The sequence below is a fragment of the Musa acuminata genome, chromosome BXJ2-9, assembly GCF_036884655.1.
Source record: "Musa acuminata AAA Group cultivar baxijiao chromosome BXJ2-9, Cavendish_Baxijiao_AAA, whole genome shotgun sequence".
In the NCBI taxonomy this organism is placed as follows: Eukaryota; Viridiplantae; Streptophyta; class Magnoliopsida; order Zingiberales; family Musaceae; genus Musa; species Musa acuminata.
In genome coordinates, this window is record NC_088346.1 from 16,124,322 (window position 1) to 16,242,440 (window position 118,119).

General features: G+C 38.2%; 5 protein-coding genes across 11 annotated transcripts; 1 reads left to right on the forward strand and 4 right to left on the reverse strand.

The window, feature by feature from the left end:
• The first annotated feature begins 574 nt into the window (after positions 1–574).
• Positions 575–3,558, forward strand: LOC135623267 (small ribosomal subunit protein uS5y/uS5u/uS5v-like). Its single transcript, XM_065126037.1, has 2 exons — positions 575–1,309; positions 3,234–3,558. The coding sequence occupies exons 1-2, from the start codon at positions 644–646 to the stop codon at positions 3,387–3,389; spliced, it is 822 nt and encodes a 273-aa protein (XP_064982109.1). The 5' UTR covers positions 575–643; the 3' UTR covers positions 3,390–3,558.
• A 1,209-nt stretch (positions 3,559–4,767) lies between these two features.
• LOC135623268 (probable cellulose synthase A catalytic subunit 8 [UDP-forming]) lies at positions 4,768–13,795 on the reverse strand. Of its 2 annotated transcripts, none has more exons than XM_065126038.1 (15): positions 13,565–13,795; positions 13,270–13,409; positions 12,918–13,110; positions 12,601–12,821; positions 12,427–12,517; positions 12,138–12,315; positions 10,354–10,620; positions 9,896–10,241; positions 9,676–9,813; positions 9,325–9,450; positions 8,991–9,203; positions 8,353–8,617; positions 7,292–7,494; positions 5,803–6,153; positions 4,768–5,481 (listed from the first exon to the last, which is right to left on the reverse strand). In XM_065126038.1, exons 2-15 carry the CDS (start codon positions 13,291–13,293, stop codon positions 4,897–4,899), a joined length of 3,201 nt encoding a protein of 1,066 aa, XP_064982110.1. In that variant the 5' UTR covers positions 13,294–13,409; positions 13,565–13,795; the 3' UTR covers positions 4,768–4,896. The 2 variants fall into 2 exon arrangements, with proteins under 2 accessions (XP_064982110.1, XP_064982111.1); XM_065126039.1 differs by having other exon boundaries at positions 13,270–13,412.
• An 866-nt stretch (positions 13,796–14,661) lies between these two features.
• On the reverse strand, positions 14,662–34,096 carry LOC135581886 (putative pentatricopeptide repeat-containing protein At5g09950). Of its 4 annotated transcripts, none has more exons than XM_065126044.1 (4): positions 30,576–34,096; positions 23,008–23,084; positions 15,036–15,345; positions 14,662–14,965 (listed from the first exon to the last, which is right to left on the reverse strand). In XM_065126044.1, exon 1 carries the CDS (start codon positions 34,022–34,024, stop codon positions 30,698–30,700), a length of 3,327 nt encoding a protein of 1,108 aa, XP_064982116.1. In that variant the 5' UTR covers positions 34,025–34,096; the 3' UTR covers positions 14,662–14,965; positions 15,036–15,345; positions 23,008–23,084; positions 30,576–30,697. The 4 variants fall into 4 exon arrangements, with proteins under 4 accessions (XP_064982116.1, XP_064982115.1, XP_064982113.1 ...); XM_065126043.1 differs by having other exon boundaries at positions 14,662–14,970; XM_065126041.1 differs by having other exon boundaries at positions 14,662–15,345.
• A 304-nt stretch (positions 34,097–34,400) lies between these two features.
• On the reverse strand, positions 34,401–49,819 carry LOC135623269 (uncharacterized). Of its 3 annotated transcripts, XR_010491321.1 has the most exons (9): positions 49,339–49,819; positions 48,102–48,821; positions 46,922–47,017; positions 46,763–46,846; positions 36,115–36,349; positions 35,863–36,023; positions 35,028–35,309; positions 34,765–34,940; positions 34,401–34,681 (listed from the first exon to the last, which is right to left on the reverse strand). XR_010491321.1 is itself a non-coding variant. In XM_065126046.1 (8 exons), the coding sequence occupies exons 1-8, from the start codon at positions 49,714–49,716 to the stop codon at positions 34,884–34,886; spliced, it is 1,959 nt and encodes a 652-aa protein (XP_064982118.1). In that variant the 5' UTR covers positions 49,717–49,819; the 3' UTR covers positions 34,401–34,883. The 3 variants fall into 3 exon arrangements, 2 of the variants coding, with proteins under 2 accessions (XP_064982118.1, XP_064982117.1); XM_065126046.1 differs by having other exon boundaries at positions 34,401–34,940; positions 36,115–36,295; XM_065126045.1 differs by having other exon boundaries at positions 34,401–34,940.
• Positions 49,820–98,662: 48,843 nt separating this feature from the next.
• On the reverse strand, positions 98,663–99,321 carry LOC103973580 (oleosin 18 kDa-like). The gene has a single exon (XM_009388193.3). The coding sequence runs from the start codon at positions 99,275–99,277 to the stop codon at positions 98,828–98,830; it is 450 nt and encodes a 149-aa protein (XP_009386468.2). The 5' UTR covers positions 99,278–99,321; the 3' UTR covers positions 98,663–98,827.
• Between the last annotated feature and the right edge of the window lie 18,798 nt (positions 99,322–118,119).

Sequence of the window (118,119 nt, forward strand, 5' to 3'; positions counted from 1 at the left end):
GTGTTGGGGCTGACCATTGCGGGCATGACCATGAGAAATACTTGGAACCGTCACTAGAATTGTTCGATGATCAATGAGCAATGAAATCGTGCATCGTATCATCGGCTATGGTTTGTGTTTTAACAGCTCATCATGAGATTGTGACTGCTAGGTGTTGTTATCATGACAACATATATGCTAGCATCTCTTTTAGTGCCATGTTGTTTGTTAGTTGATGAGTCAGATGGACGTAATGTATCGATCATATGTATCGTCTTCCCCTATATAATTTATAACAAAGAGCATCACAAGCAATGCTGAGGACTGCCATATAATTTATGAGAAAATAAGGATGCTTTCTAAAAAGTGAAAAAAATAAATTATAAATAATTTTCAGTCACCGAATTCTGTCATCTCAGATATCAACGGAAGCAATTATGGAACCAAATCCAATCGGGTCGAGTTCGAACTCGAACCAAAACCAAAGGGTTAGACAGGAACAACCTGCTATCGGTAATCACACCTGCGGTGAGATCAACTTTTAGGGTTAGCATTCGTCTCCGATATAAAAGCAGAGCCTCCCTCAGTCGGTAGCGCCTCTCTCTCTCTTTCTCTCTCTCTCTTTCTCTGACGCCGCCTCGTCTCTTCCAACTCTTTCATCTTCATGGCAGAGCGCGGCGGAGATCGTGGTGGCTTTGGGCGTGGGTTTGGCCGCGGTCGAGGTGACCGTGGCCGTGGCCGTGGCGACCGAGGCCGTGGGCGTCGCGGCGGCCGACGCGAGGAGGAGGAGAAGTGGGTGCCCGTCACCAAGCTCGGTCGCCTCGTCAAGGAGGGAAAGATCACCAGCCTCGAGCAGATCTACCTACACTCCCTCCCCGTGAAGGAACACCAGATCATCGACACCCTCCTCGGTGGCCGCCTTAAGGATGAGGTCATGAAGATCATGCCTGTCCAGAAGCAGACCCGCGCCGGCCAGCGCACCCGCTTCAAGGCCTTCGTCGTCGTCGGCGACACTGATGGCCACGTGGGCCTCGGCGTCAAGTGCGCCAAGGAGGTCGCCACCGCAATCCGCGGCGCCATCATCCTGGCCAAGCTATCGGTTATCCCCGTCAGGAGAGGTTACTGGGGGAACAAGATCGGCAAGCCCCACACCGTGCCCTGCAAGGTCACGGGGAAGTGCGGGTCGGTCACTGTCCGCATGGTGCCCGCACCAAGGGGGGCGGGGATCGTTGCTGCCCGTGTGCCGAAGAAGGTGCTCCAATTTGCTGGGATAGAGGACGTGTTCACCTCGTCCCGTGGCTCCACCAAGACTCTGGGAAACTTTGTCAAGGTCTGTGTTTCTTGTTCACTATTGTGTTGCTTTACTTTGTGCGATGGACTGTGGTTGTGTTGGTTTCTTATAACAATTCCTAGGAATGCATCAACCTCTTTTATGTGTTTGTCCGCGTTCGTGCATGTCAATGCTTCTACGTTTTATTTGCTCTTTTATTAGTGCCTGTGTTTTGTGGCCCATCTTTGTGATGGGCTAATAGGCTTTGTTTACAAACATTATTGCAGCTAATAGGCTTTGCTTAGCTCTTTCCACCATATTTGGCTCCTACCAGCCACACCACCTATTGGAATAACATCTTTTGTTGTAAATGCTTAAATAGCTTGTGGGAGAATGCAATAGTTTTAGAATACAGCTTAACGGCTGAGGATTTGTCCTTTTCTCGGGAGTTCGAAGATGATAGTTCATTTAACATAAGCTCAGAGGTTAGACTAAACAAGTACTATAAGAAAATGTGCAGTTTGGTGAAGGTGCTACAAGGTTAAGATTTTGAGTATTGCTTTAATGAGGCTTATTTATTCTAACATGGTTTGTGGAGTCAGCTGATCACCCTGGTTTGGTCGTGTCAGTCTAGATTGGGGGCCACTGTTTCCTAGCTGTGATCTCTTTGAATTTTGGGGGATTATTAGGATTGCCTGAATTATTGGGTAAAAACCTGGGTTGACTTATTATTTCCATTTTCTGGTGGATCCAAATAGATCTATAGAGTGGCTTAGCTCTCCTCTTTTGAGGTTGCTTCCAGTCGGTTTCTTGGTTAGTCTTTAACCAGTCCTCTTTCTCACCATCATGTTTTTGTTGTCATGTTGATCAGAGATGATCTATTTTTATCTGTCTGAGTTGGTTTTTAGCCCTTTGAATTCTGGCCCCAGCATTTTACGTTTGAGTTCTGTTTCCAAATTCTATGACAAATCTTGTGCTTGATCCACAGCATATGAACCTACAAATATTGTTATAGCTTTGTCTGGGCTGCACCGAGCTTTTTAGAAGGCCTAATCACTTGAGACGTACATGTTCTGCAGTAGACTGAGTGGTCGTTCTTTTAAAGCTTAGTGTATGCATGGGAGAAAGTTATGTATGTGTGGCACCAAAGTTGTTGAGTCTTTTGATCCAAATTTGCTGGTTGACTCTGCTTGAGAGCAGGCAGAAACAGTCGAACCCATGGTCATGAATGGCCTATTCGAGAAAGATTGGTGTGGAGGAGAGAATGTTATATGTTCCTGATCCAACAAGAGCAGATTGACAGCAATCGAGAAGAGGAAGAATTGGAGAGGAGCGGTGGGCACTAGGAGGCTTAGCCATGATGGTTGGTGGTGAGAGCTTGGAGGAAGATAAGTGGAAAGGGGAGAAGAGAGCAAAAAGCAAGGGAAGACTTGTTATGCTATCCCCCTCTGGCCTAAAAGAAATCACATGTAAAAGAATCTCTTTCTACTTGAACAATAGAGATTTGTTATTGTCATAGATGAAGTTTGATTGCTTCAGTCCTCCTGGCTTTGAAAAGAAGTTTAATATTTGTACCAACATGACCACCTAACATTGTTGATTTGTTGCTGAAACTAAGGAGAGAAGAAAAAAAGAAGAAGAAGAAACTAGAAGGTTTAAAAGGATTGTTATATTTTTTTCTGGTTGAAATGCCAATTCTCATTTTAGTTCACTCAATCTGATTTTGATCCTCTTTTGACATACTGATGTCGTCATATTACTTTCCAAGAAATTATTGGCCCCTTGAAACAATTTATGATTGATTATTTTTTTGTTTTTACCTTTTGGTTATTGGCTTATATGAACCTCCTGAGGTCTGCTATGATTATGATGTTTTGTAAATTCACAAGTGTTTGTGGAATAAATTTACTGGTATATGCCAATATTTTGTGTTTTTACACAATGCGCAAGTTACATAAGCAAGTTGATGCCTTGGTCTGTGCAGGCTACATTTGAGTGTCTCATGAAGACATATGGCTTCCTGACACCGGATTTCTGGATGGAGACTCGTTTCAGCAAATCTCCCTTCCAGGAGTACACAGACTTGCTTGCAAAGCCAACCAAGGCAATAATTCTGGAGAACACCGAGAGGGTTGAATGAAGCTTAGGATGATGATGCATGCCTTCTTTCAGTTTGCTTTGGCTTTATTTTTTGACAAGGTAACGAGTTAATTTACTTAAGTGTATTAATTTACTTCTCTTTTGCTTGGTGTGACAATTTTATGTTACTTTTAGTATTTATTTATTTCACATTCCGAGCTATTATTATATTTTGGAAGTATGATAGACCTAATCTATCATTGATTGTAGAGTTGGGTTACCACCCTTGATCTTGATAGCCCAACCGTAAACAAAACTCTTAGTTAGAGTTACGAATCAAGTATTTTAACAGTTTCTTGCAATGTTTCTTCTGGCCGTTAGATTGAGAAAATTATATCGAAGTAGATAAATTTCTTGTCGCCTCCAAAAGGGCAGACTATCTTACTCTTGTGCACGTATAATGCAAGTTGAGCGCTAAAGATTGTTCTTGTCCTATTTTCTTTCGACCGCAAGGAGCGAGAGTAATCAATCAGTCCAATATCCTCATGTCCTATTTTATTTTCTTGTAGATAGAATTCTCTCTCTCTCTCTCTCTCTCTCTCTCTCTCTTCCACCCATGCTAGTGAACATTTTCTCGTAGGATTTATTTCAGAAGAAACCACCTTTCGGTAACAATCATCGACACCAAATAAGCACCTGAAATTAAGATAGGGTTGTAGCATGATGCAATGTTGACCAATCTGATATGATGCACCATTACGATGGAGAAACGACAACACTTTACCCAACAAAACAAAAACCGAAAGAAAGAAGGGAGCAGCCCCCATCACACTTCATCTATTATTTTATTTATTTTTATTTTTATTTTAAATAAAAATATATTATTATATTAAATGATGCGATGTCCATAATGGTCGTACATATATTCAAATATGAAATGCATTTACTTATGTAATAATATACACTACATTCAATTAGGATGGCATTGCAAGGAGGCACTTGATACTTGATGATTCGATTAGGATGTATTGCAAGTAGGAGGAACCTAACCTTGTTAGCAGAGAACCGCACCCCACCCCACCGTTCCACAGGAACAACTCCCTGCATCCATCATACCAATGGTCGATTTGATAAAATGCACCATTCATAGAGCCATGATTTCAAACTCCAGTAAGCTCTCTCATCATGTAATAACAAGTACAAGGCTATTTCCACAAACCAGGGAATAGAAATTTTTTTAAAAAAATTTTAAAAAATTTAAAAAACAAAACAAAAGAAAACATCCATACACCGAGGGGCGATCTACCGATACCTACAATAGGCGTTTCATTTATCTCATATATTATGCTTCATCACGCAAACAATTGAATTTTTATATTGATGCAAAGTCCAATCAAGTCTCGGAACAGCAGCAACAACTACTCACAAAACAAAGCAAGTAAAATAAAGAATAATTTAAATGATAATTTAATAGGACATACAAGAGATACATCTTCATACATATGATATATATAAAACTTGTACAGGGATACCACTCTTCAGACATGAGAAGCAAACAGTTCCATATTCTAGCAATTGATACCACATTGCTGTACGTCTGGTCCGGTTACTCTAGTAGTGAAAGGATCAACTCGGACCCATAACAAGGAAAAGATTGAAGCAAGTAGAATGGACCACACCACGACAATTGTAGGCGTACGGTTCTGTCTCCCCATCAGACCCTTGAGGAAGGGGTACAGGTGAACAATCACCCAGAAAGCAAAGAAGAGCTTCCCAAACAGCGGACCCCATGACTGGTATCCACTGTTAATGGCATAGGAGATTCCAGCAACCACACCAACCAGATTTACAATGAGAAGTGTGGTTGGTGGTATCAAAAGAGTAGTCCACTTGAACATGTAGAGCTCGGCAAAGTCACCGTCTTCATCAGACGCTTTGGAAGTAACAGTGAAGTTTGTGTCAATACCAGCAAGAACTTTCAGTAGACCTTGGAAAACTGCAAAGAGATGGGATGAGACGCCACCGATGACCCAAAATTGTTCATTCCTCCACCATTCATCAATCCCAACACCACTCCACCTCATTTCCAGAATGCCAGTAGCGAAAATGGAAAGGAAGAGAGAGATGAACCAGATACTTGCAATGTTGCTAATCTGCAAATTGATTAAAGTTGGTTAGTCCACGACAGAGTGAATTATCATCTGGCTATAATGGTTTCAGCTTTGAAGAATCAGATCAAGTGATAAGTTCTGTGCCTAAAACAAAAATTATTATTCCACCAGATGAAAATCACAGAACATGTTCATAAAATGTACTCTTAACTTCTTAAGTGATAGATCTTGCTCAAACATTATTAGCAGCCTTGAAGATGGCTCAAGGCTTTGTCACCTAAGGCAAGGGAAATCATGCATAAAAAGTCATGGACCTATTGATATCTAAAATCAGCAAAGAACCTAACAAGGTAATGTTCGTACCTGGGGAATAATGAATTTTCCTGTAAGTAAACAGATGGCCGGCAGTGTGCAGTATAACAGGAGGGGAAGTGAAGTGAGCGGGTAAATGGTGGTGTTGATGTATGCAAATCTTTCCAAGAACTTCAATCGTCCTCCATAACCATACCATATTGGGCAGTGACGGCTAAAGAGAATCTCAACAGATCCCAAGGCCCATCGAAGCACTTGGTTCAGACGATCTGAAAGATTGATAGGAGCAGACCCTTTGAATGCTGGACGCTTAGGCATGCAGTAGATTGATTTCCAACCACGGGCATGCATCTTGAATCCGGTGAGAATATCTTCTGTCACAGAACCATAAATCCACCCTATCTGTATCAACAAATAACAGTTTTTATCAAACTTCCAGCATCTTCACACAAGGACATGAAAGTAACTTCTTAGCTCATAAATTTTTCAAGTACTGCAGAAAGCGTATGCCATCTTTAGAGCCTTACAGTAATTTTAGCATTCTTAAGCCACTCTACTAAAAGTTCAGACATAAAGGATATCCTAATGCTTCTATCCAAATATTTTATCCTTTTGCCATCCATTATTGACAATTAAATTTATCTTATGTCAACAATTTCTTCCAGCAAACCTCAGCAACAATTGAATGCAGAAGTGAGCATAAGAAAGCAAGGAAAGCAGAGATGAGTAAGCAGGATAAGCACAGATTTTGATGTTCTAACAAATAAGGGTGCACTATAACACAGAAATGACAGATGAAAATTGGGTGTTTAGTGATGGTGAATCCTAATCAACTAATCTGATTATATCAGAAGTTTGGAATTTTATGTTTGTTGCACAGATCTAATTGTTTGTCTATTTTAAGATCTTGCTATGGACTGTGCTCAGGGTAACTCCAGTACACTATTGGTAGTAGTCTCAGAAAATGGTGCATCTATCTCAAGCTACCTGTTAAGGTGTTAAAAATCAAGGTTCGCCATATCATAGCATACCACTCGATATGAGCGATATGTACCGGTTCGACAGGGGACTAGTACTGACGGTATATTGGTATACTCCCATGTATCATGTGTTAGTACACTTTGATACGTGCCATACTGATAATTGATCGGTACACCGATAAGGCAAACCCTGTTAAGAATTATTTTCAATTCATGGGACATGCAACACCCATTGTTTTTATTAATTCTATTTGTAGTGATACTCCAAAGTGCTGCATATTTGATGTTGCCAAGTCCTAGTTATCCTGGTAATGCCTAGTGAAATTGTTCATTTGAATCACCGGAAACGATATTGAAGTTTATTTTTCCAAAACTCTGGTTTTCTAAAGGTTTATTTTAAATTTTAAATAGAGGTGGAGGTTACTTTCAATCCAACTATGGATGCTATATTTGACTAACACATATAAGCTTTGGTATTCAGAAGAAAGTGAGACACAATAATATCTGAAAAGGGAATAAGCATGAATGAGGAAGAGTGGATCATGTGCCCATTTGCATACCTCACTTCCCCACTCTGTCTTGTCCTCATAGCCACAGCTGATGACATGGATGGCTTCTTTCAAAAGAGACTCAGGAGTTGCAGATTGAGGAACACCACCATTTTCCATTAATGTTGAGGCAACAAAGACAGCTGATTGGCCAAACCTTTTCTCCAGGCTCATTTGTGACATGAGCAATGACTTCTCATCATCAAATCCAGCACCTAGTTTTTACCCAAAAAGCAAATTAATAAGTGTAAGCTTTAGCAGATAAAGAATATCTCGAGTATGATGTATTTTGTTACATTAAATTAAGGTTACTACGTACGGTAAGCACCAGAATGATGCAATTCTCTTCAGACTATTAAAAAAAATGCATCAAGTGTCAACAGATAGATGACTTATTTGAAGTATGGGTGCCGAGATCTAATAATACAAATTATATAATAACAAGCCACACGGATCTAATTGTTTGGGAGTGGCTACATGGATAGTTGTCTGCAATTTTGCTATGTTAAGAGATCAGTAGTTGAGCATTGAGATCTCATGTAACAACTCATTTCACTGTCCTTTTTGTTTGGTGCACCCTACTAGTATACATCAATGCGTTCACTAGTGAACATTCATGAATAAAATGTGGAACTGTCAAAAATTTTGTGCAGATATTTAAATTCTTATGAAAAATTAATAATAAAAGTTTTCCATGCATATGATACATATTGGTGTATTCCTGGCATGAATTCTCACAACAAACTTACACTAACCATGATGGTCAGTGCTCCAGTGCGGGACATCTTGTCACTAATGTATGATGGTGTTATTTGAAAAGGGACAAGAAGGAAACTATAAAAATTATATATAAGAATTGTTTGTCAATATGCTGCTATTTAGCATGGAAAAACCTAAAGATGGCTTTCCTTTTTTCTTCTTATAAGCGAATGTCATGATTCTGAGTTTAAACTGAAAGGCTAAAATGCAATTGCTAAAAACAAGCACTTCAAGATCTGAAATTTTCAGATATTGAATGATGCTACAATTAAGTTCCACATTTTTTGTTAAAACAGCAAAATAAAGCAAATTACCTTCAACGCCCTCTTCTATATCTTCTAAATTAAATATTGGGACAGTGTTATCCACATGCTTGCTTGACTTTTTCTTTTCTGAACTTTTCTTGCTTGATTTAGAGTTCTTTTTATGTGAGCCACCGGACCAGAGAGAGAAGAAGCCCTTCTTTTTTTGCTTGTTCTTGATTGGAGGTTCATAACCATACAGTGCAGTTCGGTTGAAAACACATCCTGTACCCACATAAACGGGACCTTGGATACCATCTAGGCCTCTTAAGTTGATCTATAGTGAAAAGCATAGAAAACAGGAATCGGTCAGAACATGCAGAAGATGATTCTAATGCCATTATTTTCTGTATGTATGTTCGCATGATTGTTTCTTTAGACATCTTCGGTTAGAAGAATAGGCTATGGAGCTAACAATAGAAACCATATATACAATGTAATCCATCAAGCAACATGTTAGGTGGCATTTTGTACAGCTAGGCCATAATGATGTATGTCATCATTGTGTTATGTCAAATTTTTGGTTGGATTTACAAAAAAACCATTGATTCAAAAGACTAAATTGCCTAGTCGATGCCAAGGCTTATCCACAATCATCCAACCTAGGGCTGTAAAAAATTATAAAAGCTCGGAAATATATCTGCACTTACATCGAAAAACACTGTGTTACGGTTGGCATATCGATCATTCCTATCAATACCATCAAACCTCTGCGGAAACTGCACATAACAAATTTGCCTTCCAAGATTTGGATCCATAAGAAAGCACATTGCCTCCCTCAAAGCCTTGCTGTTGTTTATGTAGTGATCACAATCAAGATTCAACATGAAGGGCCCATTGGTAAGGACTGCTGACACACGTACCTACTCAGGAGCTTATACAGATTAGCAATAAACATTCTTATCTAACTGAACTATGATTTACCGAGTATAAAGACATGCCAAATTCACATATATATGCCAAATCATGCATTGAGGTACTCACAAGAGCATTCATAGCACCAGCCTTCTTGTGATGTTGGAAACCTGGACGTTTCTCACGAGATACATAAACTAATCGTGGCAGTTCATTACCCTCAGTATCAAGCCCTCCACTATGACCCAAGAAAACCTGATAAATTAAATGACAGAAGATGATTCTGAGAAAACAATATTCTTTTAACGGAACATGTTGCACTAGCAATCACCATTTTCAGTAAATGTTAAGAAATAACAATGAACATGTCATGAAGTATATAAGATTGATAAGCATACTTGATGAGAAAATGTGCTTCAACATGCCAAAAGCATTAATAAGCATTCTTTAGATGTTTCTTCATAACAGAAATCCACCAACCTGGATCATTCCAGGATGATCTCTGGTGTTATTCCCAGGCCACGGTGTGCCATCTTGCATGATCCATCCCTCATCTGGAACTTTCTGTGCCTTTGCAACAAGGCCATTAATGCAAATTTTAAATTCTTCATATTCTCTCTGGAATGAAAATATTGATGTTTAGAGAACACACAAAAGGATACCAGTGTAGTCAATTTTAAAATTAGGAAAAACTAGACACCTTCATTGCCCTGCGATCTTTCACAAATGTAGGTTGAACCTTATCCTTGAGGTAATCAATCTTCTGTGAGAAGTACCATTCAGGAGCTCGGGGCTCGATACTGTATTTTTTGCAGAAAGGAACCCATTTTCTAGCAAACTCTGATGTTTCAGATAGTGCTTCAAATGTCAGCATAGCAGCACCATCGTCAGAGACATAGCAAGAAACCTTGTCGACAGGGTAATCAACAGCAAGAATTGATAACACGGTGTTGGCTGTGACAAGAGGAGGCTCTTTCAAAGGATCAACAGTACTAACGAAAATGTCAACAGCAGCCAGCTCAGATGGTTCACCTTCTCTATCGTATCTGTTGTTTTAAGTGGAACATAGTCAATAATTGATCTGGCTACTTAAGACTACAGTAGTTAACTAAGGACAAGAACACTTGACAGGAAAATTCGGAAACCATGAAGAATTACCTTATTGCCAGTCTGTCAAGATAAGTTTCACGATTCACAGGAAACCATTTGGGAAACTGATCCAAAATCCATGATATAGCAAACCATATCTCACATATTACAGACAACAACCATAAGGCATACGCATTGTGAACAGGATTGGTGATACGATAGTGGAGAAAAATACATAGGATCACAAGTCGTAATACAATGACCATCCTGTATGGGTTTATCCTGGAAGATGAAATAGGTACTTTCCTAGAAAGAGGCTGACGGGCTTCATCATTCCTGCATCAGAAAAACAATGTTACTTTTCATTTAAATAAGACACGGTCAGGTATATTTTCGGAGGCCTAAGAAAGATATGAACATTGTTAAATGGTTATACATTTAAATAGGCCAGACCACAGTTTGGCTTGAACTGGAACCGAATTGGTCCAAAACCGGAACCGAATTGGACAGGCGGTTCGTTGGTTCCAAACCGAACCAGAACCAACACCCAACAGTTTGGTTCCGGTTCCTAGGTTTGGAAAACTAGAACCGTCGATTTTGAAACTAGCAATTCTGATTCCAGTTTGAACCGTCAATTCCGTAATTTTAAGTTATTTTTTATTATTTAGAAATAAATTTATGAATTTCTTTTATGTTTTAAATTTTTAATTAAAAATAATAAAACATTGGTGATTCAAACTGGAACTAAAACCATCGGTTCCATTCTGATTTCAAAATCAGAACTTGCCAATTCAGTTTCGATTCCTGGTGTTGGGGAACCGGAACCGCCAGTTCTGAAACCATGGTAAGGGCTACATTTAAACCATGGCAAGCAAAAGAGTCTCTAGCACTTTTATTAATGACCAAACTTAAAAGTATATTCTCAACCTTTGCATAATTGAAAAGAAATAAATAGTTTAACTTGATAAAAAAAAAAACCAAGGGCTGTTTCTTTACTAAAAGCCATTTGGACTCATTTCCAACTTCTGATGCTACAAGTGGTTGATTTAAAAAAATATAAAAAAATGTCAGAAAAGGGAGACACAGTGAGCTAGACATAAAAAAGATGCCCTTTTAAGATTATTAAAATTGAACTAGATATAGAAAAACAAAGAAGACAGAAGATCAATGTCTCACCTTGAATCTGGTTATAATCATACTCACGAGAGTATTAAGGTCAAAATATTCGTACAAGTCTAAAATGAATGATGTTGAAACCAACTGAGATCATAGTTTCTAGGAAACCAAGGCAATAGCATATTCTTCTCTGCTGAAAAGCAGTTCTGCAAGAGGTTAAAGCTAGAAGTGTGTTTTGATTGTGAATTTGAGATAACTAAATTACTAAAGAATTCCACTATTTTGCATGGAGCATGCAGATAACCTGGATGAAGGTTTCTTGGAATACAACTAACTTAAACAAGCTAATTACTCCGTAATGTCATTTGGGGAGACAGGAAAATTAATCAGTGAAGTGACTGGAGATTGTAGTACTTAGGATGAATCTATATGCCTTGACACAGACATTGATGCTAACACATCAGTTCTAATGAATTATCCATTAATCAATAAGAAAAAGGAACTGCAATTGATATTTTCATAGTATATAAATTGCACTTAGAAAGCAACACAGATCCTCATTCCATTATATTTCTGATCTGGAGACCATTTCTGCTGCTTCGTATCAAGAAATCAAGCAAAAAAATTGAAAAGGCATCAATTTGCTACCAAACAATTCAACACCAACATTCAAAACGAGGAAGATGAAACTCATATGCAGCACAAGGGAAAAAAACTTAACAGAGGGAAGAACTCACAGTAAAGCATCATCCATATTATAATCAGTTGTTGCATCAATATCACCACCTCCCCTTCCTTCAGAAGGGGCATGACTAGTACCATTAGTCATTGGTGCTACATTTTTCTCCTGCTTCATCTTCCATCCATCAACTCTCTCTTTCCAGGCAACATTGCCAAATTCTCTGGATGTGTTAGCTGATCGACAAAGAAAAGACAACAATTTAAACACCTGAATCAGCAACAGCAAGGTATAAACAAATATTGACCTCAAAATAACAACAATAAAACCAAGGATAAGTCACATACGTGACCGGAAAGGCAGTGGATGCACACGCTTTCCACCTCCTCCTGGGGACATCATATGATCAGGCGATGTCATAGGCAGTTCCCCTGAGAGCTGCAACAAGTTGATAAAAAGAATTTCACCCCGTGGAACAGAAACACTGATGTTCATGAGAGAATTAAAATAAAATCACATACCCCCTGGCTATGAGTGAGTAAGGGGATGTGATTCCGAGGAATCTCCCCTCTGTCATATTTTGGAGGACCAATGTCTTCCCCTTGTTCGTGGCTCATGTGCCAACCCAGCATGCGCTCAGTAATCTTTGGTTTCTGATCCTGATTACCAGTTGGATAATTGAAGTCACTCACGTCATCAGCATCTCCATCATCCCCTTCCTCTCCACGAACAGGTGGGCTTCCTGCACATCATAATAACACAAAAGAACCAACTAAGATCCTGAATCGGCTCTTCTGTCTAAAAGCTTGAAAGACCATCTCAGGTCCGAAGCTAAAACCTCTGTGTCTCTTGTACTTGGTCTTGCACTGGGGACAAGACTGGTTCCCATCCTTCCTCTCGTACTCATAGCACGGCCTGCAGACGGGAAACCCACAAACGTCACAGGCGACAAACATATCACCGTCCACCGTCGTGCCGACACCATCGCCACAGATCTGGCACACCTGACCGCCGGAGTGCTTCCCAGGTTTCTACGTCCGGTCAAAATTAACCACATTTAACACGGTCTCAACCATGGTTTGCAAGGAAGAAGATGATTTGAATCTCAAGATGGAAACTTTTTCCAGCAATAAGCTACGTTTCAGCTAAAAGCAATGAATGAAAACTACTTTTCAGGTGCACAAACATACCCCTTTCTCTCCGTCGACTTCCATGGCAAGTTTCTCAGCCAACAGAGCTAATTTCGATCACATCCGGAGAACAAATAGCTCAAATCTTAGCAGATCTCAGGCTTAACGCACCATATGGAATCAGATATGACAACTTGCCCCTGCTAAAACCACATGCAATCAAGACGAACATTAAAGCATTGGATCTACTGAATCATTACCGCGCACCATCCATAAATGAACAGATCTACATCTAGAACGAGTCATTGGCATCAAAAACTCGAATTTCTTCATGAACAACAAAGAAGGACCTCACCTCTGACAATGGATTGCTCCCGAGAGCCACCAAAAGGGTCTCCTCTCCCGCTGCCGACACGAAAGACCAGGGGAGTGAGGGGTAGAATCTCAATCTCAATATGCAATTAACGGGAAGAGGCAGCGGGGGAAACGATAGCGACGCTCGAACAACGGGATCCGATTGCCATATGCTTAATAGGAGACGGACGCCTCTTTCACTCCACCAGCTTCTCATGGACTGAGGCGGAGAAGACAGCAGACGAGGATCTCAAGACGCATTGGTATCCTCCCCAAACACGATGGAAGCCGATGTCCAAGTTTGCGCAGAATCCACCGTTGATAGAAGGATGGACGGCATCGATGCCGGAGTTGAATGTTTACATAGAAAGACCTCTCGGAGATTATCCCACAACAGACTGGTGCAAGCTTCGAGCAACACCTCCTCAACCCGTTCAAACGCACACCAAAGGATACCCTAATCTTCATACCAGGGACCCACTAATAGGGCCCCTGAGATAGCCAATAAAGATTCAGTTACTCGTGTGCAGCGAATGTGAGGAGCAGCGCGTTTGATTAATCTCATTTGCGTCATGTGTCACGAAGAGGCGACACGGTGGCAAATGACAAGAGGAGAGAGGTTTGATTGATTGCTCTCTCTCAGCACGCCAAGTCAGAACAACTCGGTACTACTATGGGTGGTCTGTTGTAAGACGATGTCTCCTTTCAACATTAATGATCTTAATTTTTTTAATTTAAATTATATATATTATTATATTAATAATTTATTATAAAAAAATATGTTAAGTAAATAAATTCTAACGTCTGCTAATTCAAATTTGATAGAAAGAACTTATATATTATAATTTTTTTAAATTTATCAAATTTGATAGAAAAAACTTATATATTATGATTTTTTTAAATTTATGAATTATTTTAGATATGAATAAATCATAAAAATTTTAAGTGGTTCGTGATTAAAACCACAAACAGCTAATATTGATGTCAACTAAAAATTGATGTTAACACCCGCTCAGAGTTTAAGTTCCTCAGCAAAGTTAAAAGATAAAAGGTTTCCTCATCAAATAAAGAGCTTATGAACAATAACAGAAAAAGAAATAATAACCAAGCAAACCAGCTTTTCGCATTCGTGAAGAATCTGTTCCGTTGACAAAGCTGCTTGCTGTAGTTTTACAAATCACACCGAAGACTTTGAAGCTTGTCTCTTTAACTTTTACCTTTTGAACATGAGAACTCTGTAACTACAATTACAATAACTTTGCCCACAAATCCATAGAGATGCAACTCGAATGAAAATATACAATTTATGCAACTCTAAAATATGGACTTGTTCTGAGAGGAAAATCTTGCTTATTGCGTAAATCATTTACCGACTTAGAATTGGTTTGCACAACACCTGAAACTGTCCTGTAAGTCTGTCAGAAGAATTTGAACCATAAAATTCACAAGCTCCCTGTGTTAACTATTTTTACCTTTCTCTTTGCTGCATCAAGTCTTCTGGGCTCTTTATCTGCCTACCTCCTGATCAGCCATCCAATCCATCTTCCTGAGATATTGTGCTTCGCTCTTTTGCTTGCTTGGCCCTCGCTGTGAAAACTGCTCACCTTCTCCAAAGGGCTCACATTCATTTGCTGGCATACAATTTGGTATTGGAGAAGCCAATCCGTTGCAGCATCTTGGAATTGCCATATATAAAAGTTGTTCTTTCTAGTAACCTCTTCCTTGATTTGTTCTTTCTTGAACTGATGAGATCATGAAGTATTATTATCAGGCAGATCAATTCTGAAATCATGAAAAAGAAGATGAATCAGACTTAATATAGCAGCAACCTTAATACCCAGCAGTTTATATCATAAAACATCATGGTTCAAACATACCACGTGCACCATTAATATAGCAGCAACCTTAATACCCAGCAGTTTATATCATAAAACATCATGGTTCAAACATACCACGTGCACCATTAATATAGCAGCAACCTTAATACCCAGCAGTTTATATCATAAAACATCATGGTTCAAACATACCACGTGCACCATTAATATAGCAGCAACCTTAATGCCCAGCAGTTTATATCATCAAACATCATGGTTCAAACATACCACCACGTGCACCATTAATATAGCAGCAACCTTAATACCCAGCAGTTTATATCATCAAACATCATGGTTCAAACATACCACCCGCACCATCAAAATTAAATAGAACACACTGAAACACAAAAAGAAAAAAGGCTGCATAGGAACAATAGGAAGTTCTTTAGTCAGAGATGCAGACAGCAATGACATTGGTTGAAACTTGAAAGTGCATGTCAGGGCACCATTTCTCTGGACATAACCTTGGCACCCCATGATAGGTCTATCATGTCATTCAGAGGTTGCCATGCAGCTCCATACATTGCACCAATAGAAAGCATGGTGCCCAAGCAAAGTTTTTCAATATCTCGATCACTAATGTTATTGTATAGGACTTTTTAATATTTTACCATATTCTTCATCATTTGCTAAGTCGCCTCGTCTGCTAAATAGTGTAGGGGTGTAATAATGAATGTTGTATACTTTGAAAATTGATCGACCACCACGAGTATCGATCCAAGTCCTACTGTCGACAAGCTTGATATGAAGTCCAAGGAAATGCTCTCTCACGGCCTTTCTGGTATCGGCAACGGCTTCAAAAGTCCCACCGGCTTCCGCTACTCCACCTTATCTTGTTGGCAAATAAGGCACGTTCGAACATATTCCTCCGCATCAATCTCCATCTTCGGCCAATAGAAGACCCTCTCTAAGAGAGCCAATGTTCCGTAAATGCTCGGATGTCTAGCCCAAAGGGAATCGTGACACTCTCTCAAGAGTTCATGTCTCAAATTGTCCACTCGAAGAATATAAACTCTATTCCCTTTTGTGCAAACGAGTTCCTCCTGGACCTAAAATCGTCGTGTCTTGTCTTCTTTGATTAGTTGTATCAGGGTTACTGCTTGGGGATCACTGTATAGTCTATCCCTGATCCTGGAAAGGAAGTTGGAGTGCAACTGATTTACTTGGCCTCCGCCCTCCAACTGCATGGCATTCACCCGCTCCACTTTCCAGCTCAATGTATAGGCCACAACATTTGCTCTTCCGGACTTATACTCCATTACCATATCAAACTCGACTAGGAAGTTTTGCCATCGTGCTTGCTTTGGGGAGAGTTTCTTTTGAGTTTAGAAGTAACTCAAAGCGATGTTGTCCATCCTTAACACAAATCGCAATCCTAGAAGGTAGTGTCGCCAAACTCGTAGACAGTGGACCACCACTATCATCTCCTTCTCGTGCACCAGATACCGCCGCTCGGTCTCGTTGAACTTACGGTTCTCGTAGGCCACCGGGTGACCCTCCTGCACGAATACTCCCTTAATAGCGAAGTCTGAAGCATTTGTATGGACTTCAAAGGACTCCCCATAGTTTGACAATTTGAGTACCGATTCTTCCAACACAACAACCTTTAGATCTTGGAATGCCGCTTCACATATGTCGAACTATCTCTAAGATTGCTCTTTCAGCAACTCCGTCAGTGGAGCTATGCGCTTCGAATACCCAACTATGAAGCACCGATAGTAGTTAAAGAAACTAAGGAAGGATCTCAGCTCCGACACCTTCTTTGGAATTCGCCATTTCGCAACAGCTTACACCTTTGATTTGTCCATCCGAATGGAACCATCACTTCTCCCTTTTCACGAACAAAGTGTTCTCCTTGAGAACCTTGAAAATTGTCTGAAGGTGCTCAACATGCTCCTCGAGTGTTTGGCTGTAGACGATATCGTCCAAGCATATGACCACGAACTTGTCCAAATACTCCTTGAATAGTTGGTTCATAAGAGTGCAGAATGTGGCTGGATCGTTGGTTAAGCCGAAAGGCATCACCAAGAATTCAAACGCTCCATACCTGGTCACACAAGTAGTCTTCGCTTCGTCACCTTTAGCAATGCATACCTGCTAGTACCCCGACCGAAGGTCGAGTTCGGAGAAATACTTTGCTTTGCCCAGTTGGTCGAACAAGTTCATGATAAGCAAGATGGGATACTTGTTCTTCACTATCACCTTATTGAGGGCTCGATAGCCGGCCCATAGTCAGAGGCTCTCATCTTGTTTCGTTTGGAAGAGAACTGGAGCTAAGAATGATGCTTTGAAATTGTGGATGAGACCACCGCTTAGTAGTTCGTCTAATTTCTTTTTGAGCTCTGCCAACTCTGGAAGGGACATGTGGTATGGTGGTCTCGCTGGAGGCTTCACTCTTGGCTCTAACTCAATATGATGATCCATGTCTCTATATGGCGGTAGTGTTTTTGGCAACTCGGGTGGCATAATATCTGTGAACTCCTTTATAACGTTCGCTACCACATCAGGTTCATGAAGGGCCTCCCCGTCGAGTGGCTCTAGCTTCACAACAACCATGAAGGTTAATTTTTCTTTCGTACCTCTTTCTTCAGTTATAATACCTATATTTGTTGGGGGTCCTTGGTTCCTCTCTGAGAGACAGGAACCACACGGGGGTCGTCACCTCCCATCAGACATAGGGAGTTTAGGAACGACATTGGCACCAACTTCGTCGGGTGCATGAACTCCATTCCGAACATCACTTGGAAGTCGTCCAGTGGCACTGCCATCATATTTGTGCTCCCGCTCCATGTTTCGATCTTGATGGAGACTCCCTTTGCTAGCTCGGAGATCCGCTTGGCCTCCGAGTTCACCACCTTCATCCGACTTGGGTTCTTCTCTAAGATCAGCCTAAGTCACTTTGCTTCTTGATCGACAATAAAGTTGTGGGTAGCGCCCGTGTCCACAATTGCACGAGTTGTTTGGCCACTGAGCTTGATGTCCACGCACATTAGCTCGCTGCTCCCTGCTTTATGTGCCTTTGCCTTCATGTTCTCCCCTACTTGACCTCGCAAAACATTCAACAAATGCATTGCTCCCATCCGGGGTCCTTGCAACTCTTCATCATCATTATTGGATTCCAAACTACTCGAACTAAGAGCGACAGTCTTACCCTTATCCAATTTGGGAGGGTGGATTGAAGCTGTTAAGGCGTTGAGTGCTTGTTTTTGTGGGCACTCCCTCACTATGTGTAGTCCTCCGTACAAGAAGCATCCGCCAAGTTTTAGGGCCGTGCCTTTTGAGCTTAGCCCTTTGTGGAAACTCTTCTTCCCTTGTTCGCTCCCGAACTCCTTGCCTCGAGAATATTTCGGTGGGCGATTTCCTAAAGGTTTTTTCTTTTTCCCCGAGTCCTTTGAGGAAAAAAAGACAATGAGCCTTTCCATGGCCCCATTCACCCCGATCATATCGGTGATATTCCTTCGATACAGTTCCTATTGTGCCTATGACTTTAGGCCATGGAGGAAGTTGAACAGTTTATCCATTTTAGACATATCTTGTATATCTAGCATTAGTGCGGAAAATCGCTTCACGTAGTGTCGAATGAAAGTGATTTGGAGGAGTTATCTCAACTACCTCCTTGCAACGAACTCTATGTTCTCGGGTAGGAACTGAGTTCTCAACTCCCGCTTCAAGTCCTCCCATGTGTCTACTAAACATTGACCTTGTTGGATCTCTTCCCAACGGGTTTGCCACCAAAGTTTTACATTCCCATTCAGATACATGGTTGCTATCGAAACTTTGATATCTTCAGAATCGGGCCTTGTAGCTCAAAAACATTGCTCCATGTCAAACAAGAAATTCTCGAGCTCCTTTGCGTCCCTGGCACCCCCGTAGCAATAAGGCTCAAGTACTCTCAAGTTTTATGACAGTATAACACGGGTGTTGCTTCCTCCCGCATTTAGTGCCCTTGTGAGCAATGCCACTCTAGAAGTGAGTTCCACCACAACTTCGTGCAAATGTTGCACGGAGTCTTTGGTGTCTTCCGACAGTCGATCGACTAGGAACTCAACCTTATCGATTCAAGATTCAGCTTATTCTTGTGAGCTCTCTACCCCAAGAAGCCTTCATTGGCCTTGGTATAGTTTCTCCAAGCTCGCTTCAAGAACAACCAAGCGAGTTTCCACTGTTGTGAGTCTCTCCTTGTGGCTCTTTTTCCCAGTTGGCGCTCCATATTATGTCTCCTCTACTTGTAGAGAGCAGCCAACTTCTCGCTCATCATGTTCGTTGTCGCGCTCCTCCTGAGCGGCTCTAATAGCATGAGAGCGAGTTTGCACTTGTGGCCCACTTGCGACTACTTAGGGCAATGCTCCGGCTTACCCCTGTAGGGAAATCTAAGGGACAACATCACATGTGCAGCGGAAGAATAGAAAACAAAAATCCTAGATTTCCGAAAAGGTATTCGTCATCGTGTGAAAAAAAAAGTGAAACCGGAAAACTACACGTAAAAGGGAGATTGTGTTACCTAGGGAGATCGTATATCCCCGAAAACCTGCAGATCTATGGGAGAGATGAAGGAGGTCAACTGTCCTCCTCTCTAGCAGTGATCCACATGATAGGGGTTGTGAAGACGCTCCTCAAATCGTTGCACAATCCTTCTCGTTCCGCGGACCACACAATCAAGAAGGGGGCTGCCCCTTCTTGTTGTCCACACGCCCCAAATAGGGGCTATAGGTTGAGGAGGAGAGGGAGAGAGGAGAATAGGAGGTGATAGCTAAAAAGAACCTAGCCTATGGCCCTTTGGTTCTCTCCTATTTATAGAGGCCGTTTGTCAACTTAACCCTAATAAATTCTGTTATATTAGGTACTGAATCTCCATCCAATTACCCAAGCCTCTTAGATTAGTGGATCTCTACCCAATAATCTCTTATTGGCTCTTATTGGATCTTATCCATAGGATCCAATAATTCAGGAGCTTATTGGATATCCAATAAGATAGGGGCTCCAACGGATATCTCATATTTGAACCTTTACTCGTCGCAACACCTACCATATGTGTGTGACCCTCTAGGCCCAATATTAAGCTGGCCGTGAGTCATACCTATTAGAACTCCTTTTGGCACGGTGAATTATTATTTCCATAATAATTCACTCGACTCATTGACTACGGACGTACTATGCCACAACACCACAATCCCTAGATGATACAGAGGAATCTAATCCATTGGACTTGTCTGTCCTCAGTTACCGTGTATTTATAATCCATCATCCATCTAATACCTCAAAGATTATATATCGGGCATGGTACTGTCAGGCCCATACAGTTTCTACTTAAGTCTCGCTCTAATCGGATTCTCCCAGAGAACTCTTTATCTCCCAATATGAATAACCCTAGCCAGGGATTTGTCTGAGTAAGAACACATGAGATATTTCTCTCATGACACTGAGAGCAGATGATCATCTATATACACTCAATAACCCTCATAAGATTGGCTATTACTCCCGATGACCGGCTGTGCTAGATCTGAAACTTTCAGGCCTATAAGTCTGGTATCAAAGGGTCATACAGGACATCCTTGGTGTCTCAAGTCTAAGGACCATATACACCACTAGGATGACGGAATCGTTGTTTGACAATAAGGCATCATCAATCATCCAGCATTCCGTGAGCGGATCAATCAATGAACTCATTCTCCAATGAGCATCTATACTATATCCTTAGTATCCCTACATGAGTAGCTATGAGACTAGCCGCCTCTATCATATGGACGGATATACAGTACACTAGTCTATCCGTTATCTCGATATCCCTCTCGAGTAATCTATGATCGAAATTATTTAGGGTTTGTGTTTAAATGTGAATCGGTCTTATTATCGTGATCTCATCACTATCCGATTCTCATTATACAGATCCATGAACATTACAATATATTCATATAACAAGCAACATAAAGTGATAAAATATCAAATAATATAATAAGCAAAAAGAGTATGTGTTGTGTCACACGTGCTATCACTCACGTGATTGACTTGCAAGACACCTATGACTAGCAGCCTTGTCTTGCTCGATTCATCATGATGTTTTACCATGACGAGATTGCAAAGTTTCTTCGTTGCTTGCTCGAATTGCTTGCCCGCTTTGATACCACAATGTCACGGACTTAGTTGGAATTGCCTAAGTCATGAGGCACCCTTGCGGCAATTGTCACAGACTTAGCTGGAGTTGCCTAAGTCATGAAACACCCTTACGCCAACTTCTCGGACTTAGCTGGGATTGCCTAAGCCATTAGGCGCCATTGTGATATATGTATCTGCAAAGGGTCAACCTAGTTACAACCTCGTGCAGGTTCCAAAGGGCCTGTAAAATAACAAGTTGATTAGTTTGAAAATGAGCAATGGATAAGTCTTGACGTCTTACAAAGAGGAAATTTTTACAAGCAATTCAACGAGCACCTTGAGTGCAAGAGAGAAAACAAGGACTTTCGAAGGTTGAACGAACAATTGCAAGTCCGCAAACAACTGCTCACCAGGTGTCGAGCGCGAAGGCAAGTTCCCGTCAAGTTAACGTGCGAACTTGTGAAGAATGTTCAACGCCTGACACTACCCCAAAACCCCATCCCCCCTAGTGCCACCCGGAGGGTTCCAGCGTGCTGAGATAGGTGACGTTTCATGTGCAGTTGTGGTCTACAGAAAATAGGCCGTGACATGTGAAAATGGAGTCATTTTGGGGTAGTTTTGCCTGGTGCAACGAGCGATCGCACTGCAACGCTGCAACTTATTCGAGCTTACATTTTTACAAACAAAAACACATAAAACTAAGGAAAAATATACTGCCAAACATTTATACAAGTATACAAAAGTGACGAATGGTTCGTTGAACGAAGTTTTTGCGGGTGAGCGACAACCGTTCATGACAAAATGGTCGCGCATACAGGCTGCCCTCAACACAACCCCACTGGATCTCCCATGTTTATATGCCAAGTGTTTCTATGTGTACTTGTTCCACTCTGATACCAACTGTCACGAATTTAGCTAGTTTTGCCTAAGTCATGAAGCATCATTGTGTGTCCGTCCGCAAAGGGTCAATCTTCCCAAAACTTCTTAAGGTCTCTTGAAGACATACAAAAGAGAAGACGTGTTAGATAAAACGTTTAACTCCGGATTCACAAGCAACTATTTCGACAAACACTTGATAGGCAATACAAATTACAAATATGGACTTTGCAAGTTTTGAACGATCACATGACAAAGGGTCCAAGAAGGTCCACCACAGATCAAGATCCCTATAAGTGCCCACATGACACAACCTTCATTTACAAGCTTAAAACGATCATCAAAATCAACCAAAATGGGGTTGTTAAACTTACTGTCAGCTCACCACATGCTGTGTAAAGAATGAACAAAACTGAAAGACACAGATATACATGAGCATTACATCGAACACTCTGTTTATAGCTTTGTCTGTGATAGTACAATAGTATGTTTTGACAATCTTAATATCTACCAGCAGTTTAAAAAAAATAATAATATCTACAAGCTTACAAGCATTGAAAGCATGTCATAAAAGGTAATGCTTTGACAACCTTCAGCATACCTTCAAGCATTATTTGACTAGTAAAATTGCCATTGTCACTGAAGGAGCTCATTTGACACCTGCTCGCACAATTGAATCTGTACCACAACACAGTAACCGCATTGCTTTCACGAATACAAAACAGGAAGAAGAAAATTAATAACACCAAGAACCAAACTCTTCCAGTGACAAGGCTGCTAAACATAGAGAAATCAGATTCACACTCTCTTAAAAGGACAATACTAATTACAAATATCCATTCTGAACAAGAACTAAATCGTCATATTTGGTCAAACCAAACACATGATAATCTAAGAGAGGCCGAAAAATTTATAGTTTAAAGGGACTTAAATACCAAAATAACTCCGAAAGAGGAACAAAAAATGCATGAAAGGAACCAAAATACTTTTTCAAATAAGCTCCACATATCAAATTCATTCCTTGAGCTAAGAGATAATTACAAGATGTGGAAAATCCCATAATTAAGGGATTCTGATCCCATAATTAAATAAATCTATCTCCTATTTTGAGCCACTCAATCAAGACCAAATCAAGAAATAGATTAGAATAAAATTTTATATAGAATCAATTTCATTAGTTGTACATTTAGTAATCAACTTATATATTTCTTTCTTTGTATATAAAAAAGAGTATGAATGAGAGAAAAATATATTCTCATATGTTCTTTGTATCAAAGGAATCATTTTTAGGAATCAATTTTCTTCTTTGTTTTAGTCTTAATTGCTGAAATTTTTTTCTCTATTCTACCACTCATCGGATCAACCCCAACTGTTTCTTCTTTCTTTTTTCGTTTATGAAGAACATATGCTATTATGTCTGGTGGAGATGAGATGAAATCAATGCTTCCATCTCTAACAAATAGCTTGAGTGACAATCCATGCTTGCTTATTACAATACATAAACTCAACGGACAGAACTTTCTTCATTGGTCTTTAGTCTGTAAAGTTATGTATTCGAAGAGGAAAGATCGGTTATTTGACCAAATCAACAACTGACACCTGCAGAGGGTGATCCAAATTTGAAGCATGAGATTTTGAAAATTTTATGATCATATTATGGTTGATAAACTATATAGAAACCAGAGATTGGCTAAAAGGATATATGATTTTACCAACAGCAAAAGAGCTATGGGATGCTATGGTCGAGACATATTTAGATATGAGAAATTCAGCCCAAGTTTTTGAAATTACAAATAAGATAAAAAAGCTTAAATAAGGTAATACTAGTGTTACAAAATGCTTTAATACCTTGAAGATACTCTGGGAAGAATGTATATTTTTTACGATTTTGAGTGGTTATGGACAGCTAATAGTGTTGGATACATAAAAATATTTAAGAAGGATCGAGCCTTTCAATTTTTAATAGGTTTAAATAAAGAATTAGATGAAGTTTGTGGACAAATATTAGGGAAGGATCAATTGCTATCTCTCCAAGTTATATTCTCCGAAGTTAGGAGGGGCAAAAGTAGAAGACAAGTCATGATGGGATCTTCTACTCCATCCATGGTTGTAGAAAATTCTACACTTATTATTATGATAGTTGAAATTAATTCTTCTGCTAATACTGTACAACATAATCAAAGAAAAGGAGATAATAAAGGTAATAAACTAAGACACAAGAGAAACCCGTTGGAAGATACATGGAAAACCAATAAACTGGAAGAACAATCGAGTTCCAAATAAGGAAAATAGTTGAGGATTTGAAGTAGACCCACCACCTCTAAAGGAGCCGAAACATCTTTATTCAATAAGGAATAAATTGAACAACTGTTTAAGTTTCTAAACTAGTCCCAAAATCCTAATCCTTCTTTATCAACTTGCTCTTTGGCCAAGAAAGGCAATTGACTCTCGATTCCTCTTCACTCGAGACCATCGATTTCCACTACCGATCTTCTTTCCAACGAGCGAAGATCAACTACCTTTACAACTCTTTCTCCTTTTCATAGGTTTAGGATATGGAGGGAACTCAACTTTTTAATAAGGATTGCAACCTTAGAACCACAAAGTTTTGTTCTGCTTTTCGTGCTTCCTCAAGTAAAAAAATTGGGGTATTTATAGACCCCAAATGACTTCAAAAATTAGAGACAAATTTGAATCCCCGGGATTTCGGGGTACTACCGGTACCACCGCCAGTACTTTCTGACATTGGGAGGTACCATCACCCAATCTGACGGTACTACCACCTGACATTGGTGGTACCATCGCCTGACACAGTCTGGGAGATTGTGTTTGGGCGGTACCATCGCCTAGTCTAGCGGTACCACTGCCTGACACAGTCTTAAAGACTGTGACTAGGCGATACCACCGCCAGACCCTATTACAGGACATTGAATAGGCCAAACAACAGGCCCAATTCAGCCCTGATTCAGGCCCAATTGGCCCATAATCAAGTTGGCATGGTTACACTTAAAACCAACTCAATTAGACCTAACTAACTAGATCTAGACACACGATTACAAGCATGAATCTTATGTTGTCCGGCATGTCATTAGTTCATTTGACACTTCGTCCGATCCTTTCAGTGCATCGTCCTCTCTTGTGGGGTATTGCCCAATCGGCATGTTGACCTCCGCAACATCCGATCTCCTTGGCGTAATGTCCGATCCTTTTGGCTCGATGCCCAAACTCATGTCACGAAGCCTTCTGCCGATACGTCGACCGATCCTCCGACTCGACGTCCAATCTTCTAACATGTTCCACTCCGGTCCAACGTCCAATTCCTCCTGCTTTAATCGATTTGCTTTTTCTGATCGAAGTTAGTCCTGCGTCACTCAAAACGCAGATTAGATCGTAAACTCATCAATTGATTTCATCATCAAAATCCGAGATTCAACAAGAGAATCATTGGTAATGCCAAAAAGAGTGAAGGAATTTATTAGCTTGAAGATCAAGGTTTTTAATTTCCAATGATACCGCCAGTACCGGGCGGTACGTATTGGTCCGCTAGCAGACTGGTACGCGGACCGCCCGCTACTAGGTCGTACCGTCGATTGGGGCTGTTTCCGCACTGTTACCATACAAAATCTATCGGCGACGATCGATTTTGACCGTCATCGCCCGCTACGAGCGGTATTAGCCGAGGGAGAAGGAAGAAGAGGGAGAAGAAGGAGAAGAAAATGGAGAACTTGGAGATCTGACCCCGCTCTCCCTTGATGAACCCAATCCATCGTCGCCCTCCCTCGTCGAACGCCACATATGAGATGTCGCCTCCTCCTCGTCTGAGGCGACGAGGCCTCAGTGTCGTCAACGACTTCTTCTTATCCGTGTGGGGAGAAGCCTCGACGTCATCGGTGACTTCTCATCCGCACGGGGAGAAGTTCGCGGGGAGAAGAAACGAGGTGACGTCGCCTCGACGATGTCACCCTTTTTTTTATTTTTTAACTTTTGTATTATATATATATATATATTATTTATTAATGATCATACAAAAGTATGTTGGGTCTACCTCTTAAAAGAAAAATCTGATGCTAAAAAAACTTTTAAGAACCTTTATATTATGATCCAAAATCAATTCCAAGCAAAAATACAAGTTTCTAGAACTGGTAATGGTAGAGAATACTTTAATACTATTCTAGTATTCTCGATTCCTACTTGTTAGATTATAGAATAATTCACCAACTTCATGTGTTAATAGCTCCCAACAAAATGGTATTGCAGAACGATAAAATAGACACCTACTTGAAGTAACACACTTTCTCTCATTTGCCACTTATGTTCCTAAATATCTTTGGGGAAATATCATTCTTACTGCTTCTTATTTAATTAATTGGATAACTACCAGACTATTTAATTTCTAAACACCTCTTGATTGTTTATCTACCATTTATCCACATGTAGAACCATTTAACTCTCTTCCACTAAAGGTATTTGAGTGCATTGCTTTTGTCTATATTCATAACCACCATCGAAATAAACTTGAACATTGTGTATTATAGTGTGTTCATTGGCTACTCCTTGGCTCAGAAGGGTTACAAATGTTATGATACTATATCGAAAAAAATATGTCACTATAGATTTCACATTCTTTGAAAACCAAATATATTTTCAAAAGACTCCTCTTTAAGGGAGAATTCTAACTAAGAAGATTGTTTTCGGGAATCGTCTCTACCAATCCCTATTTTCTTATCAGATTCATCTCCTACTTTCACTTTACTAAACCTATCTACCCAACAACTAACTAGTCCTATTAATACTCCTGAACCTAAATCTCCGACACCACAACATACTATTGGACAGCCTACTTTAAAGAAAGATGTCATTGTTATTGCACCTAAGCTACATGTGTATTCAAGACAGTGAAATTTAGAAAAGGTTGATGTTCACCCTCTTGAGTACCGCAGAGTCTGAACCGATAACAGATCCAAACACACGTAACCCTATTCCTTCCTTGAATCCTGATGTTCTCATTGCCATTGAAAAAGGAATTAGACCTTGTATGATGCATCATATATCTAAATATGTGTCTTATCATAGATTGTCTTCAACCTTTAAGGCTTTTACAACTCACTTGTCTAGTTTAGAAATTTAAAAAAAGATACAGGATGCTCTATTAATTCTAGAATGAAGAGAGAGTTATGGAGGAGATGAGAGCTCTTCAAAAGAATGATACTTGTAGCTTGGTGCATTTGCAAAAGGAGAGAAATTCAATGGGATGCAAATGTGTGTTTACTGTTATATACAACGCATATGGTTCTAGTAAAAGATATAAAGCCAAATTAGTTACAAAATGATTCACTCAAATATACGGTATTGACTACCAAGAAACATTTGCTCCAGTTATAAAACTAAATACTATTTGAGTATTGTTATCTCTTGTAACTAATTTTGAATAACCTTTACATCAATTAGTTGTGAAAAATACCTTAATAGAGAACTGGGTGAAGAGGTATATATGGATATACCACTCAGTTTTGAGAATCTGTATATCTCGAATAAGGTGTACAAGCTGAGAATATCTCTTTATAGTCTCAAGTAATCACCATGTGCATGATTTGAGATATTCATGAGGTCAATTCATGGCCATGGTTACACTCAAAAGTCACTCAGACCATATAATATTCTATAAACACTCTAATAAGGGAGACATTGCTATTCTTATATTTAATGTGTACAATATTATCCTAACAGACAATGATATCTCAGAACTAGAGAAATTGAAGCATATCCTAACCAAAGAGCTTGAAATTAAATATCTTGGCCAGCTAAGATATTTCTTGAGCATGAAGATAACGAGATCAAAGAATAGGATATTTATTTCATAAAAGAAATACACCCTAAACCTTCTAAAAGAAACAGGGATGTTTGGTGAAACCTATGGATACTCTAATATATCTCAATCACAAATGAGGATATCCCTCTTAAAGAGCCACAATAGACACAGTTAGATATCAGAGATTAGCTAGTAAATTGATTTACCTATCTCATACTCGCCTAGACGAGACATTTACAGTGAGTGAAGTGAGTCAATTTATACATTCACAACCAGTGATTTAAAAAGCGCTAAGCGCCAAAAAGGCGCTAAGGTCCAAAAACTCCCAAGGTGCTAGGCGCTCGCTCGAGCGAAGCGAAACGCTAAAATATAAAAATATATAATATAATTAATAAATATAATTATTTAAAATTTTAAATAAAATATACTATTAAATTAAGAAAATTAATAGTATTAAAATTAAAAATAATATATTATTAATCTAATAAATATAAATACTGTTATTAGTATACTGTTAACAGTATACAGTATACTGTTAACAGTATACAGAAGGAGAAGGAAGATGAGTGTAAGGGGGTGCTGACTGAGAAAAGAGGAAGTGGCAGCGATAGCGACAGCAAGAGCAGGAGTGTAAGGAGGCAACGAGAGCGGGAGCGGCGAGCAACGACAGCAGGAGTGGCGAGCGGCGACAGCAAGAGCGGCGAGCAGCGACAGCGGCAGCGGCAGCGGCAACAAGCAGGGTTAGGGTTGGGCAGCGATAGCTGATATTAGTTTTAGTTGGTTCGATTAAACCAACTAAAGCACCGGAGATCGAACCAGACCTAAAATCCTGGTTCGGTCGCCTAGTTTAACCCAAGCACTCGCCTGAAGCACCCAGTGGCTGGGCTCGGGTGAGCGCCCAAGCGGCACCTCTTTGAAGCGTGCCGCCTGGAAGTGAAGCGAGGTGCTCGGGCCTCGTCTCGCCTCGCCCGAGCACCTAGGCTAGCGCCCGAGCGCCTTTTTAAATCACTGTTCACAACATGAAGAGAAGAACACTTAGAGATAGTATATAGGATTCTTAGATATCTGAAATGGATTTTGAGCAAGGGATTGTTATTCAAAAAGGATAATCATATGAGAATTGAAGCCTTCACTGATATGAGATCAACTTTAGGATATTGTCCAATTAGTGGAGGTAATTTGGTGACTTGGAGGAGTAAGAAACAAAAAGCTATTGCTTGAAGCACTGCTGAAGCCAAGTTTAGAGTAGTAGCACAAGGTATTTATGAACTCTTATAACGAAAAATGCTTCTAAAAGAATTACAAATACCCATTGGAACTCCTATGAGACTACTGTGACAATAAGGCTGCTATCAACATTGCTCACAATCCAGTGCACCATGATTGAACAAAGCATTTTGAAGTAAATCAACATTTCATAAAGGAGAAAATTGAGAAAGGAATTATTTGCATGCCAGAAGCAACTAGAGACATTCTTACCAAAGAGCTTCAAAGATCTTCTTATGAGGATTTAACTAGCAAGTTGGGAATGATTGACATCTTCGAGCTAGCTTGAGGGGGAGTGTAGAAAATCCTATAATTAAGAGATTCTGATCTCATAATTAAGGGATTTTATAATCTCATAATGAAGAGAATCTATTCCCTATTTTAGGCCACTCAATCAAGATCAAATCAGCCTATATTATAGGAAATAGATTGGAATGAAATATTGTATACAATCAATTTCCTTAGTTGTACAGTTTGTAAGCAGCCTATATATGTCTTCTTTTATATATAGAAAAAAGTATGAATGAGAAAAAAAATATTATTTTGTGTTTACGAGACATTCTCATTTCAGAAGACACAAAACAATCCAAGGGCAAGGATTACGTTGTGTCGACATAGATTAGAGGTAGCATGCCAGAAAGAATTAGCACATGCCATCTCAACCCATGAAGCAGGCACCAACATATGGCTAGGCCAACTTTTAGTTTGTCCCATGACACAATGGCATGGCAACTGAGCCAAAATCATTTGGTGCCATAAAGCTATTAGAATGCCTTTATACAATGATGATACTACAATCCTTGTCCCAGGCACATATCAAGTTTCCATCTCCTTTCATTGAAATAGTAAAAATCAAATTGGGAATAACATTATTTTCAAAATCACATGAAACCAAAATCCCATCCAAGAAAAAAAAAAAAGGATGATCTTGTTTTACCAAAATAAACACCTAGAGAGAAGGAGCATCATAAGAATATGAGAAAGAACCTCTAATCCTACTAAAACCCATTACTAAGAACATATGCTCCAAAACCCTAGAAATTGAGAGAAAAAGAAGTTTTAAATATAATCAAAGAATTGTTTTATAAGGGCACCTTGCTATGGAGAACTAGAGGAAGTGGTGATGGCAAAAGATGTGAAATAGCTCAGGATTGAGAAGCTGCAGAAATTGCTGGAAGGAGGGTGCAAACATCCAAAACAATAGTGGGTTAACTCGCTACCAAAAGTCTCCGCATGAACATTTACCATTCTCAAAATGATGAAACCTGTTGCAATCTCGTAAAGTGATTTTTCGTCCAACAATCTTAGAAATGTAGCAGAACGCTGAGTGGCAATCCCCACATACCCGAAGGTTCTTCATAATACGTATAGGGACTCTGCAAGAGCGAGTGAGGACGAAAGCAACTGCGAGCTTCTCACTGTGATAACTTAACAACTCTTCTTTTGTCTCCATATCTATATCATATAAAGTGAACTCTGCTTGAGGAACATAACCTGCATCCCTAATCTTCTGAATCAGAACATGTAGCTCAGCATAAATCTCTTCAGTGTTTGGATGTGATCTGTCTCCAGCAACGAAAACATGAAGTCCATCATGTGAAGTGACCCAACTGCGACCTGCTTCTTTCTTAACTGGTAATGTCCTCATAGCTGTTCGAGTTTTTGCTACATCTTCCCACCTCCCTCTAGATGCATACATGCTAGAAATGAGCACGTAATTTACCGGATTTTCAGGTTCCAACTCCAAAAGCATCTCACATGCTTGTTTCCATATGCCACTCTTAGCACCATCTTTTGATCTGCGACAAGCAACTAACACAGTCCTCCATATCAGATTATTTGGCCTCACAGGCATTCTTTTAATGAAGTCCTCCATTTCATTGAGCTTACCTGTTCGGCCTAGAATGTCTATCACGCATGAATAATGCTCCGTCTGAGGAACTAAGCCATGGTTCTTCATAGATTCAAAATACTTTAACCCTTCTTCCACCAATCCCGCATGACTGCATGCAGATAAAACACCAACAAAGGTGACAAGATCTGGTTCCTGACCCCATTGTTGCATTTTCCTAAAGACCTCTAAAGCCTTATCTCCATTCCCATGCCTAGCATAGCCAGAAATCATGGAATTCCATGAGAATTCATTTCTCGAATTCATGGACTCAAAAACCCTTGAAGCATAATCAATTCTTCCACACTTAGCATACATATCAACCAGTGCACTGCCCACTACTACATCAGTTTCCAAATGAGACCTTATTCCAAAGGCATGTATTTCCATCCCACTATCTAGTGCTGCTATGGATGCACAAGCACTTAGAACAGTGGCAAAAGTGAAACCGTCCATCTTTGGTCCATTGTGTATCATGAACCAAACAAAATCCATGGCCTTCTGCATAAGTCCATTTTGAATATATCCAGAAATCATTGAATTCCATGACACCTCATTCCTCCTATCAGCCATTTTACGGAAGAGACACTCACAAGAATCCATCTCACCAGACTTTGCATAGCTTGATAGGAGAGCATTCTCCAGAACAATGTCTCCAGACATTCCATGTTTTAGCACTAGATTGTGAACTTGCCTGCACATTACTATATCTGATAGTGCAGACACAGCAGTAAAAACATTTATGATTGTTACTTTGTTTGGGCACCACCCTCTTCGTGTCATATCTAAGAAAATCCTCAATGACTCAGTCAGGAATACCTTATTGCTGGCCAATGTTCCAATCATACTGTTCCAGGAGACCTGGTCAAACTTAGTCATATAGCTGAAAAGTCTCCGGCAGTCAGACATCCTACCACATGCTCCATACATTGTGAGAAGTGAATTTGAAACAGAAACATCCATATCAAGTCCTAATTTAGTTCCAATGCAGTGGACCTGTACACCTGCGCTTAAAAGCCTCAAGTTTGCACATGAACTCAACGTACTAATGATTGCATAATTGGAAGGTTGGATATCATTTCTTAGCATCAGACGAAAGCTTGACAACGACTCTTTAGAAAACCCATTCTGATCAAAACCAGAGATCATGGTATTCCATGAAATCTGATCCTTCACATTCAAGTGGTCAAACACCTTAGCAGCATCATCAACTGCACCACACTTTGCATACACGTTAACCAGCCCATTCCCAATCGCTATGCTTGAGGCTATCAGACCGGTCCTAATAGCATGACCATGAACCTCCATTCCCTTTTTTCTTCCTTCCTCTGACTTTGAGAATTCAGAGATCGCACTCAGCAATACCACATAAGAATCACTATTTATTATTACTGAACCTCTTGTTTCTCTGAACACCTCCACTGCTGCTTCTCCAAGGTTCTGCTTGAAGAGACCCACCATTAATCCATTCATAGAAATAGCATTTTTCTCATCCATTTGTTCAAATATTTCCTTAGCTCTGTCAAGCAATCCAAACCGAGAAAATGCACTAACCAGTGCACTACCCACATAGATATCTTTTGAGAAACCAGACTTAAAAACATTCCCAAGAACTTGCTCAAGAATGCATCCACCATTAGAACAAGTGTAAGTTGCAGTTATCAAGCTGCCATAAGTGGCTTCATTGGGACTCAAACAACATCCTAAACGTCCGGTTTGCATTCCTGAAAACAGCTCAAAGGCAGAGATGGTGTCCCCTCTCTGTGAGTGCACGGAGATGATCGAGTTCCATGTAATGAAATGCTTGGCTGGTGTCCAATCAAACACTCGCTGGGCATCCCATGTGGAATCCAAACGACAACCACCATACATTGAAATCAGCGCATTACACACCGTTGTGTTTGTCGAATGCCATGTTTTAGAGACCAGCCCATGTATTTGGGTTCCAAGAAACAACCGATCAGGACCTGAGTCCTGACATGCTCGGAGGACACTCCCAAAAGTGAAGCGAGTGGGCTCAAGCCCAGACCGAATCATCAAGCGGAACAATCTGCATGCCTCATCAAGGAACCCGTTCTGGGCGTGTCCAGTGATCAAGCAAGTCCAAGAAACCACGTTCCTCTCCTGCATTTGATCGAACAACTCACGAGCGTACGACAAGTCGCCAGCTTTTGCATAGAGATTGATCAAATTGTTTGAGAAGAACAAGTCTCCAGCGAAGCCTCTCTTGATCAGCTCAAGGTGGAGGCTTTGCGAGTCGCAGGAGTCCATGTACAGACGTGCTTGTCGTAAGAGTCGCGGGAACACCTCATAAGCCAAGTCGTGCTTGTCGCCAGGTCCCTGCGCGGACGTCCTAGAGGACGTCGGGGCGAGGAGGCCGCGGCGAGTCCTTCGGTGCTGCGCGAGGAGTTCATCCAGTGGGATTGGAGTAAGAAGCCGGGACTTCACGCGAGCTTTGGGAAGGATGACATTAGGAGTCGGGGACGGGTTTAAACGGAAAAATGGAGGATTAGAAGAGAAGATGCGAGAATGGAGCGCGGACGAAGTGAGTCGACGCACGAATCGGTGGTTCATCAGCAGCGGGATCCAACAAGAGTCGATCAAAGCCTTGCACCGCGGAAGAGAAGCATAATCGGCGGCGCAAAAGATCATGTGCTCAGAAACTGTTCACGGAACACCAGCCCGTTGTTCCCCCAACCGTTCTCCACCAATGAACAGCAAGCAGAGCGAAAACAGGGCTCCTACTTTTAGACTCCAATTTCTGAAAGAGCCCGCGATAAATTCTTAATTTTATTGTTATAATATATATATATATATATATATATATAATTAGATCTATTAAATTATTGATTACAACGTGCATGATTGTTTTCGCTAGTAAAATAAAGATGTTATCCAAAATTGACTGCTCGGAACTGATACACAACAACATGCTACGGCATCGGATGCAAATAAGATAGCAGCAGCGTTCGATTCCTAAGGCTTTGGTTGTGGTGAAATGATCTCAACATGTTTGACCATAACAATGTGCACGGACTGAACAATATATCTATTCGAAGTAACCAACAGTTACATTCATTCAAAAAAAATCCTCGAAATTCATTCGGAAAAAAGTGCTTTGCCACAAATGTTACATATCTCAACCATATTATCGTACACAAGGATGACAAGTGATGACTAAGTGCATTTCAAATGAGGATAGCATTAATAAAAAGAGAAAAAGAAATCCACCAACATTTTCATGACTGGTTCAGAGCGAGCAGTCGATCCCCAGTAAAGATGTGGCACATCGGGATACACCTTTCTCACCTGCCAAAGAAGAGTAACTAGGTATATTGTCAACTAGAGCTTTACAAATCAGGTATCGATAGGATTTAGTGGAAGAGCATTACCCTTCTGAAAAGACGTTTTTACATGCAAGACTTTGGTAGGGGATCATTTAACATATTATAATGTGTCCCTCCTAATGAAAAATACAAGAATGGTACAATTTCTCAAGCAGAAAAACTGATTACGCCTGAGCAGTCTCCAGCTCCATACACTGCTCGAGAATCATTCTCGCGCGAAGCTGCAATTAAGGCTTTCTAAGTTAAAAGTCTTTAACTAAGTAATTTCTTTGTGATCATATATCTACATGAACATTTAAATTTTATACCTTGCAATCCAAACAGGGATCATTAAGCATAGATTTTAGCTGAAGAACAATCCCTGCATCTTGGAGTCTCGCTACTCTTCGGGATGATCCAACACTGGCTGGATCTGTCAGATTGACGAAGCACCATAGAGAAGCCACACGTAGCAAAATATCCTTGCTCTGCAAGAACTTGATCGTAAATGAGGGGATGCAACTATCTGTGTGTGGGGGAACAAGATAATTCATAACTGTATCTTTATCAGACTCACTCCCAGCTGCAATATTGCTGAGCACAAACATTCCCTGAAAGATATACCATAGAGATTATAAGCATCTTAATTTCTACTTGGATCATCTATTTCAAAAATAATCCATTAAGGTTATCCACAAAACCAAAAAATGCCCAAGTTTTAGAAAGCTCTAGAAATCAAATTTTATTATTTATTTGTATAAATCTTTTTTTTTCAATTTTTTTCTAGTGTTTTACTCTTTGTAACCTGAGGTAGCAACTGATATCCAAATTTGATTGGCATCACAAGACTGAAACAATAAGCAAGTTTTCAATCCTGACACTGGTATTTTAGTATCCAATATTTTATGCACCACTGTCCTGGAAAAATATCTATAAAGTATGCCCTTTTTTTGTTATTTGCTAACAGCTTCTAGCAGGTGAGAATATATTTGATCTTGAGCTAGAAGATTCCCATTTCATTGGTAATGTTTTGTGACTTATATCCAAGCAGATCCTTTTGAGTCAATTAGTAGAAATAAGAAGCGATGAAGAACAGCAAGATAAAAACTAAAAACAAATTTTATATCTAAAAGTACAAAATGATGGCACAGATTAAATACCAACCTGAATGCATACACCTATGGATGATGCATTCTGCAATTGTCTCATAACAGCATCTAGAATAATACTGTCTTCTGCAAGTACATGCTTGACAGATTGACTACATCCATCAACAAGATCACTTGTGAGTGCCAAGGCTTGCTCTTGGATAGAACATTCAGAATCTGCAACATAATACATTTCCGGTCGATTACGCTAACGATCAGTGGATAGAACATTCAGAATGCTGTAAGATGTAATGAGTTTTGTGATTACCATATATCAGGCTAGCTAGAGTACATAATGTTAGCTCCTTAAGTATAAATTCTTTATCTGTTATGTCTGCAAGGAACATCAGATTCCTCAAAGCCAACACAGATTTTGATCGGAGCGCTGAATCCATTGACTTTGATAGTTGAACAAGTTGTGAGACACCTCCACATTTGATTAATACAGACTTTCGAGTTGCACAGTTAATAACAATGTTACAAAGAGCACCAAGCGCAGCAATCTACGAAAAAGAAAAAGAACAATCCATTTGTACAACTGGGCTGTTTTAAATCTACTATGAATTTCAAAAAGATGTTTTTTTTAACAGTCATTTATGTAATGTGAATTTAAATCTTAAACTTAATAAAATACTAGACATGCAATAAACAGATCATAGATATGTTCATTACAAAACCAACAGATAACTAGACTTAATAAATCATAATATAAGTAGAACAGATCCCATTAATGAATCAAACAGCAGTTAGCTCTTTTTTAACACAAATAAAAGTGGATGACATTGACATTGAAAAGTTCACATTGTAGAAAGAACCTTTATCATTTCTACTAATGATATATTAAGCTGTTGATCCCAAATTGTTGGGACCTTACAGCTTGCTGTTGTTGTGATGATACATTAAGCTCTAGCACAACCTTATCAAAGAATGTAAAATAAGATAAAGATCCAGATATATTCCTACTCAAATTCAATTTTGTCAAAGGCAGTAAGGTTCCAAAATGCCCAAGTATGTCCCAAGGATTTGTGGATTTCTAGTATGTTCTAAGGATTTCATCATTAAATTCAAAAGCTTAATCATCAGGAATTGTTAGAGTATGAGTATGAACAGGTAAAATTCCTTGATTTGAAGTGATAGTGGAGAATGAACACATAATTGGCTTAATATGATCACATAATTGGCTTAATATTGTGTCATGATCTATTCATTTGGTCCTAGGGGTGTCTATCTTACTTTGTTGGGTTTGAAATTCATCAAGATTGTTTTGGTTTTCACCTCGCGAAGTTATGATTCTAATATTATCGACAAATTACCTTTTGGTAATGAGGTTGTTAACTGTTGCAATACACAAGGTAAAAATGCAATGATTCACGTGGTTCTCTTATTTTTTTATAATATTCAAGGTTTTAAATCTTAATGGTACTGTAGTTGTTGTCAAAAGGGAGAGAGGGGGATAAATAGAAAAAAAGGAGAAAATGCAAGGGAGAAGCGATAAAAACCACAACCTGATGAAATATACAATTTTTCTTTCTAACAAAAATATTAGAGAAGTTCTCAAAATTATTGAGCACCGAGAGCTAAGTGGTCCACTGGGTTGGCATTTGAGGCACAAGGATCCTTAACTATTGACTAAAGCTATTGCTGTTAGTTCGGACCTAATAGGGTACAAGGAAGGTTCTTGATGGCTCTGATACCAAACTAATGTAGAACAGAGTAAGGAAGTAAAGAGAGAGAGGAGAAGAGAGAAAAAAAAGTGTGAGACAAGAAAGGAGAGTAAAACACTAAAAGAAAGAAATACAATTCTTTTCATTCAAATGCAATTCATTTCATTCAAATTTGAAGTGCTTCATCCATTAACAAGCTCCACTATTTATAAGGGTTTAGAAGCCTTGTTATAATCAATGAAGGAGATGATTCCCAAAAAAGTAATATCTTACGAAACTTGTATGCCTTTTAAAAATCCAAAATGTGGCTTCTAGGATACCTAAATAGTAAATAAGTACACTTAGTACAAAAATTATTAATAGGTTAGCGCTTAGAAAGACCAGAAGACTTTTCAAATTTTCACACAACTCTTAGAATTTCTAGACCAACTAATTAATAACTTTTTGCTGATTTCTTTGCTTAGAATAAACTTTTCTAGAATCCTTTGTAAAGCTAGATGGTTCTTTATCATTGAGACTCTTAGTTAATTGAGCCAAACAATTTGTTCAATCAAGTTCAAATCAACCTAGATTTGGTCCAAGACTAAACTTAATATACTTAGGCTTAGGCTGAGCCAGACGAGTGCTAAGGCCACCTAGTGCGCAAGCACTTGCCTAAGAATGGCCTAAGCCCAATCGCTTGCCCGAACTAGTTACTAGACACTCGGGCATCACTTCGCCTTGCCCGAGAGCCTAGGTGAGTGCTCGAGCACCCGATGACTTCATTGCTCAAATCTCATATTTTTTATAGAAAAAGAACCCATATATTTGCAAATTTTATAAGCATTGTGTACAATATGTAGCATAATGTGACAACTACATGTTAACAAATGGTCAAAAGACAACAATTTTAGAGGTATGCAAGATCTAGAAGATATTAACACTAGTTTTTTATAGAATAATATGCATGCTATTGATTGTTTATGTAACACTCCAATTTAGTATGACATCGAAAGTAAGAAAAGCCTAAGATTGACTTATAAGGATATGATGTAATACTATTAACTTGTACTTAAACATTTTAAGCTACTAGTTTAGGCTCAACGAAGGTAATGAATCAGTTATCCCATCAAATCCGGTGATAACAATTGAGCCTACTTATCATTGGACAGGGTGATTGGCTAAAGTAGGAAAGGGTTACCCTACTATCACCAACAAGTCTATACATAATGTGTTCAATGCAATGTTTTTGTGTCATTGTCTTTTAGTTTTATTCATGCTTTGCACAGGATGTAGAAGACTTGCAGTAGGCTCGACAACTCCATTTTAATCAGCTTTTGTGATCTTTTCTAATCTGTACACGCAAGTTGTGTGCGGTTGTCACATAGAGGCAAAATTGCCTGAAAACAAACCATCCAAATAGCCATTTTGGGTGATTTCTAGGTGTGCAAAGCAGTGCAAAATGTCAGCCAGTTCAACACCGTAGAGCTACTCGGGTGGCATAAGGCTTGGTGAGCCTTTAAGATATTATCTAAAGCTAGTTTGGTGCCTTATTCCATAGCAGTATCATGTGGACACTTATAGGGACTTTAGGACATAGTGGACCACCTTGGATGCTTTCTTTGCGATGTTTAGAGCTTGTGAAAACTATCTTTCTATTTCACATGCCTATCAAGTATTTGCTGAAATGTCTGCTTGTGGAATCCCGAGATAAGAGCTTCCTCTAGCACATCTTCTCTCTTGCAAGTCCTTAGGGAACCCTAAGAGGTTATGGAGAGACTGACCCCTTATAGACAGACATGCAAGAGTGTCGCACGACTTAAGCAAAACCAACTAAATCCATGACATTACGTTAGAAGGCACATCATGATGTAAAGCCACTACTAGACTATACCTTTCATGCACCATGCTAGGGTCTGATTCTGAATTATATTGAGACAAGGATGTCCATCAAGTGAGAAGATTATAAAACCCTAGTTTACTCTTGTTAAATCCCGAATTTTGATAGTGAAATCAATTAATAAGTTTATGGACTAATATGCTTTTAAGATAAGTGACGCAAGAAATACATCGATCAAGGACTCGAACCATCAAAGGGTAAAATGTCAAAGTAGGAGAATCAAACATTGTGCCGGGAAAAGTATCATGTCGGAAATTGGATGTCGAGTCGAAGGATTGGTTGTCGTGCCAAATATTGGACTTCGTACTACAAGGTCGAGCATCGTGCCAAAAGGATCGGGTATTGCACCAAAGATCGGATATCATGGAAAAGTTGATTTGCCGATAGATCGGGCGATACGTCGAAGCAAAGGACGATGTGCCGAAGGTTCGAACGAAGCGCCGAAAGATCGAACGATATGTCGTAATGGCATACAACATGCTGAAAAGCTTCATAATTGTGTCAGATATGTTGTTGAATTATTAAAGTATTGTCTGAGGTCTTTCTGGGTAAAAATAAGTTAGTATTGGACCGAAACCATGCCAACTTGTTGAGAAAGCCAATAGGCTTGGACTCGAGCCGAATTAGGCCCGTTAGAAGGCCAAATAGTGGCCTTGAGCAGGCTTGGGCAGTGGTACCATCAGGCCCAGGCAATTGCCTGAGTCAACCGATAAGCACAAATAGTGCATGTCAACGCTGCCGACGGTGGTACCGCCCATAATTCAAAAATTCTGATGATAGTACCACCCAAAAGTCCGAAATTTGTGGCTCAAAAGTTGCGATGGTAGCACTGCCAGGTATCAATGGTAGTACCACCCGTACCCCAAAATTTTCGAGGATTTAAAATTTTTGCCTCCATTTCGAAGCCTTTTGGGGTCTATAAATACCCCACTAAGGCTTGGATGATAGAGCATCAAGTTCTGAATTTGTGAACGGTTATAGCTCTCTCTTTGAATAATGTTTGAGTCTCTTCCTCCTTGAGTTTAGAGGTGATTCTAAGTTATCGAAGGTGAAGTCTCTTGTAAAAGAGTGAGTGTGGAGGTTCTCTCCTAAGCCTGTTAAAAGGAGAAGAGTTGTAACAAGGGTAGTTGATATTCGCCCGTTGGAAAGAAGATCGGTAGTGAAAGCCGACGACCTCAAGGGAAGAGGAAACGAGAGTGGATGTACGTCGGGCAAACCAAACCACTATAAATCGGTTTACATTCTTTCTCTTGCTTTTGATTTATTGTTGCTTACTCATTTACTTTACTCGCAACCCTTACTCGCACTTTTTGTTAATCGCATTTTCAATATGGATTTATCGATCAAACTTTAAAATCGGATAAATTTTTTTATAGCACTAATTCAACCCCCCTCTTAGTGCCATTACGATCCTAACAATTGGTATCAGAGCTCGATTCTCTCAGTTGGATTAACACCCAAGAGAGATCTAATGACTTTTTCAAGCAATTAAGAGGGTCATTTCATCACTCGTCCTCCTATGTTTGATGGGACGGACTATACTTATTATAAAACTAGAATAAGAATTTTTTTCTTTTTTATGGATTTCGATTTATGGAACGTCGTCGAGTTTGGCTTTCAAAAATCTTTTAAACCAATAAATGAATGGAATGAATTTGAAAAGAGAATGTTTTCCTTAAATGCTAAAGCTATGAATACTTTATTTTGTGCTTTAGACAAAAATGAGTTCAATTGAGTTTCTACTTGTGACATCACACATGATATTTAGCACACACTCGAAGTTACTAACGAAAGCACAAATAGAGTAAAAGAATCTAAAATTAATCTTTTGGTTCATAGTTATGAATGATTTAAAATGAAGCCAAGCAAATCCATTAGTGACATGTACACCCGTTTTACGAATATTGTCAATGGGTTAAAAGTTCTTGGTAAAAATTATACTAATCTTGAATTGGTGAGTAAAATTTTAAGATCTCTTCCTAAGAGCTAGGATTTAAAGGTAACGGCAATACAAGAAGCTAAAGACTTGAACAACTTTCCTCTTACAAAACTCATAGGATCTTTAATGACCTATGAAATGACTTGTAAAGTACATGATGAAGAAGAGGAAAACCTTCCAAAAAAGGAAGGATATTGTCCTTAAAACCATAGAAAACTACTCAAACGAAAGCTCAAGTGATGATGATGATGACATAACACTCCTTACAAAAAGATTCAAAAAATTCATAAGGAGAAACAAGACAAATCCTTCAAGACGAGAAGGTAAGAATAAACGTGCACCCAAGAAAGATACAGTCATATGCTATGAGTGCAAAAAGCCAGGACACTTCAAAAATGAGTGTACACAACTAAAAAAGAAGTCGTCAAACCAAAAGAAGAAAAGAACACTCAAAGCAACGTGGAATGAATCAAGTGAGTCAGAGGTTGAAGAGCAAATTAATGACGAAGAAGTGACAAACCATGCCATAATGGCCTTCAACGATGAGGTAATTGACTCTTCTGAAACATCTTTATCATATGATAATTACTTAATGCATTTCATGATTTATATAATGAACTTAAAAAGATAGATAAAAAATTTAATTTGTTAAAAAAGAATCATACCTCTCTCCCTAATAAATTTGATAAATTGAAAAATAAGTATAGCAACTATATATCAACATATTGCACTAAATATGAAGAGTTAAATTCACTTAAAAAGAAAAATATGTTATTATAACAAACATTAAAAAAAATTTAAAATTAGAAATAAGTCACTGAACATTATTCTTGCTAACCAAGGCTGTGTATCAAGAAAAGAAGGAATTGGTTTCGTGAGCAGTAACACTCATCAAAAGCCAACAAAATTTGTAAAAGAACCCACACTACATATTCCTCCTAAAGTTAAATGTAATTTTTTAAAAAATTTGGTTATTATGCTTACACATATTCTCTTAAAAAATATAATTCTCATAAATTAAGTTGGGTTCCTAATGGAACTATAAGTGATTTTTGATGCCAAAAGTCAAGAAAAGTAGATCTAACCATGAAAGACCCATAGTTAAATGAGTACTCAAAGCAAACCCTTTTTTCTTGTAGGTATGTCTCCAAATAAGAGCTAAGAGAAAAAGACGGTATCTTGATAGTGGATGCTCAAGACACATGATCGAAGATCAAACACACTTCTCAAAGTTCACCAACTGAGACGAAGGATATGTTACCTTCGGAGACAACAAGGAAAAATCATTGACATTAGAAATATTGGTAACAAATCATATCTCTTGATTGAAGAAGTACTTTTAGTAGATGGTTTGAAACATAACTTAATAAGCATTAGTCAACTTTGTGATAAGGGATATAATGTTAAATTTGAATCTCATGCTTACATCATAAAAATATCATATAAAAATAAATCTATGATTGCTTTAAGAAGTGATAATGTTTATACTATTGATCTTGATGATTTTTGTGATGAAACTTGTTTTTCGATTTTGAATGATAATACATGTCTTTGACATAAAAGACTAGGCATGCTAGTATAAAATTAATATCACAAATTAGAACTGAAGAACTTGTAAGAGAAATGCCTAAAATTAAATTTATCAAAGATAAAATTTGTGATGCGTGTCAATTGGAAAAACAAATAAAGAGTAGCTTCAAACCTAAAAACCAAGTACCTCTAGACCATTACAACTAATTCACATGGATTTATTTGGACTTATTGATATCATAAGCCTAGGAGATAGCAAATACGTTTTTGTGATTGTTGATGATTATAATAGATATACTTGGACATACTTCTTAACACATAAAAATGTTTGTTTTAAATATTTTATCAAATTTTGTAAACAAGCTCAAAATAAATAAGATTTTATGATTTCTTTTATTCGTAAAGATCATAGTGGTGAATTTAAAACTCATTATTTTTATAAATTTTATGATTTGAATGGGTGTGACCACAATTTCTTCACTCAAAGAAATCTACAACAAAATGAAGTTGTTGAGAGAAAGAATAGAAGCTTACAAGAGATGACAAGAATCATGCTTAATAAACATAGCCTACCCAAATACTTTTGGGCCGAAGTCGTTAACACGACATACTATGTCATGAACAGGGTTCTTATAAAACCTTAACTATCTAAAACTCCCTATGAGTTATGGAACAATAAAAGACTCAATATTTCATATTTCAGATTTTTGAATACAAATGCTTTATTTTAAGTGAAAATGATGTCTTAGGAAAATTTGATGTAAAATCCAATAAAGGTATTTTTCTTGGATATTCCTCTATCTCTAAATCTTATCGAGTTTCCAATAAGAGATCCTCAATTATTAAGGAATCTATTCATGTTGTTTTTAATGAATCTCTTGAAGTTAAAAAAAATGATTTTGATGATGATTTTGAATTTGATAAATTGAATTTGAATGAGAATTCTCCTCTCCAAAGCAACTTGGATCCATCTACTTCTAAAGAAACCTTACCCAAAAAATGGAAGTATGTAGATGCACATCCTAAGAAGCTAATTATTGGAGATACATCAAAAGATATTCAAACTTGTTCTTCGTTAAAAATTATTTATGCAAATGCTATCTTTTTATCTCAAATTAAACCTAAATGCATTGATGATGCTCTAAAAGATAACTCATGAGTCTCGACAATGCATAAAGAATTAAATCAATTTGAAAAAAAGAAAGTTTGGACGCCTATTACTAGACCTAGTGATCATCTCGTGATTGCCATTAAATGAAACTTTAGGAATAAGCAAGATGAACAAGGTGTCGTGATTTGAAATAAGGTTACATTAGTGGCCAAAGGTTTCAACCAAGAAGAAGGTATAGATTATGAATAAACCTTCGCTCCTATGGTTAGACTTGAAGCCATAAGGATACTCCTTGCCCATACATGTTTTAAAATTTTTAAATTATTTCAAATGGACATCAAAAGTATTTTCTTAATGGTTTTATTTTCAAAGAAATTTTTGTTGAGCAAGCACTTGGATTTGAAGATAATCTTTTTCCAAACTATGTTTATAAATTATCTAAAGCTCTTTATAAGTTGAAGCAAGCCTCTAGAGCTTGGTATAAGAAACTTAACTCCTTTCTTATTCAAAATAATTTTTCAAAAGGCAAGGTCAGTACCACACTATTTATTAAACATTTCAAAAATAATTTTCTTATTGTTCAAATTTATATTGATGACATTATTTTTGGTTCTACAAATGAATCTTTATGTGAATTGCTTGCTAAGAATATGAGCCAAGAATTTAAAATGAGTTTGAAAGGTGAATTGATATTTTGCTTAGGATTACAAATTAAGCAACTAAATGATGAAATTTTCATTAGTCAAACCAAGTATACTTTAGATCTATTAAAACAGTTTCACATGGATAGTGCTAAGGTTATTAACACACCAATAAGTACTTCTACTAAATTAGATGTGGACAATAAAGGAGAATACTTTGAACAAAAGACTTACAGAGGTATGATAGGAAGTTTATTATACCTTACTGTAACTAGACCTGATATATTGTTTAGTGTTGGATTTTGTGCAATATTCCAGTCCAATCCTAAACAATCTCATTATAAAGCAGTTAAAAGAATCTTGGATACCTAAAAGGAACTCCTTAATCTAGGGTTATGGTATCCTAAATCTAAAAATTTTGATTTGATTGCTAATGCTGATGTTGACTTTATAGGACGTAGAATAGATAAAACTCTATCGTATTATCCACAGCCGAAGTTGAATATGTTGTGGCAGGTGCATGTTGTGCGCAGGTAATTTGGATGAAAAACACTTTAGAAAATTATAGACTTTCCTTGAAAAACATTCCTATAAAGTGTGACAATATTAGTGCAATTTGCTTATAAAAGAATCCTATTCAACATTCACAAACAGAGCATATTGATATTAGACATCATTTTATTAGGGACTATATAAGTAATCATAAGCCTGTTAAAAGGAGAGTGTGGATATTCTCTCCTAAGCCTGTTAAAAGAAAAAGAGTTGTAACAAGGGTAGTTGATATTCGTCCGTAGGAAAGAAGATCGGTAGTGAAAGCTAATGGCCTCAAGGGAAGAGAAATCGGGAGTGGACATAGGTCGGGAAGACTAAACCACTATAAATCGGTTTGCATTCCTTCTCTTACTTTTGATTTGTTATTGCTTACTCATTTACTTTACTCGTAAACCTTACTCGTACGATTCTAACAAATCTCACATCGAAAGTGGACTAAGATCAAAATTGACTTTTAAGAGTTTGATTGGCTTAAACAATTTGGGTCAGTGGTTCAAACACGATGAAGTTAACAGGTCAGTTATTCTATTAGGTCGAGTCATGATCGTTTCAATGCCAAGTGATTGTGTAGTCTGCAATAGATTTACAATCAATGTCCACAAAACCATCAAAAGTTGTCTTTACATCTACTGCTACCACTAACAGACGAGCACCACAAGACTTGCTATTATCTCTGCCAACCGAATAAGGAAACAAAAAAAAAGACCTATTAGCATCACAACAAGATTAGAGGAAGAAAAAAAAGATTTGTGGGTAGGCTAGAGATTTTTCTTTTTATCTTTTTATGTGTGTTTGTAATATATCACCTTAGTTGAGGCAAGTGCAATCGTTCATTCATTTTTCTTTAAACACGAGTCCAATAAGAATAAAATTAATTAGTTCTTGTACAAGCAACACCCTACTTTAGAATCGTGCACCATCCGATGACGATGAAGCATCCCTTATTGTTTCTCTTTTTTGCTTTATTTTATCTCAATGAACCCTCTCTTCCAATGTCTCTCTTTTACTTTATTTCATCTTAGTTAGCAATCCCTTCCTATTTCTCTCTTTTATTTTCTTTTGTCTTAATGAACCAATAAGGTTAGCACAATGGTAAGTTTGTTCATTTGTAACCCAGGACCTAGGTTCAAGTCTCGAAAACAACCTCTTTAAATATTTAAAGGCAAGGATTTTTACATTGACCTTCCCTAGACCCCACATTGGCAAGAGACTCATACGATGGGTCCACCCTTTTTTATTTTCTTTCGTATTAATGAACCCTCTTTTCTTATTTATTCCTTTTACATTTGTTTGTCTCATCTCATTCTTATCATAATTTTCTTAGAATTTTACGTATTACTTGTCATAATCTTCATGACCATCACATATTTGCATACAAGTCCTTAAAATTTGAAATAATAATGCTAATCCTTATCTAAATTTAACAAGTTATGCATTGATGAAAATTAACTGCCTAAGGTTATAATGGCCATTTATGTTCAATACATTGAACCTTATGAAAGGTTATATTTTAGAAGATTTTGGTATAATAAACATAAAAAACCTATAGACTTACTTGGAAATAAAAAATTAAATTTAGTCCCTATGTGGGCATATTCACCTGCACAGATGTTGATGGATCATGCGAAAGCTGGACCAAACGAACAATAAATGCCTCACTGGAAAGACATCCTGCACTAAGGTTCTGTAAACAACCAGACCTGTCAATAAAACCATAAAATGTTTAAATGGAAATATATATATTTTAAAGATTCAGAACCTTCAGAGACCGAGTGATGTTCCTTATACAATCACATGCGGCAACACGAACATCCATACAATCATGTTTCAGTGCATCAACAATTAAATTCAGCACCTGCATAGACAGATCAAGGCAGAGTTGTAAAATCCGTGATATAATATTTCTCTTACAACATCAAGTAACGTAGAGTTTTGAAAATTTTTCTCTAGTATAGCACCACTTACTCTCATAGAATGTAAGAACATGGAATAAGGTATAGTGAACTAGTGCAACTTGGAATAAGGAAAGGAAGGACAAGCTAGTGGCATGCGCAAGATTCATGAGTCAATCAAACAACTAGTCGAATAACGCTAACCAATAGACCTTCATAAGCAAGTGGATAGGGAAAAGCAAATCAGGTGGTTTAAAAAAACCCAATTATCCTGTAATTTAGTTAACAAGAAATTCAACTTCCATATATTTAAATTATTCTGTAGATACAAGAAGGATAAAAATTCACCATTGAATGGTTGATCCAGAGGCAGAGATGACCTATCGCTACAGCCATACAGAACATTTAGCCCATTTGACAGACAAAATGGACCAAGGATTAAGTTAAGATGCTGTTTCTATTTGAGAATATTAGCTGGTTCATACCACTCCATGGCAGAGGTGACAAAGCATGGATGCATGAAGCCATGGTTTTTGAAATCATCTCAATCAAACTCTGTTAGGCTGTATATTCACTGAAAACCAACTCATAGGTGCAGTCAAGCTCCATGGGCGCAGTCAAGCTCCATGGCTAGAAGAAAGCTAAAAAGTGAGAAAAGAATCTCAGAAGTAACAAATTGTGTTATAAGACAGTCGAATAACAAACAGATGTGAGCAGCATTTGATCAACTGGATAGAAGACATCCCATACAATCATTGCTCTACATGGAGAATGATAGACATTTGCTCAGTGAATGATAATTACAAAAACTGGTGATGAAAGCATGGGAGACCATTTGTGTGTTCTCTAGGGTATCTGGTCATAAGATACTCAAGATAGAAAAGCAAAACCTGAACCAGCAAATGATTTTTAGTCTAAAACCATTCACAACTATATGGTACACATAAATCTTGAATGTATTTGGATATTAGTGTGATAGAAGCTCATTAGACAAATATGTAATATTTATGTAGAAGCAGATCCTAAATTTCAGTGCAGGAAAAGAACCTGAGGTGACATAAGCTGACATCTGCACTTCTCTAACTTTGAACAAAGCTCAGCCAGAGCAAGCAATATTCCCTGGAGGCGCCTTGCCTGTACCGAGCTCATCTGCAGAATGCTGCAGAGCTTCTCAATAGCATTAACAGAAAGTGCCTGCTTATGTAACTCCTCATCATCTGCAATTAGAGTTTTCAATGAGAATGGAGCCTCATTTCCAACTCGACCAGGTTCTTCAAGAAGCTCAACTAATACTAACACTAACTTAGTTTTGATTTGTAACTCTTCCACGTAACAAGGTGAGGCATGCGCAACAGCAATCAAACATTTACAGGCAAGTAATCTTGTATGAGGATACCGGTCCTGTATCAAGTTTGCCAATGCATTCAAAGCTTTTCCATTGCCAGTGCAAGAAAACCTAGAAGAAACTTCAGGGTTATTTTTTATAACTGCTGCTATAGATTCTAAACAACCATCCTTTTGGTTTGAAGATCCACCAAGTAGACTGACAAATCTGAGCAAGACCCCAGCATCACACAGTGCCTTCTGCTGTTCGTTTGTCTCACAAGAGTGTGCTATGATACTGGCAGCAAGTTCAGTAACATTTTCATTGTCACTGTCTAAGAGTGAAAGTATAAAATTCAAGTTCTTCTCTTGAAGAACATCATACTTTGGGGCAAGCTCAGATTGGAATATCATTTTAAGAGAACGAGCACCCGCATCCACTACCTGTAAAGAACAGACCCAATCATATGGTGGTAAGCAATTTGGATAAATAACTGAAATTTTGCTTCTCAAATCATAAACAGTTTCGAGGATAGCTTTCAGAATAACATCGGTAAGATTCTTTAAAGCTGTGATGCCAGGAATCCAAAATCATACATGAGCTCCAATTCTGTAGAGCGGTGGCATGGCCGCTAGTGATTGAAAGAAGAAGTTGAAGCTGCCAATTTGATGGCAAGTAGGTGTGAACTATCAAAGCCCAACAGTGGTGAGACAAGCTCAACATATGGTTGTTCAGATTCAACAACCGATGGGGCACCTCGGAGGATTCCAAATTTTGGGTGAATTCCTGCTAAGATGACAGATTTCATCCATAGTTGTCTACATAGGCTTCAGGTAACCAAGTACGAACAGGTACCGTCAGGGCTTCGATGTCAAAAGTAGAAAAGGAAGGGATTTTGTGACGCTCACAAGGTTGTGTGGCTAATAAGATTTGTGAATTGGTGGCCAATCCATTGTATACCTTCTCATCGTCGTGGGAAAGGATGCTGGTGAGGTGGGGCACAGCGCCTGCATCGAGGACGGCGCGAACCCCGTCCTCAACCCCACATGCGAAGCTGCCGATGGCGGCGGCGGCTTGAACGATAACGGCAGCATCACCGCCGCGGCTGATCCCGCCAGAGTCGGAGGAGGGGGAGGCGGCGGCGGCGGCGAGGACGGAGACAATCTTGGGGACGGCGCCGAGGTGGAGGTAGAGGAGCTTCTTGGTCTTGTTGCCGATGATCTGGTTCTTGACCTCGCGGAGGGCCTTGAGCAGCGCCTCCCCCTGCGCGGCGCCGGCGCCCACGCCCAGCCGAGCGGTCAGATCTTCCGGCCGGTTATTCGCCGCCGACGCAGGCATCTCCGGCGTCCGGAAGGGCAGTGGGGCGAGTGCTGGATGCGGCGAGGATTGGGGTAAAGCAATCCCTCCCGATGTGGGTGTGTGTTCGGGTGACGGTAACGACGGTGGTTTTAGTTTATATGTGGAAGAATATTCGATATCATTCCACACACTCAATTTTTAAAAATATGTTAAATATTTCTTTCTTTGAATTAACAGAAATTAAACTGTGTAATTTAACGTCACACACACTCAAGTAAAAATGTGTGTGTGTGTGTGTAAGGATAAATTTGTTATTTCCAAGCATATAAAATAGTATTTATTTTCTGAATAATATCGAGCAAAATGCCTGCTATGGGGCCACAGCCGACTCCAATTATAAGGTAGGTACAGGTACATAGTAAAATATGTTTTTATCTTTATGATAAGGTTTTGTTGGTAGGGCATGTGGGGCTTTTTTTGTTTGAAGTATATTTATATCTGTCCAACCCACTTAAATCAGTTATATTAGTGGGATTGATCGAGTCAAATTTCTTTGAGAAATTGGAGTCCATCATATGTATGTATTCATTAATCGGATTGAGATAAAAACAACTAAATGTTCGAGTTGGATTCTATCTAGTCGGATTTAAAACCAGAACATATAATGGTTCACCTTAACATCAAACCTAGCAAAATTAATCAGTGTAATCACCTCCTCTATGTAAAATACAACTGAATTATCAGTATTGAACTAGACATTTGAGCAATCATCTAGGTCCATGTGTCAAAAAAAAAAAAAAGTTTTATGTCAAAGTTTTAATCATTATGTCAAAAATAGCAAATGTTATGTGAAAAAATTAGACGTGACGATGAAATCAATATATCAGAAGATTAGACAATATTACTAAGAATAATATGTTAAAGATAAGACGATATGCTGAATATTCAAACGAAGTATTAGAAGATCAAATAATATGTCCGAAGTGAGCTTGAAGCACGATTAAAGTATTAGATCTTTATTGAAGTCATTTTAAGCTAGTATTAGATCAAAATAAAACTAACTTATAATAAAAGTCATTATGCTTGAAGCACGATTAAAGTAAGCTTGTTAGAAGACCAAACCAAGCGGTAGCACCTCAGTCACCTAACATCGTGCTCTATTAAAGTTTTCGATGATGATACCATTTATGATGATAGTAATATCATATAAGGTCACAGTGGTACCATCTAGAATTTAAATTTTATGATTATAATAATATCAAAGTCCAAATTTATGGCTCTTATCAAAATTTATAATGATACTATCTAGGGTCACGATAGTACCACCATTCGTATCCCAAAATTTTAGAAATTAAAATTTTTAACTTTAATTTTAAAGCCTTTAGGAGTTTATAAATATCTTAGACTTGATTGATGAAGTATTTATTCTTGAGATAGTAAAGTGTGATCTTATTTTGAGTATAGTTTGAGTCTACTCTTTCTCTTGAGTTTAGGTATACTAAGGATAGTATGTGAAAGAAGATCAACAATAAAAACTAATGACCTTGAGGGAAAAGGAATCTGGTATGAATGTAGATCGAAAAGATCGAACCACTATAAATTGGTTTACCTATTTTTACTTATCTTTTACTTGTAACTTATTATTTCTATCTTTACATAATTTTAACTTAATCAATCAAAATTTTGAAATGTGTTATTTTGGTTCATAAAGGATTAAGGGGCCGAGGGTGTGCTTTTGAAATAAAGTTTCAATTTAAAAAATTTGTTAGTTAAAAATATATATCAAAAATATGTTTAACTTAGAATATGAGTAAGGGTAGTAGGTAGTAAGCAACTAAATTAGTTAGTAATAATAAGAAAAATTATAAAGTGAAATGCGAACCATAGTTCGATCATCCCAACCTATGTCCACTCTTAATTCCCCTTCCTTCGAGGTCATCGACTTTCACTACCGATTATCTTTTTAGTGAGCCAAGATTAACTACCCTTTCTATAACTCCTCCTTTTCACAGGTTTATGAGAAAACATTCACATATCTCTTTTATAAAAAAACCTCATACCTCCCTTAGAATAATGACCTCTAAACTTAAGGAGGTAGAGACTCAACACTTTTCAAAAAAATTTGCACACTTCAAATCACAAGATTTTCGTACTTTCAACAAGCAAGCATGAGTGGGGTATTTATAGACCCCAAATGGCTTAAAAAATAGAGCAAAAAATTTAAATCCTTAAGTTTTCGGGGGTATTGTGTCGCTTGTGTTGGGTAGTACTTGCTGGTCATATGTGCCCTGTAAGCCAATCACGTGAGTGATGGCACGTGTGACTTGGCATGTAATTTTTTTGCTTATTATATATATATATATATATATATATATATATATATATATATATTGCGATGTCCTTGGATCTATGCAATGAGAATTGGATCGTGATGAGATCATGATAATGAGATCGATTCACCTTTAAACACTGATCCTAAATAATCCCGGTCATAGGTTACTCGAGAGGGACATCGAGATAACCGGATAGACTGGTGTGTTATATACCCGTCCATATGATGGATGCAGCTGGTCTCATAGCTACTCGTGTAGGGACATTAGGGATATAATACAAGTGCTCATTGGGAAATGAGTTCATTGATTGATCCGCTTATAGAATGCTGGATGATTGATGATACATTATTGTCAAACAGTGATTCCGTAGTCCGAGTGTTGTAACTGGTCCTTCGACTTGAGACACCAAGGATGTCTTGTATGAGTGCTCCACTCTTTGATACCAAACTTATAGGTTTGGATGTCTCAGACCTAGTACAGCCAGTCATTGGGAGTGATAGTCAACCTTACGAGAGTTATTTAATATCGATAGAGGATCATCCACTCTCATGTCATGAGAGGAATATCTCATATATTCTTTGCTCAGACAAATCCCTGGCTAGGGTCATTCGGATTGAGAGAGAAAAAGTTCTTCGGGAGAATCTGATTAGAGCGAGACTCGAGTAGAAATCGTATGGGTCTGACAGCACCAAGCCCGGTATACGATCTTTGAGATATTAGATGAATGATGGACTATAGGTATACAGTAACCGAGGACACACAGGTCCAATGGATTTAATTCCCTTATATCGTTTGGGGACTAAGGCGTAGTGGCCTAGTACATCCGTAGTCGATGAGTCGAGTGAATTATTATAAATATAATAATTCACTGAGCTAGAAGGAGTTCTGACATGTATGACTCACGATCAGCTCGATATTGGGCCTAGAGGGTCACACACATATGGTATGCATTGCGATGAGTAGAGGTTCAGATATGAGATATCCGTCGGAGCTCCTATCTTATTGAATATCCAATAAGCCCCTGAATTATTGGATCCTATGGATGAGATCCAATAAGAGCACATAAGAGATTATTGGATAGAGATCCACTAATCTAAGAAGCTTGGGTAGTTGGATGGAGATCCAATACTCAATATGGGAGGATCCATTAGGGTTAAGTTGACATGGGACCTCTATAAATAGGAGGGATTCAGTAGTTCATAGGCTAGAGCTTATGCTTGCCTCTCCTATTCTTCTCCCCCTCTCCACCTCAAAGCAGGCATAATGGTTTGAGGAGCGTTGTCGTAGCCCTGCTATGTGGATCACCGCTAAAGAGGAGGGCGCTTGACCTCTTTCACCCTCTCCTAGAGATCTGTAAGGATTCAGGGATATACGATCTCCCTAGGTAACATAATTTATCTTATACGTAGTTTTAAGTTTTACAATTTTTTGCGCACCAATCTTCGCACGATGACGAACATCTTTTTGGAAAATTGTAGATTTTATTTTCTGTTCTTCCGCAACATATGTGATGTCGCCCCCAAAGATTTCCCAACTATACTACCACTGTACAGAGCCTGGGAACCTAGGCTTTGGTGATACCACCTTCTACTTGAGTGGTAGTACCATCAGGATTTTCAGAGAAGTACAATATATGCTTTTCAACTATCAAGCGGTACCACGGCCTGCTTGGGTTTTATCACCACTTGCTTGGGTGATACCATTGCCCAACCCAATGCTAGGTCACTGAATTGGCCTTCCAACAGGCCAAATTTATCCCTGGTTTAGGTTCAATGGACTTCTAATTAAGTTAATATAGTTATGACCCAAAACCAACTTAATTAGACTCCAAGTCACTTCGATCAAGACTTGACCACTCATGAAGTCTTTAGTACATTGTTCGGCATGTCATCTGCTCATCCGGTACTTCGTCCTAACCTCTAATGCATAATCTTTTCCTTCAGTATATTACTCAATCTATCGGAATGTTGACCTCCTACAGCATCCGATTTTCTTGGCATAATACCCGATCTTTCTAGCCCGATTCTCAAACTCATTGCACGAAGTTTATTCTTTGGCACATCAATCAATCATGATGTACAATCTATGACATGATGCTTTCCAGCCTAATATTTGATTCTCCTGCTTCAATGATTTGCCTTTCGATGGTTCAAGTCCATGATTGAAGTTCCTCCTACGTCACTTATCTCAAACGCTTATTAGTCTATAAACTCATCAATTGATTTCATTATTAAAATCTGAGATTCAACAATCTCCTCCTTTTCATTATCACTATAAACTCCCCCTATCTATATATCATTTTGAAATAAAATCAAATTTAAAAAATGATAACCTTTTAATGCAACTCTTTGAATTCAAGTCAAAATAAAACAAAAATTTATAGTGACTTTTATTGCAAATGTCATATGTATAATTTTACTTTTTATTGTAAAGATCAATAAAGTTTATTCTTTGGCACATCAATCAATCATGATGTACAATCTATGACATGATGCTTTCCAGCCTAATATTTGATTCTCCTGCTTCAATGATTTGCCTTTCGATGGTTCAAGTCCATGATTGAAGTTCCTCCTACGTCACTTATCTCAAACGCTTATTAGTCTATAAACTCATCAATTGATTTCATTATTAAAATCTGAGATTCAACAATCTCCTCCTTTTCATTATCACTATAAACTCCCCCTATCTATATATCATTTTGAAATAAAATCAAATTTAAAAAATGATAACCTTTTAATGCAACTCTTTGAATTCAAGTCAAAATAAAACAAAAATTTATAGTGACTTTTATTGCAAATGTCATATGTATAATTTTACTTTTTATTGTAAAGATCAAAATAATCATAGTAATTTTCATTACAAAAGTCATATGCAAAACATCATAGTTAAAATATCAAAATAATAATTGCATACTTCATATGCATAGATCCAAATCATCATAAATTAAAACATCATTTTTTTTTTATGTCATCGAAGAGTATAGTTGTCTTCTCTCCCTTTGTCATCAATAAAAAGGATAAATGTGTAAGTTTGTACTTTTCTTTGAAATGTACAAGTTATTATTTCTCTCTCCTCCTTTGTCATCATAAAAAAAAGAGAAGGATATCATGGATTCACGGTGTTATTTCTTTTTACTAGTCTACCCTATAAGCCAATCACATGAGTAATGGTATGTGTGACATGATATACATACTTTTTGCTTATTATATATTTGATATTTTTCTCACTTTATATTATCTATTATATGTTGAATATCAGATTTTGATGATGAAATCAATTGATGAATTAATGATCTAATCCATGTGTTGAGATAAGTGATGCATGACTAACTACGATCGTGAGAAAGGTAAAATGATTAAAGAAAAATCAAAGTTGGGCCGAAGTTAATGATTGAGCATCGGGCCAAATTAATCGGGGGATACATCGAAGGATCAGACGATGTAGTGAAAGCTCATCGGAGGTTCACCGAAAGCTTGTCGGAAGTTCACCGGGAGTTTGCCGAAAGCTCGCTAGAGGTTCACCGGAAGTTAATCAAAAGTTCATCAAAGGTTCACCGGGAGTTCGCCGAAAGCTCGTAAGAAGATTGCCGGGAGTTCTCCGGAAGTTCACCGAGGGTACAGTTGAACCATTAACATACAAGACAACTTAGATATAAGTAGAGTAATTGTTTTAGCCATAACTATCATAGTTAGGACTTTAATTTGAGTTAATTTTGGGAGAAATCCTACTAACTCAATTAATGACCAACTGAGCTTTAACAGGGCTGAATTGAGCCGGTTGGATGGCTCATTCAGCCACTTAGAGCCACGTTAGGTGGTGGCACCGCCCAGACTATATGGTGGTACCACTTGAGGCTTAGCCTCCTAGGTAGTCTGGGCGGTGGTATTGCCCAGACTGGGCGGTGGTATCATTGACAATTAATGCTGCAAGGCGGTAGTACCACCAGAGCCCTGTCTCCAAGCTCTATCAAGCGATCGTACCACCTAGTGTCAGTCTGTAGGTGATGGTACTGCCAGTACCCGAAAACCCAGGATGAGATACTTTTTATCTTCATTTCTGAAGCCATTGGGGCTTATAAATATCTCACTCTTTCCTGCACGAAATAACACGAAAGTGTGAACAAAAGTCTTATGATATTGGGTTGTAGAAGTGTTGAAAAAGTACTAAGTGTCCTCTTCCTCTTTTTTTAGCTTTATGATCAATCTAAGAGAGGTGTTAGGCTTATAAGGGTTGTCTCCTAAACCCGTAAAAAGGAGAAAGTATTGTAAGAGGGTGGTTAGTCTTCACCCATTGAAGGAAGATCGTTACTGGTTGCTAGTGGCCTCAACGAGGAGGAATCGGGAGTAGACATAGGTTATGATGACTAAACCATTATAAATTCAATGTGATCTCTTCCTTATCACCTTTATTTTGCTATTTCCTTATATTACCTATTGACTTGGCTGCTTACTCTACTTTATAGTTTCTTTATGTTAAACATATTTCCGATATATGTTTAAACGAAACGAAGTTTTCTTACTCGACGTAATTTTTACGAAAGCACAAATTCACCCCACCTCTTAGTGTCAACTTAATCTTATCAATTGATATCAGAGCCAAGGTTTTCTCATTTAGTTTAACATCTAAGAGAAATAACTTTTTCCGACAATCATGAGGGTTTTTCTATCACTTGTCCTCCTATGTTCAATGGGACGGACTACACGTATTGAAAAACTAAAATGATAATATTTTTGCTTTCTATGGAATTCGAATTATAGAACATTGTTGAAAGTGGTTTTGAGAAGTCTTACAAACCAATAAACGAATGGAATGATTTGGAAAAGAAGATCTTCTCCTTGAATGCTAAAGCGATGAATGCTTTGTTTTGTGCTATTGATAAAAACGAATTTAATCGGGTTTCTATATGTGAAACTGCACATGAGATTTGGCACATATTCGAAGTCACACACGAATGCACAAGCAGGGTTAAAGAGTCAAAAATTAATCTTTTGGTACATAATTTTGAGTTATTTCGAACGAAACCAAGCGAAACCATTGGAGATATATACACCCGTTTTATGGATATTGTCAATAGTTTGAAAAATACTTGATAAAGGTTTTTCTAATATTGAACTTGTCAATAAAAGACTAAGATCCCATCCAAAAAGTTGGGATCCAAAAGTGATGACAATACAAGAAACAAAGGACTTAAACAACTTTGCTCTTGAAGAACTTATCGGGTCATTAATGACCTACAAAATGACATGCAAGGCACATGATGAACATGAGAATAACCTTCCAAAGAATAGAAAGGATATGATACTTAGAACTAAAGAAGACCACTCAAGCAAAAGCTTAAGGGATGATGAGGACTTGGCACTTCTAACAAAAAAAATCAAAAGATTCATAAGAAGAAACAAAATAAATTTTGTAAAACAAGATACTAAGAACAAAAACGAACTCAAAAAAGGATATAATCATATGCTATGAATGCAAGAAGCTAGGGCACTTAAAAAATGAATGTCCTAAAATGAAGAAGAAGATATAAAAAAAAAAGATGATACTCAAGGCGACTTGGGACGATTCAAGTACATCCGAAGACGAGGAGCCAACCAATAAAGAAGAAGTTGCAAACTATGCATTAATGACATTTGGCCATTTGGTAAGTGACTCAATCAAAGCTTATTTATCTTTTGATGAATTATTAAGTATTTTTCATGATTTATTTGATGAATATAAATTAATTAGTAAAAAATATAAATTATTAAAAAAGAAGCATGCTTCTCTTGTTAGTGAATTTGATAAATTAAAAAAATGAGCAAAATGATAGAATGTTAGCTTCATGTGTTAGGATCAAGAGCACTAAGAGGGGGGGTGAATTAGTGCAGCGAAAATCTTTCGACGATTAAAACTTCGAAAGCTGCGTTCGTTCGATAAAAACGATTTCGATGTAAAAGCCGATTCTAAGATTACTTTAACTTAAGATTAAACAAGATGACGTTAAAGTATATCTATGAAGGCAGTTTGCAGTTTATGATGGAAATCAGAATGCAAGCGCAAACTGAAATGCGATGTTCGTATGATAAAACCAGTTTACGTCTAAATGCCGATTCTAAAGATACTGAACTTTGAGATATGTTTTATAAATGCGCAGAAGGCAGTTTGCAGTTATGATTGAAGTCTAAACGTAAACATAAACTGAAATATGATGCTCGTACGAAAAAGCCGATTTACGTCTAAACGTAGATTCGGAAAGCTCTGAACTTAGAAACTCGTTCGTTAAGAGCGCAAAGGGCAGTAAGCTATTAAGGAGGTTTGCATTAAAGATAAAATGCTCAAAGTAAATGCAAACTGAGATTTAGAGTGGTTCGGTCAATCTTGACCTACTCCACTTTTGGCTTCCTCCACCGACGAGGTCACCGAGGTCAACTAGAGGCCTTCCTTCAATAGGCGAAGGCCAACCACCCTTTTACAGTTTCACTCCTTTTGACGGGCTTAGGAGACAACCCTTACATAAATTTCTCTCCTCTCTTTACAACTCAGAACTTGGAAGAAAAGAGGGAGAAGAACTTTTGGCCTTTTCAACAATTTTGAGCTCTAAGAATCACAGAAAAAGATCAAGATTTCGGTGTGTGTCTGTGTGCTTTCTGTGCTGAATAGGTGGGGTATTTATAGGCCCCAACCAAGTTCAAATTTGGAGCTCAAAACTGTCAATTCCCGGAATTTCGGGATCAGGCGGTTGCACCTCCTGGCTGGGGCGGTTGCACCGCCTAGTCTCCCTGGGAGACTTAGCCCAAGCGGTTGCACCTCCTGGCTTGGGCGTTTGCACCTCCTACAGTAATCAGGGTCCGAATGGGTAGATCCATTCGGCCCAAATTGGGTCTTTCAGGGGCCCAATTGCCCCAAGATTAAGCCAATGGGATCACCTCCCATTACCAACTTAATCATTGTGCTAACTACGATAAATCCTAAGACAATTTCTGCAGCTTGCTCCGGTGCGTCAATCGCATCTTTCGGCGAGTTTCCGGCGATCTTCCATCGATCATCCGATGAACCCTCGGTGATTCTCCTACGGACTTCCGGCAAACTCCTGGACTTGCGACGATCCACTTGGCGAGTTCCGACGAGCTTCTTTGGCAAGCTCCTGGACTTCTCGGATTTGTTCCCGCAGAACCTTCGACGACCGTCCGAACTTCCGTAGAACTCTCGAACTCCCAATGTGATCATTGTCTTGACTCCGGCGCAACTCCTGCTGCATGTCTTTCTTCCATCGTAGTTAATCCTGCACACTCAAAACAAAAACTTCGATCGAGACAATTAATCCTAAGCAATTAACCAAGTTGTCCGGCATGTCATTGGTCCCTCGACGCTTCGTCCGATTCTTCGGCGCATCGTCCTTTCCTGCAGCCTATTGCCCAATCGGCCAGTTAACTCCGCAACTCTGATATCCTTGCCACAATACCCGCTCTTCTTGGCCCGATGCCCGAGTCCACGGCCCGAAGCCTTCTATCGATACGTCGACCGATCCACCGACCCGACGTCTAATCTTCTAACATGTTCCTCCGGCACAACATGATTTTCCTGCTTTAATTGTCTCATCCTGATCGAGGCATCTTGCGTCACTCAAAACGCAGATTAAGTCATAAACATATATCAAGTAGTTTCATCATCAAAATACGAGATTCAACAATCTCCCCCTTTTTGATGATGATAACCACTTGATGACGGAGTTAAACTTAACTCCCGGAATTTAAACAAACTCCCCCTATCAATATGTCATATTGATAGAATCTTGAATTCAAACTAAATTCAAGTCATTGCAATATTCATCATGAATACTTGCAACACGTCATCATGAACTTATGCATAACATGTCATGTCATCAACATACTTCTCCCCCTTTGTCATCAACAAAAAGAAGTACCACAATCAAGTGTTTGTGATATAAGTTTAACTCATTATATGAAAAACATAATATCTATTATAATCATCATGCAAGTTTGCTATCATCAAATGGTAAGATATCAAGATGTAAAATTGCGATCCAAGTTCTTGATATCTTAACATGATATGACATTCATAGCACCTATTCATATGAATGCTGCTTTTGATATCTCATCATAATATGGCATTCATAACATCTATTCATATTCTTCAAATATGGCACTCATAGTATCAATTTATATATTTCTCCCCCTTTGTCATCAACAACAAGGAGAACGATATAAGCAAATTTTAAATATAAGTGCGATGCCATAAGTTGGTTCATGTCATTTTCCAACAGTGAGTGATAGGATACCAATTATGCAAACATCTCGAGGAAAACATGACATGGAGATAGCTTTTATTGCTTCTTCCTTTTTATTTGTTATCTTTTTTCATGAAGGAGGAAAGCCATATGTGAAGTTCAAATCGATAAGATATTAATGCACACTTCATTTTTGCAAGGATTAAGATATATAAGTGAGTCAAATCCTTGTATGTAAAAATATCTTCCTTTTATAAGAGGGAATCATCAAATATGTTTCTCGAAAAATATTTTTCACATGATAAGTGCATTTGCTAGATGATTCCATATGTCAAAAATCAATTATGTGAATTAAACTTGATATGACATATGCTTGTTAAGTTCGGAAGAGGATAATGTATCAAGAAAATCTAATTGTTAGGATCAAGAAAATCCGAAAATGAAATTTGACACTTTCATACATTCGGACAGGGTTTTACTAGAGATATTCAATTACAATCATGAAGGTAAAACATGCTTATTATCATGGAAATTTTTGTATTCAAGCACATAATTTCCAACATATAATCATGGCAAGTAATTGTGTAAAATCATTATGGCAATCAAGTGATTTGATCATTCAATCAAAAAAGTCCGAAAAATAATTTTAACACGTTTAATCATTCGGACATATTTTTGCCATAGTTTTTCAAATATAATCATGAAGATAAGGCATGCTCATCATCATGGTAGTATGATTGCAAGTTTACCATATACAAGCTAGCAAAAAAATTTTACATTTTAAGGCCCGCAAGCTAGCAATTTTGAGATGTTCAAGAAAGCAACTCTTGCTTCTTGAAATATAAGTTTTGCTAGATGTGCAAGTTAACTTTTTTGCTTCTTGAAATAGGCAAGATAGCATTCCTTGGTGATGTTCAATATAGCTAAGTTCTACATCATGCAAGCTAGTGAATTTTATAACATTTTAGAACATGCATAATCACCAAAGCATCATAAATTTTAATGATGTGCAAAATTACAAATTTTGCATGATTGCATTTGTGTGTCTTGAGATTTGCAATATAGCACTTCTTGGTGATGTTCAAGATAGCAATTTCTTCTCTTTTGAGAAGTGCAATTTTTGCTTTCTTCTTGAATTGTGCAAGCTAGCTATCTCCCCTTTTGTCATTGTCAAAAAGAAGGGAAAAACCCTTTACATCAATTTTTAAATCATGACAAAGGTTAGTATCAATCTCATTTGTGCATCATTATATTTTCAAATTAAAACATGCACATTTTCAAAACATATAAACTCATTATTATATGCATGATTTCAAATCATCATTCATATTATTTCAATCATTGTTTCACTCATCACTATAGCTTATCATGCATAATATGTAAAACCATCTAACATGATATAAATATTTATTTATTTAATTTTTTTAAGCATTCATGATACACATCATACATTATCATAATAAAAAGCATATGCATCATTCCAAATCATAAATATTTCAAATCATCATGGTATTAATTTGTCACATTGCATCCGACCATGCATGATCGAAACTTCTCATTTGCATACATCAAAATAAATTCATGAATATCTCATGTATTCATATCATCACTTGAGGAATATTGAAAAGAAATAATTGGGTGATGAGATAAATATTTCATGAATACAAAGAATTGCATAAAAATCATATCATGAATACAAGGAATACAAGTCACAATCATTCAAGAGAAAAATCATCATTCATTTTCAATTCATTCAATTTGATAAATCAAGATCATGATTTTGATAAAACTCATTTCAAATTTAAATCATCAAAATCATTTTTATGGCTCACAAAATTTATAACATAAATAGATTCATGATTTCATTGATAATATATTTTTTTCCTTTTTAAGTGTTTCATTTTAAGTGGTCGATTTCATGTTAGCATGCCTTTTCATTTATGAAAACATGCATCAATTTTTTTAAAGCCACTATTATTATCATGAAAATCGATAATCCATAAATATCAAGAATCATCATACATAATTTCAAAAATATATACTCATTAATCATAACTTCAAATTAAACATGATTTCATATACTCAAAATCGAGAAATAACAATGGAAATCAACATGATACACATTATTACTTCTCAACCACATATAGCATGATTTCATAAGGTATTTTTAATCAAAATCATTTTGTTTATCATAAACATGTAATTTTCATGATTATTTTCAAAATTACGAGAATGATAAGCATGATTCCTAATTGTTTGTATTTTCATTATAAAATTATTAAACATGCAATTTTTAAGAAAATTAAATAAAAAAAGAAAATTGCTTTATGAAAAGCATCATGTAATTTCAAAGTAAATTAAAGGCATTTTGATTACCTCAGTGTCGAAAGGCGTAAAGGCGTAGTTTGCCACCTCGCCTTTGTTGATTTTCTCCTCATCTTCGGAGGAGCTCGATTCATCCCAATTTTTGTTCTTCTTCTTGCGTTCAAAGCAAGTAGTTCTGTTCTTTTTACTTTTTAATTTTTGTTTCATTTGTAGTTTAAGTTCACCATCACTTGAGCTTATGCTCGAGTGGTTTCAAATGTTCTATGTCCCAAATCCTTCCTATTCTTTGGAAGGTGGTTCTCAAGTTCTTCACGTGCATTGCACGTCATTTCATATGTGATCAATGAACCAATTAGTTCTTCAAGTGGAAAAATATTTAAATCTTTTGTTTCTTGTAAAGCCGTTACTTTTGAATCCCACTTCTTAGAAAGAGAACGTAAAATCTTGTTCACAAGTTCAAAATTCAAAAAACATTTGCCAAGAGCTCTTAAACCATTAACGACATCCGTAAAACAAGCGTACATGTCACCAATGGTTTCACTTGGCTTCATTTGAAAAAGCTCGAAATCATGCAGTAAAGTATTAACTTTCGAGTCTTTGACTCTACTAGTTCCCTCGTGCGTGATTTCAAGAGTGCACCAAATATCGAAAGTCGTTTCGCACAAAGAAACCCGATTAAACTCATTTTTGTCCAAAGCGCAAAATAAGGCATTCATAGCCTTTGCGTTTAAAGAAAAATGCTTCTTCTCTAAATCCGACCATTCGATCATTGGAAGAGAAGACTTCGAAAAACCATTTTCGACAAGATTCCAAAGTTCAACATCCATAGAAATAAGAAAGATCCTCATTCGGGTCTTCCAATAGGTGTAGTCCAATCCGTTAAACAACGGTGGACGAAAAACCGAAAAGCCCTCTTGAAAGCCATGAAGAGCCATTTCTCTCAGGTGTAAGTCCGAAATGAGAAATACTGGGCTCTGATACCAATTGTTAGGATCAAGAGCACTAAGAGGGGGGGGGTGAATTAGTGCAGCGGAAATCTTTCGACGATTAAAACTTCGAAAGCTGCGTTCGTTCGATAAAAACGATTTCGATATAAAAGCCGATTCTAAGATTACTTTAACTTAAGATTAAGCGAGATGATGTTAAAATAGATCTATGAAGGCAGTTTGCAGTTTATGATGGAAATCAGAATGCAAGCGCAAACTGAAATGCAATGTTCGTACGATAAAACCAGTTTACGTCTAAATGCCGATTCTAAAGATACTGAACTTTGAGATATGTTTTATAAATGCACAGAAGGCAGTTTGCAGTTATGATTGAAGTCTAAACGTAAACGTAAACTGAAATATGATGCTCGTACGAAAAAGCCGATTTACGTCTAAACGCAGATTCGGAAAGCTCTGAACTTAGAAACTCGTTCGTTAAGAGCGCAGAGGGCAGTAAGCTATTAAGGAGGTTTCCAGTAAAGATAAAATGCTCAAAGTAAATGCAAACCGAGATTTAGAGTGGTTCGGTCAATCTTGACCTACTCCACTTTTGGCTTCCTCCACCGACGAGGTCACCGACGTCAACTAGAGGCCTTTCTTCAATAGGCGAAGGCCAACCACCCTTTTACAGTTTCACTCCTTTTGACGGGCTTAGGAGACAACCCTTACATAAATTTCTCTCCTCTCTTTACAACTCAGAACTTGGAAGAAAAGAGGGAGAAGAACTTTTGGCCTTTTCAACAATTTTGAGCTCTAAGAATCACAGAAAAAGATCAAGATTTCGGTGTGTGTCTGTGTGCTTTCTGTGCTGAATGGGTGGGGTATTTATAGGCCCCAACCCAGTTCAAATTTGGAGCTCAAAATTGTCAATTCCCGGAATTCCGGGATCAAGCGGTTGCACCTCCTGAATGGAGCGGTTGCACCGCCTGGCAGAGCTCGAAGACTGAGCCTCTAGGCGGTGCCACCTCTGTCAGGGGCGGTTGCACCTCTCTGCCAGAGCTCGAAGACTGAGCTCGGGCGGTTGCACCGCTTGCCAGAGCTCGAAGACCGAGCTCAGGCGGTGCTACCTCCTGTCAGGGGAGGTTGCACCGCCCAATCTCGCTTGGAGACTGAGCCCAAGCGGTTGCACCTCCTGGCTGGGGCGATTGCACCGCCCAGTCTCCCTGGGAGACTTAGCCCAGGCGGTTGCACCTCCCGGCTTGGGCGGTTACACCTCCTACAATAATCAGGGTCCGAATGGGTAGATCCATTCGACCCAAATTGGGTCTTTCAAGGGCCCAATTGCCCCAAGATTAAGCCAATGGGATCACCTCCCATTACCAACTTAATCATTGTGTTAACTATGATAAATCCTAAGACAATTTCTGCAGCTTGCTCCGGTGCGTCAATCGCATCTTCCGATGAGTTTCTGGCGATCTTCCGTCGATCATCCGATGAACCCTCGGTGATTCTCCTGCGGACTTCCGGCAAACTCCTGGACTTGCGACGATCCACTTGGCGAGTTCCGACGAGCTTCTTTGGCAAGCTCCTGGACTTCTCGGATTTGTTCCCGCAGAACCTCCGACGACCGTCCGAACTTCCGTAGAACTCTCGAACTCCCAACGTGATCATTGTCTTAACTCCGGCGCAACTCCTGCTGCATGTCTTTCTTCCATCGTAGTTAATCCTGCACACTCAAAACAAAAACTTTGATCGAGACAATTAATCCTAAGCAATTAACCAAGTTGTCCGGCATGTCATTGGTCCCTTGACGCTTCGTCCGATTCTTCGGCGCATCGTCCTTTCCTGCAGCCTATTGCCCAATCGGCCAGTTGACTCCGCAACTCCGATATCCTTGGCACAATACCCGCTTTTCTTGGCCCGATGCCCGAGTCCACGGCCCAAAGTCTTCTATCGATACGTCAACCGATCCATCGGCCCGACATCCAATCTTCTGATATGTTCCTCCGGCACAACATGATTTTCCTGCTTTAATTGTCTCATCCTGATCGAGGCATCCTACGTCACTCAAAACACAGATTAAGTCATAAACATATATCAAGTAATTTCATCATCAAAATACGAGATTCAACATCATGCACTAAGTGTAATGAGATAGATTTACTTAAGAAAGAAAATGTCTTACTATAAGAAATATTAGAAAATTTTAAAATATATAATAATTCTCTAAACATGATCTTTGCTAATAACGGTCATGTTCATATAGGAAGGAAGGAATTGGCTTTGTGAGCAACACTCAACAAAAACTAACTATCTTCGTTAAAGGACCTACATTACATGTCTCATCGAGAGAAAAATATATTTTTTGTGGAAGATGTGGTCATTTTGCTTACAAATGTCCATATAAACGATTTAGTTCACACAAATTAATTTGGGTTCCTAAAAAAACCCTAAATCACTCAATGATAGATAGATCTATTTATGAGGAACCCAAGGTTAAATGAGTACATAAAAGAAAACCTCATTTCTTGTAGATATGTCTACTATAATCACAAGCTATGAGCAAAAGATGGTACCTTAATAATGGATGCTCAAAGGTGCACGACCGAAGATCCAACACACTTTTCTAAACTCACTAGCCAAGATGAAGGATTTGTCACCTTCGGAGACAACAACAAAGAAAAAATTATTGGAAAAGGAAATATAGTTAACAAATCAAACATTTTGATTAAAAATATTTTATTAGTAGATGGTTTAAAGTATAACTTGCTAAGCATTAGTCAATTATGTGATAAAGGTTACAACATCAAGTTTGAATCTAGTACTTGTATTATAGAAATACCACACATAAATATATCTTTGATTGCCTTAAGGACCAACAATATCTATACTATTGATCTTGATGAGTTTTGTAATGAAACTTATTTTTCGGTTTTAAATGATGATGCATGGCTTTGGCATAGAAGATTAGGTCATGCAAGCATGAAACTAATTTCATAAATTACAACTAAAGAACTTGAGGTATGCCTAAAATTAAATTTATTAAAGACAAAGTTTGTGATGCATACCAACTAGGAAAATAAATAAAAAATAGTTTTAAATCAAAGAATCAAATAAACACCTCTAGACCACTACAATTGATCTATATGAATTTATTTGGACTAATTGATACAACAAGTTTAGGAGGTATTAAATATACCTTTATAATTGTTGATGATTTTAGTAAATACATTTTGATATACTTCTTGGCTCACAAAAATGATTGTTTTAAATGTTTCTCAAAATTTTATAAACTTATTTAAAATAAAAAAGGTTTTAAAATTTCATCTATTCATAGTGATCGGTGGTGAATTTCAAAACTATGATTTTCAAAATTTTTGTGAGTAAAATAGGTACAACCATAATTTCTCTACTCTAAAAAATCTATAAAAAAATGAAGTAGTTGAAAAAAAAAATAGGAGCTTACAAGAAATGGCAAGAACCATGTTAAATGATCATAGCCTACCCAAATATTTTTGGATGAAAGCTGTTAATACGATATACTATGTCATGAACAAGGTTCTCGTAAGACTATTACTTTCCAAAACACCTTATGAATTATGAAATAACAAAAAACTTATTATTTCATATTTTAAAGTCTTCGGGTATAAATGTTTTGTTTTAAATGAAAAAGATGTCTTAGGAAAATTTGATGCTAAATCTGATGAAAGTATTTTTTTTAGTTATTCCTTTACTTCTAAAGCCTTTCGTATTTTTAATAAAAGAACTTTGGTTATAGAGGAATCAATTCATGTTGTTTTTAATAAGCTTCCCGAATTTAAGAAAAATAATTTTGATGATGATTTTAATTTTGATGGTTTAAATTTGAATGAAAAATCTCCTCCCCTAAGTAACTTGGATGTATCTTCTTCCAAAGAATCATTACCTAAGGATTGAAAGTATATAGATGCTCATCTTAAGGAGCTAATCATTGGAGATATATCAAAAGGTGTTCAAACTCATTCTTCTCTTAAAAATTTTTGTGTACATGTGACCTTTTTATCTCAAATTGAAACAAAATGCATTAACGAAAGCCTAAAAGATAGATTCATAGGTCTTTACAATGCATGAATAATTAAATCAATTTTAGAGAAATGAGGTGTAGAAGCTTGTTCCTAGACCTAGTGACCATTTGGTAATTAGTACTAAATGGGTCTTTAAAAATAAACAAAATGAACTTGGTATCATGGTTAGAAATAAGACTAGACTAGTGGCCAAAGGTTTTAACTAAGAAGAATATATTGATTATGAAGAAACCTTCACTCTTATGGCTAGACTTGAAGTTATAAGGATTCTTTTTGCCTATGTTAGTTATAATAATTTTAAGTTATTTCAAATGGATGTTAAAAGTGTCTTTCTTAATGACTTTATTTCCGAAGAAGTTTATGTTGAACAATCACATGGATTTGATTTATAATTTTTTTGAATCATATATTTAAGTTGTTTATGGCTCTCTATAGATTAAAATAAGCCTCTAGGGCTTGGTATGAGAGGCTTAGTTCTTTTTTTATTCAAAATAATTTTATGAAAAACAAGGTCGATACTACATTGTGTATTAAATATTTTAAAAATAATTTTCTCATTGTCCAAATTTATATTGATGATATCATTTTCGATTCTTTAAATGAATCTTTGTGTGAATCGTTTATCAAAAGTATAAGTCAAAAGTTTGAAATAAGCTTAATGGGTGAATTAACTTTTTTCTTATGATTGCAAATTGAATAATTAAGTGATAAAATTTTTATTAGTCAAACTAGGTATGCTTTAGATCTCTTGAAGTGATTTAATATGGAAAGTGCTAAAGTTATTAATATACTAATGAGCATTTATATAAAATTAGATATGGACTTTAATGAAGAATATTTTGATCAAAAGACTTATATGGTATGATATGTAGTTTATTATACCTCACAGCAACTAGACTTGATATTATGTTTAGTATTGGACTATATACTAGATTTCAATCTAATTCTAAGCAATCACACTTAAAAGCTATTAAATTTTTTTTTAAATATCTAAAAGGAACTCATAATCTAAAATTATGGTATCCAAAATCTAAAAATTTTATGTTACTTGCTTATGTCGATGTTGATTTTGCTAGTTATCAAATAGATAGAAAAAGCACATCCGGAACATGTCAACTCTTAAGTCATGCACTTGTCTCTTGGTCTTCCAAGAAATAAAACTCAGTTTCATTATCTACAATCGAAGTTGAGTATATAGTAGTAAGTACATGTTGTGCACAAGTTATATGGATGAAAAATGCATTATAAAATTATGGAATTTACTTATAAAATATACCTATAAAATATGATAACACTAGTGCAGTATGTTTAACAAAAAATCTCTTTCTAACACTCTAGGACTAAATATATTGATATTAGGCATCATTTTATTAGAAATCATATTAATAATCATAATATATCTTTAGAATTTATTAATATTAAATATTAATTAGCAGATATTTTTATAAAATTATTAAATAAGGAACAATTTGATTTTATTAAAAGAGAATTAGGCATGTTAAATCTTCCGAATGCATGAATTCCCTTATATATTTTTTGGACTCCTCGACTTTTGGAAATTGAGTTTTCTCTTTAATGAGATCATTTCCTATCACCTTCTTAAAGTTTTATTCATGGATTTTTGGTAGATCTTTTATGCAATAATAATTTCCTATGAATCCTTCTTCCTTCTATTTACAAGAAAAAGGATATGATTCATCAAGTTTTAGTATGCACATTTTGATCTTTTATAATGAATCATTTCTCTTTGCAAAAATAGAAGCTTGATTCAATGAAATTTTTTTTTGGATTTGATTTTGTTCAAATCCTTTCATATATTTGGTTCTTGATTTTTCTTGTGATGAATGAATTCCTCCCTTATTCTTCTTCTTTTTCTTATTATTATTATTATTATTATTATTATTATTTATGACAAAAGGAAGAAAAAAACTTGCATATCTCAAGAAGAACCAAAAGGTGGCTGCACATCTAAAGCAAAAATGCTAGCTTACCCATTTCAAGAAGCAAAAGTAGTTATCATGAAAAGTTTTTGCTTAACTTCTCATTTTATAAATTTTCTAGCTTGGATAAATTGGTGTGAAACTTACTTGAATAGTTTAAAATACTTGCATAAATTATTGAATGATTCTCCTTTTTGTTGATGACAAAGGGGGAGAAACGATGAATGTTTTATTATGCCAAAATAAAGTTGAATGTGGTATCACACATGAAGTGATAAATGGTTAAACAATACTTTAGTATTATGTATGTTATGTTAAATTTGGTATCATGGCACGGAGTGATAAATGGTGCTTTAGTATCATATATGTTATGCCCAAAATGATTGAAAATATGAATGCTTTAGTACCATGAATATCATGCCAAAATGATGTTAATTTTACTATCATGCATGAAGTGATGAATGCTTCAGTATCATATAGGTCATGCCTAAAGTGATGATGATTTATTATCATGCATGAAGTGATGAAATTATGCATGCTATGATTTGATGACTTGAAAATATGATGATGCACAATGTATGAAAATTTGATTTTGATCACTATGATCGAAATTGTTTCACTTAAATTTGAATTCAAAGGTTATGATTCATTTTGAATTTAAGTTTACCTTATCTCAATTTGGTATATAGATAGGAAGAGTTAAGGTTAACTCTGTGTCATCATTAAAAAGGGAGAGATTGTTGAATCTCGGATGTTGATGATCAAATCAATCGGTGAATCAATGATCTAATCCATATGTTGAGATAAGTGATGCAAGACTAAATATGATCGTGAGAAAGGTAAAACGATTAAAGAAGAATCGAAGTTGGGCCGGAGTCAATGATCAGGCATCGGGTCGAGTGAATCGGGGGATACACCGAAGGATCAAACGATGCAGTGAAAGCTCATCAGAGGTTTGCCGAAAACTCATCGGAAGTTCGTCGGGAGTTTGCCGAAAGCTCGCTGGAGGTTCGCCAGGAGTTCGTCAAAAGTTCATCAAAGGTTCATCGGGAGTTCGCCGAAAGCTCGCAGGAAGATTGCCGGGAGTTCCTCGGAAGTTCACCGAGAGTTCGATTGAACCATTGACGTGCAGGACAACTTAGATTATAAGTAGAGTAATGATTTTAACCTTAACTATCGTAATTAGGACTTTAATTTGAATTAGTTTTGGAAAAAATCGTATTAACTCAATTAGTGGCCAACTCGACCTTTAATAGAGTTGAATTGGACTAATTGGATGGCCCATTCAGCCACTTGGAGCTATGTCAAGTGGTGGCACTGCCTAGACTAGGCGATGGCACTACTAGTAGTTAATGCTGCCAAGTAGTGGTACTACCAGAGCCTAGTCTTTGAGCTTTGTTAGGCGATCATACCACTCAGACTAGGTGATGGTACCGCCTAGTGTTAGTCTGCAGGCAAGCCCAATAATGATAGTGGTACCACATTGTATCGGCTTATAGGCTTAGAAGTGGTACTCCACTCTTTGATACTGAACTTATAGGCTTGGAAGTTTTAGATCTAACACAACCGATAATGAGAGTGGTAAACAACCTTACGAGGGCTATTGAGTATCTATAGAGGATCATTTACTCTCGGTGTCATGAGATGAATATCCTATGTATTCTTACTCAAATAAATCCCTAGCCAAAGTTATTCGGATTAAGAAAGAAAGAGTTCTCTAAGAGAATCCGGTTAGAACGAGGCTCGAGTAAAAACCGTATAGGCCCGACAGCACCATGCTCGGAATATGGTCTTTGGGATATTAGATGGATGAGGGACTATAGATATATAGAAATTGAGAACAGACAAATTTAATAGATTGGATTCCCATGTATCGTTTGGGGACTACGACGTAGTGGCATAGTATGTCTATAGTTAATGAGTCGAGTGAATTATTATGAAAATAATAATTCACTAAGCCAGAAGGAATTCTAATAAATATGATTTATGCCTAGCTCAATATTGGGCCTAGAGGGTCACACATATATGGTAGGTATTATGATGAGTAGAGATTCAGATATGAGACATCCGTCGAAACCCTTATCTTATTGGATATCCAATAAGCCCCTATATAATTGGATCCTATGGATGAGATCCAATAAGATCTAATGAGAGATTAATAAGTAGAGATCTACTAATCTAAGAGGCTTGGATAGTTAGATAGAGATCCAGTATCCAATAGGACAAGATCCATTATGGTAAGTTTTTAGGGACCTCTATAAATAGGAGAGAACTAAAGGGTTATAGGCTAGACTCATTTTAGCTGCCACCTCCTATTTGCCTCTCCCTCTCTCCTCCTTAGCTAGTAGCTCCTGTGTGAGGCATGTGGAGAACAAGAAGGGTCGGCCCCTTCTTAATCCCGTGGTGCGCATAAAGAGGAGGTTTGTGCAACGATTTGAGGAGCGTCTTTGCAGCCCCTACCATGTGGATCATCACTAGAGAGGAGGACAATTGACCTCTTTCATCCTCTCACATAGATCTATAGGTTTTTAAGGATATACGATCTTTGTAAGTAACACACATATCCCTTAACAAGCATGTTTTTTTTTGTTTTACGGGTTTTTACGTATCATTCTTCGCACGATGATAAAATACTAATTTATGTAGAAATCTAAGATTTTTACTTTTTGTTCTTCCACTGCGCATGTGATATCGCCCTAGGTTCCCAACACTCTTTATTTACATCAATGTGTCAATTATAAAGTTATTTTCATATCACATAAGGATTTTAATATAAAAAATAAGTTCATGAGAGATCAATTTGATGATGGGATATACAAGTCATGAATACATAAACAATGAGAAATTAGGATAATGATCCATTTGAATGAGCCTCCTCTTAAAAAAAAAAAGAATGATATGAGAAGAATTCATGCATTCGAAGGATTCAACATACCTAATTCTCTTCTAATAAAATTGAATTGTTCCTCGTTCAATGGTTTAGTAAAAATATATGCTAATTGATATTTTATGTTAGTAAAATCTAAAGATATATCATGATAATTAATATGATCCCTAATAAAATGATATCTAATATCAATGTGTTTAGTCCTAAAGTATTGAATAGGGTTCTTTGTTAAATAAATTATACTAGTATTATATATTTTATAGGGATATTTTTCAGGTGAAGTTCATAATCTTCTAAGCTATTCTTCATCCAAATTATTTATGCATAGCATGCACCTGCCACTACATATTTAGCCTTGATTGTAGATAATGTAATAGAATTTTTTTTCTTCGAAGACCAAAAAATAAGTATATGACCTAGAAACTGACATGTTCTAGAGATACTTTTTTTATCCATTATGTATCCTGCAAAGTCAACATCAATATATATAATTAAATTAAAATTTTTAGATTTTGGTTATCATAATCCTATATTAGGAGTTCCTTTTAAGTATCAAAATTTTTTTCAACTACTTTATAATGAGATTGTTTAGGATTGGATTAAAATTTTACATAAAGCCTAACACTAAATATTATATTAGGTCTAGTCGCAATAAGATATAATAAGCTACTTATCATATCTCTATAAGTTTTTTTATCAAAGCATTCTCCTTCATTGTCCATATCTAATTTAGTAGAAATGTATATCGGTGTATAAATGGCCTTAGCACTATCCAAGTGAAACCATTTTAGTAGATCTAAAGAATACTTAGTTTTACTAATAAAAGTTCCATCAATTAGTTGCTTAATTTGCAATCATAAGAAAAATGTCAATTTACCCATTAAACTCATTTCAAATTCTTATTTTATACTTTTAGCAAATAATTCATATAAAGATTCATTTGTAGAACAAAAAATAATATCATCAACATAAATTTGAATAATCAAAAAATTATTTTTAAAATATTTAATAAATAATATAGTATTGACCTTGTCTTTCAAAAATTATTTTGAATAAAAAAAAGACTAAGCCTCTTGTACCAAGCCCTAACAACTTGCTTTAACCTATAAAGAGCCTAAGATAACTTATAAACATGATTTAGAAAAAAAAATATTTTTAAATCCAGGTGGTTTCTCAACATAAACTTCTTTGAAAATAAAACTATTAAGAAATATACTTTTGACATCCATTTGAAATAACTTAAAATTTTTAAAACATACGTAGGCAAGAAGTATCCTTATGGATTTAAGTCTTGTCATAGGAGTAAATGTTTCTTCATAATTCATACTTTCTTCTTGGTTAAAACCTTTAGATAGTAATCTAGCTTTATTTTGAACCATGATACCTTGTTCATCTTACTTATTCCTAAAGACCCATTTAGTGTCAATCATAAAATGATCACTAGGTTTAGGAATAAGCGTCCAAACCTTATTTCTTTTAAATTGATTTAATTCTTCATGTATTACAAAAACTCATGAGTCATCTTTAAGTGTATCGCCAATGTATTTAGGTTCAATTTGAGACAAAAAAAGTAACATTTGTTGAATCTCGTATTTTGATGATGAAACTACTTGATATATGTTTATGATTTAATCTGCGTTTTGAGTGACGCAGGATGCTTCGATCAGGATGAGACAATTAAAGCAGGAAAATCATATTGTGCCGAAGGAACATGTCAGAAGATTGGACGTCGGGCCAGTGGATCGGTCGACGTATCGACAGAAGGCTTCGGGCCGTGGACTCGGGCATCGGGCCAAGAAGAGCGGGTATTGTGCCAAGGATATCGGAGTTGCGGAGTCAACTGGCCGATTGGGCAATAGGCTGCACGAGAGGACGATGCGCCGAAGAATCGGACGAAGCGTCGAGGGACCAATGACATGTCGGACAACTTGGTTAATTGCTTAGGATTAATTGTCTCGATTGAAGTTTTGTTTTAATTGTGCAGGATTAACTATGATAACGATGAAGACATAAAGCGAAACAAAGTGTCGGAGTCAAGCGCGAAGGATTTGTTGCGAGTTCGAGAGTTCGACGGAAGTCCGAAGATTCGTTGGGAGTTCGCGGAGCTCGCCGAGAAAGATCGGAGCTTGCCGAAGAAGCTCGTTGGAACTCGCTAAGAACAAATCGTGAAGTCTAGGAGTTTGCCGGGAGTCCGCAGAATGGTTTCCGAGAGTTCATCGGAAGACCGCCGGAAGTTTGCCGGAAGCTCGCTAGAAGAAGTCTTGACTTGCGGACTTTGAAATAGCTTAGAAAATGTCTTTAAATTCATAGTTAGCACGTTAATTAGGGTTAGGATTAGGTGTTAATCCTATAACCCAAGTAGGGGCCAATTAGGCCCAAGTTCGGACTGGTTTGGACCAAGTTTGGAGCCAAACCAAGTGAGCTGGAATAGTGAAGAGGTGCCACCTCTCCAGCTTGGAGGTAGCACCGCCCAGGCTATGTCTTCCTGCGAGGTCAGGAGGTGCAACCGCCCCAGCCAGGAGGTGCAACCGCCTGGGCTGTGGGGTTGGGAGGTGCAACCGCCCCAGCCAGGAGGTGCAACCGCCTGGGCTGTGGGGTTGGGAGGTGCAACCGCCCCAGCCAGGAGGTGCAACCGCCAGGGCTGCAAGGCTGGGAGGTGCAACCGCCCCAGCCAAGAGGTTGCACCGCCAGAGCTCAAGTTCCGAGCTCTGCCAGGCGATGCAACCACCGAGCTCAGTCTTCGAGCTCTGGCAGAGAGGTGCATCAACCTGAGCTCAGTCTCGAGCTCTGCCAGGTGATGGAATCACCGAGCTCAGTCTTCGAGCTCTGGCAGAGAGGTGGATCAGCCTGAGCTCAGCTTGGAGCTCTGCCAGGTGATGCAACCACCGAGCTCAGTTTCGAGCTCTGCCAGGTGATGCAATCACCAAGCTCAGTCTTCGAGCTCTGCCAGGCGGTGCCACCTCTCCAGTCGAGAGGTGCAACCGCCTGATCCCAGAATTCTGGGATTTGATCGATTTGATCGTTTTGAGCTCGAATTTTGAATTGGGTTGGGGCCTATAAATACCCCACCCATTCAGCACTGAAAAGAGCAAGAACTGACCCGAAATCTTGATCTTTTCAGTGGTTCTTAGAGCTCAAAACTGCTAGTTTTCCTCCTTCTGTTCTTCAAGTTTGAGTTGTAAAGAGAGGAGAGAAAACATCTGTAAAGGTTGTCTCCTAAGCCTGTCAAAAGGAGAGAAATTGTAAGAGGGAAGTTTGGCCTTCGCCCATTGAAGGAAGGCACCTAGTTGACGTCGGCAACCTCATCGGTGGAGGAAGCCAAAAGTGGAGTAGGTCAAGGCTGACCGAACCACTCTAAATCTCTGGTTTGCGTTTATTTTCGAGCACTTTATCATTACTGCAAACCTCCCTCATCACTACTGCTCTCTGCGCTTTCACGAACAAGTTCTAAGTGCTGTTCTTCCAAATCTGCATTCAGACGTAACTTCGTATTTTCATACATTACAGTTTACGTTTACGTTTGATTCTGCAGAACTGTTTTCCGCGCTTTTACGAACGAGCTTCCTTGCAGTTTACGCTTACATTTTAATCCTATTAATAACTGCAATCTGTCCTCTACGATTTTACGAACGAGTTTCAACATTTAGACGTAAAACTGCATTCAGACGTAAATCGGCTTTCCTCGCTCAATCATCAGATTTCAGTTCACGTTTACGTCTTGATTTCAACTGCATACTGCCTTCTGCGAGTATACAAACGAGTTTCAAAGTTTAGACGTAAATCTGCGTCTAGACGTAAAACTGCGTTTAGACGTAAATCTGCGTTTAGACGTAAAACTGCGTTTAGACGTAAAACTGCGTTTAGACGTAAATCTGCGTTTAGACGTAAAACTGCGTTTAGACGTAAAACTGCGTTTAGACGTAAAACTGCGTTTAGACGTAAATCTGCGTTTAGACGTAAATCTGCATTTAGACGTAAATCTGAGTTTAGACGCAAAACTGCGCTTAGACGCAAAACTGCGCTTAGACGCAAAACTGCGCTTAAACGCAATCTGCGCTTAGACGCAAACTGCACTTAGATACAAACTGAGAATTTGCTTTTGCATCATAATAGTTTTTGAACAAACGCAGCTTTTGGTTTTTAAATTATTATAAGATTTCCGCTGCACTAATTCACCCCCCCCCTCTTAGTGCTCTTGATCCTAACAATTGGTATCAGAGCGGGGTTTTTCTCATTTCGGATTTACACCCGAGAGAAATGACTTTTCAAGAGGGCTGTTCGGTCTTTCGTCCACCGTTCTTTAACGGATTGGACTACACTTATTGGAAAACTCGAATGAGAGTTTTCTTAATTTCTCTAAATCTGGATTTATGGAATATCATTGAAAACGGTTTTCAACTTCCCTCCAAACCGATGAACGAATGGTCAGTTTTGGAGAAGAAGAATTTTTCTTTAAACGCAAAGGCTATGAATGCCTTATTTTGCGCATTGGACAAAAATGAGTTCAATCGGATTTCTACGTGTGAAACGGCTTTCGATATTTGGCGCACTCTTGAAATCACGCACGAGGGAACTAGTAGAGTCAAAGACTCGAAAGTTAATATTCTACTGCTTGATTTCGAGCTTTTTCATATGAAACCAAGCGAAACCGTTGTTGACATGTACACCCGTTTTACGGATGTCGTCAATGGTTTAAAATCACTTGGTAAAAGCTTTTCGGATTTTGAACTCGTTAACAAAGTTTTGCGCTCACTTTCTAAAACTTGGGATTCAAAAGTAACTGCTATTCAAGAATCGAAAAACTTGAACCATTTTCCACTTGAAGAACTAATTGGTTCATTGATCACATATGAAATGACGTGCAATGCACGTGAAGAACTTGAGAACCACCTTCCAAAGAACAGGAAGGATTTGGAACTCCGGACAAATGAATGCCACTTGAGCAATGACTCAAGTGATGAGGACAATGATGAACAAACCAACCTTCCAAAGAACAGGAAGGATTTGAGACATAGAACATTTGAAGACCACTCGAGCATAAGCTCAAGTGATGGTGAACTTAAAATGAAACGAAAATTAAAAAGCAAAAAGAATGGAACTACTTGCTTTAAACGCAAGAAGAAGAACAAAAATTGGGATGAATCGAGCTCCTCCGAAGAAGAGAAAGTCAACAAAAGCAAGGCGGCAAACTACGCCTTAACAGCCTACAATGATGAGGTAATCGAAATCCCCCTAATTTACTTCGAAATTACATGATGCTTTTCATGATGCATTTTTCTTTTTCTTTAAATTTTCTTGAAAATCATATTTTTAATAATTTAATAATAAAAATGCAAAAATATGATCATGCTTGTAATCTTGAAAATGATAATGAAAATTGCATGTCTTATGTTAATGCAAGATAGAAATCTAATGATTTTACACCTAGTGAGATTAATCTTATTTATGTGCTTAAGAAGCAAGAATGTATATTTTGATGATTTTCATATTGCTTTTCAATGACGATACATGGCTTTTGTCTGGAAGGCTTGATATTTTTCATTGTCTTTGTTTATTAAATATAATGTATGGTTTTGACATAAAAATAAAGATTTGAGCATGCTATTATAAAGTCAATCATAAATTAAAACTAAAGAAGTTTTAGGCATTTATAAGAATCATTCAAAATTATGTTCAATGAAACCTTGCTTAATGTTGCAATGAAAATATTAAAGTTATACTTGATGATTTCAGATTTGACAAATGCTACACTTTAAATATGAATCATTCTTCAATCAAATTAAATGCTTCAATCATTTTCTATCTCTAAGAGTTCTCGATTTTAGTGAAATACAAGTGATAAATTCATTTATGATATCTTGTAAATCACTTGAATTATGAATGAGTTTTTCTTTTTTATGATGTGTTAAAAAAAAAAAATCACTTAAAAAGAAAATGTTTTTCCCATTTTATCGAGATTAATGATTTCATGATATTTTATGAATCTCGAAATTAATTTTAATGACTTGATTATGAACTTCAAGTTAATGATTTAATTTGAATAAGTTTTATCTAAATCATAATCTTGATCTTGCAAAATTGAAGTCACAAATAATATCTCATGGTATTCATGAATTGATACTCACAATATGAAAGCATTGATATTCATGACTTGAATTGGATTGAAACATTGTATGCTTAATTTAATCATTCTCCTATGTTTCAAAGATTCCTTAAATGCCTTATGTGATGATTGAAAACTAATCTGCTTTATGATGAATTACGAATCATGACTTGATCTATGATATAAATGCCTTGAAATGATTGAAATATTTAACACTTTTATGCTCTACCCCCTATTTTCTTCTTGTTTTCAATGATAAAATGGGGAGAAATTTTGATCATGCATGGTAGGATATAATTTGACAAAATTGATACCATCATGATATGAAACATTTATAATGTACAATTATGCATGCAATACTTGTGCTTTCTAATTATGATGTGATGTATTGCATATGATGTAAATCATGATTTAAAATGCTATGAGTGCCAAGTTACACATTTTGAGAAGAAATTGTTATATTGAAATATTAATGTAATTATGAATGGTGATATGATATCATGCATGTAATACTTCAATTTATGATAATGATGCATGCTATGATAAAATATTCATGATGAAAAATTATCTTGACATTCATAACTTGATTATTCATCATTTGTCATGATTTTAAAATCATTGTAAAAGGAAAAGAGAACTACAAAACTGTATTCTCTCTTTCTTTTTTACAATGACAAAGGGAGATAGCTAGCTTGTACAAGTCAAGAAGATGAAAAAACTTGATTGCTAGCTTGCCTATCTCAAGAGGCAAAAATGCTAACTTGCACATCTAGCAAAACTTGACAAATTTGCATATATCAAGAAGCAAGAGTTGCTTTCTTGAACATCTCAAATTTGCTAGCTTGCATGATATAGAACTTGCTATCTTGAACATTACCAAAAGTGCTATCTTATATGTTATAAAACTTGAATATCTAAAACTTGATAGCATGAATGTTCTAAGCATTATATAACACTTGCTAAATCTTCTAGCTCTAAGATTGCATGATGATAAAACTTGATATTATGATTTTCATGCAATGAGTTGAACCAATATCACACACACTTGTTTGTAGTACTTCTCCTTTTTGTTGATGACAAAGGGGGAGAAGTATGTTGATGACATGACATGTGATGCATAAGTTTATGCATAAGTTCATGTTGACGTATTGCATGTATTCATGATGAATATTGCAATGACTTGAATTCAGTTTGAATTCAAGGTTCTATCAATATGGCATATTGATAGGGGGAGTTTGTTTAAACTCCGGGAGTTAAGTTTAACTCCGTCATCAAGTGGTTGTCATCATCAAAAAGGGGGAGATTGTTGAATCTCGTATTTTGATGATGAAACTACTTGATATATGTTTATAATTTAATCTGCGTTTTGAGTGACGCAGGATGCTTCGATCAGGATGAGACAATTAAAGCAGGAAAATCATATTGTGCCGAAGGAACATGTCAGAAGATTGGACGTCGGGCCAGTGGATCGGTCGACGTATCGACAGAAGGCTTCGGGCCGTGGACTCGGGCATCGGGCCAAGAAGAGCGGGTATTGTGCCAAGGATATCGGAGTTGCGGAGTCAACTGGCCGATTGGGCAATAGGCTGCACGAGAGGACGATGCGCCGAAGAATCGGACGAAGCGTCGAGGGACCAATGACATGTCGGACAACTTGGTTAATTGCTTAGGATTAATTGTCTCGATTGAAGTTTTGTTTTAATTGTGCAGGATTAACTATGATAACGATGAAGACATAAAGCGAAACAAAGTGTCGGAGTCAAGCGCGAAGGATTTGTTGCGAGTTCGAGAGTTCGACGGAAGTCCGAAGATTCGTTGGGAGTTCGCGGAGCTCGCCGAGAAAGATCGGAGCTTGCCGAAGAAGCTCGTTGGAACTCGCTAAGAACAAATCGTGAAGTCTAGGAGTTTGCCGGGAGTCCGCAGAATGGTTTCCGAGAGTTCATCGGAAGACCGCCGGAAGTTTGCCGGAAGCTCGCTAGAAGAAGTCTTGACTTGCGGACTTTGAAATAGCTTAGAAAATGTCTTTAAATTCATAGTTAGCACGTTAATTAGGGTTAGGATTAGGTGTTAATCCTATAACCCAAGTAGGGGCCAATTAGGCCCAAGTTCGGACTGGTTTGGACCAAGTTTGGAGCCAAACCAAGTGAGCTGGAATAGTGAAGAGGTGCCACCTCTCCAGCTTGGAGGTAGCACCGCCCAGGCTATGTCTTCCTGCGAGGTCAGGAGGTGCAACCGCCCCAGCCAGGAGGTGCAACCGCCTGGGCTGTGGGGTTGGGAGGTGCAACCGCCCCAGCCAGGAGGTGCAACCGCCTGGGCTGTGGGGTTGGGAGGTGCAACCGCCCCAGCCAGGAGGTGCAACCGCCAGGGCTGCAAGGCTGGGAGGTGCAACCGCCCCAGCCAAGAGGTTGCACCGCCAGAGCTCAAGTTCCGAGCTCTGCCAGGCGATGCAACCACCGAGCTCAGTCTTCGAGCTCTGGCAGAGAGGTGCATCAACCTGAGCTCAGTCTCGAGCTCTGCCAGGTGATGGAATCACCGAGCTCAGTCTTCGAGCTCTGGCAGAGAGGTGGATCAGCCTGAGCTCAGCTTGGAGCTCTGCCAGGTGATGCAACCACCGAGCTCAGTTTCGAGCTCTGCCAGGTGATGCAATCACCAAGCTCAGTCTTCGAGCTCTGCCAGGCGGTGCCACCTCTCCAGTCGAGAGGTGCAACCGCCTGATCCCAGAATTCTGGGATTTGATCGATTTGATCGTTTTGAGCTCGAATTTTGAATTGGGTTGGGGCCTATAAATACCCCACCCATTCAGCACTGAAAAGAGCAAGAACTGACCCGAAATCTTGATCTTTTCAGTGGTTCTTAGAGCTCAAAACTGCTAGTTTTCCTCCTTCTGTTCTTCAAGTTTGAGTTGTAAAGAGAGGAGAGAAAACATCTGTAAAGGTTGTCTCCTAAGCCTGTCAAAAGGAGAGAAATTGTAAGAGGGAAGTTTGGCCTTCGCCCATTGAAGGAAGGCACCTAGTTGACGTCGGCAACCTCATCGGTGGAGGAAGCCAAAAGTGGAGTAGGTCAAGGCTGACCGAACCACTCTAAATCTCTGGTTTGCGTTTATTTTCGAGCACTTTATCATTACTGCAAACCTCCCTCATCACTACTGCTCTCTGCGCTTTCACGAACAAGTTCTAAGTGCTGTTCTTCCAAATCTGCATTCAGACGTAACTTCGTATTTTCATACATTACAGTTTACGTTTACGTTTGATTCTGCAGAACTGTTTTCCGCGCTTTTACGAACGAGCTTCCTTGCAGTTTATGCTTACATTTTAATCCTATTAATAACTGCAATCTGTCCTCTACGATTTTACGAACGAGTTTCAACATTTAGACGTAAAACTGCATTCAGACGTAAATCGGCTTTCCTCGCTCAATCATCAGATTTCAGTTCACGTTTACGTCTTGATTTCAACTGCATACTGCCTTCTGCGAGTATACAAACGAGTTTCAAAGTTTAGACGTAAATCTGCGTCTAGACGTAAAACTGCGTTTAGACGTAAATCTGCGTTTAGACGTAAAACTGCGTTTAGACGTAAATCTGCGTTTAGACGTAAAACTGCGTTTAGACGTAAAACTGCGTTTAGACGTAAAACTGCGTTTAGACGTAAATCTGCGTTTAGACGTAAATCTGCATTTAGACGTAAATCTGAGTTTAGACGCAAAACTGCGCTTAGACGCAAAACTGCGCTTAGACGCAAAACTGCGCTTAAACGCAATCTGCGCTTAGACGCAAACTGCACTTAGATACAAACTGAGAATTTGCTTTTGCATCATAATAGTTTTTGAACAAACGCAGCTTTTGGTTTTTAAATTATTATAAGATTTCCGCTGCACTAATTCACCCCCCCCCTCTTAGTGCTCTTGATCCTAACAATTGGTATCAGAGCGGGGTTTTTCTCATTTCGGATTTACACCCGAGAGAAATGACTTTTCAAGAGGGCTGTTCGGTCTTTCGTCCACCGTTCTTTAACGGATTGGACTACACTTATTGGAAAACTCGAATGAGAGTTTTCTTAATTTCTCTAAATCTGGATTTATGGAATATCATTGAAAACGGTTTTCAACTTCCCTCCAAACCGATGAACGAATGGTCGGTTTTGGAGAAGAAGAATTTTTCTTTAAACGCAAAGGCTATGAATGCCTTATTTTGCGCATTGGACAAAAATGAGTTCAATCGGATTTCTACGTGTGAAACGGCTTTCGATATTTGGCGCACTCTTGAAATCACGCACGAGGGAACTAGTAGAGTCAAAGACTCGAAAGTTAATATTCTACTGCTTGATTTCGAGCTTTTTCATATGAAACCAAGCGAAACCGTTGTTGACATGTACACCCGTTTTACGGATGTCGTCAATGGTTTAAAATCACTTGGTAAAAGCTTTTCGGATTTTGAACTCGTTAACAAAGTTTTGCGCTCACTTTCTAAAACTTGGGATTCAAAAGTAACTGCTATTCAAGAATCGAAAAACTTGAACCATTTTCCACTTGAAGAACTAATTGGTTCATTGATCACATATGAAATGACGTGCAATGCACGTGAAGAACTTGAGAACCACCTTCCAAAGAACAGGAAGGATTTGGAACTCCGGACAAATGAATGCCACTTGAGCAATGACTCAAGTGATGAGGACAATGATGAACAAACCAACCTTCCAAAGAACAGGAAGGATTTGAGACATAGAACATTTGAAGACCACTCGAGCATAAGCTCAAGTGATGGTGAACTTAAAATGAAACGAAAATTAAAAAGCAAAAAGAATGGAACTACTTGCTTTAAACGCAAGAAGAAGAACAAAAATTGGGATGAATCGAGCTCCTCCGAAGAAGAGAAAGTCAACAAAAGCAAGGCGGCAAACTACGCCTTAACAGCCTACAATGATGAGGTAATCGAAATCCCCCTAATTTACTTCGAAATTACATGATGCTTTTCATGATGCATTTTTCTTTTTCTTTAAATTTTCTTGAAAATCATATTTTTAATAATTTAATAATAAAAATGCAAAAATATGATCATGCTTGTAATCTTGAAAATGATAATGAAAATTGCATGTCTTATGTTAATGCAAGATAGAAATCTAATGATTTTACACCTAGTGAGATTAATCTTATTTATGTGCTTAAGAAGCAAGAATGTATATTTTGATGATTTTCATATTGCTTTTCAATGACGATACATGGCTTTTGTCTGGAAGGCTTGATATTTTTCATTGTCTTTGTTTATTAAATATAATGTATGGTTTTGACATAAAAATAAAGATTTGAGCATGCTATTATAAAGTCAATCATAAATTAAAACTAAAGAAGTTTTAGGCATTTATAAGAATCATTCAAAATTATGTTCAATGAAACCTTGCTTAATGTTGCAATGAAAATATTAAAGTTATACTTGATGATTTCAGATTTGACAAATGCTACACTTTAAATATGAATCATTCTTCAATCAAATTAAATGCTTCAATCATTTTCTATCTCTAAGAGTTCTCGATTTTAGTGAAATACAAGTGATAAATTCATTTATGATATCTTGTAAATCACTTGAATTATGAATGAGTTTTTCTTTTTTATGATGTGTTAAAAAAAAAAATCACTTAAAAAGAAAATGTTTTTCCCATTTTATCGAGATTAATGATTTCATGATATTTTATGAATCTCGAAATTAATTTTAATGACTTGATTATGAACTTCAAGTTAATGATTTAATTTGAATAAGTTTTATCTAAATCATAATCTTGATCTTGCAAAATTGAAGTCACAAATAATATCTCATGGTATTCATGAATTGATACTCACAATATGAAAGCATTGATATTCATGACTTGAATTGGATTGAAACATTGTATGCTTAATTTAATCATTCTCCTATGTTTCAAAGATTCCTTAAATGCCTTATGTGATGATTGAAAACTAATATGCTTTATGATGAATTACGAATCATGACTTGATCTATGATATAAATGCCTTGAAATGATTGAAATATTTAACACTTTTATGCTCTACCCCCTATTTTCTTCTTGTTTTCAATGATAAAATGGGGAGAAATTTTGATCATGCATGGTAGGATATAATTTGACAAAATTGATACCATCATGATATGAAACATTTATAATGTACAATTATGCATGCAATACTTGTGCTTTCTAATTATGATGTGATGTATTGCATATGATGTAAATCATGATTTAAAATGCTATGAGTGCCAAGTTACACATTTTGAGAAGAAATTGTTATATTGAAATATTAATGTAATTATGAATGGTGATATGATATCATGCATGTAATACTTCAATTTATGATAATGATGCATGCTATGATAAAATATTCATGATGAAAAATTATCTTGACATTCATAACTTGATTATTCATCATTTGTCATGATTTTAAAATCATTGTAAAAGGAAAAGAGAACTACAAAACTGTATTCTCTCTTTCTTTTTTACAATGACAAAGGGAGATAGCTAGCTTGTACAAGTCAAGAAGATGAAAAAACTTGATTGCTAGCTTGCCTATCTCAAGAGGCAAAAATGCTAACTTGCACATCTAGCAAAACTTGACAAATTTGCATATATCAAGAAGCAAGAGTTGCTTTCTTGAACATCTCAAATTTGCTAGCTTGCATGATATAGAACTTGCTATCTTGAACATTACCAAAAGTGCTATCTTATATGTTATAAAACTTGAATATCTAAAACTTGATAGCATGAATGTTCTAAGCATTATATAACACTTGCTAAATCTTCTAGCTCCAAGATTGCATGATGATAAAACTTGATATTATGATTTTCATGCAATGAGTTGAACCAATATCACACACACTTGTTTGTAGTACTTCTCCTTTTTGTTGATGACAAAGGGGGAGAAGTATGTTGATGACATGACATGTGATGCATAAGTTTATGCATAAGTTCATGTTGACGTATTGCATGTATTCATGATGAATATTGCAATGACTTGAATTCAGTTTGAATTCAAGGTTCTATCAATATGGCATATTGATAGGGGGAGTTTGTTTAAACTCCGGGAGTTAAGTTTAACTCCGTCATCAAGTGGTTGTCATCATCAAAAAGGGGGAGATTGTTGAATCTCGTATTTTGATGATGAAACTACTTGATATATGTTTATGATTTAATCTGCGTTTTGAGTGACGCAGGATGCTTCGATCAGGATGAGACAATTAAAGCAGGAAAATCATATTGTGCCGAAGGAACATGTCAGAAGATTGGACGTCGGGCCAGTGGATCGGTCGACGTATCGACAGAAGGCTTCGGGCCGTGGACTCGGGCATCGGGCCAAGAAGAGCGGGTATTGTGCCAAGGATATCGGAGTTGCGGAGTCAACTGGCCGATTGGGCAATAGGCTGCACGAGAGGACGATGCGCCGAAGAATCGGACGAAGCGTCGAGGGACCAATGACATGTCGGACAACTTGGTTAATTGCTTAGGATTAATTGTCTCGATTGAAGTTTTGTTTTAATTGTGCAGGATTAACTATGATAACGATGAAGACATAAAGCGAAACAAAGTGTCGGAGTCAAGCGCGAAGGATTTGTTGCGAGTTCGAGAGTTCGACGGAAGTCCGAAGATTCGTTGGGAGTTCGCGGAGCTCGCCGAGAAAGATCGGAGCTTGCCGAAGAAGCTCGTTGGAACTCGCTAAGAACAAATCGTGAAGTCTAGGAGCTTGCCGGGAGTTCGCAGAATGGTTTCCGAGAGTTCATCGGAAGACCGCCGGATGTTTGCCGGAAGCTCGCTAGAAGAAGTCTTGACTTGCGGACTTTGAAATAGCTTAGAAAATGTCTTTAAATTCATAGTTAGCACGTTAATTAGGGTTAGGATTAGGTGTTAATCCTATAACCCAAGTAGGGGCCAATTAGGCCCAAGTTCGGACTGATTTGGACCAAGTTTGGAGCCAAACCAAGTGAGCTGGAATAGTGAAGAGGTGCCACCTCTCCAGCTTGGAGGTAGCACCGCCCAGGCTATGTCTTCCTGCGAGGTCAGGAGGTGCAACCGCCCCAGCCAGGAGGTGCAACCGCCTGGGCTGTGGGGTTGGGAGGTGCAACCGCCCCAGCCAGGAGGTGCAACCGCCAGGGCTGCAAGGCTGGGAGGTGCAACCGCCCCAGCCAAGAGGTTGCACCGCCAGAGCTCAAGTTCCGAGCTCTGCCAGGCGATGCAACCACCGAGCTCAGTCTTCGAGCTCTGGCAGAGAGGTGCATCAGCCTGAGCTCAGTCTCGAGCTCTGCCAGGTGATGGAATCACCGAGCTCAGTCTTCGAGCTCTGGCAGAGAGGTGGATCAGCCTGAGCTCAGCTTGGAGCTCTGCCAGGTGATGCAACCACCGAGCTCAGTTTCGAGCTCTGCCAGGTGATGCAATCACCAAGCTCAGTCTTCGAGCTCTGCCAGGCGGTGCCACCTCTCCAGTCGAGAGGTGCAACCGCCTGATCCCAGAATTCTGGGATTTGATCGATTTGATCGTTTTGAGCTCGAATTTTGAATTGGGTTGGGGCCTATAAATACCCCACCCATTCAGCACTGAAAAGAGCAAGAACTGACCCGAAATCTTGATCTTTTCAGTGGTTCTTAGAGCTCAAAACTGCTAGTTTTCCTCCTCCTTCTGTTCTTCAAGTTTGAGTTGTAAAGAGAGGAGAGAAAACATCTGTAAAGGTTGTCTCCTAAGCCTGTCAAAAGGAGAGAAATTGTAAGAGGGAAGTTTGGCCTTCGCCCATTGAAGGAAGGCACCTAGTTGACGTCGGCAACCTCATCGGTGGAGGAAGCCAAAAGTGGAGTAGGTCAAGGCTGACCGAACCACTCTAAATCTCTGGTTTGCGTTTATTTTCGAGCACTTTATCATTACTGCAAACCTCCCTCATCACTACTGCTCTCTGCGCTTTCACGAACAAGTTCTAAGTGCTGTTCTTCCAAATCTGCATTCAGACGTAACTTCGTATTTTCATACATTACAGTTTACGTTTACGTTTGATTCTGCAGAACTGTTTTCCGCGCTTTTACGAACGAGCTTCCTTGCAGTTTACGCTTACATTTTAATCCTATTAATAACTGCAATCTGTCCTCTACGATTTTACGAACGAGTTTCAATATTTAGACGTAAAACTGCATTCAGACGTAAATCGGCTTTCCTCGCTCAATCATCAGATTTCAGTTCACGTTTACGTCTTGATTTCAACTGCATACTGCCTTCTGCGAGTATACAAACGAGTTTCAAAGTTTAGACGTAAATCTGCGTCTAGACGTAAAACTGCGTTTAGACGTAAATCTGCGTTTAGACGTAAAACTGCGTTTAGACGTAAAACTGCGTTTAGACGTAAATCTACGTTTAGACGTAAAACTGCGTTTAGACGTAAAACTGCGTTTAGACGTAAATCTGCGTTTAGACGTAAATCTGCATTTAGACGTAAATCTGAGTTTAGACGCAAAACTGCGCTTAGACGCAAAACTGCGCTTAGACGCAAAACTGCGCTTAAACGCAATCTGCGCTTAGACGCAAACTGCACTTAGATACAAACTGAGAATTTGCTTTTGCATCATAATAGTTTTTGAACAAAGGCAGCTTTTGGTTTTTAAATTATTATAAGATTTCCGCTGCACTAATTCACCCCCCCCCCTCTTAGTGCTCTTGATCCTAACAACATTTGCATAAAAAAAATTAATGAAGAATAAGTTTAAATATCTTTTAATATATCTCCAATGATTAGCTACTTAGGATATGGATCTGCATACTTCTATTCCTTAGGTAAGGATTCTTTAGAAGTAGATGTATCCAAGTTGTTTTTGAGAGGAAAATTCTCATTCAAATTCAATATATCAAATTCAATATATCAAATTCAAAATCATTATCAAAATTATTTTTCTTAAATTCGGGAACTCATTAAAAATAATATGGATAGATTACTCAATAACTAAAGTTCTTTTATTGAAAACTCGATAAGCTTTAGAAATAGAGGAATATCTAATAAAAATATCTTTATTAGATTTTGTATCAAATTTTTCTAAGGCATTCTTTTCATTTAAATTAAACATTTACAACAACAAAACTTTATAATATAAAATGTTGGGTTTTCTATTGTTCCACAGTTAAAATTTGATCTTAACGTTGTTCAAATGAATCCATTCGAGTCCCTATATCATCGGTAGATGAGGGAGATGCTTGCTATGCTAGAGGTGTTACCTCAAAGGGACCAATAGGAGAAGATTAATTTTCCCTAAATATTGGTGTTTCAAGTTCTAGATCAGGTGGGAGGGGATCAGTCCTTCTAGGCAATCTAGTCTATATCCCATTTCTAAATATATACCTTAATATTCGTAGTAGGTTTCTATTTATGACATTAAATCTATCTAGTTTCATAACTTCTTCGTCGGGTGAGATAACTAAGTCATAAGCATAGATTAGTCTTGTGATCAGGCTACCATATGGAAGCATCATATCATTTTTCGATAGTTCAATCATGTTTTATTGTATTAGGCAGCCAAAACAATTTTCATATCCTTTCATAATCTAATACATTGTTCCTATTTCAATTTAGTTAACTTTATCATGATGATATTATTTTGGAATTATTATGTTTATCAAGATGTGATGATGAAGTAGTTTGGTATTGAAAGGTAGTAAATGTTCATAGTTTTTTGGAAGAATAGACAAGTTAGGATTACCGAAGATGGTTCCTAAGGCTTTAGAATAAGTGGTCTCAACTGATGCTTCATCTCATTGTCCTCTAAAATAACAACCTCTATCTTTCTCTGTAATTCTCATAAGGTTACAAATTACGCTATCCGTAATGGGCATATGATGTTCTAAGAGATAAGTGGAGACCATATCATGTTCATCCACATGCAAATTATTATAGAACAATCTAACAAGTCTAGGATATATAGGTTCACATATTTGAAAGATTTAGAGGATATCTAGGTTAGCAAATCATTGAATAGATTCCAAATCACTTAATTTCTCTAAATCAACATATTTACCCTTATGAACATTTCTAAATTCTATGGTTGAAAATTTGAGGGCATGTTGATGAGAATCGAAAAGTAAGGAGTCATAGGTTTCATCTAATCTCCTCTTCCCTTTATCCCTTGAGGATCTTCTAGAAATCATAGAGACTACAATTATGAAGACAAATAAGAGACAAGAATAAGTAATGCAAAGGGAAAATCAATTTGGTTTAGGGAATACCTTAGTAGTTTTTCCTCCTTTTGATCACCAAAAGGATGTTTGAAATTGATACTTGATTTAGTAGAAAAATGAGGATTATTTTGAGTTGCTAGAAGGAGAGCAAGAGGTTCAAGAGGTTTAGAGCACTTTGGAAAGGTGTAGAATGAGTTGGGATCGGTTCTATCGTCGGCCCTAGCTTGTTCTTTATATAGGGCAGGTTACGGGCGGTGCTATCGCCTACAACTCGCGACCACTAGCAGTGCTACCGCCAGTTGAGCGGTGTCACTGCCTACAGGCAGTGAGCACTGCTTCCATTATGGTGTGGTGCAAATCTGAGTAATGCTTACATTGTGTGGTTCTATTTTGCAAGATTTTTATGTGGTGCACATAAACTTCATAAGTTCTACTTTTGTAAGAGGAGAAAATTCACACCATAAGAGGATACAATTCGTACACAAACATCATATAAAATTCGTGTATAAAAAAATTCATATGGCTCATTACACATATCGTAAGTCCATGATTCAAGTGAATGATCTTGTAAAATAGAATTTAATAAGAAAATCCAGAGAAAAAATTAAAGAGGAACTAATGTATCTGAGATATTTAACATACCTAATTCTCTTCTTATAAAACCAAATTATTCCTCAATCAAGGGTTTTGTAAAAATATCAACCAATTGATGTTTCGTGTCAATAAATTCTAAGATTACATCATGATTATTAATATGATCTCGTATAAAGTGATACCTAATGTCAATATGTTTATTTCTGGAGTGCTGAATAAGATTTTTCGTTAAACATATTGTACTTATGTTATCATACTTTATAGGTATATTTTTCATGTGAATTCCATAATCCTCTAAAGTGTTTTTCATCCATATAACTTGAGCACAGCATGCAGTTGCTACAATATACTCAGCTTTGGTTATAGATAATACAATCGAGTTTTATTTCTTGGAAGACAAAGAGACAAGTGCATATCCTAAAAATTGACATGTTCCGGATATGCTTTTTCTATCTATTTGAAGTAAAATCAGCATTGGTATAACCAAGCAATTCATAATTTTTAGATTTTGGATACCATAATCCTAGTTTAGGAGTTCTTTTTAGGTATCTAAAAATCCTTTTGACAGCTTTTAAATGAGATTGTTTGGGGTTAGATTGAAACATAGCACAAAGTCCTACGCTAAACATGATGTACGGTCTAGTTGCGGTGAGGTATAGTAAACTATTTATCATACCCCTATAAGCTTTTTGATCAAAGCTTTCTCCACCTTCATCAATGTCTAACTTAGTGGAGGTACTCATAGGAGTATTGATAGCCATTGAACTATCCATATTAAATCGTTTTAGCAAGTCTAATATATATTTTGTTTGACTAATAAAAATACCATCATTAACTTGTTTGATTTGCAAGCCTAAAAAGAAGGTAGTTCCCCCATTAGGTTCATTTCAAACTATAGGCTCATACTCTTGACAAATGATTCGCATAAAGATTCATTTGTAGAACCAAAGATAATATCATCAACATATATTTGAATAATAAGAAAATTATTTTTAAAATTTTTAATAAATAATGTGGTATCGATCTTGCCTTTAGAGAAATTATTTTGAATAAGAAAGGAGTTAAGTCTCTCATACCAAGCCCTTGGGGCTTGTTTCAATCCATAGAGAGCTTTAGTCAATTTAAACACATGATTAGGAAAATTATCATTCTCAAATCCGAGAAGTTGTTCAATATATACTTCTTCGGAAATAAAACCATTAAGAAAAAGTACTTTTAACATCTATTTAAAATAACTTAAAATTATTACTACTAGCATAGGCAAGGAGCATCCTTATGGCTTCTAATCATACCACAAGAGTGAAGGTTTTTTCATAATCGATACATACTTCTTGGTTGAAACTCTTGGTTACTAATCTAGCCTTATTTCTAACCACAAGACCAAATTCATCTTTCTTGTTTCTAAAAATCCATTTAGTACCAATAACTAAATGGTCATTTAGCCTCAGAATAAGTTTCCATACCTCATTTTTCTCAAATTGATTCAACTCTTCTTGTATTGTGATAACCCATAAATCATCTTTCAAGACCTCGTCAATGCATTTATGCTCAATTTGAGAAAGAAATGCGGCATTGGCACAAAAATTCTTTAGAAAAAAATGAGTTTGAACCCCTTTTGATGTGTCTCATATGATTAGCTCCTTAGGATGAGCATCTACATACTTCCATTCCTTGGGTAATTATGGTTCAGAGGAAGATGCATCCAAGTTGCTAGATGAAGAAAGAATTTCATTTAAATTCAAAGCATCAAGATTAAGATCATCATCAAAATCATTTTTCTTAACTCTAGAAACTTCATTAAAAACAACATAAATAGATTCTTATATAACCAAAGTTCTTTTGTTAAATATACGAAAGGCCTTAGAAATAGAAGAATAGCTAAGAAAAATCTTTTTATCGGATTTTGCATCAAACTTTCTTAAGGCATCTTTTTCATTCAAGATAAAACATTTATACCCAAAAACTTTAAAATATGAAACGTTGGGTTTTTTGTTGTTCCACGACTTATAAGGAGTTTTGAAAAGTAATGGTCTTACTAGAACCCTATTTATGACATAGCATGTCGTATTTACGGCTTCAACCCAAAAATATTTGGGTAGGCTATATTCATTTAATATGGTTCTTGTCATTTCTTATAAGTTTCTATTTTTGATTTCTATTACTCCATTTTGTTGAGGATTTCTCGGAGTAGAGAAATTGTGGTTGTATCTATTAGATTCACAAAAATCTTGGAAATCATGGTTTTGAAATTCACCATTGTGATCACTTCGAATTGATAAAATCATAAAACCCTTTTCATTTTGAACAAGTTTACAAAACTTAGAAAATATCTAAAACAATCACTTTTGTGTGCCAAGAAGTAAGTCTAAATGTATCTACTATAAACGTCCACGATGACAGAGGCGTATTTACTACCTCCTAGGCTTGATGTTGCAATTGATCTAAACAAATCCATATGGATCAACTGCAATAGTCTAAAGGTGCTTATTTGATTCTTTGGTTTGAAACTATCTTTTATTTGTTTTTCTAGTTGATATGCATCACACACATTGTCTTTAACGAACTTAATGTGAGGAATTCCTCTTACAAGTTCTTTAGATGAGATTTGAGAGATTAGTTTCATGCTAGCATGACCTAATCTCCTATGCCATAACCAAGCATCGTCATTCAAAACTGAAAAATATATTTCATTATACAGATCATCAATGTCGATAGTATATACATTATTTTGTTTTAGAGTAATAATGAATGTGTTTTTATGTGATTTTTCAATAATGCAAGCATTGGATTCAAATCTAATGATGTATCATTTATCACACAATTGACTAATACTCAAAAAGTTATGCTTTAAACCATCAACCAACAACACATCTTCAATAAAGAAGTTGGATTTATTACCTATGTTTCCTTTGCCAATGATTTTACCCTTGTTGTTGTCTCCGAAGGTGACATATCCTTCATCTAGGCTAGTGAGCTTAGAGAATTGAGATGGATCTCTAGTCATATACGTTAAGCATCCACTATCAAGGTATCATCTCTTGCTCCTAGCTTATGATGGTAAACATTTCTTAAAAAAAGAATGATTTTTAGGTACTCATTTGACCTTGGGTACCTCAAAAATCGATCTACACAATTTATCATGTTGTATTGAGTCATTTGAAGTTCCTTTAGGAACCCAAATCAATTTATGTGGACTATATTTCTTAAATGGACATTTGTACACAACATGTCCAAATTTGTAATAAAAGTTATATTTGCTTCGGGGTGAAACATGTAATGTAGGGCCTTTAACAAATGTGGTTGGATTTTGGTGAGAGCTACTCACAAATCCAATTCCACCTTTTCTATAAAAATGACTCTTATTGGCAATGATCATGTTCAAGGACTTGCTACCAACCTTAAACTTTTCTAAGGTTTCTTTAAGTAGCAAGTTTTCCTTTCTAAGTGTTTCTAATTCATTGCATTTTGTGCAAGGAGCTAAACTATCATCATGCTCAATTTTTAGTCTATTAAAATCACTAACAAGATAAGCATGCTCCTTTTTTAATAATTTATATTTTTTTACTAACTAATTTATATTCATTGAATAAATCATGAAAAGCACTTAGTAATTTATCAAATGATAAATTGGAATATAATGAACTACTTACCTTATCTCTTATAGCCATTAGCGTGTAGTGAGCAACTTGCTTTGTGTTGGTTGGCTCCTCTTCTTTGGATGCACTTGAGTCATCCCAAGTTGCTTTAAGAGTCTTCTTCTTCTTTGGTTGTTTCTTCTTTGCTTGGGGACATTCATTTTTGGAATATCTCGGCTTTTTACATTTGTAGCATATGACTTGTTCTTTCTTGGGTTCAAATTTATTTTTAACGTTATTTTTAAATTTATTCCTTTTTATGAATTTTTGGAACCTTCTTATCAAGAGTGATCTTCTTGAGTTCTTAGTGTCATATCCTTTTTATGACACCTTTTTATGAACCTTTTTATGAACCTTTTTTGGAACCTTCTTGAGTGAATTTTTAGAACCTTTTTATGAATTTTTAAAGTCATCATCATAATCCTCATCACTTGAATTTTCTTTCAAGTGATCTTCTTGAGTTCTTAGTGTCATATCCTTCTTATTCTTTGGAAGGTTATTCTCAAGCTCGTCATGAGCGTTACAAGTCATCTCATAGGTCATTAGTAACCCGATAAGTTCTTCGAGAGGAAGTTATTTAAATACTTTACTTCTTGAATAGCAATTACTTTAGGATCCCAACTTTTTGGAAGGGATCTCAAGATTTTATTAACAAGTTCAAAATTAAAAAAACTTTTACCAAGTCCTTTTAGACCATTGACGACATTCATAAATCAGGTGTATATGGCTCCAATGGTCTCACTCGATTTCATCCGAAACAACTCATAAGTATGGACTAAAAGAATAATTTTCGACCTTTACTCTATTAGTGCCTCCGTGAGTAACTTCGAGTGTGTACCAAATATTAAAAGTCATTTCACAAATAAACACTCGATTGAACTCGTTTTTATCCAAAGCACAAAACAATGCACATTCATAACCTTGGCATTTAAGGCGAAAATCTTCTTCTCCAACTCATTCCAATCATTCATTGGAAGAGACGACTTTTGAAAGTCATTTTCTACAATGTTCCATAATTCAAAATCCATAGAAATTAGAAAAATCCTCATTCTAGTATTCCAATAGGTGTAATCTGTTTCATTGAAAATGGGCGGACGTGTAAGTGAGTGACCCTCTTGGTTGCCGACAAATGTCATCTCTCTTGGGTTTCAAACCAAATGAGAGTGACCTCATTCTGATACTAATTATTAGGATTAAGAGTGGCACTAAGAGGGAGTGCAGCGGAAAAATCGTTAATTTTTTAAGCTTTTTCGTTCATTGAAAGGTAATATCGAAAAATGACTTAAAGGTGTGTTAGCTCATAAAGTAGTGAAAGGCATGTAAGGAGAAAGTGAAGCAGTTACAAAGTAAGTAAATAACAATAATAAAAATGCAAACCAGAATTTCGAGTGGTTTGGTCGTTGTGACCTACATCCACTTCGGATTCCTCCTTCATCGAGGTCACCGGCGTCCACTAATGGTCTTCCTTCAATAGACGAAGACTAACCACCTTTTACAGCTCTTTCACCTTTTACCGGGTTGAGGAGATAACCCTTACAAGCTTCACCTCTCTTTCTTGGATGCTTACAAAGTTAAGAGAGGGAGGGGAGGACTCTTCTCACTTTTACAACACTTTAAAACTACGAGAATTCAAGATTATGTTAATACTTTCGTGCCCTTTCATGCAGAAAATTGTGGGATATTTATAGGCCCCAATGACTTTTGAATTAGAGCAAAAAAGTGTCACTTCCCCAGATTTCGGCGTACTAGCGGCACCACCACTATTATTGGGCGGTACTATCGCTTGCAGATTGACATTAGGCGGTACTATCGCTTAGTTTGGGTGGTACGACTACCTGACAAAGCTCAGAGATCGAGCTCTAGCAGTACCACCACTTGACAGGGGTAGTACCACCGCTTGACAGCATTAACTACCGACGGTATCACCGCCTAAAACACTTGGGAGACCGAGCTTGTCATTTGTTCATCTGAGCTCCCGGCAAACTTCCGATGCATCATTCGAACCTTAGGCATATCACCCAAGCAATCAGCATATTGACTCATGCAACATTCGATCTTGGCGCAACGTCCAATTCATTCGGCCCGATGCCCAATCTCTAACTCTAGCTCAACTTCTGATTCTTTAATTGTTTTACATTTTCATAATCGAAGTTACTCCTACGTCACTTTTCTTAAACAATACATATTAGATTGTAAACTCATCAATTGATTTCATCATCAAAATTCAAGATTCAATAAGATCAACCTAACTGAAGTTAGACCCCAATTAAACTTTTCTTATCAAATTAGATTTCAATATTTAAAATTAGTAAAGACTAACTCAAATCCATTAATTAAAAAAATAAATTGATGATCTTAAATTTAAAACTAATTACATCATAGAAATTCATACATAATTTTTGAAACATAGATATATCTAATTAAATAAATTAGAACTATTATGTTAATCAAGAATATAAATTTTAATAATTAAATTAATATTAAAATTTACTCAACCTTAAGAGATCAATATAAATCAAATAATTATTCTAATATCACAAATCAATTATCATTATTTACTAATCATAAAATTTTGAAATTAAAACATCATTATGCTTCATAAAACTATAACAATCTCAATATTAAGATTTCAAAACATAAATCAAAGTTAATTAAAAAAAAGAAGGATCCTACCTCTCCTCAACTATCCTTTCCTCGATATCATCTATTCGAGATGTCCTCTTCTCAATCCTTTTATTATTAGACTCGATGAGGAATAAAGGATGAGTAGTCCTCTTTATATATAAGAAGATGATATCTCCCAAAAAGATAAGTAATAATTTAATTTTTTATTTTTTTATTTTACTTTCATACATAAAAAAGAATTATAATATTTATTTCTTATATTTCACACATAAAAATAAAATGTAAACTGTTTACTTCTTAAAAATCAAATCACTCATTAGAAAATAAATCAATTAATAATTTAATTAATTAATAAAATTCTTAATTTATCTATATAATTAAAAAACTAAATTTAATTATTTCCTTAACTATAATATACAAACATAAAAATTAATAATAAAATAATATATTATTTATAGTAATTAATTTATGTTAAGAGAAAAATCATCGATGATTATAAAATAAATCTAAAATTAATCTTCTTGTTTGTAGTTATAAGGTATTAAAATGAAATCAAGTAAATTCATTAGTAATATGTATATCTATTTTATAGATATTATTTATGAATTAAAAACTCTTGATAAAAAAATATATTAATATTAAATTAGTGAGTAGGATTTTAAGGTCTCTTCTTGAAACCTAGAATCTAAATTTAATAATGATCCAAGAAGCTAAATATTTGAACAATTTTTATACTTAAGAATTTATAGGATCTTTAATGATATATTAAATGATATGCAAAGCTAAAGATGAATCTCAAAGAAAATAAAATATATTACTTTTAAATCCAAAGAAAATTACTTTAAGTGAAAACTCAAATGATAATAAAATAAATTATTTTTATTATTTTTTTAAAAAAATTATAAAAAAATATAAGACAAATCTAATAAGAATAGAAGAAAAAACTAAGAGTAATATTAAAAAAAAAGTAGAATATGCTATGAATATAAAGAGCCATAATATTTACAATTGAAGAAGAAATTATCATCCAAAAAAACACATACATTTAAAGCGAGGATGAATATAGTGAATGAAAAGTGTAAAAATAAATTAATAAAAATAAATAAATAATTATAGATATTTAACTCTCCTAAGATTTTTTAATCATATTTCATGATTTATATGATAAACTTAATAAATATTAAAAAATAATTTACTAAAAAATCATACATCACTTATTAATAAATATGATGTATTAAAATATAAATATGATAATTATATATTAATATCTTATACTTCTTGTACTAAGTATAAAATTTTAAAATCATTTAATCTTAAATTAAAATTTTTATTTCATAAATTACTTAAATTATATATTTTAAAAAAATTAAATAAATTTATCAAAAAAATATATCATTACAAATCTATTGATAGTGACGATCCAATGAAAAGCTTAAAAAAATATATTTTTAAGATAAATATTAAAAAATAAATTAAAAATAAATTGTTTGACATGACCCTTATTATATAAGATTACATTGAGAAATAAAAATATTGATGCTTTTATCGAAAGCCTTTGTAGAAAGATTCATTTTTTCATATTTATATTTTCTTAAAACTAAATAAAAGTGGAAAATTCGATCAATATATTTACACACTCTTTAAAAAAATAATTATTTTTAATTATTTTTAATTTTCAAAAGAATCATAGATAACTTAAAACTAAATCAACCCTAATCGATTAAAACTGTTCTATTAAAATCCTAAAAACAATTTTCCTTTAATCGATTAAAAACATACTAATTTACTGTACTCCTCCTCGGAAGTAAGATTCTTTCACTTCCATTAAGATCCTAAGAAGAAAAAACCTCCTAGTGTACTTCTCCTCTTTCTTCCATTAAGATCTGCATACTTCCATTACCATTAAGATCCTAAGAAGAAAAAAAAACAAAAAAAAAACCACCAAAAATTACTTGGATTAGCATTACTAATCCTTCTATTCACTATTAGTGTCACAGTATGACTCTCTTGCATCAGCATTACTATTTCTTCTAATTGTTTTTTATTTTTTGCTTTGATTTCCTGAACAAACTAAAATTTCTGATTATTTACTTCTTTTACTTTTATTTCCTAAAATACAATCAAATTAACTATTATCATCATCGCAACACCATAAACAAACATTAAGCTCACATCATCCAGTTCCTAAATTGACATTAACAGCAGATAGTATCTTAGCATCAACGCTGCATACGTCCCTTAGACTCCAACATAGGAAGCGAACGCATGCAAAACCACTCAGAAGCCCACTGGAAGAAGCCCCTCCGCCGGTGCCTCCTCACGTCCTCTTCGCCTCCTCCGCCCGGCTCTGCGCGGCCTGTCCCACATCCTTGGTCTTCTGTCCCATCTGCCCGGCAGCCTCCGCCATACGCCGTTTGCCGTAGTCGATCTGTTCCGGCGCCCGCTGCACCACCCCCCTTGCCTGCTTCAGGGTGTACCCCAGCGACGACAGCCCGGTGAGTCCGAAGGCGCCCGACGCAAGGAAACCCGTTACCGCTAGCGCCATCAGCAGCGCCGCGGGCACCAGAACGGGGCTGAAGAGGAGGAACACCGGGGCAAGGACGACAAGGCCGATGACGGAGCCGGTTAGCGTGAGGCCCGCGAGGGTGAGGAGGAGGCCGCCGAGGGGGAACATGATGGCCACCGTCAGCGCCTGGGTGGCCGTTGGGCCCTTCTCCGGAATCAGATCCTTCGCGGCTTCCATCGGGTGCCGCTCGCGATCGGCCATGACGCAGTTGCAAGCGCGTTGCGTGCGTGAGAGAGAAAATTGATGATGACGCTGATGGGACGAGCGGAGGCGGAGGAGGTCATGCTGCGATTATAAAGGGCGGGAAGGGTGGACACGTGTGGGAGGGAGGGTGACGCGTGGTGGAGAAAGCGGGGGAGGTGGGAGCCTGCATGGGCTGCATGGTGGAGGAGGAGCACGGGCACCGATTTCGTCCACTCCGACTTGTCCCGCTTCTTATTCATTCGTGCGAAGCAGGTGTCATCGTCGTCCGATCAAGACGGGTCCCATAGGTTCGCAGAGGTGGGTATGTTATCTTCGAAAAATTGTTTTTCTGAGAGATCGGAGAGGGGATTAACAACCTTGGCTTGGGTTTTCAATCTCGCCCATGACCCGACCCGGCCCGGCCCAATCCAGTCCGATGGAGGATTAGGTTCGGCGAGGCATATCACTGTATTCGATCAAAGACCACCACCTGAATCCGACCTGCTTACCCATGGTAAAGCCATTTTGTGGAAACCCTCAGGTAAAAATGGCTCGGGTTTCTAATTTCCACCTTCTCTTTTTATCCCCGTTTCGTTTCGCCCTTAATTTCCACCTTCTCTTTTATCCCCCATTTCGTTTCACCTTTTTTTATACCAAAAATATTCACCTTCTATAATAGATAAAACCCGTCAATTGCCAACAACATATATCGCCCTTTTTTTCTATTTTTTTCTACTAAGAACCTATTTTCTAGTAAAACTCTGATGATGTTTTATATGGTGGTACTTCCATTGTCAACAATATAGCAAGTAACTTTGTCGACAGGGTAATAATCAGCAGTAAGAATTGATAACACAATGTTGGCCGTGATTAGAGGAGGCGGGGTTCTTTCAAAGGATTAATGCAAAATGTGGATACCAGCAGTCAGGTCAGATGATTCACCTTCTCGAGATATTATACCAATGGATTCGTAGTCAATAATTGATCTGACTACTACTTAAGACTATAGTTAGTTAATTAAGGATTGATGGATCATCAATATCGTTAACTACTGAGGTAGTATAATTGATCCACTATTGAAGGTGTAGGTTCATCCAGGTGCCTCTTTCTGATTCACGTGGGAGACTTGGTGAGGTGAGATCGAAAGTCATTCTATTGGTGTGGACTTGGTTTGAGATGAATGGGTAAGCGGATTGAGATTTGCTTAGCTGTGAGGTCCCTCCCTAGAGGTTGGGTCATCCGGGTGTCTTCTAGCGGTTGAAGATCATGCATGATAGGCTGGCATTGAGGGTTGCTCGATGCGGGCCCTTCGATGCTTAAGTTAATGAAGGGGAAAAGATAGCAGTGTAAGCTGTATGATTGAGTTAGTGTGTAGAGAGCCCCCCTTTTCAGTGTGTGCTCAGAGGTAGTTTTTATATCTCTTTGGTGATCTACCGTTTTGTAACGGACAAACTTCTAAACAAGATGTTGGATGTAATGCTTATGTCTGTCCGTTGTCTTTTGGCATGTTCATGCCTTGTACAGCAGATAGAGGGGCGACCGAAGGCTAAATAGTCCCATGTTAGTTGGGTTGGTGGCCTTTTTAGGCTTGTAAATAAAGGTTGTGTCAAGTGGACACGAGCGAGAGCTTCTCGGTCTGTAATGGACCATTTTACCCTTGTTGTGCAACTATTCAGAGCTTGTAAAGTCTGTTTGTAATTTGCATTGTCTATGAAGTGTTTTTCGGACATGTTTGCTTGTGGATCCCGATTGAGGCGTTCTCTTTAACCCGTTCTCTCTTTTGTTGGTCCTAAGGGACAATGGGAGGCTTCGGGGAGGCTTACCTTTGCGGACGGACGCGCGAGGGTGCCGCACGCCTTAGGCAAAACCAGCTAAGGTCGTGACATTATGGTATCAGAGCGGGACAAGCACTCATAGAAACACTTGACATGCAAACGTGGGGGACCTAGCGGGGCTGCGTTGAGGGCAGTCAGCACACGCGCGACCGTTTGAGGGAAAACGGGCATGGAGATGTAGGGAAAAGAGTCGCTCAGAGGAGCGAGCATTTGAGATTGGCATTCAGAGGAATGGCCAACCCTTCGCGCAAGAGGCACCACGAGAACAGGCAAGCTTGGTTGAACTTGGAGCGCACAAAGGTTGGGATGGCTGAGTTTGAGCTACGGCTCAATGTTGACAACTATACTTGATGGTGCTCTAGGCAAGCGAGGCGCTTGGCAAGAATGAGACCATCCAAGGTGGAATGAGTTGTTCAACGACCAAAAGAGTTATACAAAGCTCACAGAGGTGAGGGGAATTGCTAACTCGAAGAATTTGGTACTCATGCATGGGCTTGTATGCGGACGATGGAATGTTCGTGGCCATCCCAAGGCGACCGAGACTCGGCGCCATGGAGCATTGAAACTTTCTCTTCGTCATGTGAAGGATACGTCCGGAGGAGGCTGAAGTGTGCAACGAGTTTAGCATGTTGCTAGGCCTTGAGGGGTGCGGCGGTGGCTGTATTGACGTGGAGGCGCAATCTAGCAAGTGCGTTTGCAAGAGGCAGAACAATGCACAGTTTGTTTAGCAGATCGGAGTAGTCCAAGGGGATGGGGGTCTCCGAAACAAAGAGAGATGTTGCTCCAACGAGACAGTTATCTAGGAGGGATAAGTCTCGGCACTCCAGAGAGAGAATCATGTGAGACGGACTTCACATTTTGAGGAGGAGTACCTCACAAACAACAACTTCATGAAGCTCGATGGACTGAGCAAGCGACGAGGAGTTGTCGCATGATCTCGCTCGAGAGAATGCATTGGTGGATGCATTGCGAGATCAAGTGGGGGAGCGACCTGAAGCAACTTAAATGAAGGCACACTTAGAGTCGATATGGAGATCGGACTCAAGGGAGGGCTGACCCGTGGAATGGAGGGCGCGAGGGCCACCATCGACTCAATGCAAAAACGAGGAGCGGAGCAACTTGGGTGTAACTTGGCGAAGTACCCAAGCCGCATGAAGGGAGCCAACAGAGAAGTTGGAACATGGAGCAGAAGCACAGTGCTTTCCTTAGACAGAGGTCAAAGACATGAACTCTTGCAGAGGCAAGGGTAGGATCATGTTGTTCCATGGGTCCTTCATTCTGACGGAGCGGACTCATCTTGCATGGTGCCAAAGACGAAGGGAGCTTCTGGGCACTTGCACCTTATCTCGGAGGAGCATTTGATGGAGGAACTAAGGCGACTCAATTTGCGGAGGCGAAGTTGGGTTCAGAAGGTCTTTGCACGGGGCAAGAGGACGCAGAGGCGGGTACTCTTGAAGAATATGCCACAGTGTTGCCATTCAAGTTGCCATGAAGGAAGCAGTGCGCAGCGGAGATTGTGCTGGTAGGGGCAGAGGCCCATGATCTAGACAATGGTGCACAAACTACAGTGAAGTCGGTGGACTTCGGGAGCTACTAGGCGATGGACTGCCCTAGAGTGGTGCTTCATCTAGGTGTGACCCAAGAGTGGGTGGATGAAGGTCGATTGCCAAAGGAGTGAACAAAATCGAAGGTGGAGGAGACCCTGCGATGTATTGGCAGAGGCCACACATGGAGGGTTCACAATTCGAGTTTATTCCAAAAAGATCAGAATGCAATGGAGATGTCACCAGGAGGCGACGTGGTGCAGCGGATCGTGGTGGAACAGTTCGTGGCAATGCGACACACACGACATTGTCCCGTGAGGGATGAGATCATATGGAGGTATGATCGGGAGTTACTGGAAGCTCCACTTCGATGAACAACACGACGGCAAGAAGGGCTATGGATTCAAGGAGTGAAGGCCATGGTACCGTAGAGGCGGGTCTTCCGGGCGTGCATCGAATTTTGCATCGAATGAAAGCCTTGGTCATCAGCATATGGGGGCTGTGTTCCACCAAGGGAAAAGTTCGAATGCAAGTACCAGTGAGTTCCATGGGAGGGACTTGATCATGTAGAGGTATGATCGAAGCAGTTGGAGAGTTGGACTTCTCCAGAGCTTATATTCGCTTAAGGGAGCCCGACAAGTCAGAGGACAAGGTCGAGTAAGCGAACGTTGCTACCAAGGAAGCTAAGGAGAACAGAATCGGTGCAAACTCTACAACATGATGGCAGAGGCCATGCATGGGAGTTGCAGTCTGTCTTTCCATCGACCAAACGGACTGCTTGGAGAACATAGAGGTGTTGAAGCAGGGGGTCGAAAGGGGCGAGGAAGCGACGATGAGTCCAGATGACTTAGCTACCCAAAAATCAAGCATCAGTTAGAATGGAGGTGGACTCAGAGGAGTGCCACGGAGACATCTCTACTGATTGTGAAGAAAAGGGATACAGAGGCGAGGCGACGGATAGTAGGGCCATGGGCATGGCAGCGCCATGGTACCGCAGAGGCGGGACTTCCGTGCAAGTCATTGATCCCTTGCTCTCACGGAGGGAGAGTGCTTGGTCGTGAAAGGGGCCGAGGAGGTGGAGCATGCAGAGGCAATCTCCAAGTACCGAGACATGGCTGAAGGGCAGAGGCCAAGAAACTTCGTAAGATCGGTGTCAACAAGTTTCTCATCAAGATAGCCGTAAGTGAAGGACTTCGGGTCATGCAAGAGTGCACGACCAAGGAACGAAACAGGCAGTACGCGGTGCTGTACCTTTGCTACTCAGTGGAGTAGGCGGCAGGGTTGATGGAGAAGACGGTACAATCCCAGAGGCGACCTCATCTATCAGAGAATTACTCCAAGTTGGGGTGAAAACTTCCTGCATTCCAGAAGTTCAATGGCTTTGAGAAGGTGAATCACAGTAGCTAACTCAACGCAAGGAGTGCAAACACTTCAAGTGCTTCAGAAGTGTAAGCAAAGAGCAGGCGAAGGCTAGTAACCAGCTCGATGCATGAAGTACAACCTCGAGGAGGCGGGCGAAGTCAAGTAACCTTTGCCTTCTCAACTCTTAAGAGAATGGGCGAAACCGAGTACCCCAGTTCTCTTATCTATCCAGCAGAGGAGCTCTGCACAAGTTCAAAGACCCTTCGAAGATAACGGAAGACAATAGTTGTCAAATCCTCACCAGCGGTGATCAGTGCTACTGAGAGTAGATTGTCCGCTTCATTTCCCAACGAAATGCCAATCGAAAGCGGAAGTGATGCGAACCTACTTGGATGTGACAACTAACTAAAAGAAGAGTCAATGAGCAGATTTTGTGGAGGAAGGACCCAAAACTTCAGAAGTTTGCGAGGCGATGCTCGTTAAAGCTCCAACAAGCATCCACCCAGTTTAAGCAACATGTGGAATTTTTGAGAAACTGGCGCAGTAAAGATGGTCTTTTCCTTCATCTGGCGGATCCGCAGGAATCAACAAGGATCAACACAACTCAGCCAACCCCCCACACTAGAGTCAGAGTCATTGGTGAGTTGAAGTAGCATGGCGGATCAAAGGTTCGACTACTCAGAAACAGCAGCGGAGAGCAGTTGGGAGCCAGGAGGCGCATTGCAGCTGGAGCAGAAGATTGAAGACTCAGCAAAGGCGAAGAGTTGCAGTGTTCACAAAGGCTTCGACGAGGACGTCGAAGGGATAAGTGGGGGAGAATGTAACGGACAAACTTCTAAACAAGATGTTGGATGTAATGCTTATGTCTGTCCGTTGTCTTTTGGCATGTTCATGCCTTGTACAGCAGATAGAGGGGCGGCCGAAGGCTAAATAGTCCCATGTTAGTTGGGTTGGTGGCCTTTTTAGGCTTGTAAATAAAGGTTGTGTCAAGTGGACACGAGCGAGAGCTTCTCGATCTGTAATGGACCATTTTACCCTTTGTTGTGCAACTATTCAGAGCTTGTAAAGTCTGTTTGTAATTTGCATTGTCTATGAAGTGTTTTTCGGACATGTTTGCTTGTGGATCCCGATTGAGGCGTTCTCTTTAACCCGTTCTCTCTTTTGTTGGTCCTAAGGGACAATGGGAGGCTTCGGGGAGGCTTACCTTTGCGGACGGACGCGCGAGGGTGCCGCACGCCTTAGGCAAAACCAGCTAAGGTCGTGACAGTTTGTAGGTTGTTAGTGACCGTCGATTTTTCAAGTAAGTGGTTTGTTTATTCTGGGGTGGCTATTCTAATCTCGTGCTATGCGAGGTTGTCCCCCTACTTTTGTGTGCTACTTCATGCGATTTCGAGCAATATAGATTTTGTTTTGTGTCGCTTCTAAGTCGGATGGTGTCACTTCGGGACACAACTGTTCTGAGTTGGGCTATGTATGCATGACTCCGGTTAGAATGGCGCCACGTGTGATCTGAGGTAACTGCCAGCTAGATGGTACTAAAATATCCTCTATCATTTTCTCCCTCCCATAGAGGCATACCTCGTGTTTCTCGTGAGGGGCTTCAAGGTGCATCTTTTGTGTGTTTCTCTTGATGGCTTCCTTTCTTGATGTTGAAAAAAAATATTAGCTCAACCGAGATGCAGACCTTTATTTTTCATATTGAGTGCATGGCTAAAGAGCGCGTAGGCTCGGTCTAGGTGCAAGCATAAGGTCTTCATACTGAGTGCACGGGTAGGGAGCATATAGGCTCGGCCTAATTGCAGCCCTCGAGGCTTCTTACCGAGGTGTAAGGCTAGGGGATGCATAGGCTCAGCCTAGGTGTAGTCCTAGGATCTTCATGCCAAGTGCACGACTAGGGTGCATGTAAATATGGCTTAAGTGCATCCCTCGAGTCTTTATGTTGAGGTTAACGGCTAAGAAGCATGTAAGCTCGGCCTAAGTGTAGCACTTAGGGCTTCATGCTGAGGTGCATGGCTCGGGAGTGAGTCATTTTTAACTCTTACTCATTCAAGGTGCAGGCCTTAGGCCTTCTTGCCGAGGTGCATGGCTAAGGAGTGTGTAGACTCAGCCTAAGTGCAACCCTCGAGGCTTCAAACTAAGGTGCATGGCTTGAGAGCGAGTCCTTTTTAACTCTTACTCATCCGAGGTGCAAGTCTCAAGTCTTCTCACTGAGTGCATGGCTAGAGAATATGTAAGCTCAGCTTAGGTGCAGGCCTTAGGGCTTCTCACTGAGGTGCACGACTAGGGAGCACATAGGCTCGGCTTAGGTGTAAGCCTCGGGTCTTCATGTCCAATACACGCCTAGGGAGCATGCAAGCTCAGACTAGGTATAGCCCTCAAGTAGCTAAGCTTAGCCGCATTGAGGTAGAGGATGGGACATGTTCGAGGTCATACTCAATCATGTTGAAGTGGAGGTCTGAACCCATATGAAGGTTTGGCTCAACCTCATTAAGGTGGAAAATTGGATTTGTCCAAGGTCGAAATCAATTGCATTGAAGCGGGGATCCAGACCCATTCGGAGGTTTGACTCAATCGCATTAAGGCAGGAGAGAGGATCCGTTTGGGGTCAGACTCAACCGTGTTGAAGCAAGGGGTCTAGACCCATCCGAATGTTCAGCTCAACCACATTAAGGCGAGATAGAGGATCCATCCGGAGTCGAATTCATCCACATTGAAGGTGGTTTTTGCCATTGTGAGGTATTTCACTTGGGATATGATGTGCCACCTTATCGTGATTGCTTATGCCCCTTTTGGTGGAATCCTCCTTCGTAGGCTTGATCCACCTAGGGATCCGAGCGCCCCTCTTTTGATGCTTTTGTGATTGTGTTAGGGTAGGCGATGCAATCTTCACCATCATTGCCCGCATGGTCCCTAGGTATGTCGTTTTGTTAAATTAATGCCTATTGGGCAGAGAGTTGCCTTTATATGGTATTCTCCTGCTCTTTTTCCTCCATCTCTGTTTTGCTATTGGCCCTTAAACACTTCAATGTAGACTAAGATGTCTTCCTCCTCTGACAAAACTCTACCTTCTCCTTTGGAGTCATCCTCTTCCGGCAAAGACCTTCCGATTGTTTTCTATCCTCTTTCTTAGCATCGAGGGGGTGCCAAAAAGTCAATTGCCTCCTAAAGGTGGTTTAGGTGAGCTCTTCTTTTGTAGGGAGTGAACCTTTTGAGACTCCCATGGTCCTGTGAGACCTGGAGAAGATGGAGGCTCATGACTACAATTCCATGGTGACCTCACGATAGTTAGAGGTATTACGCAATTGCTTCCGGATTTTGTTAGAGTTTGTTTTGTTCATCTCTGGGGATGAGGTTCGCCCTTTTCATCGGCTCTCTAGGGGATTCTATCTCTCCATTGATGTTGTGGAGGCGGGGCTATGCCTACCTGTTCCTCCGATGATGGCTTCTTGTATAGGATATTAGCGGATTTCGCCTTCTTAGGTGACACCAAATTCTTGATGTTTCTTAAGAGTCTTCTTAACATGGGGGTTGTGCTATCTCACAACCTCTTGTACTCATGCTTTTGGTTGAGTCAAGGGTCAAGTAGTTACTACCTATCCCCTCGTGCAGGGTTTAAGATAAGTGGAGCGGCCTCCTACAACAAGGAGTGAAGGAGTCACTTCTTCATCATCAGTAGAAGCTAAGATTGGGGCTTCCTGAGAGCTTAGGTAATACACACCATAGACAACACGCTGCTTTCTCTATCCTTGGGTGAAGTCAAGGCCCTGGAGAAGATATAAGGGTTCTTCTCATCTAGGGCCATAAAGCATGAGAAGGAAGCTTATTCAGTGGAGGCCACCCCTGTTGAGAAACTTAGACAGAGCATCACATATACAGTGGAAGAATAGAAAAATAAAATCTCAAATTTTCTAAAGAAAAGGTTATCATCATCGTGCGAAGATTAGTGCACAGAACAAAACATAAAATCGAGACCGCATATATCAAGCGATATTTGTTACCTAGGGAGATCATATATCCATGTAAAATCTCAGATATATAGGAGTGGATAAGGAGATTAATTGTCCTCCTCTCTAGCGGTGATCCACACAGTAGATGCAGCGAAGACACTCCTCAAATCATTGTACGATCTTCCTCTCCACGTGCACCACATGATTAAGAAGGGGCAAACCCTTTTTGCTGTTCACACACTTCAAACTAAGGCTGTCAACTGAGAAAGAGAGGGAGGGAGGAGAATAGGAGGTAGCAGCTAAGAAGGATCTAGCCTATATCCCTTTGGTTCCCTCCTATTTATAGAAGTCATTGTTAACTTAATCCTAATTGATCCTACCTTATTGTATACTATATCTTCATCCAACTACCTAAGCCTCTTGGATTTGTGGATCTCTATCCCACAATCTCTCATTGGCTCTTATTGGATCTTATCCATAAGATCCAATAATTTATGGGCTTATTGGATATCCAATAAGATAGAGGCTCCAATAGATATATCATATCTGAACCTCTACTCGTCGTAACACCTACCATACGTGTGTGGCCCTCTAGGTCCACTATTGAGCTAGTTATGAGTTATACCTATCAGAATTTCTTTTGACTCAATGAGTTATCATCTCTTATAATAATTCACTCGATTCATCGACTATAGACGTACTAGGCTACTACGCCGTAGTCCCTAAACGATACAGTATAATCAAATATATTGGAACTATTTGTCCTTAGTTACTGTGTATCTATAGTTCTTAATTCATTTAATATCCTAGATATTGTAAACCGAGCATGGTGCTATCAGACTCATACGGAATCTACTCAATCTCGCTTTAATCGATTTCTCCTAGGGAATTCTTTCTCATGGTGCTATCAGACCCTGGCTAGGGATTTGCTTGAGCAAGAATATGTAAGATATTTCTCTCATGATACCAAGAGCGGATAATCCTCTATTGATACTTAATTGCCCTCGCAAGATTAGCTACTACTCCCGATGATTAGTTGTGTTATATCAAAAACCTCTAGATCTATAAGTCTAGTATCAAAGAGCGGAGTACTCATATAAGACATCCTTAATGTCTTAAGTCTAAGAACCAAACACATAATTAGGATCATAGAATTATTATCTGACAATAAGGTATAGTTAAATCCATAGTGTCCCCATAAAAGTAGCTATGAGACCAGCCACCTCTATTATATGGACAAGTATATAGCACATAAGTCTATCCGATTATCTCGATGTCCCTCTCGAGTAACCTACGACCGAGAATTATGCTATCAGACCCATATAGAATCTACTCGAGTCTCGCTCTAATCGGTTTCTCTTGGAGAACTCTTTCTCTCTCAATCCGAATGACCATAACTAGGGATTTGCTTGCGCAAAAACATATAATATATTCTTCTTATGATATCAAAAGCAGAGGATCCTTTATCAATATTCAATTACCCTTGCAAAATTGGCTACCACTCCCGATAATCAGTTGTGTTAGATTTGAAACCTCAAGATCTCTGAGTCTGGTATCAAAGAGCGGAATACTTATATAGGGCATCTTTAATGTCTCAAGTCTAGAGACCAAGCACATAATTATGATCACGAAATTACTGTCTGACAATAAGGTATAGTTAAATCTATAGTATCCCCACACGAGTAGCTATGAGACCAGTCACCTCCATCATATGGATGAGTATATAACACACAATTCTATTTGGTTATCTCGATGTCCTTCTCGAGTAACCTATAACCGGGATTATTTAGAGTTCATGTTTAAAGACAAATTGGTCTCATTATCGTGATCTCATTACAATCTGATTCTCATTACATAGATTTATGAACATCACAATATATCCATCATACGACGCAAAATAAAAAAATATTGATAATAATAATAATATAATAAATAATAATAATAAATGAAAAGATTAACATAGCATGTCACACATGTCATCACTCATGTGATTGTCTTACATAACACGTATGACTAATAATCTCATACTTAACATAAAATCAATTTTATATATATATATATATATATTGTGCTATTTGAGTCGACTTCTCGCAGCATGCAATTGAAGATGCATTGCCTATTGATTGTAATATATTATGATACTGGGCATTAACTAAATGCACATGATTGTAATATATTATGATACTTCTATTTTTTAAGATATATGGATTAAGCAGAATTTGTATAGTTGAATATCTGAATGCTTATTAATTGTGGTTATCAACTTTTGGAGATGATGAATGAAACTGCAACTTTTGAGGTACTTATGAGCATTCGGAGCCTTAAAAAAATAAAATTAATCACAGTATCTTGTAGTTGTTATAATCTTTAGCATGAATGATTTGATTTAGGACTCTCATGTCACTAAAGAGAACTTATTCAACAGTTTAACTCCGCTCCTGTAGATTTAGATTCGTTTTTTCAATTGAGTTGTGATATCTTTGTTTCTTTTAGATCATGCAACTAAAAGGACTTCTTGTTACATATCATTGGTGATTTATAATATTTAAGATCCACTTTTTTTAGTCAAACTGTTGTGGTAGCTGTTGGTGAACAAATGTGCCGTGGCTGGTGAGTTAGTACGGCCTGGTCTACGGGTCGATGTTGGGAGTATTTTGTTGGTCGAGCTGGATGCCGAGGTTGACCAGGCCCTCGCGACGGGGTCTTCATCAGAGTCTCTTGATCCGAGCACCGTCTACGTTGAGCAGTGTCTCTCCGTTCCCAGGCTGGTTGGCAGCTCACCTTCATTTCCATGCAAAAATGACCTTCATTGGGTGATTCCCGACTTTGGCCTCTCCGACGACCAAGTCAGTGGTGGGTTCAATTATTTTTTGCCTCCTTCAGGCCGGATGCCGGTCAGAGGTCTTTATACTTCTGTATAAGGATTGGTCGTACACGGGTTGGCATGGTGGATGTACCAAATAACGCCTTGGTATGGATTCTAACTTGGCGTGTCTTGGGAGCGGCGTCATCCCGGGATTCCCGAGACGTGCTGAGCAGCGTCTTGGTACGGACTCTGACTCGGCGTGTCTTGGGGGCAGCGTCATCTCGGGATTCTCGGGACGAGATGTGCCGAGCAGTGGCTTGGTATGGATTCTGACTTGGCGTGTGGTATTGGCTGTGACATGTGGGGTCCCAGAAGGGCCAAGAGGCATGCTTGGGTCGGACTACTATGATTGTGTTGATTACTTGTGAGCAGAACTTGGATTGGCTCGTCGTGGGGTGGTTTGGAGGGGCAGCGCTGTCACGCCCCGCTGAATTTTTTTTTTTTTGTATTATAATTCAACAACAATTCATTCCAGGATCCGTTCACACATTTGAGGATACTGAGAAAACATTCAGGTCATTCATATCTATAATTTTCCAATTCATAAAACCTGTGCAGTTTATAATCATACTATAATATCACTTAATGATTCACAAAATCCAAAGCCAACTCAACTAAACCAAAACCACATCATAAATCCATAAGCGTAGCAATCTATACAATCACAAAACCAACATGTATTACATGTTTATATCAATACACAGTTTAAACTTTAACATTCCCAAAATCCCAACGCAAGAGGTACTTTCCAAATATTTACAAGAAACATCAATATAGAATTGTCGTTGATACACACAAAAGAACTTAAACAATATCAACTTATTAATTATGAAAGATTTGCCCCAAAACCTTCTAGCTTTCCACTGCCTCAACCTAATTCTAGCTTTTCAGTGCATAACAAGCTACCCTGAAAAATTTATATAGCAATGGGGTGAGCATAAAGAGCTCAGCAAGCGACTAACATATCCATGGCGATAGGAGAAGTTCAAGGAGGCTTAGTATCAAGATAACAAAAGCAGAAATACAAGTGTTCATTTGAAGTCATCTCATTTGATATAAAATCACAAAGGTTTATCTCGTTCAAAAACAAGCATTAGACATAACAATAGGAGAAAGGAAATTGGAGCATATCATTGGCATAAGGAGCATATCGATGACATATGATAATTTCAAGGCATAACAAAGACGTAAGGAGCATTTTGGATATCTATGGCATATGAAATAGTTCGGAACATATCAATGGTGAATGAAATGCTTCAGAACGTATCAATGGCATATGGAAATATTTCGGAAGCATAAGAAGCATTTCAGAACATATCAAAGAACAAATACGAAATAGAAGCTCAAACGTCGTACTCTAGCATAGTGCATGTGAGGATTAACTCAGTGGTGGCTCCACGCCGTGATGAGTTCTCGACTCCATCCACGGGTAGCCCTTTCCTACTCGAGCCCTCTCACCCTGCCCAAGTGCTAGGTCGGCTCTGAATTTTATATCAAACAGATAGAAGGTGAAGTGAGATCATAACATAATATGGTTCATCCATTTCTGGATGACCACCAAGCATAAGTCTCCCACGTTTGGGAGCTCCATCCACCCACGTCTGAGTGAAGTCAATGGGGCCGGCAGAGCAATCGCGGGCTCTAAGCATAACTCCCTTTACCATTTCTGGCAAAGGTTCACAATATCCCACAAGACACCAGAGTACAAAAAGGGTAGTATGAACAATAACATTGACACATATCAGAAGCACATGCGGAACAACGAAGATATGCATGTGCCTTTATCAAACAAGGAAATGCAAACAAAGCATTACATAATAAATTTCAGATATAAAATAATTTCAGGATAAACAATACAAGAACTTCAAAGGACTAATATAAAGCTCAATTGAAGAAGAATTTAACAAAAATCATATTTCCAATAGGATGAAAATTGAATAGGCAAAACCCAATAAAGTTTTCAATTATGACAGAATTTGAATGGTACATTTTCTAAATTGTTTGAGTGACCAAGCATATCTCAAATCACTAAAAATAGGTGTCATTGGAAAGCTGTTTCAATCTATTTTTAGATGAACTCATATTTATAATTTTTTGAGTACTTAACAGGAAGTTACAATAAATAGAGTAAAGGAAGGTCAGAATTGATCATCCCTGTTTTGCAGACTTGATAGAATCAACTTAAACAGAAGTTTCAGAAGGCAAACATACTTCAAAATTTCCAACTAGGTGTCAAAAGAAAGTTACGAATCTAGTTTCCAAAGAACTAAGCTTTGTATAATTCAGAATTTTCTCTAGAGAGTTATGAGCAATTTAGTAACAGAAGGTTAGAAATTTTAGTCCCTATTTTGTAGAATCTGTAGGGTTAATTGAAACAGAAGTCTTAGTAGGCATTTAAACTCCAAATCATTCAATCTTTGTGTCAAAATAAAGATATTTGAGTCTACTTTTAAATGGAATAGGTTTTTCCTAAATCAGAGTTTAGTGCTAAAAGTTAGATCCAAAACAATGTATAGAAGTCAGATTACCGAAAAATTTCAGATTCATGGCTTTGTATCAAAAGGAAAGAACGGTTTGGTACTAAGCTGAAATCTTTTGCATTATGAAGAATTAAAAGGAAAACAGAGATTAGGAATTCTATAGGAAGAGGTTAGAACACTTGCCTTAAGCAAAATTGATTCCCAAATGGGGGGAGTTGATGTAAAACCTCAATCAAATCTTCTTCTTCAATTCCTCTTCTTCTTCTTCTTCCCTTCTCTTCTCTTCTTAAACTCACGTTGGATGCAGCATCTGAAGGTTACATTTAGTTTCTCCTTTAATCTCTTATTTAATTACTTTTGGTTAACACAAGAGTTGCAAAGTTTCAAGGTGGCAAGCATGCATGAAAAATGCTAGGTGTCATCCTTAGAGCAAATTTAGGTGGCACCATTAGGTTAGCTAGTGACACATGTCCACTATTTTTTTTTTTTTAACTTAAATCTGAATCTTAAATAAATTATATCAAACTTCTAATATTTACTCTTAGGTCCCTAGCCATAAATATTTAATTATTTAATATAAAATAATTATTAAATAATCCTTATTTTTTACAAACAAACCTTTTACTAAATTTTCAAAAATAGGGGATGTTACAAGCGCACCGTGCCTCAGGAAGGCTAACTTTGCTGATCGGGCGGCTGGGGCTAAATGAGGCGAGACCGACGTGTCATAAGGCGGATAACTAGTTTGGCGTGGCTTGGAATTAGGGCCGATGAGTTGCAAGTCGTGGATCGCGAAGGAGCAAGTCGGTTGAAGATGGGGCCTGCGGGCCAGGTAACTGAGCTCAGGCTTGGGTTTTGGTGCCGACGGGTCGCAAGTCGTGGATCGTGATGGAGTGAGTTGGTTGAAGACTAGGCCTGCGGGTCGAGTAACTGAGCTCGGGCTTGGATTTTGTTGTCGACGGGTCGCAAGTCATGGATCGCGATGGAGCGAGTCGGTTGAAGACTGGGCTTGCGGGCCGAATAATTGAGCTCGGGCTTGGGTTTTGGTGTTGACGAGTCGCAAGTCAGGAATCGATATGGAGCGACTTGGTTAGAGATTTGACGAGTCACAAGTCGGAGATCGATGTGGAGCAACTCGGGCAATGGACTAGGCCGGCGAGGTGTGGCTCAGGCATTGGATTGGCCGAGATGTGACTTGGGAATTAGACTGGCTGTGAGGCGTGGCTCGAGCGTTGGACTGGCCGAGATGCAACTTCAGTCGTTAGATTGGCCGCCATGAGTGGCTCAAGCATTGGACTGGCCGAGATGCGACTCGGGCATTAGATTGGCCACGAGGCGTGGCTCGAGCGTTGGATTGGCCGAGATGCGACTCAGGCATTAAATCAGCCGCGAGGCGTGGCTCGAGCGTTGGATTGATCGAGATGTGACTCGGGCATTAAATCGGCCGCGAGGCATGGCTCGAGCATTGGATTGGTTGAGATACGACTCTGGCATTAGATCGGCCATGAGGCATGGCTCAAGCATTGGATTGGCCGAGATGCGACTCGGGCATTAGACTAGCCACGAGGCGTGGCTTGAGCGTTGGATTGGCCGAGATGCGACTTGGGCATTAGAATGGCTGTGAGGCGTGGCTCGAGTGTTGGATTGGTCGAGATGTGACTCGGGCATTAGACTGGTCGCGATTGGCTGAGACGCGACTCGGGCATTAGACTGGCCGCGAGGCATGGCTCGGGTGTTGGATTGGCCGAGATGCGACTCGGGCATTAGACTGGCCGTGAGGCATGGCTCGGGTGTTAGATTGGTCGGATGCAACTTGGGCATTAGACTCGCTGCGAGGCATGACTCGGGTGTTGGGCTAGCCGAGATGCGACTTGTCTTCGAGCTAAGATGACGCGAGCAGGGTGGCCATGGAAGGCCTAGGTCGCACGCTGGCGAGGAAGTTCTACTCGAGCTCCCTAGTGAGCTAGTTGAAGGATGAGACTGAAGAATGGCACAACCGGCTGAACCATGCTCGTGCCAGTCCCCTGAGGATGGTTGAGAATGCTCGGCACATCAGTGCATCGGAGGTGCCATTAAGGGCCATCTGAGCCCGGAACGTGGAGACATGCTCCACGGGATCGGAGCCGCCGTCGTACGTCTCCAATGCCGGCAGCTTGAAGTTGAGGGGTACCAGCTTGTCTTGTACTTCCTGAGTAAAAGGGGATCCGCTTGAGCCATCTTCGTTGGACTCGTTCCACGATTTTTGGAGTTTGCGCTGGAACTCGTCCAAGCGTTGGTTGACCCGGGTCAGCTGGACCCTGAATGAGTCGTCTGTCGAGTCAGACGATATGGTGTCAAGCTCGGAGCAGGGCGGCATGATTCGGTAGGGGGCGGGTGCGCTCTACTCGGGCGGACCTCTCGGGTCCGTTGTTTGCTCTTGAGCTTCTCCTGTCCTGACCTATCGGGTCAAGTTCGTCTGGGGGAGTTGCTAGCCGCATGATCTGGAGAATGAGTGGAACGAGCATCTGCATCATCCCTGCCATTGCTTGCACTTGCTTGGTTAGGCTGAGGAACGCCTTATGCAATACGGTTGAGGGTTTTGTGGTAAGTCCGGGGGGCGACAACTCTGGGCCGTTGAATAGGCACCAGTAACGATATGGTGTCAAGGATGGGATCCCCTCGTCTCGGGGGGCGGGAAAGGACTGATCTCCGAGCCCGACGGAGGGGTGACCGGTCGATGGTTCTCCTTTAGGGAGAGCACTTGCGAGATGCTCCTGCGACATGGCCCTCCTTCTAGCGCCAAAATATTGGTGAACAAATGTGCCGTGGCTGGTGAGTCAGCACGACCTAGTCTACCGGTCAATGTCGAGAGTCTTCTGTTAGCCGAGCTGGATGCCGAGGTCGATCGGGCCCTCACGACGGGGTCTTGATTAGTGTCTCTCGGTCTGGCCACCGTCTGCATTAAGCAGCGTCTCTCCGTTCCCGGGTTGGTTGGTAGCTCACCTTCATTCACCTGTAAAAATGGCCTTCGTCGGGTGATTCTCAACTTTGGCCCCTCCGACGAGCAAGTCAGTGGTGGGTTCAATTGTTTTTTGCCTCCTCCAAGTCGGATGACAGCCAGAGATCTTTATATTTCTGTATGAGAGTCGATCGTACACGGGTTGGCGTGATGGACATACCAAACAGTGTCTTAATACGGATTCTGACTTGGCATGTCTTGGAGGCGACGTTATCCCAGGATTCCTGAGACGTGCCGAGTAGCGCCTTGGTACGGTCTCTGACTCGACGTGTCTTGGGGGCGACGTCGTTCCGGGATTCTCGGGACGAGACATGCCGAGCAGTGTCTTGGTACGGATTCTGACATGACATGCGACATTAACTGTGACGTGTCTTGGACCCCAAATAAACCGTATTAGTAGCTATATGCTGTACGTAACCTTTTATCCCAAACTTATTGTGATATTCTGATTGCCACTGTTTTATATCTTAAAAGAACTAATTAATACTATGATACTTTTGGAGAAATATTAAGCTAACTCTTCTAAACCATTTCCTCATATTGTTGCAGTTGGAAGTGATACACTTAATGAACGAAACATTGCGTGGATACGGCAACCTGATTGACAGCTCATGTCAACGGTCCAAGTTAGAGGCCCTTTTAGTCTCTTTTCCAACAATGGTAAGTGTAATGTTGAAAATTTTTTAATTCAAAATTGTATTTGGGCTCGATGTAGTTGCTGATTAGTTTTTTTTTTCCCACTTTATATTCATTAATATATGCTGTTAATCAATGGGAATATATTATAACAATAATAACAATAATAAAGTTATAAGTCTTGAATATTTCACTTTTGGCTACATGACTCTTTTATCATTTTTAAGATATATAAGTATTCACATATTTAATTAAATTTAAAGTATTTAAATTTTTATTTATAATTTTTATTAAAGTCTTTTTAGGTTTCCTCTACATTTTATTGTACTACTAACATTAATCATTTCACATCTTCTGATTATCGTATTTGGATGTCTTTGAATATGTGCTCATACCATTTTAAATGATGATCTCTCGGCTTATCCTTTATCGAAATAATATTTAGTTATTCATGAATAAAAATATTTATTTTTATATCTTTTATAATAACTTTACATATCTATCTTAACATTCTTTATCTCGATAACATAAAAAATATAATTTTTTTTATGTAGGTTGTTTCTTAGTTGCCCAACACTCAGGGTTATAAAGTATTACTAGTCTCATAACTATCTTATAAAATTTTTCTTTTAATCTCAAATGTATCTTATGATCACACTCGCTTACCATTTTAATCATTTTATTTTTATTCTATGAATACTATCTTTATCGATCTTTCTATCTTGTTGAATAATTAATTCAAAATAACTAAAGCTTTCATTTAAAGGAGCTTCTTATCCATATAAGTTAACTATAATCTCCTGTCTATTCTTAGAATTACCAAAATTATATTTCATATATTCCTAGAATTGTATAAAAAGCTTTTGGTTTTTAATAATTGTCTCTGTAACTCAAGTTTATAATTAATGCAAGTTAGACTCTCATCAATTAAAATAATATTATTAACAAATAACATATCGATCTATCGTAAGCTCATCCATGTTATTAAGGAAGTGTCTCTGTTAAGGCATTCTTCTATCCAATGAGAATTTTCTATTAAGCAATTTGTTAAGAAAGTGTTTTGAGGCATGAGGGTTGGTTAGTCATAGTTATATCGTATAATAGGTTTGAAGTTCAAATCCATCGTGAGAGATTCATGTACGTTATTTATTATAATGAAAATGTATTCCAATTTTTTTTTAAAAAAAAAACT

What these genes read in the sequence shown, in the direction of transcription:
- LOC103973580 (XM_009388193.3), bottom strand. Translation starts at nt 99,277, where the DNA reads ATGGCCGATCGCGAGCGGCACCCGATGGAAGCCGCGAAGGATCTGATT.
- LOC135581886 (XM_065126042.1), bottom strand. Translation starts at nt 34,024, where the DNA reads ATGATCTTTTGCGCCGCCGATTATGCTTCTCTTCCGCGGTGCAAGGCT.
- LOC135623268 (XM_065126038.1), bottom strand. Translation starts at nt 13,293, where the DNA reads ATGGAAGTCGACGGAGAGAAAGGG. An exon ending in CTGGTGCTATGAATGCTCTT is followed by an intron (nt 9,204 to 9,324) that starts GTGAGTACCTCA and finishes GCTCCTGAGTAG; the next exon opens with GTACGTGTGTCAGCAGTCCT. An exon ending in TATAGAAGAGGGCGTTGAAG is followed by an intron (nt 7,495 to 8,352) that starts GTAATTTGCTTT and finishes GGTAAAAACTAG; the next exon opens with GTGCTGGATTTGATGATGAG.
- LOC135623267 (XM_065126037.1), top strand. Translation starts at nt 644, where the DNA reads ATGGCAGAGCGCGGCGGAGATCGTGGTGGCTTTGGGCGTGGGTTTGGC. An exon ending in CTCTGGGAAACTTTGTCAAG is followed by an intron (nt 1,310 to 3,233) that starts GTCTGTGTTTCT and finishes TGGTCTGTGCAG; the next exon opens with GCTACATTTGAGTGTCTCAT.
- LOC135623269 (XM_065126045.1), bottom strand. Translation starts at nt 49,716, where the DNA reads ATGCCTGCGTCGGCGGCGAATAACCGGCCGGAAGATCTGACCGCTCGG. An exon ending in TTTCCCACGACGATGAGAAG is followed by an intron (nt 48,822 to 49,338) that starts GTATACAATGGA and finishes TGTTCTTTACAG; the next exon opens with GTAGTGGATGCGGGTGCTCG. An exon ending in ATCCATCAACATCTGTGCAG is followed by an intron (nt 36,350 to 46,762) that starts GTGAATATGCCC and finishes TCTTTTTCGTAG; the next exon opens with ATTGCTGCGCTTGGTGCTCT.